Raw genomic sequence first — 111,150 nt, 5'->3', positions numbered from 1 at the left:
CCCTCAAGACTTGAAAAAGAGCTCCTGCGAGAGGTGCTCCCTCATTCGTCTGCTCTGTGCTGCTTTGGCTTGCTGATAGCCATTTGGAGGATTGATGCATCTGGTCTGACAGGCTGAGCACTTGAACAATCCTCAATCGATTCTGTACTCTTGGTTATATAATGGTACATTCTAGGCAAACATAGTAATTTTGCTTTTTTTCCCCGTGGTGCAAGTAAGAGCTACGACCAGGAACACCACCAAGTTCGTCTACTGAGCACAGAAAATAATGAATGTTGTCGAAAGTACGCACTGTGAAGTGAGCAGAGAAAGAACTGGCAAGCACATTCTAGCACCCTGCCCCCAGTATAGCGTAACGCATTACAAACATATCCCGCTTGGCCAGCACAACGTAAAGCGTCCCTGCGCGCCGCGTCACTACGTTTATTGTGGTGGTGTGACAGTCTCGCGAGATTTTATTTGTGACACTGAAGCCTTGTGTCTGGAGTAGGCGGCCGGCAGGTTGTGAGGAGGTACATGTTTAAACGGCGTTGCGGGTAATGGAACACTAAACCGGCACTGTCGTTGTGTTATGAAAATCAGGACTATAGTGCGAATCCAGCACCTGTCTGGCACCATATTGGTATGCAGCGTGATATAATTGCATTTATTGCAGATTGTGTGTGGGGACCGTATGATACACAGTGCAAGTGTCCCATGGGTGGGTTCTTACATTGATCAAATAATAGTGTCATCTTAATGGCATCCTCATGTATTCAACTTATAAGCTAATAAATAGCAAACATGGATAAACATGATGTAGAGTTGTGTGGCATTTGGGGAAATGCATCCTCTCATTGTATGTAATGTATGAAGCGAGCCGCTCCAAAAGGGAGTCTCCCCCCATAAACTGTTTTTTATGCATAATGAAAGAAATTCTTAGGAACATTTGATTATAAATTAAAAACCACGTGCCATTTGTGAGGCACATTTAATTCAAATGTTATTAGGTTGATGGTGCACCAGGCTGTACAAGCGCACAGATTAGAGGGAACATTGGTGGGAACCCATAGCCTAGTTTGTCCCAGGCAATTGCCTGTTTTGCCGATTTATTATTATTATTTATTAGTACAGCCCTTATTCAGTTGCATATGATTAAGTGCTTATAGGTACAACACAAAGGGCATCCTGGTCAAATGGCAGCAGTCATAGGTTCCCTAGTGCTAGTATAGATGAGCTTGAGGAGGCATAGGCATGTTGTGTCTGCTTTTTAGTGCTGCCCATTATATTTTTACACATTGCTTTTTGCCAGACTATACATGGCACATCATAGATTAAAGTGAAATCTGTAAATATAGAACTTACATCAGTGCCACACTGGTACTTGTGTTTCCTCATCATAGATTCAAAAATCTATTTCACGTAAAGTTCTATTAATGTGAATTCTCCTTATAAACGTTTATTTTTGTTTTTAAGCAATTTGGCCTACAGCCTAAAAGTTAGCAAAGATTATTCTTCAGGTCTCACCTATTTATCCTAGAAAATATCTGACATTTGAATTTATCACCATGAATATTTATATCGCCTATATAAAGACTTGAGAAAGGTCCCATACCTGTATATGGATATTGTTTAGATTTTGATTTTTGGCGATAGTTATTCACTTTGGATAAGGCACAATGATTGTCTAAGAATACAGTTTCTGTAAATATTTGTATCATACACTTTCTCTTTTATATTCTTTCTCTGTATTAGGTGTTTGCAAACGGTTAATGTGCTTTTGTGGAAGATAAAATGGTGCTGGTATCAGGTATTGGAATTCAAGATCATGATGCAAAACAGAAGAAAAAAACATCACAGACCAACAGCCATCGTTTATATTCCTGCCCCCCTTTGTCTCAAGCCTTACACCGCTCTAGTTGTATTACCTCTACTTTTACCAGTGGTACCAGAAGCAAATGTAAGACACAAATTCTTCCACAGAGTGAGACCAAGAAGCAGGCTGGATTCCCAGTATACATAGGGCAATGCAGCTGGATGCGTCGAAGTGAGAGTTCCTGCACCATTAATAGCAGTGGCAGCTCTCGGGGACGTCTGCGAAGTTCAGGTTCCTTACCACATATTGCCAGAACTAGAAGTGAGCAGAGGATTGTTCAGAAGAGTTCCTGCCTTCTTGTAGCATTGCGACCCATCAATGTTGAAGAGGAAAAGACCAAATTTTTTACATCCAATTATACATATAACCCCCAATTTCAATATCAAGAACCAATGCCCACCAGCGTTCTTGAAAAATACAGTCAGGCATCTAACCAATTCCTTGCTCAGGTAACTATACACCAACAGTCTAACATGCAGTTTTAATAAGATGTCACTAATTGTTCAGGTCAACTTAATATGCACTGCTATTCTTCAATAATCCAAAGCATGTACTGTCTCTAAATCTGAGGGCTCATTTATCATGGTGGACAGGGTGCAAAGTGCAAAAAAAAAAAAAGACACAGGACCCCAAGTTTGTTTCCCCTTCAATGCACATTTGTGTGTCAGTGCCTGGATCTTGTGTATATTTTAGATGGTATAGGTAAAGAAAGTTTCAGGGCTCAAATACTTCAAGTAAGAGCGTTTTCTTGTGTTTCATTTTATCTTATGTATTGTTCTTTAACCAGAAATGTACTGACATCAAGCTTTGGCTCTTCACAAATCCGGCCTTTCTGTAGTACTTTGTAGCATTAATGCCCAACTAAATGCTCACTGCTTACTTACATATCAGTTGGCAGCAACACTTGTAAGTAGCAGCAATCTAAATACTGTTGTGTTACAAAGCCTGTAATTGCAATCTAAGCCATAAAGCATTACAGGACTGCACAAGCTCTTCACAAAACCTGATTGTAATTAGAAATTTGTTCACCTTTGCAGTCTGTTCGGATACTAAGCACAGTTATAAGGAAGTATGGCGATTATGAAAACTTTCAAGCTGTGACAGGCGGAAATCTTCTGAGCAAGAGCCAGATCTGGGCATGCTGCCGGAAATACATGCAGAAGGAAGGTTGTAGTGGAGAGGTGAGAGAATTTCCAATATAACATGCTGTTGGCTAGACGATGGGTTGTTTAGTCCCCTTTGCCATGTGGAAAAGATCTTTACTTTACTTTACCTTTATTGTGCTGGATCTAAAGTTTTGCTTTCCAATAATGTTTTTAAAATCAGTCACATTTCTTTTTCTAATTGCATAAAATGCAAAGACTAAAATCTACAATTAGTATTGATGTTGGTATATATAGTTATGTATGTGAGTGTATATATAGGTCAGTATAGGTTTGTTTGTTTGTGTGTGTGTTGGGTTCACTTGGAAGGGTAAAACTTGATGGTCTTTTTTTAAACCCAATGTAACTATGTAAAAGACAGAACGAATTTCTTAGCTATGTCTTTGTGTGTGAGGGTGAGAGTATGTATTAATTAAGTCCATATATATATTTTCATACATTTACACATTTTGCTTCTGTTCCTATTTGAGCTAATGGTTAACATTGTGCTTTAAAATATTCTTGCTCTGATTAGCTTCCTGTTAGTTACCTGTTTCATAGTTGCCCACACAGAGTTAACATACTATAGTTACAGGCGGGGCATGTACCATAGTGAAATCCCTAACAGTAGAATTCAGGTTTAATTTATTGTTCTTCCATCTTGAAATTACACAGGGTAAGCATTGGTAAGGATGATGTTTTTGGTCGTAAATGTATCCTTTGCGTAACAAAAAGGCACCAGATGAACACTGCATATGCTTTAAAGATGACTTTTACTGGATCTGGTCAGCAGGGTGCAAGTATAATATGCCTGGCTGGAGCCTACAATTCTAATGTGTGTTCTAGTGTGCTTTTCTGTTAAATTAATACTTTCTTTATGTTACAGAGCCTTCCTTCTCAATCCTAAAAAATTAGGTTATGTGAATATTGTCCTGAAGATATATCTTTGACATAAAACACCATAAACATGAGAGCTCTTTTCTATAATTTCCTATTCACCATTCGCTGCAGAGAGGTGTTATGTCAGAGGCAAATGCTGCGTCTGTTTGTGCATGTAGGGAAACCAGAAGCTTGTGTAGGATATAAGTGTGCATTATTTATGCCTGTGTGCAAGATATTTCCTGTTGTTGGCTGCAATAAGAAACACTTATATTGTGCTTGTCTTGCCTTTAGGCTAATGGCACATGGATTTCAGCCTTAATTTGTAAGCTTATTTTGTATTAAATGTAAAAGACAAAATTTTGTGCCCTTCTTGTGCAGTGCATATAGCTGAGCTCTTGAGCCACAAACTCTAAAGATAGGTACGCACAGAACACAAAACAATGCTGATAAGGTTGTGGGAACATATTGAATATGTTAGATCTAGCACGTCTCACTCTTTTTTCTCTATCTTAGGTGGTGGGCCTACTCATATACAAACATCTGTCTCTTTCTGGCTACCTTTAGGTGGTGGTACAACTCACTGAAGACTTACTCTCTCAAGCAGTTATGACAATTGAGAACAGCCGACCCACTCTCAGCATTAATCTGCTTGGTGCTAGACAGCACTGGCTAGAGGGGATGCTTCGGCATGAAATTGGTGTGTGCATGTCTTTTCTATACCGCATGCATTGGTGTGGGGGAGGAATAGAATGACCAAAGATTAGGTATCATTTGTGTGGTGCACCAAACATAGGGTTGCACAAAATTTGTGTACAGGATTCTTTGATTTTTTTTTGGGAACAGCCTTATTGTATGGTGCCCATTGTTGCTTTTCAGCGCTACACATTATCAAGACTTTTCATTATCTTACTCCCTGCTGTATAGAGGGTTGGGTTTTATTAACAGTGGGGTTCTACATCCATTATATCTGTATATACCTACTTTGACATGACTTCTCTACCTCTGCATTGGTAACTTCTGTGATTCTCTTCATTTACAACTCTCCTCTTTTTAGCACTTTTCTTTCACAGGTAGTGACTTTGTGATCTATTTTCTCCTAGTGTGTTTTGGTTTATTTTGTATGTCTTGATAAAGGTTTTCTAGGTAGTACTGAAACGTTAACTTATAAATACATTTTTTAATTTATATATACATTGCAAAAAAAAAAGAGGCCAAGCTGACATTTTTTTTGCACTTTGCATCCACAGCACCCTTCTTTTTGTGCTTGAGACTCCAGAATAGAATGCAAATACATGTGCCCCCTCAAACAATACAATGCTGCATGGATTTAACAGTACTGTATGCATGAGGGGCAGGCTTGAGAATCAGGCGGTAAGGAGAAGGCTACATTGCACCAGTTGTTGCTGCGCTCTCCACCTAGCTCTGGATTTCAAATCTTGTGCTAGGTGCATAGTGCTGCCAGACCTCAGATTCCAGTGTGAAAGTGATCACTAAGGGGCATGTATTTGTGCCCCATATTGCTCTTGCACTGTAAATGACCCCTAAAAATGTTTGAGATTTGATATGCATGTACTTTTTGTTTAACCAATGAAGTCAATACAAATATGGGATGAAAAGTGTAATAGCTATAATAACGTATTAATCATTTTGTGTGTATTGCATAGCTTTTGCAGACACAATGCCAATTAAACAGTGTAATCTAAAAGGCACAATTAGGGCAGATTTAGAATCTGTTGTATTCTATTTGTATCTAACTTTATCAGTACAGTATTTCACATACTGTTTCACATTTATCTCTTTGCAATCCAAAACTGAGTATGTATTTTGCACAATGCACCAACATGGTTTGAAATTAGCATCCCTAATGTGTCATTTTAGTGTAATAACATTAGTTGAAACTAATAATACAACTTGCTAAGGGAACCCAGGAGATACCACAACATCCAGGATGCTAGTAAATCCAGGGTTCACCTTGCATCAGTGTTTGCACTTGCAAATTATACAACTTCCATCCTTAGCAGCATAAGAAAGTGCTGGATGATTATTACCACTGGTGCATAGGGCTGAACAGCTTCGGAGTAACTGGTTACCAATGTTCCCTCTAATTCCTTCTTGGATATGTGCACAAAAACTCTTATCTGTGCACATTTTAAACTTGTTTGTTTATTTTTTTTAAAGCTGTATGCTTTTAAGTCAGAATAAATGCAAACTGTGGGCGCTGGCTGCAACATTTTTGTGCATTCACAAGAGCACAGCTTAGTGGGAACTTTGCTGGTGACCATGCAATTAGTGAGTACACAGAAGAGCAAAGTTAAATGTTAATTGAAAAACATTGTGTGATCTCAAAGACCAAACAAATATTGGCTAAAGATTTTCATAATAACTTTTAATGCATTAACTTTTTGTAAATGCTGGGGGTGCAAATGGTGCTATCACATATTAGAAAAAAAGTCATTTCCCTTATACCTTCCCCTTTTGTTTCTTTTGTTTCTAACCTATTCTTGAATCTTGCTCTATATACAGGTATCTGATCCATTATCCAGAATGCTCGGGACCAAGTATATTCCAGAAAAGGGGTCTTTCTGTAATTCTGATCTCCAGCTTAAATCTACTAAAAAAAAAAAAATTTAAACAGTAATTAAACCCAATAGGATTGTTTTGGCTTAAATAAGGATTAATTATATCTTAATTGGGATCAAGTACAAGGTACAGTTTTATTATTACAGAGAAATCATGTTGAAAAATTAGAATTATTTGCTTATAATGGAGTCTATGGGAGATGGCCTTTCCGTAATTTGGAACTTTCTGGATAATGGGTTTCCGGATAAGGGGTTCAATATCTGTACTAATTACTCAAGTGTTATCATATGTATTATTCGCAGCAGTGTATGTGATGTAAAGGGGCACATTTACTAACCCACGGGTCGAAATGAGTCCGATTGCGTTTTTTTCGTAATGATCGGTATTTTGCGATTTTTTTCGTATTTTTTGCGATTTTTTCGGCTTCTTTACGAATATTTCGTTACCAATACGATTTTTGCGTAAAAACGCGAGTTTTTCGTAGCCATTACGAAAGTTGCGTAAAAAGTTGCGCTTTTTTCGTAGCGTTAAAACTTACGCGAAAAGTTGCGCCTTTTTCGTAGCGTTAAAACTTAAATGGTGCAAAGTTTCGCGTAAGTTTTAACGCTACGAAAAAAGCGCAACTTTTTGCGCAAGTTTTAACGCTACGAAAAATCGCCAGATTTTACGCAACTTTCGTAATGGCTACGAAAAACTCGCGTTTTTACGCAAAAATCGTATTGGTAATGAAAAATTCGTAAAGAAGCCGAAAAAATCCCAACAAATACGAAAAAGTTGCAAAATGTTCGTTTTCAAGTCGGAACTTTTCCAATTCGGGTCGGATTCGTGGGTTAGTAAATCAGCCCCTAAGTGTTACATTATTTAACCTTCATTATTTGTTAATTAATGTAAGTTGTAGGTTGAATGATTTGACTGTAAACTTTACTTGGGAGACACTTCGCAATATTATTGAAGCATGATAAAGATGAATTTCTCACACTTGTAGCTTCTTCGTATTAAAAAAAAAAAAAAAAGAACAGTAATACAGTAAAGTTTTTGTAGTTCACTGGGATGTGTTAACACCTATTCACTAACTATTCCTTTGATTGTGGATTGAGGAGATCTGAAGTTTTACGTAAAATAAAGACAAGATTATGACAAGCTGAGATGATATACCTGCCAGCTACCTTGGCACTAAAAGTAGACAGCTATATGTACATATGATTGATGTTTAAAGGAGAAAGAAAGGTAAAAACTAAGTAAGCTTTATCAGAAAGGTCTATGTAAATCCAGCCAATTCCTGTGCCACAGACACGCAGCTTTCTGCTCTCTGCTCTCTCCTGCTCCCCCCTCCCTCAAGAATGCTAAGAACTCACTCCCCCCCCTTAGGAATGTGGATCTGAGCCAATCAGCAGGAAGCTGACTCATAGTCTTACTAACTGAGCATGTTCACTTGGTCTGCATGTCTGTGCAGGAGTGAGGCAATATGGGAACTTTCTTTAGACAGCTCAGTGTTTTTTCTTCCTGTTTGGCTTCTGATCTTCTGAACTGGTGAAATATGGGGAGACTTAAGAGCACTATTGAGACAACTGAAGATATGCCTGCAGTTTGAGATTAACTCTTTACTAGCCTTTCCTTCTCCTTTAAGGTTTGTGCTAACTGAAATATTACATATCAATAAATATATATCATCCTGTCAGGAAAATGACTTGACCTGGATATGTGGATATATTTGTATCTAAGGTCTACTTATGGCATTTGTTGTCCTACTCTTAAATATATATCTGCTTACCACAGTATTGTCTTCTGCCTTTGCCCTGGGGCTGACACTGGATTACTTAGTTACCACCGGGAAATCTCAAGGTCCATAAAGGCAGGCCAGGGTGCAGGACTTAAGTAGCTGGAAGATGCCGATGTTCTTTGTTTTTCATAGTTGTGATATGATTAAAGTTTCCAAAGCCTGACAGCTGACTGTTAATCAGTCGAAGCATGTTTGTGTTGTTATCCTTCTCTGTTTAATTATTTATTTTTATGGAATAAAGTAAGAATCTTTGTGGGTGCATGTAGTTATTTAGACTCTGAATAACAAACAAGCTTAAGACCTGAGATCTGCTTGTTGCATAAGTATTTAGTCCCCATACATTAATTTTCAGTTTCAGACAGCCACAATATAAAGGAGGGGAAGTTATGTACCACTATGCACATTGTTTGATAGTAAAAGTTACTTTACATTTATCTATACATTGAATTTATTATTCTTATAAGTGTATATATTCATTTATAAATGTACTGTGTTGTGGTCATCTTTCAGGCACCCATTACTTACGTGGGGTAAATGATGCACGTCAGCCTTGGCATGGTTCAGAAGGGCGAAAGAGGTTTTCACTGAAGCCAGCAAATCCCACTGAGGAAGGCCTGGCAAGCCTACACAGTGTGCTGTTCCGGAAGAATCCATACCTGTGGCGTGCTGCACTTCTTTACTACACTGTAAGCCGTGCAGCTAGCTCAAGTTTCTCTGAGCTTTTCCACGACTTGCAGCAATTTGTGCAGGACCCCAATGTTCGATGGGAATACTGTGTACGAGTTAAACGGGGACAGAAAGACACTGGACAAACAGGCAAGAAACATTCAACTGAGTATAGATATGACTTTGATACTCAAATGCATTTTCAATGCTATAACTCCTATATCAAAGCTGCCAAATGTATATAGGCCTCATATATCAAATCATCAGATAAGCAAATATCCTAACTGTGTCTTTCACCATATACCACCCTAGTCTGCCCCTCGTGAATGCAATGGTGCCGACTGCAGGCTGTGATGTATTCATGAGAAAAAAAGTTCATGTGAAGCAGGCATTCTGTAAGAAAGAGAGACTTATATTGGGACGGCAAAGGTGCTCAGAAACATCCTTTTTCTGCTGGGCCCCAATACTAATGTAATATTTTTGCCCCAGAATTGAGTCTTGTTAATTATTATAATGTTTGTACCCTATCTAAATGCTGTTGTATTTGAAACTGTAGATCATTAACAAGACACAAAGGGGCTGATTTACTAACCCACGAATCCGACCCGAATTGGAAAAGTTCCGACTTGAAAACGAACATTTTGAGACTTTTTCGTATGTTTTGCGATTTTTTCGGATTCTGTACGAATTTTTCGTTACCAATACGATTTTTGCGTAAAAACGCGAGTTTTTCCGACTTGAAAACTTGCGCAACTTTTCGCGTAAGTTTTAACGCTACGAAAAATGCGCAACTTTTTACGCAACTTTCGTAATGGATACGAAAAACTCGCGTTTTTACGCAAAAATCGTATTGGTAACGAAAAATTCGTAAAGAATCCGAAAAAATCGCAAAACATACGAAAAAATCGCAAAATACCGATCATTACAAAAAAAACGCAATCGGACTCCATTCGACCCGTTCGTGGGTAAGTAAATCAGCCCCAAAGACTATGTATAAAAAAGGCAGTGCAGCCCCTTGTCCAGCATGAGTGCAATGTGTTGTTCAGCTTGTGCTGAATGTACTTTTTGCCTATTGTTTTAGGTACTTCATATCTTGCTTGTCACTATATTCAGTATAATACATAATTAAAAAAAGAAAAAAATCTATAGGTTTCTGTTATATCTTGAGCTTAACACAGCAATCTGGAAAACTGAAGTTATTCCATATTTGGTTTTTGCAATGTAGATAATTAGAATTGCAGTGCAATTGTCACAAGAATCTCCTTGTGACAAACCAGTCACAAAAAGGGGGAACACACTCTACCTTGCAAGGCCTAAATATGGAGTTGTTTCAATTTCCCTGTTTAGGTAACAACAACCCATATTTTGTGATTGTCAATAGGCAAAAAGTATGTTCAGCATAAGTATTATTTATTAAACTCACTTTGAACAAGAGGAGTCAGGAATTTGACAAATAATTACAATTGCGTAATCTCCCCAGGCTGCTTCAGTAAAGACCAAGTCTATCTTGATGGAATACTGCGCATTCTGCGGCACCGACATACCATCGATTTTCGCCTGTTAACTTCCCTTGGAAAGGTATAGTAAGATTTAAACTACCTCATCATGACTATTTTGTCATTCCAATTATAAGCATCACTGAGGTTGATGGCACACAAGGAGATTTGTCATTTGTAGGAAATTTGTGTGAGCAACAAATCTCCTGAAAACACCTTAGCATTTGCGTTAGCATGAATTTCCAGTGGTAAAACACATGAATTGCATTACCACCTGAAACTGCCTTCTCCAGCATCTTTCAGAGGTGATGCAATTCATATGTTTTACTGCCGGCAATTCTTACTGACATCAATGCTAAGGTGTCTCCTTGTGTGCCATCACCCTTACAGTCTGTCTAGTTAAGTGAGGAGCCCTTATTTTAAACAAATTCCTTTCTTTCCCCAACTTTATAATTTCCAGGGGCTATATCTCACATGGTGTTTTTACACATTATTACAAAAATGTGTGTACATCCGCAAGGTATATTTCTAAATTGCTCATGTTTTTTTCTACTTTCCCATAAACCTTTGTGCTACAAACCATGACATCATTATGTCAATCCAAGCTTCATTGTGTACATTACTGTTACAATGTGTACATTACTTAATAACATAATGTGGAATAACTACAAACCATTTATAGTGATGCATAATTAAGCACTGTATATATTGTTAATGCTTTGCACCAAGATGCCTACCGTGAATCAGAACCAAATCATAGTCCTGTTGGCTGGAAAGAACAAAAAAAATAAAAAAAATTTCCCAATTAAAACAATACATATAATGTGTGTTAAACACATGCCTTATACATTGAACTAATGGTAAAGAAAGGGGTATTATCATATAGATTGTAAGCTTTGTGTGCAGGGACCCCATCCTCTTGTTTCTAAACTTGTTGCAACTGCACCTTGTATTTATTTGTATCCAATGCCATACTTTGTATTTATCTATTATTGTAATAACTTCCTGTTTGTTGTATTAATTTCCACTGTACAGTGCTACATAAATAAGTAGCACTTTATAAGTAAAGATATATACAGTATATACTTACATATTGGCTTAAAGTATATATTTCCAAGCTTGGATTGGAAAAATTTTTCGTAAATTGTCGCAACTTTTTCGTAGCCATTACGACTTGCTCATAAATTGTCGCAACTTTTTCATAGCCATTACGACTTGCTTGTATATTGTCGCTACTTTTTCGTATTGAGCGCTCGTAAACGGCGGGCAAACCTTTGCGACTTTGCATGATTTTGGAAGCCTCCCATAGGACTCAATGGCACTCTGCAGCTCCAACCTGGCCCAAGGAAAGTCACGATACTGAAGCTTGAATGAATTCGAAACTTTCGCACTCGGCACGACGGCTACGAAAAAGTCGCTACAATTTACGAGCAAGTAGTAATGGCTACGAAAAAGTCACGACAATTTACGAGCAAGTCATAATGGCTACGAAAAAGTTGCGACAATTTGCGAGCAAGTCGTAATGGCTACGAAAAACTTGCGACAATTTACGAAAAATCGCAAAATACCGATCATTACGAAAAAAACGCATTCGGACTCTTTTCGGACGTTCGTGGATTAGTAAATGTGCCCCTAAGTAATGCCTGACTATTCTACTTTGTTGTTTGATGAGGAGGGTTTTATTGCCTTCTTTCTTAGGTATCCTATGAGGATGTAGATGAGCTACAGAAGTTTGCCGAGCTAGATAATATTCGGATTCCTCACTTTATGCAGGATCTGGAGAAATACCACCATCAACTTCGGCACATCATGGAAACAAACCAGCTTACTGATGAGGAGCTGCAAGCTTTACTACCTAACTGATGAGGGCAGAATGCTGTCTAAAGCAACCCCCAGTCACAGCAAGGGCTAAATGGGTTATGGCTACGGGATTGGAGGAGAATTGTGTTTTACTTACAGTATACAGTATGTATTGGGAAAGTAGTAGGTGTTTCTGTAACAGTGAATTAGAAGATTTGATGCACTGTTATATAGTAAATGGGAGTAATGGGGCACAGTGCACTGTGAAACAGAACTGTTGTGCAGAACAGGAGTAAAAGGAGGACCAGTCTAATGAGCACAATTTCACATTGCTAAAGTGTTAATTAATGCTCATGATTTCATTTCTTAGTGATGTGTGCACGGGGTGAATGATTTAAAAGTAAAGAGTAAAGGCCCAGTTCTACATGCACTCATTAGCTTTTTAGGGCATAGGCTTCTGTGCCCCTTCCCACTGCTAGCAGTGTCCTGTGTCCTATTACATACCTTCTATGATCCTTAGGACATGGCCCTACTTTTTTCATGTTGCATATACTCATGTGCTGCCCATTGTGTACATCAGGGACCGTGCATCCTGAGCCAGTGCATTGTCCCTGTGTGCAACAGAATATAAGTTTTGAGTGCACAAAATGCTTTAACTTAAGTGACTTAGGGATATTGGCCATGGGAAGTAGCACAGCAGGCCCTTACCCTAACAGTATTAAAATGAGGTGACAATTAATCATGCCCTCAGTTTCCTTTAAATGACTGAGTTAATGACTTAACTGCATGTTTTTAGGAATAAAGCAGCAAGTTTTAAAACATCCTATACATTATAAGTAATATTTCTTAATTGTGTGTTTTTGTTTTTCACCTGTAAATATTATTTAATAAAATGTAAAAAGAACCACCTTCTTACATTCCATGTGATCATTGTTTGTAATTTTGTGAATAATGATTTAGGGACCATGTCTTACCTGCACTCTCACAGGCTGGTCCATCATTGAATCAATAGGGCAACATTCATTATAAATAGCAAAAGATATTGCCTTCAGGTAAGGAATTCCTACATGATACTTTTTTTTCCATTTATTGCTTAATAGGAGGAAGAGATGCCGGAACACACACTGAAGGGTTGAACATGATGGATAGTTTCCTTTTTTACTATGTAACTTTGCAAATGCAATTTGCTTTTGTCACAATAGTATTAGTATATACACTGCTCAAAAAAATAAAGGGAACACAAAAATAAGACATCCTAGATCTGAATGAATGAAATATTCTTATTAAATAAGCAGCAGAACGTTCTCCACGGTGTCTCCAGACTCTGTCATGTCTGTCACATGTGCTCAGTGTGAACCTGCTTTCATCTGTGAAGAGCACAGGGTGCCAGTGCCAAATTTGCCAATCTTGGTGTTCTCTGGCAAATGCCAAACGTCCTGCACGATGTTGGGCTGTAAGCACAACCCCCACCTGTGGACGTCGGGCCCTCATGCCACCCTTATGGAGTCTGTTTCTGACTGTTTGAACAGACGCATGCACATTTGTGGCCCACTGGAGGTCATTTTGCAGGGCTCTGGCAGTGCTCCTCCTGTTCTTCCTTGCACAAAGGCAGAGGTAGCGTTCCTGCTCCTGGGTTGTTGCCCTCCTACGGCCTCCTCCACGTCTCCTGGCGTACTGGCCTGTCTCCTGGTAGCGCCTCCATGCTCTGGACACTACGCTGACAGACACAGCAAACCTTCTTGCCACAGCTCGCATTGATGTGCCATCCTGGATGAGCTGCACTACCTGAGCCATTTCTGTGGGTTGTAGACTCCGTCTCATGCTACCACTTGAGTGAAAGCACCACCAGCATTCAAAAGTGACCAAAACATCAGCCAGAAAGCATAGCAACTGAGAAGTGGTCTGTGGTCACCACCTGCAGAACCACTCCTTTATTGGGGATGTCTTGCTAATTGCCTATAATTATGTTGGGTTGAAAAATGGCAGATTCTGTTAATTCCTTTAAGAGGGGCCTGGATGAGTTCTTGAACAAGCATAGTATCCAAGGCTATTGTGATACTAAAATCTACAGTTAGTATTAGTGGTTGTATTTATAGTTTATGTATGTGAGTGTATAGATAGGTAAGTATAGGTTTGTGTGTGCTGGGTTTACTTGGATGGGTTGAACTTGATGGACTCTGGTCTTTTTTCAACCCTATGTAACCCAACATACTGTTCTTCGACTTCGGCTTATTCTTCCGCTTCTTATTATTATTCTTAGCACCGCCCATTTTCTAAACGCTACTCCTCCTACGGTATTAAGGGTACGACACCCAAACTCGCCACACTTCTTCGTCCTATAGCGGAGCAGGTTGCTTGTGCTTTTCTAAGTGATCCCACCCCCCCCGACTTTTTGTGGCGCCGCTCCAAACCCCCCAATTTTTCCATTGACTTTGACAGGGAAGATTTTCAAACTGCTGCCACACTTACAGCTTTGAAGCTACACCCCCCCCAAACTTGAATAACATAATAATGGGATCACCCCAAATGAAACAGCGACATTTGTTGGATGACCCCAAAGTGGGAGGGCCAACAACAGCCAATCAAATTTCACCCATTGAATTTTATGGGGAAATTGAAATTGCTGCCAATCTTACAGCTTTGAGGCTACACTCCCTAAACTTGAATCACATAGTCATGGGGTCAGCCTGAATGAAAATATGATGATTGTTGGATGCCCAAAAGTGGGCGGAGCTGTGAACAGCCAATCAGATTTTACCTATTGACTTGGTCGAAATCCAACCTGCAGTAATAACACCAAGGTCCCCAAACTTTGCAGGGTTAGGCACCAGGTAACTGCGGTTCAAGGTTAGGAAAAGTGGGTGGAGCCACCAACAGCCAATCAGATTTTATCTATTGACTTTCAATGGGGAAATTCAACCTGCTGCCATTCTCACAGTATTAACACCAGGGTCCCCAAACTTTTCACAGTTGCTCACTAGGGGACTGCAGTTTTAGTTTTGAAAAGTGGGTGGAGCCACCAACAGCCAATCAGACTTCACCTATTGAATTTTTTTGGTTTAAATTTAAATTGCTGCCTTTCTCACACTATTTATGCCAATCAGATGTCACCCGTTGACTTTCAGTGGGGATATGTAAATTGCTGCCATTCAGACACTATTAAAACCAGGGCCCCCAAACTTTGCACAGTGGTTTTTACTATATAATTGTGCTCAATGGTTAGAAAAAGTGGGCAGAGCCAACAACAGATCAGATTTCACGTTTTTCAACCCAACATGAAGTTTGTTCTCAAACTTCCCTTTCTAGTTTCCACCTGTTGTCTATTCCATTTGCACAACTGCATGCGAAATTGATTGTCAATCAGTGTTGCTACCTAAGTGGACAGTTTGATTTCACAGAAGTGTGACTGACTTGGAGTTACATTGTGTTGTTTAAGTGTTCCCTTTATTTTGAGCAGTGTATATGGCATTCCTGGGACCATATTAACACCATTATCACTTCAGGTTTTGTGTACAGTTCTAGACCATCCTAAGTGATTTTAACATTCCAATCCTCTAGCTACGAGGCCACATTCAGAAAAAAAGGCACTCATTTACAATGTGACTTTCAACACTGTTTTTTGTAGCAAGTTTAAACCACTGGGATCCAATCATAGACCCAAAAAACACAGAGGATATGATAAAAAGATGCAAGCTTTTCTTTATTCTTACAGCAACACTGTATATCAGTTACATATTGGTAAATAGTTACTATGGATTACTAGATTTGGAGAAATATTTGCTGCCTGATTCAACCTTCCTCCTATAGTTTCAGTGTTAGCTACCTAACATACTATGGAACAAAACAAGCATGCTAAGCAAGTATGGTACAGTTTGGGCCACAAAAAACTATTTTTGGTTATGTGCTATGTTTGTGAGCTGGAACACTAGTAAACTGGCCCTCCCATAGTTTGAATCAGTGCTGTCCAAATTTTTCCTTTTAGTGGGGAAATTATTCACTAGATGTTTGAGAGCCACCCTATAAAAAAATGATGGTCTTTCATAGAACTCGATAAAGATCTTAAGCAGTCTGGGTGCTATAACTATTGCTTAGAGAGCCACATGTCGTGTGCAGGCCTCTGTTAGACAGTGGTAGTCTAAATAATAGCTGCATGACTTTCACTTCTTTACCAACATGTGTTTCTACAAATCTGCTTACAGGATACTGGAACTTTAGTATGTAGTTTCTCAGATTACTTCTACCAAATGAGCAGGTATAGAAAATCTCCAGCATTTTAGAAATATTTGCCAATAAAGGCTAATATACTGATATAAAATAGCATCTGTGCAGTAACCCAACCAATTTGATGTTTACATTCATCTTCTAATGCTGCTACACTAATCAAAAGCTAATTTTCTGATTGTTGGTATGGATATCAGCACTGGCACCATTTAGTGTTTGCTAAGTAAGGAGCTGTAACATAGATAAAATATTATTATAAACTATCTTATTTTTTGTATTAGCTTCTGGTAAAAATACATGCATATCATTTAAAATGATCCTTTTACAGTACAAAATGCAAAATATCAATACAGTTTTCTACCCACAATGCAACATTCCTTCCCAGGATTCCACCTTTATTGCACCTTCAGCAATCAGATAATGGAGGCAGAAAGATAAGTGGCAGTTGGATGCAACGTGTTCCTGCAATGGAAGGGGCCACACACAGGTGGGACACAGCTGTAGACTTACACGTCCTTCATTTCTTAGTGATTAAATTGGAGAAACAAGAATCACATAAAGAACACCATGTAGTTACTGTCTGGTTGGGACACAAGTTAGATACAGGGCTCTCTTGTTCATAGTTACACTACACCTTGCACCCCACGCACCAATGTAGGATAGAGAAGCACAAGTAAGTGCATAGCACTTGTAAATGAGACCTAAAGTCTTTTATAAATATACCCCGTGATTTTCTAGAATCTCTACGTTTTGGGACAGTGCTCTTGCCTATTTCGGTGTTCTATTCCTAACCTACTCATTTATTAGATTATCAATACATTGCAGGTTTGAATGTCATGTTATGGATTGCTTGACCCTGGAATAAGGGTAATATTTTGCAGAATAGCTACATTAGTTGGGAGATCCTATTCTGCTTTGTAGTTTGTCATTTTGCTCTGTATTCTTCTCCCCTTTTGTGTCTGACTGAGCCACATCATCATATATAGTCCTTGAGCCATTCATTTCAGTCATTGTTGTTTCAGACTTTCCCACACAAATCTCAGGTCTTAGCTCTAGCATCCGCTCAGCTCCAACCCCTGTTACCAGTACTAGATCCTCCACACGTCGGAACCCTCGGATCTTCCGCCGATGTGCAGTGATGCTCTGGGCTAAGTTACGATCTACACCAGGAAGGGTCATCAGCTCTTCTTCTGTGGCCTTGTTAATGTCCAAACAGCTTTCAGGAAGATTATTTGGACCACATCGTAGTGATTGCTTTCTCGGCTTGCGCTCTCCTCTTCTACAGCTTACATCAGCTCCCATGATCCAAAGGTTTAGACATTAATATGGAGAGAGCTCACACTAAGTTTAGAAAAGAAAGCTTGTTTTATTACTTGTCCATTTTGGCGAATATTCAATAAATAGAACTTCTTTATGAATTAAAAATAAAATTAAATGTATTTATTTGCACTGCCTTCCCCAGCATGCAATAGAGCCACTGGCAAGATAACAAATAATAATATTTATTGTAGGGTGAGTCAAATTTTACAATATGCCTTTATCTGCTATAACAGTGACTATGGATTATAGGAGAAGATAGTGTGAAAGTAAACCATGTTTAAGATGCAGATTAAAGGCCCACATTTACACAGGAATGCTGCAAATGTCCACAAGTTCAGCAGCTATATGACAAGTTAGAAGACTTATTTTAGAACTGGAACTGAATCTAGATTCTAGAGCAGTGGTTTCTAAACTATGAGCCTGGATCCCTTATCGGGGCTTGAAGTAGTGGCAGGTGGGCTCATTCTGAATGTGTAAACATTGTAAGTAAACATTGGTGTTCAGATAGGGCAAAAGCCCACTGTGGAATCAGGCCCGTATTTGTATATCAGGTGCCCCTAGGCCCACATCTGGGCACATCACCTCGCCCCCCTCCAGAAGGAGAAAGATTAAAGAAATGGTTGTAACTACCTACATAAATCTGAGTGCCGTGGAACCTAGGTGGTTACAAATTCTGCGCCAGCTATTTTTGATCATGCCGCTCAATGTGTCAGTAAGCATACTTCATGGAATACATCAAAGAGCAATTTATGTAGGAAGCATTACATTAGAACCTGCACTGTAGATTTTACAGTTTTGCCATCTACAGCACATAAAGGGTTAAACAGTGACTATTATTGGTATTATTGGTACAGCTTCACATGATACTCAGGTTGCAAGATTAGATAAATATTAAGCTGCTTATATAGTGGTATCAATTTGCATTGTTTAGTTGAGTTCTTGGTGCTGATAATTCAGTGTCAGACTGGACCACTACTAGAGCCCACCAGAGAACCTGATATTTGGGGCCCACTGTCACAGCTATTAGAAATTATACATGATATGTGATATAGCTTGTGATGTATATAACAAACACCTGACAGGAATTATCCTACAGAAGGGCCTTTGGGAAGATTCCCTGATATCCTGGCAGATCAGTCAGATGCTATTTTTGGGTTACTGCCTGAAGTTCTACGTGGACTAATATTCACTTCGCTGGCACATATTGCCTGTTAAAGCAGTTACTAGGTGGGCTTTTTGCTCTATCAGGAATATTTTAGTATGTTTAGCTTTAATAATTGGAAGGGAGTCACATTCTTTAAGCTTACTAAAAAATAATTTAAACATTAAATAAACCCAATTGGATTGTTTTGGCTCAAGTACAAGGTACTGGTTTGTTACTACACAGAAAAAGATCCCATACCTATATCATTTCTTTATTGATTTACTTGGCAATTTATCTGTGTATGGGGCCCTCCTACAGGCCATGTATGGCTACCTTAAGTGCTGGGATTTTTGTTTCATTGTACTGTCTGTAAGTGTTGGGAGAAGCACCATTACCTTAGCAAGTGAAGGGATACAAATTATATTATAGTACATTTTATAGTATATTTATTGTATTTTTATGACTTTATGAAGGAAAAAACACACAAACAGAATTTGTAATACTTCTAATATCTTAATACTTGAAATAAGAGTTGTGATATATCTTATAATTCTCAAATATCAATGAGTATTGACAGTAGCTCTGTTTGTTATGATTTATTTTACATTATTTATGGCATTTTAGTAAATATATATATTTTTTTGTTCTTCTATAGATACCTTGCCATTCAAGATATTCACACAAAGGCACAGGTGTTTTAGTCAGCAACAGTCATGGCTATATCTCAATAACTCAAACACCTATTGATCCACCTTTCACTTGTGGGGATATCCAGAAATCCATACTGCTGTTAAACCGGAATGGAGATTGCTGTCTTAGTTTGAGTCTTCCTTACAAAGAAAAACAGCCAGTACTTACCTAGGAAGGCATGTAAACCAGGCAGGATCGGTGGCTGAATGTTGAAGTGCTTTGGGTGCTCCTTGCCAAGCGATTTCTGTGTTTAATATCAGAAACACGTTTCTCACCTCTGTAACACAAGTCAGCCGGGAAAGGACTCAGTGGTACTAACAGTGAGGGCGTGGTGAAACTTAATGAGTAACCAGGTAACTTTTTCACCATTAGATAAAACAGATCAGTTATACTATCTTTAGATGGGTTTCCCAGAAAGCAACATATAAATTACCTAGAAAACCACCTTTATTTAACAATTATGAAAAAAAACAGAACTTCACCTTCAAACTCTTAACATTTCTCATTTTTTGTGTTTTTATAAAATTCGAAGAAACTCATTTCCACTAATGTCTGACATTTACTAAAAAAGTCTGAACTAAAAAAGTATGTGTGGGAAAAATTGCAGTAAAGTCGCAAAAATGTGACTTTTCGTATTGTCTGCTTTTTTGAATTGTCACACAAAAAAACAGCGTATAAAATCCAAAACCTCTAAAGTTTCAAAGCAAAAGAAGGATCCTCCAGGGAAAGGAAGGGACATCTGTCATTGACTTCTACATTATCTGGCCAATTGGCCAATTGTCGTATTCGGATTTTTAGCCGTTTTGACGCATAATAAATATTGAAAAAAGTGGGAGCATTAGTAAATGACCCCCCTAAAGTAGTTTTGCTACTGCCAAACCTTGCCATGCACAGAACCAGGATCTAATTAATAAATAGCAAAGCTATTCCCTTAAATGATAGAACTTGGGACACAGGGATGAGCCTACAATATGCATATTAACACAAAAGAAATGTCACGATGAGAGAAGGAAATTCAGTCTAGAATTGGATATTTCAGCATTGAATTCCAGTACCACTGTGTTTGACAGAAGTAAGATTGCATCAAGGCACTGGGTTACTAACAGACAAGCAGGCCCGGATTTGTGGAAAGGCCAAAAAGGCCTGGGCCTAGGGCAGCACAAATTTGGGGGCTGCATGCCGCCCCGCTGCACCGAAATGTTAAACTGTTTTCCCATAAGGAGCAATGGGGACCTCTCCCCCACTGCTCCGTATGCGAGTGTAAAGTTTGCGCATGCGCGCGGCGGGTGTGTGGGTGACGGATTACAAATCCAGCGCTGTAGACAAGTTCCCATATTGATTTCTACTTCACTTTTCATTCAGTCTCACTGTGATTTTTGATTTATGAATCTGCAGAGATTTTAAGGTTCCCACACTCTGTACAGAAGTGTTTAGCCCAAGGGCTATGATCCGATCTCTGCAATTTGCCTATCCATTTGTAGTTTACTTTGGAATCTGGTCTCTGGGGCTGCACAAAACATCCCAAAGAATATTTTTAATGCTGCTTTTATGTTTCTGCCCTGTGAGACCCTCTGATACCCTCTGATACATGACAATTTTAATTTAGTAACATTTAATACCCATAACTAATTTTTTAATGTCAAAAACCAGGGGTGTAACTACAGAGGAAGAAAACCCTGTCCTGGAGATATAGAGGCCCTAAATAATACACAATTTCACAAAATATAAGAAAACAGGCCAACCTCTGTACATTTTGGGGGCCTAAAAATTAATTTGATGTAGGGCCCAGAAACATCTAGTTACACAACTGCACTAATAATAAAATAAATGTTCATAAAAATTGAAACAAAATAATCTTTTTTACACTACCCAAGCACAGCACAAATAAAAAAAAACATTTACTATTGGTATTGTTCCTTTAAGTATGTTTCTTAATAATAAGGCCAATAAACATTAAAGGATTACATTTCCAAACATGTTTGTTTAAGCACTTAGCCTCAGATTTCTTTGTAGCACAAAACTGCAATCCGCTTCCTGGTTGATTTTTCTGCTACTTTATGACTCTGCAAGATAAGGGATTCCCTGTCACTGGCAAGCACAACCCTTGCCCCTAACAGAAGTTTATGACAGTAACCCTGTATCTGCTGGATAGAAATCTCATAACATATGATATTTACAGCACAAAAGATAAATTACTCCTTCTGCAATTTATTACAAGCTGAATGCTTTAATAAAGGTCACGAAACACTGGGGTGACTTCTAATAGCCTCATAAATTTTAGTAGGGGGTACATTATACTTTAAAATCTACAAATGTTGATTTATGATAAAATCTTACTAAGAAGTTCATAAAATTTGACAATCTTTCTCCACAACTGCTCTATTAATTCACCAGTTTGAGGATAATGTCCTATGGAGAGATTTGCCCACAATAGATCTCAGCTACCACAGACAACTAATCTCTCCGAAACGCCTTTCCACCAACAAAGGGAATCGCTGGTGGCAAGGCCTATGCATTGCTTTGGCTTTCCAAATTTGCACAAAGTTTCCTCCTGCAGGCAACTTCGCATGACTTCAGAAAGCTGAAGTGATGGCCTTTCCACCGACTATTCCCTTTGTTGCCGGTGGAAAGTCATTTCGGAGAGATTAGTCGTCCGTGGCTAATTCCCCAACCAGCCACCCTGCTATCATACATAGGGTTACCAGATCACTTGAAAATTCAGGGACACGTCTAATAAATACATGCTGCAGGGCAGCACTGATTTTATTTAAATCAAACTAAACTCAGTTCAGCCCTGCTAGCTGGATTTTGTAGACATGTTCCTGCATTTTCAAGTGATCTGGTTACCCTTTTGATATCACCTTTACATTTGTGTACAAATCCCAGCATCTTCACTCTCTAGCTCCCAGCACAGACACCCCTCTTTTGTTTGCCTATAAATTTTACTGTCCACATTACCCACTTTACAATCAGCAATCTCTAGCATTATCTTTAATGCTTTGCACAACTCCCAATTCCTTTAGAGCTCTGGCACACGGGGAGATTAGTCGCCCGCGGCAAAACTCCCTGTTCACGGGCGACTAATCTCCCCGAGTTGCCTTCCCCTGCCATCCCACCAGCGAACATGTAAGTCGCCGGCGGGATGGCACACGCGGCGGCGCGATTTCGCGCAAATCGCCCCGCCGCGTTTGTTTTGCCGCGGGCGACTAATCTCCCCGTGTGCCAGAGCCCTAACCCTAATAAACAGCTCCTAACAACAGCTTATAGAAGCTACCTATAAATATCTACAATTAAACCTTTGCATTGTCTACAAGCCAGCACCAAGCAAGTAAGCATCAATAGCACTGTAAGCCCATGGTTCAAGAAGCACTGCAAATGCAGAGCTGAGTATTTAGGCATTGAAAACATACGGAACATGTATGGATGTATTACTTGCCAATGGTTTTCCCCATGCAGAATAGCATCCGAACCTTGTGGAGCAGGCAGTTTTTAGCATTAATCGAAACTGCCTGTTGCCATCAGCAACACAAAAATATTGGCAGAAAATGCATATTTAAAAGACAAAATTCTCATGTTCCAATTAATGACAGGCAGTTTCCAACTTATGGCAGACTCCTTGACAGGATTTATGCACTTCCCCTTTAGCTGAAAAATGTCTGCAGATAATATGATAAAATGCCTTGTGTGCCGTAAGCCCAACATGTTTCTCACCGACCCCTTCGATGTTGCTCCCAGTGGCCTCAAAACAGGTGCTTATTCTTGAATTCCTGGCTTGGAGGCAAGTTTTGGTTGCATAAAAACAGGTGTAGGCTGCCAGTCCACATAGGGGCTACCAAATAGCCAATCATAGATCTTATTTTCATATTTGTGCTGCTTCTCAACTTTACATTTGAATGTGGCTTATGGGTAAAAAAAGGTTGGGAATCCCTGCCTTAACAGATCCTTACTTTGGTAAAGCAACCTGCTGGATAATATGTTTGTATTCAGACTGCAGATCATGGCTTCCAGTGCTGAGCATTCAACTATGTTAACTATTTATTTTTAACTATTTTATATTTGTAACTATTGTTAGGCAGCTTGAGTGTCCCCCGGATGTGTAAGCTTTGACATGCACTGCTATGGACACACTTGGTAGCTGCTGTCCCCAACATTATTATTTATAGCTAAACAAAGACAAGAAATCATCTGCACTCACCATTACAGATATGGGATCTATTATGCAGAATTCCAGGATAAGGGATCTTTCTTTAATTTGGACCTCCATGCCTTACAAACAGATAAAACAGTATCTTGTGCTTGATCATATCTGAGCTGCGTAACTCCTTCTTGGTGGCTATTGCTGTTGGTATGGCTATTGTTATTGGGTTTATTTAAGGGCAGATTTATCAACATATGAGTTTTGAGCTTAACACAGAAAAACTCACCTATGTTCTATTCATTCCGATGGGATTTTTTAGAAGTGTATGTATAAACGGAAACGGGTGAAAGTTAGAGTTCACCATTTAATAAATACACTTCTAAAATCCCATAGGAATGAACATAAAGTGGGTGTGCTCTTATATATTAGGCTCTAAACTCACATTTTGATAAATCTGCCCTTAAATAAACCCAATAGCCACCAAGAATGATTTACAAAGCTTAGATAGGATCAAGCACAAGATACTATTTTATTTTGGAGAAAAATTGTTTTTTAAAAAGGGTTACAAAATGGTTGCTAGGTTTGGATTGACCCACTGGTAAGTCCCACCAGCCCAGGTTTAAGGGAGGGCACGCTGGTTGTTAATGCCAGTGGTGTTTGGTGGCAACTTGGGTGTTCTATAGCAGAAGATGAGTTGTAGTGGTGTAACAATAGAGGAAACAGACTCTGGGGGGATGGGGCTGCAGGGTCTGCTTCCCCCAATGGTGCATTTAAAACTCCGCTCATCACAGACAGTGGACAGGAGCAGGGATTTATAATGCAAACACACCTGGGCAGACAAGTCAGTGTACAGGGAACAGGGGACAGGGGACAGGGGTTTGCTACTCTGTGCCAGACCCTTGCAAAGACTTTTTTTGCAGGGGGGCCCAGAGTCATTACGCCACTGATAGGTTGGTTTGGTGCATGTAATGGTGCAGGATATAGTGAGAGGCTCAGAGGTTGGCCCAGTTCTATTAGCTCATAACTACTAATCAGCTGGCATGCTGCTCATGTAATTATTTGGTGTAGTATACTGACCTTTGCAAACTTTGCACTTAACACATAACCCCAAATGAATCCAGAAATTGCTGTTTCACTGGGCTGTAAAGACTGCACTATCAGCAAGAAGAAGAGAGGGTGCACCACTGAAACAGAAAACATTCCAGTAAATTGGAGAGACAATGTGGTTCCCATTAGAAAACGAACTCCACAGTTCATACAAGATAAAATCACAATTAGCTTTAAGTGACAGCGCAGTTACTCATAGTAATCACTAGGTGTCAGTATAGGCTTACAAACAAAACAAAGTGTGCACATTCAGGGTTCCTTTAAGAGGCGGTCCTACATTACAGGAAGACGGTAACTACGCACAAGAAGCAGCATGGGTCCTAATGCAAAGATACAGAAGGTAACTGCTGTGGTGCCTGTAGAATTTGGAAAGACCCGACTAATAAACTAACCTGCACTAGGCGCAAAGTATTGTAAATATGGCGGTCTGAAATAGGTAGCTGAATTTGGAGAAAGCAGTTGCTTGTTATTTACTGAAAAAACTGGCCATGTAAGTTTGTTTGTGCCCCATGGTGACAGCTTGCGTTTATGGAACAAGCAGGTTATTAAACTAGGGGTGTCTACTTACTTTTCTTTAGCTGATATGCACGGTGGCTGCTGGGGATGTTGACTGATGGATTTATGTGACAGATTTTCACCAGCAATTTGGAATAGTATAATTACAATACACTTGCAGTGGTGCAATTAAATATGCCTGGTGTATTGATACAAACTGTGGCAGAAACAGGTGAAATGTGCCCCATTGAATCAGTCATGCACTCTACTGTAACATGATTACAGGGGGATTATTAGCTGCAATTAGCTAACAGTTTAAATAATATTATGTCTGTTGCTTAAGGTAAGCAGAATTTTTTTGTGGGGTTTTATCTGTGCTTTGGTAATCTAAATATCTAAAAATATGGAGTAGGTTAAAGCACAGGTATAGGACCCGTTATCCAGAATGCTTGGAACCAAGAGTATTCAGGATACGGGGTCTTTCAGTAATTTAAATCTCCATACCTTAAGTCTACTAAAAAATCAATAAAATATTAATTAAACCCAATAGGATTGTTTTGCATCCAATAGAGATTATTTATATATTAGTTGGGATCAATTACAAGGTACTGTTTTATTACTACAGAGAAAAAGGAAACCAGTTTTAATATTCTCTATTATTTGATTAAAATGGAGTCTATGGGAGACGGGCTTTCCGTAGTTCGGAGCTTTCTGGATAATGGGTTTGAGGATAAGGGATCCCATACCTGTAATACAAACAAAACAGTAGGGAAAAGGTATGTTTGGCACAAGCCCTATTCATTGAAATCATTTTGAACAAGAGTGTGTACTTACTTTTTTATTATTGTACTGGTGTTGAGAATGTGGCAGTCCATTTGGCATTTAGCCAAATCTTTTTTGGTGGATTTGGTATACAGCTAAATCATTAAATTGTAGCTGTGGCTAATCCCTAGCAAAAAGATCCACAATAGAAGGTCGATTGCAGAAAACGGTTTGTTTTTGTAAAGTAGGTGTTTTGGTGAACTTAAAACGGGTAAACATGTCCTTACTCTTCTTCTAAAATTCTAAACATCAGATCAAAACTCATAAATATGAATACCAGGGGGTGTATTTTCTAATACTGGAGATAAAAATCACTAGTGATGTTTCCCTTAGCAAACAATTAGCAATTAGATTTAAGCAGTCACCTAAAAGTTGAAAAACAAAGCATCCTACACGTTGCAGTGCCCCTAGGCACTATGCATGATGTATTAGGAGAGAAAAGGCCAAGATTGCTGTACACAGTGCAAGGTGGGCAAACAAGCAGATTGTCTGCTGGTATGCCCAGCTACGATGGGCAATATCGGGCTAATTCGATGGTTTGGCCCTAGGGTCAAATGATCAAATTAAACAGCAGGTACCGGTATATGGGCCGTCGGACCGAGGACTGCATCAATGACCCAACGCAGTCCCCGATCCACCTGCCCAGTCGAGATCTGCCCAATTTTAAGCCTTTCCTCTTTTGTAATCCTTATTTGCTAAGTATTTGTTTTTGTGTTTTTGCAGTTATGATGGCTTTGGTGAGTTACAGCAGTTCAGAAGACGATGAGGGTGAAACAACTGAGCCACCAGGAAGGTGTGTATTGCAAGGCATCCTGGTATTTGAGGCATATGGCATACCCCATTAGTGTGCTGCTGTGCATCATGGATTTTACTTAAAAGCTGTGCCTGGTTCTCCCATTTTGGAATGCAGGGTAGATTAGGGAAAGTGTTCTCAAGAGAGAATACATTGTAAATTGATGACTGAATGTTTGAGAAATAGTTGAACTGATTCTAGCAACTTAACAAAACCTAAGTTTTTTTTTAGCTACTGATAATAATTTGTGTACGTAATTATACATACAACGTAGCTTGTGGAATTAGGTTTCCTTATCAAGGTTTTCCTTCCAAACTTCTGCAGATTTCTTCCTCCTCTCCCCCCTCCAACAACTGTATTAAGGATGTTCCAAGATAGGGAGGATGATGAGGGACTTGATGACAGGACAAAACATGGAGGAAGAATTCGCAGCTTCACACATGAGCGAGGCAACTGGGCCACCTATGTCTATATACCTTGTAAGTACTTCTAAGGCTGAGAAAAAATAACATTCCCTACCACATGCTCCACCAGAGCCAGGTACAGGTAAATCCCTGGTGTGGAGTGCAGTGCTTTCCCTTGGTTTTAATTAGTGTATTGTTTAACAAGTGTGTTGCTCTCTGTAGAGTATCTCAAGGGTGTAAACTTAATTTAGGTAATTTTTGCTTTCTCACCTATACATTATACATGGATATTTTTTTTGTGTGTGTGCATATAAAATATGTTAAATCCCTGAAGAAATAAAAACTAAATTCGATCCAAGTGATTTGCATGTATATTTGAAAAATAAAATAATAATGCTGTTAATTGGATTTTCACCAAATTTTTACAGTAATTATAAAACGTAGAAAATATGTAATTGGGACAGGTTGTATATATATGAAACGTTAATGTTATTTCCTAACAATAACATAGAGACAACATAACGATTTATTGGAGTAGGATTGTCGATCACACCTATCAGTCCAACCCCATTGGAGCTTTCAATCTAAGAGGGCAATAGAATTTCACAAAGGTAAAATAGGTTGTAAGGCAGTGGTAGGACCATGAATGATTGTGGAATGTGACTCTTCATTTTAGTTCAGCCACAAGATGAGTTTTTGGATTTGGTGGATGAACTTCTGTCTGTAGCTGCAGAGCATGGAGTCTTCTTGACCAAAATGAGTGAGTTCCATATCAGCCAGTCACAAACAGTTGTCCTTCGACATCACTGGATCAATCCATTCATAGAATCGCTCAAGGATAAGCTGCACTGCATGTACAGGTCAGTATTTTTGGGCTTGGCAAAACTTTTTTTTGCAAAGGGAGGACAGAAAATGTGCCCTATGAACTACAGCTTTAGACATGTACATGCAGGGCTTTACATTACATTATAACATTAGCCTGCCCCCTTAGGTGGTTGGCCCAGCAGTCAGGTAGAATGGTACCCCAATTAAAAAAAAAATGCCCCTTTGCAAGCCTCCACCCTAGCCACACCAAATTATGCAAAAATCCTGCTTACAACCTGAGAATTATACTCTCAGCTTTCTTGACTCCCCCCATAGTAGTAGCACTGGTGTGCTGTGCAGCCAAAGTTACATTTTATGATGATTTTTAGAGCCTATTAAAGTCCAAGGTTCCACAACCCAGTACAGGGACTATGATAAACATGCAACACTTGCTAGAAAAGTTGAGTTCAGCTGAACCAGTATGTTAATTGTGCAGTTTTCCTGTGTTTTTCTTAGATTTCTGTGCATTGCTGATCGGATCAAGGTTTACACCAATCAGGAGAAAACCAGGTGACTGACAAATCTGCCAATTTTATTTACAGCTATGGCATCTGGAATGCTTAGGACCTGTGGTTTTCTGAATAAGAGGTATTTTTGTAATTTGGATTACTATGCCTTAAGGCTACTTAAAGCATTTAAACCCAATTAAAAAACACCCAGTTGAATTTTGCCACCAGTATGGATTCAGGCAGATTAGTTACCATCGAGTACAAGGCACTGTTTTATTATTACTGAGAAAAAGGAAATCATTACCAAAATAACAGCTGGCTTAAATAGGAGTATTAAGTAATTGGCATTCCTGTATTGTGTAGCTTAATGGATAATGACTTTCTGCATAATAGATCCAATACCTGTAGTCAGGGCTCCCTTCAGATATCACAGGGACCTATATAACAGGGTTCCTTGCCTACATTGGCCCCACTCATTCTGAATACTGATTGCATAAATCTTAATACAGCACTGCATTACTTTGCAACCATAAACACTGCCCAAGGTCTGGATGGCAGGAAAGCAGTGTGCAGGGTTGTTTCTGACTGAGGTTGACTTACAACTCCGCACACTGCAATCCTGCCATTCAGAACTCGAAGCAGCTCTGAACCTATTGGAAATAGGTTTCTTTTTATATCAAAGAATCCCATTAGGGCTCTTAGTTTTTGACTTTACACCCCTTTAAAGAATGTGCTGCGACTTTCAGGTCTCTCATTTTTTAAGGGGGGCCTGGCCATGCTGTACTCGTTTAGATTAGCTGGGCCCCCTGCTGTTAGTGAGCTGTAGAGAGGGCGGGAGCTTGGGTGCCTACATGTTCTTTCCCCATCCAGCTTTCTGTGCTGCGTTTCCACTTCTTCCATCTTTCCTCTACTTTTTTTGCCCCACCATTTCTAGCTTCTCCTCTCTATTCTTTTGTTCTCATCTCTCACTTTCTAAATCCTCCATTTGCATAAAAATATACATTTTTAGTAGTATGTGCTGTTGAGCGCTTCTTAATAGAAAATTGCCATTTTAAGAATTAAGGGCCGCCTTCTGGGATTATAGTTTTCACAGTGCACACACACATGCTAGGCCACGTCGGCAAGTTAATGGACAGAGTTCTGCCTTGTGCTTCCACACTACTTCCTGTAACAGTTAGTTGCATTATTTCTGGTCATGTGATCTCTGAGGGAGCACACAGCCCATCACTAAATGGTGGATCAAGGGAAAGGATGTAAAAGGGCAATATTTACTGATAAATATATTCTAGTTTGGTGAAATACATAATATAAACTATCTGTTAGTTAAGTATTCATTCTGGGGGTATGTAGTTGTCCTTTAAAGAAGAATGCAAGTCAAAATTTTAAAAGCATACTGCCCAAATAGTCCTCCTATTGTTTAGTAAAAACGCCACACTTTTGGCTCACCTAATCAAATATTTACTCAGTCACACTTACTTCACATTTTCTATCTGTTTTCTTGAACAGGCAGCCTTCTTTAAAAAGGTATTCTTCCTTCCTTTCCCTTCTTGCTTCATACTGCACATGTTTCATCCCCACCCCCTCATGTGTAGCTCAGAACAGGAGACAGGATCAAGTTACACACGTGCAGTGCTACTGAAGGCTGCTGCTGACAGCCTACAGGAAGGGGAGAGAGATTTCAGTGATGTCACTGTAGTCTTCACACTGCTGTAGGCTGCCAGCACCATATCTCAGAGAAGCAAGCAGGGATCTGGGAATTTAGATATGCAGTAAGTACTTAAAAAGAATGCCTTTAGACTTACTTTTAATTTATATTAACTTTTCCTTGTCCTTTAATTGCAACTGTTGCAGAAAAAAGTTATTTATCTACTTCAGTTGCAAAAATAGTATTTTGCGTTTTTCTCCTTGGTTAATTGACACCTCCTAGGGTTATAGGACAATATCTGATTCAGTCTTTTCACTTAGTGGTTGAAACACTGACCCATAAGAATAGTAACATTTACTGCCCTACCATTTGTACCTGTAAGTTACCCACCCACTTAGATTGTAAGCTCTGTGGGACAGGGCCCTTCTTCATGTGTTTCTTATCATGTTGCACTTACTCTTTGCAGCATTGTATATTTATATTCATTTATTGCCATGTCTCTCCTCTCTGTTTCTACTTATTGTACTGTAAATATACCCAGAGCTGCAGGTACAAGTAGCACTGTATAAGTAAAGATATGCATATTTAGAATTGTCCCCAGTCTGGATACTGAAATGATAACAAAGAAGCATGATGACAGCCATACTTTGACAGCACATAATTTGCATAGCTGCTATTACCTGGCATCCTGACTTTCATCCAAGCACAGTGATAATGGCTGGAAAAATGGCAAAAGCTTTGAGACTTTAATATCTGTTGTTAAACTAAGCATAATATATAGGAAAATGTACATGGAAAACATGAAACACATGTATAGAAATGTATTTACAATTGTTCTTTATACCCAAGTGAACTATTGAAAGTGTGCAAAATAAATTATTAATATAGAGGTATGAGGTCTGTTATCTGTAAACCCTCTATCCAGAAAGCAACAAATTATGGTACAGTCATCTCATAAATACTTAATTTTAAAATTAAAAATGATTTCCCTTTTCTCTGTAATGACAAAACAGTACCTTGCACTTGATCCCAACTAGGTATAATTAATCCTTACTCAAGGCAAAATAGTCTTATTGGGTTTAGTTAATGTTTATATGATTTTTTTAGTAGACTTAAAGTATGGTGATCCAAATTATGGAAAGATCCCTTATCTGGAAACCCCAGGTCCCAACCATTGTGGATAACAGGTTCCATACCTGTATTATCTCTTTAATAAACTGAACGCTAGGACTACCAGCCAATCCCTATAAATAAATGAAGAATTATATGAAATGGTTCTTTTTAATACTTAGCTAAAAAAAAATGTGCTCTCTATGACACAGTTTGGGAGCCACTTTCCTTAGGGTCTAAACTAGACTGAAGAGGTTCTTGGCAGGAAATTGCTTCTGCTGGAGACCCATCATTACTTGTTTCTAAAAGCTGTCTTTGTATGTAGGGCTTTTGTAACATGTTATATAGCATCCCCTATACTACTAGAGCTCCCCCTCATGTATAGTTTATTCTGCTCAAGCAAGCAATGTTTTCGTGTGTGGGTTCTTCTGTCCATGTGCTTTACACAGGGCACGTATGAGTGAGTAACATTAGTGTGAATGGCAGGTGGAGAGGGGCATTTTTTCCACCCTTGTGCCCTGCCAGAGTGCTGCAGCAGCCTAAACATTAATTTTACCTAATCTTGATGTATAAAAAGTAAGTGAGCAAAGAGGTAGCACAGGAGCTTGGTTCTTATTCTTGAGTTCCAACCAGAATGTTCAGTAGCATAGGGTTCCAACTCATGGGAAAAGGTGTAGAGACTCTGTGTGAATTAAAGTGTTTGTCTTTAGCTGCCTCCAGGGCTGCCATCGGATATCACAAGACCCTGTACAACAATATTATAAGTGCCCCCCAGGAGCCTAACGGTTAAAAACCAAAACACAGAGATTATTCATCATTCAAGTGCTTTTAAAGCATTCAAGTTAGCTGGGACAGCGGAAACTTTCATCAGGTACAAGGAAGCAAATAAAGCATGCAAAAAAGCTATCGGGCAAGCTAAAATAGAGATGGAAAGGGATATTGCAGCTAGGAGTAAAAAGAATCCAAAATTATTTTTTAATTATGTGAATAGTAAAAAAATGAAGCAAGAAGGGGTGGGAACTTTATTATCACGGGGGGGTACGTTGGTTGATGAGAACGGGGAAAAAGCAGAAATTTTGAACTCTTATTTTTCATCTGTCTATACATCTGAGGAGCCAGATAATGAAGGCTTCCCTTTTAAAGGAACAGTAACACCAAAAAATGAAATAGCTTTAAAGTAATAAAAATATAATGCACTGTTGCCCTGCACTGGTAAAACTGGTGTGTTTGCTACAGTAACACTACTATAATTTATATAATAAGCTGCTGTGTAGCCATGGGGGCAGCCATTCAAGCTGGAAAAAAGGAGAAAAGGCACAGGTTACATATCAGATAACAGATAAGTTCTGTAGAATACAATAGTGTTTTATCTGTTATCTGCTATGTGCCTGTGCCTTTTCTCCTTTGAATGGCTGCCTCCATGGCTACATAGCAGCTTATTATATAAACTATAGTAGACTTTCTGAAGTAAACACACAACTTTTACCAGTGCAGGGCAGCAGCACATTATATTTTAGTTACTTTTATACGCGTTCATTTTTTGGTGTTACTGTTCCTTTAATATACCCAGTGCTAGTAATTTAGCTACTGACGCGTGGGTCACTCAGGAGGAAATTCAAAAGAGACTTGAACATGTAAAGGTAAACAAAGGTCCAGGACCGGATGGGATTCATCCCAGGGTATTAAATGAGCTGAGCGCTGTGATTGCCAAGCCTCTTCACATAATTTTTCAGGATTCGTTGAGGTTTGGCATGGTGCCGAGAGACTGGCGGATTGCTAATGTGGTGCCGTTATTTAAAAAGTGATCTCGTTCTCAGCCTGTAAACTATAGGTCTGTTAGTCTGACATCAGTAGTAGGAAAGCTTCTGGAAGGGGTAATAAGGGATAGGATAGTTGAATACATTGCAGTTCACAATACTATTAGTTTGTGCCAGCATGGTTTTATGCGTAACAGATCTTGCCAGACTAATTTAGTTGCCTTTTATGAGGAGGTGAGCAGGAACCTTGATGCTGGAATGGCAGTTGATGTCATCTACTTAGATTTTGCTAAAGCATTTGATACAGTACCTCACAGGAGGTTAATGATCAAATTGAGGAATATTGGCCTAGAACATAATATTTGTAATTGGATAGAAAACTGGCTGAAGGATAGAGTAGAAAGAGTGGTGGTAAATGGAACATTTTCTAATTGGGCCAGTGTGGTTAGTGGAGTACCGCAGGGGTCAGTCCTTGGGCCTTTGCTTTTTAACTTGTTTATTAATGACCTGGAGGTGGGCATAGAGAGTACTGTTTCTATTTTTGCTGATGACACTAAATTGTGCAAAACTATAAGTTCCATGCAGGATGCTGCCGCTTTGCAGAGCGATTTGACAAAATTGGAAAACTGGGCAGCAAACTGGAAAATGAGGTTCAATGTTGACAAGTGCAAAGTTATGCACTTTGGTAGGAATAATATAAACGCGAACTATCTACTGAATGGTAGTGTGTTGGGGGCATCCTTAATGGAGAAGGATCTAGGGGTTTTTGTAGATCACAAGTTGTCTAATGCCAGGCAGTGTCATTCTGTGGCTACTACAGCAAATAAAGTGCTGTCTTGTATAAAAAAGGGCATTGACTCAAGGAATGAGGACATATTTTTGCCGCTTTATAGGTCCCTGGTAAGGCCTCACCTTGAGTATGCAGTGCAGTTTTGGGCTCCAGTCCTTAAGAAGGATATTAATGAGCTGGAGAGAGTGCAGAGACGTGCAACTAAACTGGTAAAGGGGATGGAAGATTTAAACTATGAGGTGAGACTGTCGAGGTTGGGGTTGTTTTCTCTGGAAAAGAGGCGCTTGCGAGGGGACATAATTACTCTGTACAAGTACATTAGAGGGGATTATAGGCAGATAGGGGATGTTCTTTTTTCCCATAAAAACAATCAGCGCACCAGAGGTCACCCCTATAGGTTAGAGGAACGGAGCTTCCATTTGAAGCAGCGTAGGTGGTTTTTCACGGTGAGGGCAGTGAGGTTGTGGAATGCCCTTCCTAGTGATGTGGTAATGGCAGACTCTGTTAATGCCTTTAAGAGGGGCCTGGATGAGTTTTTGAACAAGCAGAATATCCAGGGCTATTGTGATACTAATATCTACAGTTAGTATTACTGGTTGTATATATATAGTTTATGTATGTGAGTGTATAGATTGGTTAGTATAGGTTGTGTGCTGGGTTTACTCGGATGGGTTGAACTTGATGGACAATGGTCTTTTTTCAACCCTATGTAACTATGTAACTAACTATGTAACATCAGTTCCTGCCCCAGAGGAGCTTACAATCTCATGTCCCTATTGCATTCACACACACTATGGTCAATTTATTTAGAAGCCAGTCATGGGAAAAGTTCGACTTGCTGAGCCACCGTGCTGCGATGAGAAACAAATGCTGAGAGATAAAGATAAACTTAATTATTTCAGAAACGGATCAGAATTTCAATTGATTATTTTTAGAAAGTTTATTATTTTAGTATGATCAAGGTTATATTTTTTTTTTATTTTCACTATAGCTCTCCTTTAATTAAATACAGTTGCATTGTGTTTTATGGCTAAGATTTGTAAAAGTTCTTTTCTTTATTGTAGGACCAAGCTTTTCCTGAAATGATCGTTTTAAAAGTACGATTTCTCCGAAAACACAAAATGACCATTTCAATCAATATCTTCTAGATAAAATCATTACATGTATGGCCAGCTTAAAAGAACAGTAACACCAAAAAATGAAAGTGTATAAAAGTAACTAAAATATAATGTGCCGCTGCCCTGCACTGGTAAAAGTTGTGTGTTTACTTCAGAAAGTCTACTATAATTTATATAAATAAGCTGCTGTGTAGCCATGGAGGCAGCCATTCAAAGGAGAAAAGGCACAGGCACATAGCAGATAACAGATAAAACACTATTGTATTCTACAGAACTTATCTGTTATCTGCTATGTAACCTGTGCCTTTTCTCCTTTTTTCCAGCTTGAATGGCTGCCCCCGTGGCTACACAGCAGCTTATTATATAAATTATAGTAGTGTTACTGTAGCAAACACACCAGTTTTACCAGTGCAGGGCAACAGTGCATTATATTTTTATTACTTTAAAGCTCTTTCATTTTTTAGTGTTACTGTTCCTTTAACAGTGTTGTGATGCCTTTTCATCTTTTACATAGCAATTGTGTGGCCAGTATCAGCCACTGAGTTTTGCTTTTGTTTGTTTTTAATTTCCAGAACATTCCTGGGGCTAGAGGTCAGCGTGGGGTCGGAACATCTTTTAGAAGTTGTGTCAGAAGTGGACCAGTCCTTGAAGGAATTCAATCTGCAAACATTCTATGAGGTTATAAAATAAATCTACCCCACAAACAGTTTCTTAAAACTTTTCTGCTATAGGGATTAGCCTGGGGCACAGTTTTCCTAAACTTTTTGGCTTTAAATATCTGCTTTCCTTTGTTTTTGTACAGGAGCCTTCCTTTCATATGAGCCTTGCTTGGTGTGTGGGGGACAAAGCTGGGAAATTAGAAGGAAGTTGTCTGGTAGAACTTCAGGTAAGAATGGGTAGGAGACAGACAAGTGAATGTTAATTAAAAAACTACATTTTCATATGGAGTATGTACTGTCCCCTTACGATTCAGTCAGGTAGAGTCCCAAACAAATGAGCAAGCAAAGGAAGGACATGCACAGTACTTGCTGGGCCCTGGATAAAAACTTATGATCTCTGCATGAAGATTGTGGACACAGGAAGCACATTTTTATGAAAATTTAAAGAAACTTTTTTTCAAACAAGTCCCAATTGCCAAAATGTTTAAGTAAAGCTGACATCTCTGCAGGAAAAAAAATGTGTCCATGTATTTGGTTACATTTTTTACTGCCAATCGCTGCAGACTGTACAGAAAGAGGTGATGCTTGATATGTGGCATTGGCTGAGATGTGTCAGAATAAAAGTTGCCCTAGTTGGAATAAAATTCATTCCTTGCCAGAGCTATTGCTATTTACACTCTGCAAAACATAGACCTCTTCCATCCCGTAAACACTGTAACAGTGTATATTTATTGGAATTTGTGTGGATTGTATTACTGTAATGTTGTACAGGTATAATTAACAATAAGCATCCATTCAACAACACACAAAAAGGGAAACTAACACTCACCTGTCACACCTATTCCTCAACATGACTATGCAGCAAATGATAGAGAAATAGTCAGCAGAGGTGCCATCATTATCATACATTTTAATATCTACACATTTAAAGCAAAAAGCTTAAATATACAATGATTTAAAAAAGGAAAAAAGCCACTTAGTGAAGCCTCTGTAATTATAGTTACATTAGTCCTAAGTGCAGAATTTTTTTTTGCAATAGCAAAAGGTTTTAACAGTAAAGCAAAAACAAGCTCACTTGCAACAGCATTTTTTTCTTCTTACAGAAAGTCATCGACAGATTTGAGGATTCTGACATACTGACACGATTTAATGCTGAAGAGATTCGCTGCAAAGCTGGAAACAAAACTTTTTGTATCCCTCTGCTATAAAGCCTGATTAGGGAAACTGCCTCTACATTTTTCCAAGGACAAGTTGATATATAAATAACAAATGGAGGAGGGTCTTGAAAGCTGAAGCTCAAGTCAGATACACTGCAGAAGGCATAGACAAGCTGACACTTCGGCTGTTGTAGAACTGCACTGCAAAGCATTCTGGGAGTTGGTTTTCCAGCGGGAGCTCCTAAGGTTACCATTGCCAGCAACTGAGGATAAATGGCTATATTGTCCATGAATTGTATCCAAAACGTTGTACAATGTTACCACCCTCATGTCTGGCAGCCATTACAAAATTCTATAATGCACACAAGGGGGCTGATTTACTTACCCACGAACGGGTCGAATGGAGTCCGATTGCGTTTTTTTCGTAATGATCGGTACTTTGCGATTTTTTCGTATGTTTTGCGATTTTTTCGGATTCTTTACGAATTTTTCGGATCCAATACGATTTTTGCGTAAAAACGCGAGTTTTCCTATCCATTACGAAAGTTGCGTAAAAAGTTGCGCATTTTGCGTAGCGTTAAAACTTACGCGAAAAGTTGCGCATTTTTCGTAGCGTTAAGTTTTAACGCTACGAAAAATGCGCAACTTTTCGCGTAAGTTTTAACGCTACGAAAAATGCGCAACTTTTTACGCAACTTTCGTAATGGATACGAAAAACTCGCGTTTTTACGCAAAAATCGTATTGGATCCGAAAAATTCGTACAGAATCCGAAAAAATCGCAAAACATACGAAAAAGTCGCAAAATGTTCGTTTTCAAGTCGGAACTTTTCCAATTCGGGTCGGATTCGTGGGTTAGTAAATCAGCCCCAAGGTGTGCTATTGTAAAGCGTAGCAAATTATCTCATTAATGTTTAGTCTAGAGTGATATTTGAGTGGAGCTCAGAATACCATAGTAGTCAATATTGCAAAGTACTATTGAATAAAATGTTTTTATGCTCTCTTTACCTAGTACGAAAAAGTGCCTGATAGCTTTTTCAAAAGCATTAGTTTATTTTTATTAAATCTTATTGCATAGGGTATATGTCTCCTTTAAGTTTTAGGTTGCAGTTTTAGCCTTGTCCACACTACCACTGTCTCTGGCTGGCCAAAACCTTCTCGTTCACTTTGTACTGTAATATAATACCTTAAAACAGTGCTGTCCAACTTCTTTGGGAGCAAGGGCTACATTTTTTCTGGCCTGCATAGTGGAAGGCCGATAATGGAAGATAGTTTTGGCCACTTCATTTTTTTTTTAAACCACACCCATGTTATAAAAGAGAGGGAAAGGTAAAAACAAAGTTAGCTTTATTATAAAGGTCTATGGAAATACAGAACTTCTGCTCTGAGTCCTCAATGAAAAGAAGCACAACATTTCTTTCCTTCTATTCTTATACATGACTGTGTCAGACTTCCCTCTCTCAGCAAAATCCTTCCTTCAGGGAATGGCACGAGCCAGTTCACTGTGCTCCTCTCCCCTATCTGCTGTAATCTGAGCCCAGAGAACAGAGATGCAGACAGGAGGTGAAATCAGAATCAGTGAGCTTCTATGGCTGTTTATTCAGGTGTGGTAATGCTTACTGCAGAAGAAATATAGCGTTCTAGCTTGCACTATTATGGATAATCTATTGGCAATAAAATGCCTTAGTAGCTTTCCTTCTCCTTTAATGGTAGTAGCACACCAAAAAACCCAAAACCCAAACATGTGAAAAGTTCTTTTATGCCATATTAAGACATACTCCTAAATCCATATGTTACCTCCTTCCCTGAGGGTAGCACAGCAACCCCAAGAACATAAACACCTTAGAGACCCCCTAACAACTATTTACAAATGCTAACAAACTCCCAGAACAAACCCTTGCCAGGTCCACCTGGCAGGCAGAGTATGGCACCTACAGGCAGCATAGGCAAGGCAGAGTATGGCACACACACACACAGGCAGCATAGGGCACACACACAGGCAGCATAGGGAAGGCAGAGTAGGGATGGATACAGGGAAACCTATCATATGTATTTAAGTAATTGATCATAACCACTCCAAGATAAACAGTTTGTACTGTATTGTGTACTGTATTGTGTACAGTAACACAATGCTGGCACTGCTTTCAGTCTGTCTGAGGGTGAAGAACAGATGAAGAATGTGGTTTTACAGGTGTTACCAATACAGCCTGAATCTGAGTAATGAAACATGCAGGGGGTCCAGTTAATCTCAGTACCGATACCATGTAAATCTCACACAAAGTTAAGCAGTGACTGCAGCCAGAGAGATGGGGGGGCGCACACAAGGCAGACCACCAGTTGGACAGCACTGCCTTAAAAGAAGTGAAAAGGGGGTATGACTGCAGTCAACCAATCTTTCAGTGCCAAAGTGGCCCCTTAGGTACTAGGAGATGTTAGCAATGATCTGAGCATCTAGTTTGTTCAATGGAGGATCAGGCAAATGGACATGAAACCAAAAAGAAAAAAAAACTTTAGCACAATGGAAACCCAATACAAGGTTTTGCTTGTATTTGCTTTTATTAAAATAAGTGATTAATGAGGCTGGCATTAAAATGTGTTATGGAGAAGTTTTATTTATTTTATATATATATATATATATATATATATATATATATATATATAATATAATATAATATATTAGTCCAAAGGGTGCACACCATTTGCAGTGTGTGTGTGGTTCGATGATTTTCTGTTGGGCAGAATTCATTACCAATGAACTTCCCTGCAGCTCCTTTTTCTCAGGACTTGGTAAGCTCCAACAGCAGATGTAAGATCTTTTTCTGCCCGTATTGCACCTGAAGAGAGTGCTGCTCTCTGGAACTCAATTTTGCATATGCTGTTGGGTCATTAACCAAAGCTTCATCCATGCTTAGTTCAGTTGTATATGCTTTAAGAGTAAGTTCGGCACTTAGATGGAGAAGCTTGCGCCAGGGAATTGGCAGACGTGATATTTCCTGGGTCAATAATGTTTGTTCATCATTATCCTCATCTTCCTCCCAGCCATCATTTTCCTTGTACTCTGCAAACTCGTCTGTAGACATACAGAGTACCTAAACAGAGAGAAAAAAAAAGCAGATGATCATAACACATTTTATGCGCTGCTTTTCATTTCCATGTCCCTTTTTAAATGCATGGTTATGTTTTGATTGATTTAGAGAGTTACTGCTCTTTCTTTGGATGTGCAAATGGTTAGGCACTTGGTTCACAGAGGGCTGGATTCATTTTGGAAACAGTTATGGAATTTGGCTTTTCCTTGATCTTACCTTTAGACAGGCTTTCAGTTCCTCTTCAGTCATTACCTCTTCAAGTCCAAAGACAAATGCTCCTTCTTCCCCCACAATCTCTATATGACACAGAAAATCCCATCTCTTCTGCATCTCTAATCGATCCTCTTCTGTTCGGGCAACTTTGTATAGAAATACAACAAATTGAGGTATGAATACTTGAACGCAGTTAAGTGAACCACATGAAAAACTGGTTACATAGGGCAACATTCTTTTGGATGGAGAAATTATTGGTTTACACTTAAAATGACCAAGTCCACCTACAGTTAACTTTTGGCTAATGTCACACCACACATTTTCTCACTGGCATACTTCTGACAGCAGAGAAGCATCCAAAACGGTCACCTATCATTGCATGTACAGATAGATTTCAGTTGAAAATGCTTTATTGGAGAAGGAAAGTTAAAAACTAAGTAAGCTTTATCAGAAAGCTTATCATAAGCACTCACAGAAAAGCTGCACTGAATCCTCTATCAAAAAAAACACAGGATTTGTTTTCTCCTTTTTTGTAAACATGTTCTTTGGGTATCTGACTTCCTCTCTCAGAAAACTCCTTCATTCCATGGGCCAGAGTCTGCACTGTTTCCTTTCCTCTCTCCTGCTCCCCTTCCCCCTCTCAAGAATGCTAAGAACTTCCTGCCTAGGCACTAGGTGGTAATAATGTGGTGAATCTATTGGCAGTAAAATGCTTTAGCAAAATCTAAGTAGATGACATCCACTGCCATTCCAGCATCAAGGTTCTTGCTCACCTCCTCATAAAAGGTAATTAAATTAGTCTGGCAAGATCTGTTACGCATGAAACCATGCTGGCACAAACTTATACTATTGTGATTTGCAATGTATTTAAGTGCCCTATCCCTTATTACCCCTTCCAAAAGTTTTCCTACTACTGATGTCAGACTAACAGGCCTCGTTTAAAACCCTGGGATGAATACCATCCGGATGGACCTTTGTTTATTTTTACATGTTCTCTTTTGAATCTCCTCCCAAGTGACCCATGCATCAGTAGTTATATTGGGTCTATTAAAAGTGAAGAACGAAAGATCCTACCCGCACACTTAAGTTTAAGAATGATTTAAATATTTTTCTTAACTCTGCTGTAACGGAGGGTGTGATTACAGATGAAATATACCAATTGATTTTTTTGCAGTATCCAAAGACACCTAATATTTACTTTTTACCTAAAATTCATAAAAGCCTGGTTAATCCACCAGGTAGACCTATTGTGTCTAATATTGGATCACTGTGGCAACCACCAGCCATACTTATAGACATGTATTTACAAGAGGTATTACCTTCATTACAGTTGTTGTTAACTGATACTACAGATTTTCTAAATAAATTGAATGAGGTTATTTTACCACCTGGTGAGTTCCTCCTCTGTTCACTGGATGTGAAAAAGACCTTTTCACGTCCATACCGCATGAGGAGGGCATTGAATGTATACGACATTATTGAAATGATGCAAAATTGCATACGTACAAGGTTAATTTTATTTGTAGTCTATTGGAGATGGTCTTAACACGTAATTACTTTAAATTTAACGATGAATATTTTTTGCAGTTACAGGGATGTGCCATGGGTGCTAATATGGCACCAGCTTATGCCAATATCTTCATGGACAATTTTGAAAAGGTGCATGTCTTTTCTAACACGGTGTATGGACCGTATATTAGAAATTATATGCGCTATGTGGATGACACATTTTTCCTTTGGACTGGCACTTTAAATTTGTTAAATGAGTTTCTGGTTTATTTAAATAGCATCCATGCCACGATTAAATTTACCTTAGAGGCAGATACCTCTGAGATGCATTTTTTGGATGTTATGGTAAAAGTGGTAGATTCCAATATTGTTACTTCTGTATACAAAAAACCGACTGATAAGAATAACTTGTTGAGACCATCTAGCTTCCATCCGCAAGGACTGTTTAGGGGACTCCCAAAGAGTCAATTAATGCGTATTAAACGTATCACATCAACCCCTGAGTTGTATGAGGAGGAGTCATTGGATATGGTGCAGAAATTTGTAGAGAGAGGATATAATCAATCTAAACTAATGGAGACTAGGAATGAAGTAAAATTGATTCCGAGAAGGGATGCCCTTAGTAAAAAGAGTAAAATAACTAACCAAATTAAAAGAATTCCCTTTATTACTTCTTACGATGTAAATGCTAAGGCATGTAAAAGTATTATTTTAAAACATTGGGGAATTCTGGCTACAGATGTTAAATATGGCCATCTATTCAAATTGCCACCAATCTTTTCTTATAGGAGAGGTAAGAATATTGGTGAGTTTATCAAACGTAAATCAATTTCTAGTCGGGTACCTGTAGCTGGTACAACAAAAGGTACATACCCATGTAGAAATTGTAGCCATTGTAATGGCATTATCCCTGGTGATTTTGTTACTCATCCTCAACATGGCACAAAGCACGAGGTAGGTGGTTTCTTTACCTGCGACAGCAGGGATGTCATCTACTGTGTTAAGTGCCCATGCGGTCTGGCCTATGTGGGCCAGACTACTCGATCTATAAAAGTTAGGCTCAATGAGCATAAATCTACTATACGTAATTATCAACCACAATCCCCCTCAAAAAAGGAGAAGGGCAAAGATACGGAGAAAAAAAGAGAGACATTGCTTGCTAAGCACTTTTTTACACATAGGCATCAGGTGTCACAGGTTAGATGGCAGATTCTAGAAAAAATTATGGTTAAACAGGGACAAGAAAAAAAGAAAGTAATGTTACAAAGGGAGTGCTACTGGATTTGGCTATTACAGTCCCAGCACCCAAGGGGGTTAAACGAGGAATTTAATATGACATGTTTTTTGTAAGTACAGGTTATTTATTATTGTATGCTTTTATTACAGATAAGTAATCCTTTTGGTTGTGCCTCAGGGATAAAAACTTTCTTTCTGCTGCATGTAGGGTAAGATTCTTGTTTCTTTGAAATCAATTGATACATGAATTGAAACATGTTTTTAATTGTTACAATTTTAGCTTAATGTTAAAATGTTTTGTATTTTAGTATCCAGTGGGACCTGCTATTCTTTTCAACACTTGATTTCAGTCGGGTTAGGAGACCTGAATTTTGAATTATGTTGTGTTTATATGCACTATTGCACTATGTATACACTATTTATAATTGGTATTGTTTATTATGTTGGAACATGGATTTAAATGTGTTGTTAATTAACTATGCTAATTATGCAAATGATTTGGATATATATGCCGTCACTTCCACAGATTTGTATGCTTGATAAAGGGGTTGTTGTGCCCCGAAACGTTGCACCTCCGCATTAAAGATTTTTATAGGGCTTGTCCCTTTTTTGCAGCTTTGAGTGCCAGTGCTTTTTTGTGTCTATTAAAAGTGAAGCCTTCATAAGCGGGTTCATCAGATGTATCGACGGATGAAAAATAACAGTTCACAAATTCTGCTTTTTCCCTGTTTGCATCAACCAACCTGTGATAATAAGGTTCCCACCCCTTCTTGCATAATTTTTTTACTATTTACATATTTAAAAAATAATTTTGGATTCCTTTTACTCCTAGCTGCAATACTCCTTTCCATCTCTATTTTAGCTTGCCTGATCCTTAATCTAGTGTTGTTTACCTTGAAAAGCAGCTTCCCGCACTGTTACCATCTGAATATCAGCTGTTTCATTGCAGTTCTGTGGGTGAGGTTCTGCGAATCCATACATGTGTAACAACTGCCAGTTTGCCATCTGCCCATATGTATTAAATAGCTCTTGCCCTGCACACACGGATTTTGTGGTAATCATACGAAGGCACTCCTGGTACAAAAAAGTACATAATGGTCACCTTTTTGGCAACAGATTTGTATGCATTTCAGAGTTCATGTATAAAGGCCAAATGAAAAGTTGCTAAATATGAATCATTCTATCTATAACATACTCAAAGTTTATATAAAGGCCTTTTGAGGGAAGCAAATATGACAGCAAAAACAGTTTTGATTTAAGTCTTTGGATTTGTTATATTTTCACTTTGCACACTAAACCAGTATCAGGGATCCCCAAATTATTATACTAGTGAGCCATACGAGAGAGCAATACGAACAATTGCAATTGCTTTCTATTTTTTTATTTCTGACTTCTGATAACATTTTATTTTTCACCTTATCAGGTCTCTCTAGAGCAGCTCTGTGAGCGGGATCACTGAATTCTAAAATTTAGTTGATACATTTCATAGGGGTCATTTAAGACCCCAGGGCACAAGTGCAAAAGTACACTTTCCACCGGCAACAAAGGAAATCAACAGTGGAAAGGCCTATGCATTGCTTCGTTTTCCGAAGTTGTGCGAAGTTTCCTCCCACAGTCAACCTTGCGCAACTTGGGAAACCTGAAGCAAAGCTTAGGCCTTTCCAGCGGTGATTCCCTTTATTGCCAGTGGAAAGGCATTAAAGAGAGATTAGACACCCGCGGTAGCAGAGATCTATTGTGTCTCTGTGTGGGACATTAACCTAACAGAGTCTGTGTCTGAATTACTTCAGAAAGAGTCTGAATAAAACAAATACAACATTAAAACTGTATTAGTAGCAGTAGTTTTTTGGCTGCCATCTTAAAAGTTGGAAAGAAGTAGCCGAGGGCAGCACATAACTTAAAAAACTCTAAAAAATACAAAAAAAATACAGGGTTATCACAAAAATGCAGCACACATACAATGCCATGTAGATGAACTGGGGTGTAGGAGAATAACATGAACACTGGAGTATTCACTGATTTGTATGCTTTATATTTGAGCTATTATTTCTTTTATAATATCATTTGATTCTTTTCTCTGCAGAGCTCTGTTCTGTTACAAAAATGCTGACTGCCCAATAAAATAGTTTTGGTTCGTTGTACACTACTTTTGTTAGCGTTTCCAATCTGGGCTCATGCTAAAACCTTCAAACTATTTTCTTTACGAAGATTTTACAGAAAACATATTTTAAGAGAGATTTCTCACAGGTGTAAATTCCAAATGTGCATTGTGTTGTGCCACATGGTTCAAAAGATCAGCTACAGGCACCATCATAGGTGGTAAAATGTCCTTCTCAATATCTTCCTCCTCATCTTCCTCCTGGGGTTCCTGAAAACTAAAGGAAAGAGCAGTCAAACACTTTAGAAAATGACCTCCCCTGCAGATAATCTCATTAACAAATACACACATTAAAAAGAGCACTGAATAAATCAATACTTAATCTTTTTTTTTTTTTAAATCCATTTCCTTGGTACCACAGGAAAATACACATTACCTAAATCATGGATGGAAAGCATTATTTCAGCTTCTGTGATCAAAACCTTTCAGCAATTGCAGCCAACCAGGGCAGTGTAACAATAGAGAGAGCAGCACATACAGAAAACCCTGCTGTAACAGTTATTTGCCTTGACATAAACAAATACTACTAGTGATAAATTACAGTTTCTTACATTATATCATTACTGAAATAACCTATAACTTATCAGACTTCTCACCTATATGCCATAACAAATGCCACCAGCCTTTTATACAGATCCAGAGTGTGTTTCATGGGGCAAAATTTTTCTGGATTCCTTCTTATAAAAGGCAGGACTATGGAGTTATATTCTTTTTCGATATTCTTAAGATCTTTATGCACTGCCTCCAGGATCCCTGTACCCTGTAGTAATTTGGTTTGCTCCTCTTCTGACCTGCCAAGAGACATTGCAATTACAACAGGAAACAGTAATAAAGAAAAAAATAATATTATTTAATTTGCTTTTAAATTGCACAGGGAAAGTAGACAACACAGTGATGACACGGAGCATATTTTGCATTCTAGTGACCCCCCTTCCCCAGAACTCTGTTTTGGCCACTTTATTTACAAATGTAGCCTCTTTTCATGCTTAAACAGTGCTCCCCAAGTCATGCTTGGAAATCCAGCTACATAGGTGACCTCTTGTCTGTGTTGTCTGTATAACATGAAGTTCTTAAAGGGAAAAACCAGAAACATAGTTCTCACTAATGCCACAAAATTCTGCAGCCCAAATCCCTCCATGTTGGACTATTTTCCCTTGTTTTTTCACCAGGCCCTTTGTGAGGCACATATAAGAGCTATATTTTTACTCACCTAAATAGTTATTTGGTGCATAAAGCAGGGATCCCCAACATTTTGTACCTATGAGCCATATTCAAATGTAAAAAGGCTTGGGGAGCAACACAAGCATAATACAGGTATCGGACCCCTTATCCGGAAACCCATTATCCAGAAAGTTCCGAATTACAGAAAGGCCATCTCCCATAGACTCCATTTTAATCAAATAATTCACATTTTTAAAAATTGTTTCCTTTTTCTCTGTAATAATAAAACAGTACCTTGTACTTGAACCCAACTAAAATATAATTAATCCTTATTAGAGCCAAAACAATCCTATTGGGTTTAATTACTGTTTAAATAATTTTTTTTAGCAGACTTAATGTAGGAGATCCGAATTACAGAAAGACCCCTTAGGGCTGTGGCACACGGGGAGATTAGTCGCCCGCGACAAATCTCCCTTATCGCAGGCGACTAATCTCCCCAATATGACATCCCACTGGCGAGAATGTAAATCACTGGTGGGATGGCATCGATCGCGGCGCCGTGTATACCATCCCACCTGTGATTTACATTCTCGCTGGTGGGATGTCATATCGGGGAGATTAGTCGCCCGCGACAAGGGAGATTTGACGCGGACGACTAATCTCCCTGTCTGCCATGGCCCTTATCCGGAAAACACCAGGTCCCGAGCATTCTGGATAATGGGTCGCATACCTGTATTCCTGGGGGTGCCAAATAAGGACTGTTATTGGCTATTTGGTAGCCCCTATATGGACTGGAAGCCTACATGATGTTCTGTTTAACAGTACATCTGGTTTTTATGCAACCAAAACTTGCCTTCAAGCCAAGAATTAAAAAAATAAGCACCTGTTTTAAGGCCACTGTGAGCAACATGTTGCTCACGAGCCACTGGTTGGGATCACTGAAGTAAAGGCTAAACTTGTAGAGTCTCTGCATCATTTTGCATGGTTAAGGACTGGAGAATAATAAAATGATGATTTCTTACAATGAAGTCTATGGAGACCCTGAGCTGACTGGAAGCCATAAAAATCCATTGTGCAACCAAATCTGGCCAGCAGGCCCTCAGCTGAACACTGCTTTACAGTGAAGCCTGGTGCTAATCAATAATACCACGTTTGTCACTGATGAAGATCACTATTCTAAATTGAAAATAATATATTTAAGACTACATGCCAATGGCAACACATGTTGCGTTTTACACAGGACAGTTTCCTTTGGAAGCAAAATAAAGGATAGAAAGCAAGATTCCTCACCAGAACATAGGCATGTCAGGAGGATCCAGTTCGGGCCACAGACCAAAGTATGGAGCCCAATGTGAAGAACTGTCTGTTGCTTCATACAAAAGTGAGATAAGAAGAGGAACCCAGCCAGAGCAGCTTTGCAAACTATCCTGTTCTGGGACAACAAAAATAAAATAGAAACTCAAAGGGAAAACACAGTACCTATGTGAACCACATGGGTACTAGAAATCTAATGTAACTGATCAGACACAAAAAAATGCACTTATTTTTAACATTCCCTTTAAGAGATACTGCTAGAATTGCAAAATATAAATTGGGAAGCTATGGTTGCGCTTTAAAAAAATGTTAATGAAGATTATGCGAGTAAAGTACATGAGTGGTACACTAAACATGAACTGATCAAACAGGAAGAAACAAATCTTCATATCAGTCACTTCTATCTTCCTATCACAATTTTTTTATTAGTTTTTACTGCCAAAGAAATAGTTGCAGAAATACAGAGAAAAATATTGCCATTACCTTTCTCAATAAGGTCTCGAATCCTAGTGGTGTTTTGGGATAGGATGGCAGATCTAGGAATGCTAAATAGGAGCTCCCCATCTGATAGATCCTCACGTGCAAGCATTCCATACTGTGATACAGTCCCCTCTGTGCTAATGTATACCTAGAGGAGGAAATCATCTTACCCTGAAGTAGCAGCTTTATCTTCAGTACCTTGTACTTGGTATATTTAGTAATTACTGAAGGTCAGTGTATATATGACTTTACTGTATATGTGATTATGTGAACTACCAAAAGGTATCAATAATCAAAATTTTTAACAAAAAAATAAATAAGATAGATGTGTGTAATGTTATGTTGAATTGAAATGTATTGCTATAAATACTGTATTGTAATATTCAGCAGCCCTTTACATTACTCACCTTTGGATTTAGCTCCAGGCCTACCTTCTTACACCAGGCCAAGAAGCATGAGACTGGAAGGTCATTCTGCAGGTGATCTTCACTCTGCAACTAACACAGAGAATAAAGAATTAGCTTACATGGGCCGGTGCAGTTTGTATTCGGCACTAATGTTCTTTGTTTTGCACGATTCCCTGTAATGTTTCTCATTTCCATTGCTTTTGCTTCTTCTGCGAGGACAGTTACACTCAAGTAAATGAATGTCCCCCATAAATGCAACAGGAAATTATCAGTTACCACCCAGATAGAATACAAAGCAATCACGCAGGCACACACGCAGGGCTTTTAAAACCTGATTGCATGAGATACACATTAGGGAGCACAAATTGGTGATAGTTTTCAAAGGTATCAGCTTTCTGACTTTTTTTAATTTTATAGGCAGCATTAATGTTTTGATAAATACAGGTATCGAAACCCTTATCCGGAAACCTGTTATCCAGAAAGCTCCAAATTACGGAAAGCCCATCTCCCATAGACTCCATTTTAATCAAATAATTCAGAACTTTTAAACTGATTTCCTTTTTCTCTGTAGTAATAAAACAGTACCTTGTAACTGATCCCAACTAAGATATAAATAATCCTTATTGGATGCAAAACAATCCTATTGGGGTTAATTAATGTTTTATTGATTTTTTTTAAGCAGACTTAAGGTATGGAGATCCAAAAAACAAACTATTTATTTTGGAGTGTGATCAAAAAATCAGTAGAACGCAAAATCAATCAATGCTCTAGCCCTACACATAAAGTAGTGCCTGGGGACCACTGCACAACTGTAGGGTTATATTTGTAGGGTGTTGAAAATGAGATGAATTGTACAGACTAATCAGATTAATCACTGCTCCAAGGCTCAGGGTAAATAAGTAGCGCTTGCAGGCGCTAATATGAAACCGACACCATCTTCTCCTGCTATATCATATGCATAATTACAGGTCTTGGCTGACAACCCAGTTTGCCCAGATCCCTTTCGCTTCTGCTTGGGATATTTATAGCAATGATTTTTGCCTTCTTTCTCTTAAAAGTATACAGTTCCAGAACAAGTACCTTCAGGTTATATAAAAAAGATAAAAGTTACCTTCTGTTTCTTAGCATCCGGACCCATTTTGCTGTGGGATTCCTTTCCTGACACACGTGTTTCTGGGAGCACCAGTACTTCCTATAAACGAAGAACCGCCTCTAAAAGCAAGCTCCTAGTCTGGGGATAAGCTTTAATATACTGACATCATGTGGTTACCGTTGGTTATAACAAGTTTATTTTCAGTAAGCATTGCTGAGGTAATTCACTGTTAGGAACAATTGCCCCCGGGCTACCCCAGGACTCCATAGATTCCTAACGATTACACATATCCCCAGCCTGCCCAAGGGTCCTTTGTATGGCACCATAACATTATGAAGCCTGAGAAGATACCATATAATTTGAACAAATAAAGGTCAATGGCTGCAGTGTTGGACTGGCCCACCAGGATACCAAGAAAACTCCAGGTGGGCCCAGGTGTCAGTGGGCCCTCTTGCTTCTTACTATTTGCTGGAGTTGGACTGCTCCATTAGGATATCGGGTAAACACCCAGTGGCCTGCTTCATGGTCATTCCCTATTCCTGTATGAGAATAAAGTGGAACAAAGAGACTAGGATAATAAAGAGATTAAATGAGCAATAATAATTTAGGGGCCCATGGTCCAAAGTTTTCTGTTGGGCCCCTGGCATCTCAGTCCAGCACTGGGGATTTGGGTGGCTAGGGCCGGGGGTGGTGTGGACCATGACGGGGGTCCCTTGGGCTTTGCAGGGCCCCTGCGGTGGCAGCCCCGGTGTACCCTGCACCCCCCAGTCCGACCCTGAATGGCTGTGTTCTAAGTGAAACGTATATGTGGGGTGGGAGCTGCAAAGTTTCTGCCAGTGGATGGCCCTGCTTGAGGACACTTTTCTATAGGAAATTTGTGTTACCGCTTTCCAAGTAATAGTGACACTTTATCTGTCTTCACAGGAACATAATTCTGTATATCAGTACAGACATTTTGTAACTCAGTTCTACTGAGTGCATATTGCAGGGATATTTGCAGCTACAAGGAATAGTGCTTAACTACTGACTGATCTAAAAGCCATAATAAGGCAACACCAGAATTTATGCACATAATGTATATATAGGGTTGCTACCTAGCTGGTATTTTACCAGCCTGGCCGGTAAAAAAGATGCTGGATGCCATTGTTATTAATAGGGAAAATGCATAAAAATATAGGAAGGCTCATATTTCATATAAGTGACCCATCTTGGCAGTTATAGTGCCACGCTACATGCATTGTATGTGTTTATAGACTTTATAGTAGCTTTTACTTTTGTCCTGCCTTTTCCCACCATATATAAAGACTTTTTCAATGTATTTATCCTGTTTTGATAAAGAAATACTCATTACTGCTCTCCCACTTTTTTCTGATTTACACAATACTGCTACCCCCTCCAAACACATAGCAACAAATATACCATCAATGCACAGGTATCCGATCCATTATCTAGAAAACCATTATCCAGAAAGCTCCAAATTATGGGAAGATCACCTCCCATAGACTCCATTATAAGCAAATAATTCTAATTTTTAAAATGGATTGTCCCTTTTCTCTGTAACAATAAAACAGTACCTTGTACTTGATCCCAACTAAGATATAATAATCCTTTTTGGAGGCAAAACTATTCTACTGGGTTTATTTAGTGTTTAAATTATTTTTATAGGCAAACTATGGTGATCTAAATTACAGAAAGACCCCTCATCCAGAAAACCCAAGCATTCTGGATGAAAGGTTCCATACCTGTACCATCAAACGTGTTAAACTGAAATATATTGGTATTGAAATATTTTTAAATAAAAAGAAAATTTAAGCATACAGTGTTGCATCCTCTAACTCAGCTAAGGTTCTATCTACGTTCAACAGGGTTCTGCACTAGAACCACTTATATTTTATGTATCAGTGTTTGTCAAGGACAGAAAAATATGTAGAACTCTATAAATGGGAAATGCAAGGATTAGATCTACAAGAATAGGCTGACACTCCCTCTATCTCACTGCACCTCCATGTGCCAGGTCATCACAATTCAAACCCCCAGTTGTGCAATAGGTACATGCCTTTTCTGCAGGGTCACACTGGGGGGTGCAAGGCCCACCAGGTTGCCACTGCAGGGGCCCCACACTCCAGTCAAGGTACCCCGCTGAGGCAGGAAGGGCTGAGCGGTGGCCAAGCCCAACAATCCAGAAATGCAAAGAGCACATTTTGACTCAAATACCTTTAATGAATAGGATTTAATGTGCAACTCATTGTGAGAAAAAGTTATATACAGTAAATTATATCCTTATAAAGAGTGCTTAGTGATGTCATATCTGCCACATGACTAACTGAAACTTGTGTATAATAAGTTCCCCCTATTAGAAGCCACCTCAATGGCAAGAGTTCAATGACCTGTTTCAAACTCCTCAATGACTTAAAAAATGCAACTCAAGGCACCATTGTATATTTTTGTCATGTAAAAGCCTAAACCACACCAGCCTCCACCCCCAGTTAATTTAACTGAAAGATTCTGCATATTTACTCCCTACCTCTTCTCTTCTTTACAGTTATTTAGCCTGTTTCTAACTTGTGTGCTGAGGTACATAATACTTTATTGATAAGCATACAAAAACAATTTTTTTTTAACAAAAGTGGTTAGAGAGCACTTTTTATGCAATTAAAAACTATTACGAAGTCTGAAAAAAATGTGGTCTCCTTGGCTGAACAAGCAATATGGACGGTTGAGCACATACCCTCTTGTGCCCTAAAACCCACTATATACTAGTGGCTATAAGGCCCCCCTTTTCTACTTCTGCAAAATCAACAAAATAATGGAAGCAATGCACAGTTTATGTTTAAGTATCTTTATTTTGTTAAGTTAGCATTAATAAAATGAAAAAACATAGAAGAACAGATGTACATGTTATGTAACAACATCATGGGAATTATAAGGGTTATTTATTCTATTTTATATATATATATATATATATATATATATATATATATATATATATATATATATATATATATGAATTATGATTTGCTTTTTTATAACCTGTTTGGAAATCTTGTCTGTTCTCTGTCCCTCAATAAAACCTTGGTTAAACAAAAAAAAAAAAAAAAAAATTATAATGAATGAGATTTCAGTTATAATAATAAACTATTTATCAAAACGCAGGGCATATCTTTTTACATATAAGTGCCAACATAGAATGTAGGTTTAGGGTCAAGGAAAGAAGCAAATGCCTGCACAACCTACAGATCATGTTCCAGTCTACATCATGAAGCAAAGAACAACAGATTTTAAACTGAATTACATATAAATACATTTTTTCCCAGTCCATGCTAGGAATTACATATGTGTATGGTAAATTAAGGTTACCAGATCATGTAAAAAAAACCCAAAACAAAACAGGGACGCCTCTACATTATCCAGCCCAAGTTTTAATTGAAATGCAATACACCTACAAAAAGTGCAACCCAGCAACTTGCATTTGCTAGAAGTGTTCTCTTAATTTTTCACATAACCCGTTAACCTTTCTATAAATCACACAAATATGTGTTGGTAGAAATCATCTCAGAGATTAGTATGGAAAGGAGCTCAGGCCCAAGGACTTCAACATAAGAGCACCATCCAAGGCACACTTAATAAAGCCCTGCTACAAATACCAATATTATACTCTAAGCAGCACAGTAAATGTGTCGAGAACATTCAACTTTTATAACAGCAAGTCCAATCCTATTATCTTCAAAGAAAGGGCAATGCTTTAAAATAAGTAATTTTTTTAACTGCCTTAAAGAATTTTCACAAACTTTTTGTATTCTACATAAAATGTACAAAGAAAAAAGTTCCAAGAAAGACAGTTCTGAACTAGGCATCCTGTAGCTGTGTAGGATTCAATAACACCTTCTCTCCTGGTTTAAAAGCTGGCATCCCAAGATATGGACAACTAGCACAACGGAAAGCATCGCCTAGGTAACACTGAAAGAGAAAAAAAAGTTAGAAATGTACCTTAAAGCATAAATTCCATTTCTTAGGCAAATATAGCCTTTTTACGGCTGTGATACTCACATTACCACATGCTGACGGTGCAGCTTTTGGGACAGTGCTCGGAGTTTTTTCTGCTTCTAGCTCTTCTGCTAATCCACAAGTGCTGCATATGATACAACAAAGTCATTATTAGAAGGGGCTGTTCACCTTTGTATTAAAGGAACAGTAACACATAAATATTTGATTACCTTATTCACTACAAAACATCTCTAATAATAGGCCTAACCCTTTCCCCCTTGTCTTTTTTAAATGCTTCATTTAGAATTTTAGTCATAAACTGTGCCATAGCAGCACGGCAAAAAGGCGACGTACGGTTTTTATCAGTAGTTTAAATTTTTGTTTCTATTCCTTCGAACAGTTTGGGGGGGTACAATTTAAATGGCAGGAGCTGATAAAAAGCTTACGTGCCGAAGGTTGAACATTAAGTTAGAAAATAAGAGTGCTGCCCCCCCAATAGTGTAAATGATACTCGAATTCTCACCAGTTCTTGCAGGCTTTCCGCTTCTTTTCGCTTCCTTCCCCACATCCGCTCGCGCGCAGAGAAGATGGGACAGGTTTCTTAAGGTCCTCTTGGTCTAAAAGTTCATCTGAGTCCAATAAATCCTGGGAACAAAATTAGTCAAGGTTCAGATTTGCTAGCTGTTATTTTGTGAAGATACTTTGATCACATTTCAATGTCCAGAATAAGATAAAACACACAAGTTACTCTTAAATTTCAACAGTGATAAAAATGTTGGCCATTCACTAGAGAATCTCACAAATGCCATTTTTGTTTAGAAGAACTTTTTTTTCTTCCGGGGACCAAAATTATGTTGCAGTAGATTAGAACTGATTAATTGCCTTCTTTTCACCACTAGAGACACAGAAACCCACTATAAGCAGTACAGGAACCCAGTAAGAATACATGCTGTATATAAACAGCACCCTGTTTGCAGTGAAAAATTGAAAAATTGTCAAAAAAAAAAAACCAAACAAACCAACTGCACAAACATTGCTGCTGTTCCCATTATTTCATTCACAACCTTTATCTCCCCATGCATTTGTAAATTTCATTGCAGGAATTCTCAAAGTGACCCTTGTTTTACAGGATCCTTCTGTAAAACAAAAGTCCAAAGTTAAAACAGTAATCCTTTGGTAATGTGACCATACACGGTAAGATCCACACATTTGGCAAGGTCACCAAACGAGCTGATCTCCCAATATGTGAAATTGGGGTAATTTGATCGTTTGGCCATAGGAAAAATTGCATTTGTCGTACACCTGGACATGAGTATTGAACAGAGAGAAACTAAAAAAAAAAAAGTTTATTTTTTTTAGTTTTTGCAATGATCAGCACCACTTTATATTTCCCCATTATAAAGCCCCACTACTGTACACCAAAGGGTATATTTATCATGCTGTGCACAAAGTGGCGCAAAACATTACCGGTAATGTTACTTATAGCGGCCAATCAGATGCTTTGCTTTGGTTTTCTAAATGTTGAAATCTAATTGCTGATTGGTCGCCCTGGGCAACATCACCAGTAATGCTTCACTCCACTTTTTACACAGCATGAAAAATATACCTCAAAATGTTTGGTAAAAAGTCGGTAAGTGTAAAGCACATGTTTTAAACAGGCTACCAGTAAGTAAAAAGTCACTTTAGAAAGCAGACTATTAAAAAGAAGCTTGGGTACACATAAAAAACAAAGTGAACAGGCAAGGCGGTGTGTGCAACAGGAGGAAGGAAAATTGAAGAACTGACCACATTCTCATCATTCATGTCATTAGCTGACAGAGTCCAGAGTTTCACAGTAGCTTGATCCACAGATGATTTTTCTGGGTAACAGAATACAAAATAAATGTATAAATAAAGGTGCACAGCAAACAATTAAAATTTTACAACTGTCCCTTTTGCAAGGGAGACAAAATGGACACTTTTGGACATATGCTCCCCTTTCAGCAGCACTCTTCCTACCCGTTATTTTGCTTTTAGGAAGCGATAGCTGCCGAGAAGATCCCAACTCATAGTTTGGTTTCTTTGCTTTCATTCGGATAGTGCTCACATCATTTCCTTTGTACCCTAATAGTTCAACAACGGTTTGCTTCTGTTCAGGGCTTAGGGGTTCTTGCAACAGCTAAAAGAAAAGAAATAGGTTATAGGTATATATAACTGCAGGACTTTTACATCAAAGTTAAGGCTTGCCATAAACATACCAATGAAATTGTACCAAAAAGCTTTGCGCATTTTCAGTATGTGTATGCTGGAGCAAAAATCTCAACCTATACCTTGGTTCCATGGATACCAGTTGGATTTTTGATCAGGCTTGCTGGAAAAGTTTGTCTGCCCACGCCTCATACCTGCCAGTGTATGATGCACTGGCAGATGTCAATCTAAACAGAGGAACCACATTTCCTCTTCACTTCTTGCTGTTTTAATGGTTCAGGCTTTTGGCCTTAAAAAGCTAACAGAAAGGTAGTCCCTTATATAGTACCGATTAATTTCACTCAAGAGGTAATACCTTAAAAGTATTAGACAGTATATGGCTGACTTACACGGATAAATATGACATATACAGAATATCAGTCAAATAAATAAATTCATTTTTGGCATTACGGATCCTTTAAATTGGACAATTAAATAATTTGATAAATAACATACCTTGTTACTAAGGTTTACCTATTGTTTAGAGCTGGCCATACACAGGCTAAAATTGTCGGCACATTATTGGGCCATGTAATAGAGACAAAAACAACAGCTCTCTCTACTTTGCCATGAATATGGTTGATGCCGATGAATATTCTTTAGTAACAGAATCCCTAACTTTATGCTGAAAGTCTATGTATGAGATACACCAATTTGCTTTATGATTGTTCCATGATGTAGAAAACATGCGTTACTTCCATTGGATAACTGGTGACTAACCCTTACCTGTGTGGCTTCAGTAAGTCCAGATAGTTTAAGCAAAGAGGAGAGGCGTTCTGGAGTCCTAAGCGGAGATCCTTTATCTAGGAAGGAGATTGTTAGTTAAACTTTGGGGGCACAAGTGCAAGAGCACTAACAGGTGCTAGTAGTATTTTTTTTTTTTTAAAGATTTTATTTTGCATATTTTTCTTTACAAACAATAAAGAAAGGGACAGAGAAAGAGAAAGAAAAAAAAGACAATGAGGCTAAGGCACCAAATGCCAAATATAAAGAAAGTGCAAATTATACAGTCAGATAATTTGTGCTAGTTGTATTTCTGCTAGTGATGCTTCACATTTTTAGGCCCAAATGATGCCTCAGATAAGCAAGCGAGACTTTGGTGTTTAACTATTGCAAAATGCTGTTCATTTAAAGCCAATAATGTATTTAAAAAATATCAGATTTATCATATACAATGCAAAATACTGGATTCTCACCTACTCCTGCTGCCACCAGCTCTTGTATGATCACTGCCCCACCAGGCTTCAAGATTCGAGCAACCTCTGCGAGTATTTCAGAGCTGTGTACACTCTGAGTTCCTTGGACCACACCAAGCAGAACAGCATCAAAGCTAGAATCAGCATGGGCAGCTAAGAAGAGAGCAATTTTTTGATAGGAAATTTAATACACATAGAAATACTGATAAAAATTCTAGTCCATTTCAGTACTTCAGCAGTATTTCAGCAGTCAAAATTTTTTTTTAGATACAGCAGTCTGAAAATACAAGTCTGCCACTGCCATAGATTTATTGCAGGGCACTAGCCTTATATCTATTTGGAAAGTAAACATCCTGAAGTATTTAAATAGATAGATACATTTTTTAAACAGAATAACAGTCCTGAGCTAAACAAATTGGAGTTTAGGTATCAAGGTTGTATTTACAGCTAATTATAGCCTCATGTCACAATATTTTTTGTAATGTACAAAACACATAAAAATGCCAAGCATTAGCAGAGCATAAAATCATTCAATATGCCTAAATGTCTAAAATTTTATTTTTCAAATTCTTGTGTCCAAATGTTATGTTATGACTGATACATAATAAATAGTTGTGCCAAAAGAAAAAAAAATCATCTCTTACTCTGATACTGGGCATACACCACAACAGCAGTAAGGAGATTACATCTATTTACTCAGTTTAATTTTTACACTGAACTGTTCCTTTAAAGCAAGTTTTGCATCACACTAAAATCTTGTGTATGCACAAGTGGGTGACCTAATATTCATGCACAGGCTACAATAGAGAGAGTGCAAAGGAAGGGGGAATGTGAGGAGTTCAACAACAACCCCTTTCATCAAATAAGTAATTTAAAAAAAAAAATGTAAATAATTAAATAAGTTTTTAGTAAACTAATAGTGATCCAAAGTAAGAAAAGACCACTTATATGGAAAACCCCAGGATCCAATGTTCTGAATAGATCCTATACATTTACACCATCATATGTCTTTATGTCACATGATTTATTTGTTTATAAGTCTCAACTGCGCCTAATACTTAAGCAACTTTTTCATATATATATTTGGGATGCTTGGTAGTAAAAATATTAAGAGTTTGGTTCTGCTGAACAGTATGTGTTGAAAAGTGCTCGGATTATTCTATTGTGCTGGCCCAAGCCCAAGTTGCCATTTGTACAGCTTTCTTAGTTTTTTTTCTTTGCCTGGGCTAGTGCTCCTGTTTAGAAAATAAACAGGCCCTGGCCCTGGGAAAAAAAAAGCAAAAGCATTGCACCAACATTACTTACCTATCAGGATCAGCAACTTGGGCTGGGCCTGAAGCATGCACAATACAGTAATTTAAGCAAACCTAGCAATTTTATGCTCTGTGTGGTTTCCTAACATTTTGGAACCCCCTTATTCATCTAGTTTTCTTTCAACTTCTAAAGAAAAAAAAAAAAAGTACAACCTGACAGCAAAAAAAAGTCAAATTGTCAATATACTTCTGCAGAAGAATGTACGTACACAGTAGAAGTCGTTCTATGTTCTCAACAGAAACTGTGCCTTGTGGTGCCACTGCCTCCTGCAACTTTGATACAAATTCCTTGAGAGCATCTTTGGAGGAACTGCCATCCCATGTCACAGCAACTTTCTGACCGGAAGACACTAAAGTTCCTAGATCATCCATTTTGTATCCAGAGAAAAAATCTGAAACAATCAGAAGACAACACTCAAGACATACATAAACCTCCAAATAGTTATGTATGTACAGTAATGTATTTACAGCTTTATGGAGCACTAGTTTACTTAAACTTATACAGTTAAAAGACAGCATTCAGATTAAAAAATAAATTAATCAATATAAAAAAAACAGATGAAAGAAAACATTTGTTATTCTCATACTTTATAATTAGACAAGCTATATGCTATAAATAAGCATTAAAATATATTGTTAAATAAGATTCTAAAAAGAACTGGCATGAATAAAAATTATCAGCTCTGGAAAGGCCAACCTTCCCACCCCCCTGAACCGCTGCACCCCCCACCTGTTTTAGTTAACCACATAGAAGCAGAGTACCACAGCAGTCACAAACTATTGCTCTGTGAGCTTGCAATTTTATTCTTACGGGTATTCTTTATCTTTCCATTTAGTCCCTCTCCTTTTCACATTTCATCTGCCTGGTTGCTAAGGTAAACAAGACCCTAGCTTTATGATGTTCATTCTGTAAAAATTTGAAATCCCTATAAAATCATTAAAAACAAGATATAATAGAAGTCTAGCATCTAGTTATATGTGGGATTTTATAAATAAACTATTCATTTCAAACAATATGTGCTTTGTTGAATTACTGTTTCAAAAAAACTGAAAGTGAATACATTTTTGTTTGTTACACCTTTTTGACATTTCCCATTTTTCTATGTGTGTGCTAGTGTGTTTGTAAGCAGCCTTTGTGTGTATGATGCTTCTTCAACTGTTCCTTATCTTTGTTTCCCAAATCTGTCACACCCAAACCATATGCCGCACCACCAAGAACTGACTTTTGCTTTTCCGTAGTAGAGGAAATCACTTGGGGTTGGTGGTGTGTAATATGTCTATCAGCATGAACCGTTTGCTTTGCAATTTTAGGCAAAAAAATATATAATAATGAAGACCAATTGCAAAGTTGCTAGCAATAGGGCATTCTATAACATACTAAAAGTTAACATAAAAGTGAACCGCCCCTTTCATTAAAAGGCAAGACTTAAGTAACTATTTGTCATTCTAGCTACTAATTAGATTACTAATCATGTGTTACTGGATATTACAACATTCTCTGCAATAGTTGATGTTTCTTCTAAATTTTTAAGGCTTTTATGAGTATTTTTTTTAGAATTTTACGTAGAATAGCCCTCTCCCCCTCCAACTTGTCACCTGGATCTGTGCAGCATTTGTAGGACTGTGTGTGAAAAAGCGCTTTTTTACTCGCATGTCCTTCATTCTATTTGATTTAACAATAAACAATATCGCACATAAATACACATAAGAGAACATGCCACCTGAGAATTATGTAACAACATCTAAGGCACAAGTCTAGCCTCCTTAATATGGATAATTTCAGTGTACCCTGCCTGGCCGTAATAATATATTTTAAAATTCAGAGCTCTTAATGAATAAAATAACATTTAATAATGAATGTAAGGGAAACTAGAACTCACCTTTCACCCAAAGCACTGTACTTCCGACCTTCTACTATCTACACACCGGAAGAGCATAACTCTTATTAGTGGTTCTTTTGAATATGCAGCATTACGATACCACGCCCATTAGCTGGCGACTAAACACTAAACCACGCCCGTAGCTGCCAGCTTCCAAGATGGCAGCCTCGGTGGCGAGGGTTCTGAAAGCTGCTGGCGGGCGACAGCTTCTGCTAATGGTGGCGAGGCGACGTCCCGGTGAGGAGCAGAAAGTATAGGGGAAACAATAGACAAGTGGGCAGACAGACTGAAAGCGGGAACAGGGCGTAGGCACCAAGAAGGTGACCTGAAGGGCAACGTACCGGAAGTTAACTAGCATTAACTCTTTCGACCCAAACACAGAAAGAGTTAACTAGCGGGTTGCCTTTGTGATTCATTTCCAGTTGCCAAACTGACGGTCGAGCGCTTACTCTTTAATGCTAGTGGAGCAGCAGGGAGTACTGTAGTTCAGCGCAAGATTTCAAACATTATCTTTACAACTGCTTAGGGAGCAACCAATCATTGATTAGCTTTGTTCAGTCAGCTTCAGGTGATAGAATAAAGGCAAACTGTTGTTATTGGTTACTGCCCAGGTACAAGTGTGTCTGAAACACCCCCTTACTGAAAAGCTTATGTATGAGTCCAAGCCACATGACATTAAAATGAAATATTTTACTGTGATATAGTAAGGTACAAATCAACATTTAACCATAAACAGGGAATAATTAAGTAATTTGGTCCTGTCTTGATAAATGGGCAATCATTTCTTCCCTATTTACATATATATGTTTATACATAGATTATATCTTTATAAAGGATGCCTGGTGATGTAATCAATTATACTCGGTGCATAGTGTTGTAATTTTTGTCACATGACCCACTGGAACGTTTGTATTATGGGTACCTTGGAGTTCCCTGACCTGTATAAAAGCACTTGGCCTTCTTTATAACAAATTAAGGGTAAATCCTATAGCCCAAAAAATAGTATCCCTTTTAACCAGGGATATGGGTTGCATTTAAGCATTAAAATATCAAGTTATCATCTCACACACACATACGCACAAATGCGCAGCATGAAAATACCTTCATATGTTAACCCATATTAAGACATACCCTGTACTCAAGAAAACAAATCTTCAATATTATTTATATTGTAAAGGATGAATAGCGATACATACTACACAAATGTGCCCATTTATAATTATGATTTACCTTTCTACCTATTTATTTACTCATAAAGGGCACCTATCACATCAACAGAGCCCACACTCTAGTTGTGGAATACAATAGTATTTTTTCCTCCCCTTCTTCCCCTTTGCATAATGAGTGAATGCCTCAGCTTGCTCATTATTTCCATGACATAAGATCATATAGTTATCATATAGTTACATTGGGTTGAAAAAAGTAAAGTAAACCCAGCACACACACACACCCCCATACTGACCTATCTATACATTCACATACAGACCCATACTGACCTATCTATACACTTACATATATAAACCCATACTGACTTATCTATACACTCAGATACAGACCTATCTATACATTCACATTTTAGTATCACAATAGCTTTAGATACTATGCTTGTTCAAGAAATCATCCCAGCCCCATTTAAAGACATTAACATCTTGCTCATTATGTCACATGCATGTGCCTCAACATAACTTCAATCACCAGGAGCTATGTACTGGTGGAGGGGCATGCAAGTTTTTTGTTTTTTTTTTTATTTTGCAAAATATACTATTGTGCCCCCTATCCAGAAAGCAGCCTCTGTTATAATTTTTAGTTGATAGGTGCCCTTTAAATATGTGTGCTATTTTCTTGTGTTTGAGGATGAATTTGCAACAGCTCTAATGACCCAAAGCAACCGATCAATGGATCGCTTTTACTGGTGTAAAATAAATGACTTATTTATAAAGCTTTGTGTAGTGCTTATATGTAAATACTGTTACCAGTATTTATAAATGTGTAATTTGTATGATGCCATAGCAAACCCAAAATTATGACATTATTTTAAACCACACACACACACACGATTAAAGCGATAGACTTTAAAAGCCTAGTAACGACAAAAGGTTTAAGAGTTTTATCACAGGAAGTAGACTGTTATGGAGCCCACATTCAGGCCAATGAAGCCTTATGCAATTTGGGTGTATGCATATAATCATAAGCAGTCTATGACTGCACACACACGTCCCCAGCTTTATTGATGAATGGCATGCTGGGTATTTTGATCCCCACTACAGTTGCCATAAAAAAGTTGTTAAAGGAGAAGTAAAAGCAAAGTCACTTGGGGGTGCCAAAATGTTAGGCACCCCCAAGTGACTTTAATCACCTACCTTTTACCCCGGGCTGGTGCCCCTGTACGGAGAGAACAGCACCAGCCCGGGGTAGCTGCAGCGCTTCCTTCTTCCTGGGGTAAAAGGTAGGCGATTAAAGTCACTTGGGGTTGCCTAACATTTTGGCACCCCCAAGTGACTTTGCCTTTCCTTGTCCTTTAAAGTTAATATTGCCCTAAAAAGAATTTTTTCTTTGAGTTGATAATTGCTCAAAGTTACTTACTTTTTAGTGACTAACTACTTTACAAATAGGGATTAAATTTATAAAAACCTGTTGCTAAAATGGTCTCTATGTTAGTATCAGCTATATCTGACAATTACTTTTTGTTCCAGTTCTGAGGCAGCCATTCTTGCTCATGCCTAGGAAATTTTGGGGCACATCAGCTCTGAGGTCAGAAGATCAAAAGCAACCCCCCTTCTCATCAACTTCTGCACATGCTGGGACCCCAGAACATGCTGAAGAACAATATCAGCAACAGCAGCCTCCCCCCAGGTGTTTTTCTAATCTATTTGATATTTTTGAGTATTTCATAGTGGCAATGCCAGCATTATTGGCAACTTTGGGAGAGATTTTATCTCACGGATCAGAGAACCCCCTGAATACGATCAAACATACAAATTTGGAAATGACTGGTACAAAGTACTGTATCCATGTAGCCTTAAAAATAAAGTTATTCATACATATCATTGTACTGAGAATGTACAGCAGTGCGGTCCATATTTTTACATATAGCTGACTGATATCTCAGATATCTTATGCATGCTTAAAAACTGGTTTACCTGCAAAAAAACAAAGTTGTCTATGAGCCCTTGGGTAGAGAATTCTAAAAATCACTTGGTGGTTTGCTTCTATAATAACAGTTGGACAGCCCTGATATACAGCTGGTGTAAGTATATAGGTCATCAATGAAAGTCTTGAACCGTAAGTGCATTATCTTTGCACTACTACTCCCAAAACAAATTCTGTTGTAATGAGTTCTTGCGTTGCTTTCAGATACACAGATCAGGCAGGAGAGGAATCAGAAGGTTATGAAAGTGAGGAGCAGTTACAGCAGCGTATCCTCTCTGCAGCTTTACAGTTTGTACCAGACTTTGGTTGGTCAGCAGATGCTATTGCTGAAGGAGCCAAGGTAATCTGTGTGTGTACATAATTTTTAATTTTTTTTATATAACCATTGCAGTTGTGCTGCTTATTCTCTATTTATCCTCTCTACAGTCCCTGGACATGTCAGCAGCAGCAGCAGGAATGTTTGAGGATGGAGGCAGTGAGCTTGTCCTACACTTTGTTACTCAGTGCAATTCGCAACTGACTGAACTTTTGGAAGAGGAGCAAAAACTGGTCCAGTTAGGCACTTCTGAGTAAGTCTGGATATAATTAGCCCAATAAACTGGCATGAAAAATGAAGAAGAGCATTTGGGATGTGCAGTTTTCAGAAAACAGGAGCTCTGGTCTGGGGTATCAGATTAGCTGTTGTAATCACTGGGGGGTTGCTGAACATTTGGCACCTCAAAGTGATTTTTAACTTTTCTTGTCCTTTAATGCTTATATTGTAAAGGATGCACAGTAAAGGTAAAATATGGGTGTTTTGTGTCAAAGCTCAGCTTTTTACAATACTTGGGTCAAAAAGTTAGTTACCTCTCAGAGATTATAATTACTTAACTGAGACCCCGGGCCAGTGCTCCTGTTCACTGAAAACTACACCGGCCTGGGTAACTACTACTGCAGGAGCAACTTGTTGTCATGCTCTCTATGACCCCTTTTGGGTGTTCATATGCAGTAGAATGAAAAAGCCAACGTTTGAAACAAAAAGCTGTGTTAAGTGTTATTAATGCTTTTTCTACTTTAAGTAAAATAAACTTTACGGCTTCCTGTCCTTTAAAAGTCCTGGTGTTAACCTCCCCCTCCACTAAAAATAGATGCAGTTTACATCTTTGTCATGCTGCAACACTGAGCTGCTTGACACTTGCTTGAATGGAAAGTCAAAGCAGCGTCTGGGTTTAGGATGCTATTTTTATTGTGCTGGTCAAGGCAATAGAGCTGCTGTTCCCAGTGCAAGCCCATGTTTAATTACTAATAATTTTCATCATTCTGAAGGTGTGGGAATAGTATATGCATCATTGTTCATGTTTATTAGCACCATTAATTCTTTAACCTGCCTTGTATTGCTGTGTATGTGTTTGAAATAGTATCTGATACACTCTAAGATGTGTGTAAATTTACACATTTACTGGTAAATTTCATTACAGAATTAATAAAAGATAACTATTTGTCATAAAAAATGTTTTTGCACATTTTGTTTCTAATAATGTTTCATATGTGGTAGGAAGAAGCCAACAACTCAGTTCTTGAGGGATGCAGTTGAAGCTCGTTTAAGGATGCATATCCCGTATATAGAACAATGGCCACAGGTAATTTACAGATATCACTGATTAAATAACAGAGTGCCATTTTATGTATATAGTAAAATGAAAATATAGTTACATCTTCCACATAGAAATACCAAGTCCAATAATATGGTTGCACCTACCACAAAAGACAGTGTCAGATCCAATGAGGATGAGAGGGTAATGTGCATACGGTAAGTATATGTAACAAAAGAAAAGAACACCACAACTCGTGTGATCTTAAAGGAAAAGTAACACTAAAAATTTTTAACTAAAAAATCTATTCTACCCTGCCCCAATAATTGCCCTATCCTACAAACCATTTATTATTTTGAATGCTATTGTACGAAATCCCTGGCCCCTGATACTTCACCTGCATCGCCATATCGCCTTTCTTCAGATGATAGGAAGCCAACTTTTAACAGGTATTTTGTACTAAAGCATTCAAAATAAAGTGCCCTTGAGTGATGAGTTAATTTTGATGCATTAGGTGCAACTGCTCATGTCACATGTAACAATCCTGGAATTCTTGAAAAAAACTGCATTGTGGGAAAAACCATGGTAATTGCACTTTGCTCACCGCACTTGTGATAAATAATCCCTTGTTTCTTTATCTAATTTTTAAAACATTTTTTAACACTTGTTTTGATGAGAATAGTGCTTCCCGGTGTTGACAACCTGATATTTTGCTTTTGTAGGCATTGGGAATGCTACTGCTCCCACGTAATATTCCTTCCAGCCTAAAGCTGCTCACTGCAATGGTGGATGACATTTGGCATTATGCAGGAGATCAGTCTACAGATGTAAGTCTTGGGGATCCTTTCCTTTATATAGAGAAAATGAGGTAGAGAACTAAAGAACAGCCAGATATTATCTGAGGTTATTTTTAACAACCCCCTGCTATCATCTCAAAACTATGAGAAATATCTCACTAATAGGGAACTCAATTTTTTGCATAACTACTTCTGAGCAACTATACAATATACAAATTAAAACTTTTCAGTAGTTTTAAAGTAATTTGTCAATGTAATTACTATTACAATAAGGCAATTATTTGTCTGGCATTTTATATACTCTGCATGTCTGGTTCAGATCTCTAAAATAATATATTATTATTTCAGGAGTAAGAACCTAAAGGGATAAACAAACACTGCTTTCAATTAGAATTACATTCACAAATACCGTATATACTCGAGTATAAGACGAGTTTTTCAGCACTAAAAATGTGCTGAAAAAGTAATCCTCGGCTTATACTCGAGTATATGTGCAGTTACCTGCAGTTGCACTCTGGTTCCTGGCTCGTTGAACGCGCTCGTCGCACCCCGCCCCCTGTGGACTGACATGCTCTGTGCTTACCTGCAGTTGCACACACTCTGGCTCCTGGCTCGTTGAATGGGCTAGTCGCACCCCCCCCCCGTGGACTGACGTGCTCCGTGCGTACCTGCAGCAGTTGCACACGCTCTGGCTTCTGGCTCGTTGAATGGGCTAGTCGCACCGCCCCCCCACCCCGTGGACTGACGTGCTCCGTGCGTACCTGCAGTTGCACACGCTCTGGCTCCTGGCTCCTTGAATGGGCTCGTTGAATGGGCTTGTCGCACAAAGCCATGATGGCCATGGTGACAGCGAGGCGGCTACTAGCCCAGCGCCTTGTGGGGTATTTTTCTCCAAACCGACCCCTTATGATAGCAGATATTGATAGCTGTGAGCTGTGGTGAACTGACAGACACAGCTCACAGCTATCAATATCTGCTATCATAAGGGGTCGGTTTGGAGAAAAATACCCCACAAGGCGCTGGGCTAGTAGCCGCCTCACTGTCCCGCTGGCACCATGGTCATGGCCTATTTTCTGGACAAGTTTTGGGTAAGGTCCTGCTTCTTGCCCAGTATTCGGCCTCCTCCTCCTCCCTGTCTTCTGGGCTCCCACTGGGGATTTGTACAGGGCTAGAGCTGCACATGTATATGGGCCGCCTGCTCTTTCCTCTTATATGGGCAGCTGCAGGGGTCTCTTGGTGTCTAACTGCTGGATTAGGCTCCTTTACCATGTGTCTCTACAGCTGTTGTTGAACTACAACTCCCACAATGGAGTGATTTCTACTACTGGAAACCATACAGATTGCTGATTCCTTTCCTGTGTTTGTGCTTGAAATTTCCTACCTCTTGTTCCTTCCTCTCGGTATCTGCTATCAGGTGCAAGGAGTTGTAGTTAATAGGTAACAGGAGGAACACAGGTTGGACAATCCTGATGTGGCTTATTCCTTGTCCCTGTATACAGAGTCAGAGCCAGAGTCAGCCAGAGTGCGCGCAACTGCAGGTATGCAGGGACACATGTGGAGGGAGGGAGGTATGAACGGATACAAGTGGAGGGAGGGAGGGAGGTATGTATGCACGGACACAAGTGGAGGAAGGGAGGGTGGGTGTGCGCAACGAGCCAGATTAAGTAATTGGTACAATAATTTGTTATTTACAAAAATTAAATTTGTACTAAGTCCAGCATCAAGAATTATTTTGCCCTTATAACTACTATTGTAGTACTGTGGTGGAACTTGTACACTGGGGTCCAAGTACTTGATAATTAGTATGGCAGCTTCCTTAGCCTTCCCAAACTTGCTTTTGTCTGCTGCTGTAGCATTTTTCTTTCCCTAAAGTTATCTATTTATTTATCTGTTATTTATTTGATTGTTGAAACTTAGCAGTAGCGGTTGCATTACCCACCCTAGGCTTATACTCGAGTCAATAAGTTTTTCCAGTTTTCTTAGGTAAAATTTGGTACCTCGGCTTATATTCGGATTGGCTTATACTCGAGTATATACAGTAATTCTAAAATCACTGAAAATTCAGTTATATTGGAAAGTTGTTTAGAAGTACTTTTTATTATTCACTTGGCACAAATCAGTTTTTGGCGTTACCCTTTAATTAGATAAGTATTTACAGTGGCTTGCCAAAGTATTCGGCCCCCTTGAACTTTTCCACATTTTGTCACATTACAGCCACAAACATGAATCAATTTTATTGGAATTCCACGTGAAAGACCAATACAAAGTGGTGTACACGTGAGAAGTGGAACGAAAATCATACATGATTCCAAAAATTTTTTACAAATAAATAACTGCAAAGTGGGGTGTGCGTAATTATTCAGCCCCCTTTGATCTGAGTGCAGTCAGTTGCCCATAGACATTGCCTGATGAGTGCTAATGACTAAATAGAGTGCACCTTTGTGTAATCTAATGTCATTACAAATACAGCTGCTCTGTGACGGCCTCAGAAGTTGTCTAAGAGAATATTGTATGTATGTATGTATATCTTTATTTATAAAGCGCTACTTATGTACGCAGCGCTGTACAGTAGAATTCATTAATACAGACGGGGGTTAAAAATAATGGATAAATACAAAATGGATAAATACAAAGTACAACAATAAATACAAGGTGCAGTTGCAATAAGAGTCAGAAACACAAGATGAAGGAGGTCCCTGCCCCGTAGAGCTTACAATCTATATGGGAGGGAGCAACAACACCATGAAGTCCAAAGAACACACCAGACAGGTCAGGGATAAAGTTATTGAGAAATTTAAAGCAGGCTTAGGCTACAAAAAGATTTTCAAAGCCTTGAACATCCCACGGAGCACTGTTCAAGCGATCATTCAGAAATGGAAGGAGTATGGCACAACTGTAAACCTACCAAGACAAGGCCGTCCACCTAAACTCACAGGCCGAACAAGGAGAGCGCTGATCAGAAATGCAGCCAAGAGGCCCATGGTGACTCTGGACGAGCTGCAGAGATCTACAGCTCAGGTGGGGGAATCTGTCCATAGGACAACTATTAGTCGTGCACTGCACAAAGTTGGCCTTTATGGAAGAGTGGCAAGAAGAAAGTCATTGTTAACAGAAAACCATAAGAAGTCCCATTTGCAGTTTGCCACAAGCCATGTGGGGGACACAGCAAACATATGGAAGAAGGTGCTCTGGTCAGATGAGACCAAAATGGAACTTTTTCGCCAAAATGCAAAACGCTATGTGTGGCGGAAAACTAACACTGCGCATCACTCTGAACACACCACCCCCACTGTCAAATATGGTGGTGGCAGCATCATGCTCTGGGGCTGCTTCTCTTCAGCAGGGACAGGGAAGCTGGTCAGAGTTGATGGGAAGATGGATGGAGCCAAATACAGGGCAATCTTGGAAGAAAACCTCTTGGAGTCTGCAAAAGACTTGAGACTGGGGCGGATGTTCACCTTCCAGCAGGACAACGACCCTAAACATAAAGCCAGGGCAACAATGGAATGGTTTAAAACAAAACATATCCATGTGTTAGAATGGCCCAGTCAAAGTCCAGATCTAAATCCAATCGAGAATCTGTGGCAAGATCTGAAAACTGCTGTTCACAAACGCTGTCCATTTAATCTGACTGAGCTGGAGCTGTTTTGCAAAGAAGAATGGGCACGGATTTCAGTCTCTAGATGTGCAAAGCTGGTAGAGACATACCCTAAAAGACTGGCAGCTGTAATTGCAGCAAAAGGTGGTTCTACAAAGTATTGACTCAGGGGGCTGAATAATTACGCACACCCCACTTTGCAGTTATTTATTTGTAAAAAATTTTTGGAATCATGTATGATTTTCGTTCCACTTCTCACGTGTACACCACTTTGTATTGGTCTTTCACGTGGAATTCCAATAAAATTGATTCATGTTTGTGGCTGTAATGTGACAAAATGTGGAAAAGTTCAAGGGGGCCGAATACTTTTGCAAGCCACTGTAAATATTATTTTGCTAAAACACATACACATTTATTGCACAGCGCCATGGAATATGTTGGTGCTTTATAAATACCTGTTATTAATAGTAATAAGATAACATGTTATTCATTAAATCACATAAATTGTTTTATGCAATACAAACACTTTATTTTTGTAATTGTATTCTTTATAATTGTTTCTTATGAACAGGTTAGCTGGTACACACGTCGAGCAGTGCTGACTGGTATATATAACACAACTGAGCTAGTAATGTTGCAAGATTCTTCTCCAGACTTTGAAGACACATGGAAATTTCTTGAAAACCGCATTTCTGAGGCCATGACAATGGGAACCTCCGTGAAACAGGTAGAGAATCAGCCAGTACAATGGTTTACTAAGAACAATGGATCAGACCAGATTGAAGGTCAATTAGGGTGAGATTTGGGGTGAAAATTATTTGCTGTCCTAAAGATGTATGACTGATATACCAATATTTTATTACCTGCAACATTATTATACGGTAAGGGTGGAATGCATCTCCAAGGGGAACTTGGCCAGCAATCACTGAAGTTCATGGTCCAGATTAATTAGGTGGAACATTTATAGCATTTTTTCCTATAAAGTATTGCTTACCTATTTTATAGTCCAGTACAGGTAAAATATGTGCACAGTAGCAATGTTATATAGCATTAAATGAGAATTAAACCCACCCCAAACCTCAGCCCTCTGTTCAAGCTCCTTTTATTACACTGAAAAGTGTCCTTATGAATAACCCTGCCAGGTGCGCAGCAGAGTTTACTTTGGATTCTTTTCTGTAATTTTGCTCATACAGAGCTTGCCAAAGCATGCACAGTTGAAGCAAATCAATTGCCTTTGGAAATAAAACATTTTCTAGAGCAAAATCGTGTGGTTTTTGTTGGAAAATTTCACTGTACTAAACACTTGACTTTGATCAGTTGTGTTTTGTCCAATGGCTGGACCAATGCTGTGCTCATGCGGTTCTCCTGTCACAGCTTCCCCTACAGATAAATTATGTACAGTATAGAAATTTCTCAAACTATTTCCACCCTAACCCACCTCTTCCTGTTCTGTGGTTGAGAAGGAACATATCTATTAATGACCTCCCCTCTATGGAGAGATTGGGACAGCAGTATCCCAGCAACATTTGGCAGAGGGACAGGGAGACCAGCTACACTGCACAGCTAAGTTACTGTACCCAACTTAAAACAATATGCTCGTGCATCTGGTCAGACCCTTGAATATCGGGCCAGCGCATGCATCACTACAACAATTGTGTAGAAGACCCTTTGTCTGTGTCAGTTACTGGCATGTGATAGAAGAATTCCCAAATGCTTGCTTCAGCAATTCTGATTGATGCTCTGCCTGTCACAGTTAGGAAATCACCATAAGTAAACGTTCTGACTCTGGGGATAGTTCAGACTGATTCATAACTGGCTGGCAGAAGAGATGCCCAGTACAGATAAGAGGATCCACATGTAATATCAATAAACTCTATTGAAAATAAGCTTCTGAAGAAGTGGCAAGTGTTAGCCACCAAAGGCCTTCATGCCTGCCAGTCCCCTGCCCTTTTTCTTTATTATTTTTAAAAAATTTCAGTAAAGCTGATTGATATTACACATTGATCCTCTCACTGGTACTGGGCTTCTCTCCTGTCAGCCAATTTTAAATCAGTCACCATTAGGTCTACCATAAACAGAGCATATTTGGAGTAAAGACTAGCAGATAGGGAAGTTTTGACCACTGCTGCTTTCCATCTGAGCACAGATAATATGTGTGTCATAGGCCCAATGCCTATTTTTTATTTTTTTTAAAAGGGTCAACATATTACCAGTAAACCTGAACATGGTTTCTTTTTTGCGACGTAAGGAAAGTAATAACTGTCTCTTGTCTGGTGGTCTTTTTATATGTAATGTCTATGTTTAGGTGGCATCTACTGGAGAAGCTGTGATACAGGGTCTGATGGGAGCAGCTGTTACAGTAAGTATTGAGATGATCGCTTATACAAATGCTCCAGTTTTGCTCTCTTCCTGGGAAAACACCCAGTGAAAAGTTTTGTACATTACTTTCTTTTCTTACTTCTTTCCTTTTGTCAAATTGTTTGCATCAAACCCTCAATTTGGGAGATGATCTGTATTGAGATGTATAAGCAGTTAATAACAGATTATGTGAGCAATGTACATTTTAATTATTGGGTTACTAAAAACCTTTAAAGTAGTGATATGAAAATTACAGCGTTCTGGCTGCTGAACTATGACCAAATCGCCTATAAAAGAAATAAGTGGCTCAGTATTGATTTGAATTCAGTAGTTTGGTTTTATTACAAGAGCACTATGCTTTTACACTGTTTGGTCTGACTCCCTTTTATTGAGCAGATTAACTTGGTTATATAGCTATAGACAGATAAATATATAATATTCCATGTTTGCTTTTTATAGTAATTTGTATCTCTCGTCTCTTTTAGTTAAAGAATTTAACAGGATTGAACCAGCGCCGGTGAATGAGAGCAGAGTGTGTAACCAAAGCTTGACATCTTCGCACTCCATATCTCCATCGCTATAAGCTGGTTGTTAAAGAATAGGCACTTTACTGTGTGTAATAAAGTTATTTGTACATTGACTGATCCCCTGGGACTTGGCTCATTTAGTAGATGTGATTGGAGCAAGATTTGTTCTGGTTTGTTGGGTGAATGTCTGGATTTAAATTCAAGGAGTGTCTGTTGGAGATGTACCATATAAATTTGTATTAATCTGTATTTCCAAACCTACTTATACTACAAACAATATAAATGCTGCCTTCTGATGAGTATGAGAAATGAATTCCAAATTAGGTTGTGGCGATCAAAGGATACAGACTTAAAACAACTTTCTGTAAGAATGTGGAATAACCATTATAAAACAGGGAAAAGGCTTTGTAGAAAAAAATTAGACATTACAGCAGATTCTGCATTCTTAAAGAACAAGTAACATGTAGAGTTTACTCAGGTCAGAACATTTTTGTGCACTTGGCTGGCACTTGATACCTGGGAGCTACAGTTAAGTCAGCAATGGAACACTGCTTTAGGAATATACCAGCCTGTGCCCCGTGGTCCAGAGAATAATCATAGAAATTGAATGCAATGAAGAGTGACTAACATACTGGCACTCCCCAGTCAATACAGCTTCTCATCATTTATGCTTCAGAAGGCCAAAGATTCCAAAAGGAGGCTCCAAATTGCCACAGTTGCAACTTCTTCCCCCAGTGAAAGAAAATATTTTTCCATTTCCAGCCAATGTTATGCTTTTCGTGTAAATTTTTTGGGGTAATGCATTACCAATAGCTGCAGATGAATATGAATTAAATGGCAGTACCAGGCGAGGAGTATAATTCACTCTTAAGAATGTGGTTATGCTGTAGAGTTCTACATTTCTAGAAGATGCATAATTTATAAGTAATTTAATTTGTAACTCTTCAGGCCAAACATGATTCATAGTTATATGCTACTTCACTGAAAAGATTTAAGCTTGTGGGTTCCTTTGTAATTGTCTATTTCTATTAAACCTTTAGATGGATTTTCTTTTACAATTTTCTCTGATTATACAGAAGTTCTGATTTTTTTTTGTAACACAACAAGCCAAGGATCCCCTTCATCTTTGTCTATTTTATTAAATATCAGATGGGTGGAAATGTTTACATTCTCACATAAGAAACATGTTCCCATGAGCAGAAGCTCAGATATTCCTATGTCCCTAAATAAATGTGTAAGAAAATAAGATTTTCCTGTCAGCAGAGCTGCATGTGCGACTGAGTTAAAGCATGTGAGACTCAGTAAAACTGAATTTACTTCAAAGTTGATGCTGCCCTGGAACTCTGGTCTGCTGTCTTTATTTGTGCCAGTACATGGTTCAACTGCAACAAATAGTGGCAAGGCCTAGTACTTCATGTGCCAGTGATCCTGGTGGTGAGTACCAGTAAGAGTTGTTTTAGGTATTTGGACAGTGAACTGTGACTGGATGACACTTTTTGAGATTTGCCGTAAATGGCCAATTGCTTGACCTCTGTTGTGGATCTTTGATAGCTTCATGCTAGACATTGTAGCCTCAGGAACATAATTATGTGCACATAGGTCTTGTCTGCTTTGCCCTGATTTTTATGGATTTACTCTTAAGCATATTAAAGAAATATTCAAAAATAGAACAAAAGATCTTGTCCACTTCTACAAATTAAATTCCCTCTATAATGGAGATATATATATATATATATATATATATATATATATATATATATATATATATATATAATATTGATGAGCTCACAAACAGCAGGACCAGAAATAAATGTGAAACCATGATTTCTCCAATAAATGTGGACAAATATGATCAGTTTAGCTTCCTCATATCTACAAAGGATCCAGATTATAATTATCCATCAAACCTTAAAACTGGATGAAGTGTAGGCCTGATGCCAACTGCTCTAAATTCCAGAATCAAGACTCACATCTCTTTCATTTGGTTTGGTATTCCCTTATAACACAGGTATATTGGTAAATTGTGACGTACCTTTCTGATTACATCTTGTCCCCTGCAGTGTATTTACTGGGGTAAGTAGGAAACCTAATCTTGCCTGTGAAGATTATTTGCTTATAAACATATATTCAAATTTATCAGTCACCTCTTTGGCCATTCAGCATTGTTTCTAGTTAAAGAAATACTGTCGTCGGAAAATGTTTTTTTCAAAATGCATCAGTTAATAGAGCTTCCCCAGCAGAATCCTGCATTGAAATCTGTTTTTCGAAAAGACAAACTTTTTTTATATTTAATTTAAAAAATTTCACATGGGGCTAGCCATGATCTTCATTTCCCAGGGTGCCACAGCCATGTGACCTGTGCTCTGATAAACTTCATTTACACTTTACTGCTGAGCTACAAGTTGGAGTGATATCACCCCCCTCCCAGCAGAACAAAGGGAAGGTAGCAAGATAGCAGCTCCCATTAGATATCAGAATAGCACTCAATAGTAAAAAATCCAAGTCCGGTTTTGGACTCCTCCAGTTACATGGGAGTAGGAGAAACAACAGATTGCCGAAAACAGTTCTAATGTGTAGTGCTGGCTTTTTCTGAAGACTCAGACACAATGCACTGAGACTGCTGCCTACACACCAATATTACAACTAATATCCTGCTGGGCCCCGCTAGACCCTGCTGGCAGCCCACCTCTCTCCTTTATGGCCCCAACCCACCCAGCACTTTGCTGGGCCCTGGCAAATTCATGCTTCAGTGATAAGCCCTAGCCACCTGCTCACCTATCCTTCACCTTGTTGGGCCCCACCAGGCCTGGCGACTATGTCCCGAAACAAAACCATTTTCGTGTTGAATGGGAGTTTAAGTTAAAAATGGTCATGTGTTCCGCCATCTTTAATTTTTTATGCAGGCAAAACTTTCAGAGGTGGCGCAGGTAAGAGAATGAGGATCTAAGGAGCAATAGAAGAACAGATATAATTGTCTTTGACAGAACAGGGCAAGCAGCATGAAGGCATAAAGAAGAAAGGTTTATGACATGCCTGAGATAAATGTGCTGATACCTACTTGCTGCATTCATTTTACTGGCATGTGTAAAGTTAATACTTACATTATCAATTTCTGCAGGTCTAGAGTAAATGTGATCATAAATTATTTAACGCAGTGATCTTAAGTGTATGTCTGGGTAACTATAACTAAAGTGTGTGGCAAACGGCATAAAAATGTTGGCACCATGCTCAGTGCATTTTTAGACCCCAAAGTTTCAGATTTACCGCTAAAGCCCCATATTTTGTTGCAATATACTTGAGACATGATCTACAATGTTAGGTGATGGGTACCAGGTGCCCCAGTCCGACACCGCCTTTAACTAGTCATCCTGATCGTTAATGATCCATATAGAACTCAAACTCTATTGTTTGTAGCCACGAAAGGCAACCCCTTTCTGTACGCGCTTGATCTCTGTGGTCTCCGGTTCTCAACTTCCGGTTTCCGGTTTCTAAGTTGCTGTGTTGAGAGGATGCCGTACGCGAACCAGCCTACAGTGCGGATAACGGAGCTCACTGACGAGAATGTCAAGTTTATCGTGGAAAATACTGACTTGGCGTAAGAGACCTTTGACTGTTATGGCAGAATAATGGGTTTAATTGCTTTTTTCAGAACGATGTGTGGTGTGCATGTTGCATACTCGCTGCCCCAGACTGCCTGTCTCTCGAATCCCAATTCCTGAGACCCCCACATTTATAATGAGTGGTAAAGTGCGAGGGAATGGTTAGGTGGAAATAGAGTTTAGATTTTTATTTTTCCAACTTCGGCTAGGTATGATGTGGTACTTATTCACCATTGTGTCATGTATCTACTTTGTGTTATTCTGTTGTTTCTAATTATCCTAAAAGTGTAAATAATAGTGTGACTATATCACCATATGATGACGTATGTCATGCTGGGTACCACTGGTTTCCTGGACGCATCTCTTCTCTAAAGGGCAACTAAAGACATGATAGAGGTGTGACAAGTTGGCTGTTAGGCGTATGTAACCCACATATTGTACATCGCTGCAGAATATGTTGGCGCTTTATAAATAAATGTTAATGTAATGTAATCACTCCTTCTTTGGGTTCCACTATTTTCTGGTGCTTCTGTATGAAACTGTTTCATTTCCCTCAGGGTCACCTGTTTGCATGGATGCCCATTCTTCTTTTTAACCTTTTTTGATTGAGAATATTTATTTTTGGTAGTTCTTTTAACCCTTTTGGTTTCCCATGTGTTCAGGAGCAACTTCTAGTTCACCTTTTGTGTCTGTTAGTAGATTATATAGTGCCTGGCACCTAAAGGGTTCATTTAAAAAAAAAAAAACTGCATGTTTTCATACCAATATCGCTAACATACTTTGTAAAGGAGACATATTGGATAAATGGGAAAAACGCTAATTTTGTAGGCAATTATGAATAATATACGGTTCTGGTTTCTGTTTGTGCTAAAAATTAATCTTCTCTGTAAAAATGGCCCCTTTATTGGAGCTCCCTAGTGTGAAATGAAGAATGGGCGTGTCCTAACAGTACCTGCCAGAAGCACAGTAGGAGGGGGAGAGCCAATCACAGCCCTGCACTCAGACAAGCAAAGACAGGCTTCAGTTCCCTATCAGGTCAGCCTAGCTGCTGATTGGTTCCTATCCTACAGTGCAGTGTACGGAGGGCCGCCGGCTCCCCAGCTCATCCAGAGAATTCAGCCAGCAGGAAGTGGAACAGATGGGCGGGGCTAGTGGGGTTTTTGTGGAATTTCTCAATAAATCAGTCTGAAACACAACATTATTAAGCACAATCGTTCTATATCTAGAGGAGTATAATTCACTATAATTCATTCATAATTTTTATAGGATATGTCTCCTTTAAGAGGCCTCAAAGGCATAAAACTAAATTTAGAATTAGAAGAAATGGAACACTGCTTCCCATGTAAGGTAGTAATCATGCTGCACTTGATTTTTTATAGAACCATTTTTAGGAAATGTGTATTTGAGTGCTAAAAATATGCAGGTATTATTGCTATAAAATAATGAGTAAAAGGAAAAATTGTTACACTTGTTCCTCTGTATAAGCAGCCATTAATTATCTAATACTAATAAACCTTTTTCTATTTCAGAATTGCTAACTCGATCCGTAGGGTGTTCATAGCAGAAGTTCCTACTATAGGTATGTGCTCTTGTCCTGCATAAGAAAGGTTAAAGGGCCCTTGTTCAGCATGATTGCAATAAAGCTTACCTGAACAGGAAACACTCAGTGCAGTGTTTGTGAGCATTAATGTTTTATTACATTAGATCTCAAAACCCCTTGTAATGCATTCTGGTGCCCCTTACATTAAAATAACACATTTTTGTTGTTTATGTTTTATTTTACAGCTATAGATTGGGTGCAGATAGATGCAAATTCCTCTGTTCTTCACGATGAGTTCATAGCTCACAGAGTTGGTAAGTACTTAAAGATAAATTTACATTGAGTAGCAGGGCAATATTTCTAGTTAAGGCTACTTGCACTACTAGCAATACGTTGTCTAGCTTGTTTTGCCATTAGGGAGAAACTCCAGTTGCTATTGTACAGCGCTGCGGAATATGTTGGCGATAAGTGATACTGACAAGAAAAAACTACTTTTTAAATTATGAATCTACATAAAAAGTTACCAATAGGTCATGTTGATCAGTTTTTGTTGATAGGTTTGCTTTTATTAGCAATTGCTACTTAAACCTGACTGTTTTCCCAACCTGACTGTCCCTTCTCAGCCTGTCAGTTATAGCTTCTAATGCTAACGGACTCCTGCTGCACAAATATGGCCGCTCCCTCATAGAGGGACATGGGAGATCAGATAGGTAATGTAAAAGCATCTTGCAAATACTTTTATGGCAAAATTATAAAGCTCATGAAAAGACAGTGTTATGATAGATATAAAAAAGGTTTTTTTTTCTGGTGTCAGTATCTCTTTAATAATAATAATAGTGCAAGTGTGTTATTGTCTAATTCTGCATTTCTCTCTCTCTCTTTTTAGGATTGATCCCTTTGACCAGTGATGATATAGTAGATAAACTGCAGTACTCTAGGGTAAGTGCTTTGTATTTGAAACTAATTAAATCTATTTTAAATTAAAGAGGTTGTTCACCTTTCAAGGTATAGTGACACTTTCAGAGTTTTAACAGGAATGCGTTTCTAGACATCCATACGTTAATAACCTGTGTTGGTCTCTGGCAGGGCTTGGAGTTCAACAGCTTTGTGAGTGATGGAGTGCTTGGGGGTGGGACAAGTTTTTGATAAGATGAAGGACCAATTTAAACAGTGCCCCAACCCCAGTAAACCAGGAAGCTGCTCAACTCATGCCATGTTAGATAGCAAAAGAGGTTAGTAGGGGGGAGGCAGGGGGACACACCCATTAGAAAAGAATAGCAGCACCAGGGTTTTTGTAGGCATAGTGTCACAATCCCTTTTAATGTTTTTTCTCTCTGTTGTTTGGTGCTAAGTAATCTATGTGCAGTCATCTGCCTTTAATGAAACTCAGGTATTATGCCAAGCAGGGTGAAAAATAAAAGATTATCAACTAATGTATCAAATTAGAACAGTGGCCCCCTATTCCCCAGCTGCTCTATGGAGACATGAAAAGGCGAAATATGAAACTTCAATATTAGAAAAACAGAAAAAATAAAAGCAGTTGGGGGAAAAAAAGCCTTTATTTCTGGTGTACTATCTGAAGGTGAGCGACCCCTTTAGGCTCATGGCTCACGGGGAGATAAGTCGGACATGGTTAATCTTTGGTATCGTGGGTGGCTAATCTCCCCCAAATGCCTTTCCACTGGCATCAAAGTGAATTGCTGGTGGAAAGGCATACACATTGCTTCATTTTTCTGGAGTCAAGTGAAGTTTCCTCCTGCAGGCAACTTCACGTGACTTTGGAAAATAAAGCGCCGCATGCGCCTTTCCAAATCACTGGTGGAAAGGCATTTTAGTGAGATGGATATACATTTTCTGATCAGATGATTACTAGGATGAATTTCCAAATCTTCAAGGCTGAGATTTTATTAGCTCATTTTGATCTGTTCTTCAGACTTCTATCTAGGCTATCTGTAATAAAACTTGCCATAGCTTCTTGCTCTTACAATGCAGTTTTGTCTTCTCCAAAAATCTTCTGACTAGGATTGTACATGTGATGAGTTTTGTCCAGAGTGCTCTGTGGAATTTACTTTGGATGTCCGATGCAATGAAGACCAGACACGCCATGTGACCTCTCGTGATCTTGTCTCAAACAACCTCCGCGTTATACCAGTCAGTCTCCTGTTTTATTTTCATTTTGCTCAGAATTGATTATGTACGTTAGTGATGTGTTTGGATACTGCTGAATCTAATCAGCCACTTTACCAAATCCATAAACATTGAGTTTAGTACATCCCTAATAAGTTGGCTTTAAAAAATGTTTATTTCCTTTAATGTTCAATTAAAAATGTTAAAATGTATTATTTTGCTCCAGAAAGCTTTTTTTATGTTTTATATATATATATATATATATATATATATATATATATATATATATATATATATATATATATATATATATATATAGAATAGCTGTAGAGAGAGTCCGCACTCACAGGTCTTAAGAAAATATAGAAGTTTTATTCAAATCAACATCTAACGTTTCGGCTGCATCCACAGCCTTTCTCAAAGACAATGTGAAACAAACAATGGTGCACTGAAAAAATCGAATTTGGCGCCAAACAATGACGTCATAGGTGTGAATACATTAGCATACAGTGTGAAAAAAACGCTCTCAAAACACATTGAATCAACAAAAAATGTTAAGATAATATGGATTAGGCATAGAACACAAACAAAAGGACTGTCAGGGGAAAGGAAAAGTGGGTGTGTATTAAAAAAGCCCGCTTATGTATCTAGTTTTTTTTTTAATACACACCCACTTTTCCTTTCTCCTGACAGTCCTTTTGTTTGTGTTCTATGCCTAATCCATATTATCTTAACATGTTGATTCAATGTGTTTTGAGAGCGTTTTTTTCACACTGTATGCTAATGTATTCACACCTATGACGTCATTGTTTGGCGCCAAATTCGGTTTTTTCAGTGCACCATTGTTTGTTTCACATTGTCTTTGAGAAAGGCTGTGGATGCAGCCGAAACGTTAGATGTTGATTTGAATAAAACTTCTATATTTTCTTAAGACCTGTGAGTGCGGACTCTCTCTACAGCTATTCCATCTATTATTTTGGGACTGCGCTCCCTTGGACCTACTTATACGTGAGTGCCTGTCTTCTTGCAACATATATATATATATATATATATATAATTTTTTTTTTTTTTTTTTTTTGTGACTGAAGGAGCCCTTAAGGTGAAGTAACCCCTAGATAGGGAAATAGTGTAACTGAGGGGTGCCGTTGTGCAAATAAGGTCGAACTGATTTAAATTGTTCTGTTATTAAAAATTGTTTAGTTCACTGGTTTATTGTGATACTAATAACCCAGGCAATGTCTCCTCTGGTGTACCAAATCACTTTCCTGAGTTAAAAGGCATTAAAAAGGAATTAAAGGGGCTGTCTGCCTTTCATTCACTTTTTCAGTTTCCTTCTTTTCAGATTACTCAGGTTACAAAGTTGGTAAACACTGTTCACAAAGATGCTGACAATTTATTTTTTTATTTATTTTTCTATTTGCTTAACACCTTGAGTGTCACCTGAATAGACATTTTTTTCCTTGCAGGTGACATCACGAAGCAGAGACAATGACCCTAATGACTACGTGGAGCAAGATGGTGAGTTTTTAGATATAAGCAGTTGTGGGCCAAATGTGAGGTGCCAATAAGGTAAGCCCAAACCCTTGGGCAGCAATGCAGTGGCAACGAGCAGAGCATCCCTGCTATTTACTATTGCATAGTCGCCTCCCTCGCCTGGTCTGAGAGTAGGAATTATAAAATGATGAATTAAAAGTAGGCAGGAAGATGAGGTATATGCCTTGCACTCCCCCTTCCTCTGTTGTGCCCTAGGCATGTGCCTCTTCTGGCTACCACTAGTTCCATCCCTGGATATAAAGCTTCTGCCTCAATTCACAGCAGCTGAATGCTTGCCAGAAAGTAGTGTGGCTTTTTGTTTATTAACAATAACAGCATTATTATGCATTAATATGCAATTTACTATGTGTGTCAGTTTGGTAGATACAATGCTAATGTAACACTTTCTAATTTCTCTTGCATCTTAGGGCACTGTACTTTGCTCTTAATTTATGAATACAGACTGAATTAGCGCCTTAGTGCTATATGCAGTGTGTATGAAGCATATATAAGTGTAACTACTTATGTGAATTGCTTTAAATTCCTCACCCAAGGCCTGGTCACCAGCCCAGCTAAATCAGTCATTCTGCCAGTTGTCCCACAACAGTTGCCAGATAACCAATCAAATATACCTTTCCCTATGGTTCAGCAAATCACTTACCTAGGCGTTGTAATTAAACTCCCCCTATCAGAATACAACCTAACTGTACTACTGGTTAAAAACTATATACAAAAGAAAAATAAAGCATGGGAATCCCTCCTAATTGGCCCAATGGGCAGAATACATCTTATCAAAATGATACTCCTCCCCACACTAACTTATGCCCTCTTGCAAGCCCCTTGTGTTATTAAAAAAGGGTTTTTTACTGCAATAGATACAATATTTAGACAACTAATATGGGCTGGCACCCGACATCGCCTAGGCCTGAATACTCTGATTAAAGGCAAATCTAAAGGGAGAGCAGCATTCCCGAACATATATCTATACTACATAGCAGCCCAACTAAGCCACATAGCATCTTGGGTTGAGGATGCAACCCATTAGTCACTGTACCATCTACATAAAGCCCTACTAGGGACCTGCTATACCCCCTTTCAGTGGCTACTTACTTAAGGACCCCAACCAATAGCATACCCCAACCAGGTTATTATGCATGTACGTCAAATTTGGCAAAAAACGGTACATATCATGCAATTAAATAACACATTATCACAGACTCCCCTATGGGGAAATCTTTACTTTCCTAATCTAGCCAAACTAGAGGGTAATCCCATATGGGAAAGGTACGGCATTTGCACTATAGGAGATGTTTGGCAGGGAGGCTCTGTAGTTCCTTTTGACACCCTCAAGCAATTATTTCTTTTACCTGCACATCAGTGGCTGAAATATATTCAAGTTAAAAGATGCCCAAATTCGCAAAACAATAAGAATACCATCCTCCTTGCCCAATACTCGCTAACTGACCGCCTACAGCAAAGTTCAACTAAAGGCCTTATCTCTAATTTGTATCAAGAACTTCATGCTAAACTGCATAATAAGCCCCTTAGAGATAAATGGGAAGGAGATATAGGCCAATGCGATATCGATATCCCTGAACTATAGAGACCGCATGATCCAATTATATTTCCTTCATAGAGCCTATTATTACCCTGCCAAACTATATAAACTATTCCCAGGATCCCCCTCAGAATGTCCCAGGTGTGGTATTCAACAAGCTACCTTTATCCACATGGTTTGGGAATGTTCAGAATTAGCAACATACTGGAAAGGGATCCTTGATACCATAGACACAGTGCTGGGAATACAGCTTTCTAGAACTCCGCGGGTATCTTTGTTTGGTATAGGAATACAAGAGTCATACACACGGTATCAAAGTACCTTTATTAATGAAGCATTATTCACTTTAAAGAAGCTCATCGCAAGGAAATGGAAGCAGTCCACACCCCCCAATTTATCCCAATGGGTTTTAGAAATTAAACGCATATCCACCCTGGAGAATATTATCTATCAAAAGAGGGGTAGCCCCAAAAAATATCACAAAATATGGGATAAATGGCTGGACTGGGTTACTTAAGCTGCAACCTCATTGTGCAAATCTGGGGCAAAGTCAGTTATGACTCAAATGTGTTAAACCATAACATATTGTTGCTATGCTATATTATGTGATAAATGCCTACGATACTATCTTTGTGTAACTAATATTGCAATACTGTTACTCAAGCATTGTATACTTTGATAGTGTGAAAATCAAAATTCAATAAACGCCTAAAGTTAAAAAAAAAAATTCCTCACCCAAAAGCTGTTTTCTGTATGATAAATGAAAATACAATTTATCAACTTTTCATTATACATTTTATTTAAAAAAAAAAAAACAGTTGTTTTAAAGGTTAATTGCTATAGAAAACACTATCTGTCTGATTCTTCTTATTCTCTTCACTTGTGGTAAATTGTTTCAAGAGTCATACCCATAGATCAGGAGTCATTTAAAAAATATAGTGCTTTTAATTTCAAAGACATTTACAAATAATTTGAACACTATTGATTTTTTTTAATATTAATGTATAGTGGAAAGTTGGTTTCAATCTATATTTTTCAAGATTCATGCAAAATAGTGTGAGATTTTGGTTTGTGCTTGCTTTTGTGTGTACTTAAAGTACCTCTGTTCTTTTTATACCGTTTTATGATTGGTTATTAAAGACCCTGGCCTTACTAGTGTGATTATACTTACCTAAAGTCACTCTATTACAGATATTTTGATTGTGAAGCTCAGGAAAGGACAGGAGTTGCGTCTCCGAGCATATGCAAAGAAGGGCTTTGGAAAGGAACATGCCAAGTGGAACCCCACAGCAGGAGTGGCATTTGAATATGACCCAGATAATGCACTACGGCACACAGTATACCCCAAGCCTGAGGAATGGTATAAAGTTATTTCTAGAGAAAGTAGAGGGCCTGGCCATGCAGTCCTTCTAATTGAAAAACTAATACACGATGCTCGGCAATTACAATATACATTGTTATTGCACAAACTATTATGGAAGATGCATTTGAGTTATGAGTGAATATTTCAAGCAGATAAAATCTTATTTAAATGATCCACAAGACAGCTTTTGCATAGGTATAAAATGTTCCTTTCCTCTGTTGAGTGTAATAGATAACTTCTCACAATTCTTTTTAAATCCCATTTACTTTAATATCGTACATGAATACATACAAAAGAGATCTCCTTTTTGCAAATTCTTATATTTTTAAAAAGTTCTTTATCCAGTTTTTCTGCTTCAGCCCAAACTATGCTCAATATATACTCATATTAGGCTGGTTGAATTACTGTGCAGTCCAGTGGATTGCATATGATTTGAATGAAAACAATGGATGACCAGATGATCATTAAAAACAAGTAAACAAATTGCACTGTAAATCGTAAGGAGGTGCAGCGCCTGCACAACATGTTTGCCTGAACTGACTTCCCACATGCATCAGTGTAGAGCATCAAGCAAACAGAAGTCTAGAGCTAATGGTGTATAGCATGACTGTTTGCCAGTGGCTGTCTTTTTGGTTACAGAATTGCAAATGCAAACCATGCAATCCCCATGTCATTGCTCTTGACATGTTGTGTGAGTCTGTTGCTGTGATTCTAGGGCCTGTATATAGAATAACAAGTGTACAGTAACAAAGCATTTGTTTTGAAGGCCACGGGGACAAGAAGAAAGAAATACCCTATTGAAACATAGCAAGAAATGCTTTAAGCTAAATGAAACCCCCTCCTACTAAAATCCCACAGCACAAAATGATCTGTTGAGGCCTCAGGCGTTCATGTTCTAATAGCATAAATTGCTCCCAAGTCTTTTGTTTCCTCTTTCTGTTCCGGAAAGTGAGGGGTCTCCAAGGATCTTTTTTTTAGTCGAACATTTCTGGGGTCAGCGTTCTTGTATAAAAGAAATTACAGTTGTAGAACTAGACATTTTTAACAGTTTCCAGTGCATAGGTGTTACTTGTTATTATAAAATATTCTGAACATATTCCAGCAGAGGCATAAAACATTAGTGTTGATAAGCTATTTCCTCTTAACAAAAAATAGCACAATAAACTATGCTTACAGCTTACTTAAGGTGGCTGCACATGGGTTGATCAGGTACACATTCCAGGAGATCAGATAGACCAAACATACACAATGGTCACATTTCTATTATTACAGTTGTTTGGGAAAAGAGCATAAGCAATCATATCGGTGGAACTTCCTCTTCCTCATTTCTTGATGTACAATACACTAGTCAACATGGCATGTTGGGGGTATACATTTTCAAACCTGCCCAATTCCTAAACCAACCTATGCTAATATTACAAAGTACAACTGGTCAGGAGTAGCAGGCCACAAAAATGCACAGATTTTATCATATAAAATGAGGTATAGGTCCTTGTACATCCGGTTTACCACAACCATACAATTTATTTATAAAAATGCACTTCTTACACCAGGTTCCCACTCTGGATTTTGTTCGTCCACTATGTTGGGAGAAGGATAATGTTTCATTCACTTTCCTGCACAGGAAGGGGGAAAAAGTGTCCTGCATAATCAGCCACCCATTCCCCAATCTGCCTCTTATTGTAGAGATTATAAACTACGAGGGAATGTAGGGCTGGAAAATCCATGCCTACTTACACAGGAACTCAAAGTCCATAAAGGTCAAGAAAATATTTTTCAAATTATGATTCTCCCCCTCCCTCCCATTGTAGTGACATGATTTTAGGTGTCCAGAAACTAAAAAGCCACAATAACATGCTCCATAATACAGATAAAATAGTTAATCAACACAAGCCCTTATTTGTCACCGACAGTACTTTGATAGTAATATTAAATATAGGTGTATATTGCTGCTTTATTACTTGGATTTGCATAAAATGACACTATATATTTACAGGCCAAAGAGTGAATACTCAGAAATTGATGAAGAAGAGGCTGAGGCTCCATATGATCCAACTGGGAAACCAGAAAGGTGAGTACACTTTGGGAATATGGTAACAGCGGCAAATATACAACAAGTTGTATGACAAAGTCATAAAAACCCTATTTGGCCCTTTTGCTTTCTTCATGTTTCTTGCCAGAACCTTATTCCTGTTTGGTTTTTATCTTTCCTGTCTCATGTCTTAAAGTGAAACCCTCTTTATATACCTGCATTATTATCAACACTGTACAAGTGAACTAGAACCTTTTACACTTGCAGTCAGTTGCAACTGGTTTTTATATAGCCCTAGAATAATCATATACAGTAAACTGTAGTTATTTTGTTTTACAGACAAAACCAATCATTTTGGTTCATGTCCTTCGATAACCATTTATTTAATGCTGAGGTCTGCACTGCCATTTTAAGCATTTTCCCAGGCATTGCTTGTACTGCACATGCACGTTATAGCTGTGCAGGCATAATCGATCCTTGGGAAAACGAACAAACATGGTGGAGCAGCACAACACAGATGGAAAGTACAAACTTTTTTATAAATTGCCCATTGGATAGCAATTCTTCATTGTAGTATTTAGAGGGGATATGCAATTAAATAAGGCTCTTTTGCACTCATATATCTTGCTATTTATACAAAATAATCCACACTAATAAGAAATATTTGAATTCCTCAAAAAGCTGAAGTGCATTGAATGTTTCACTGGGACTCCTCAAAAGTATAATTTTGCAAGATGACGCTGCTATATGAATTATTATAAGGTGTCAGTAATATCATTCTTCATGATAATATGCAGAGTATCAGCAGTACATTAATCTAGTTAAATATATTTAGTTAAGAAAGACGCAGTTTAGCATCAGTGTGTATTTGTCTTTTACAAGCATATGTATTACATTTGGGGGTCTCCATGACACCTGGAAGTACTTCAGATGCCTGCCTATTTGTTATATCTTGGTAACTGCATATTTCCTCCACAAATCAATTGATTTAAACCCCGGAAGTCAGCTTTAATACAGTTGTCTGTTTCTTCTACAGACTTACTGGCAATATGAGGGTTAAAGGACACCTATCACCATGAAATTGGTTCATGTACTTAAAAGAGCCCTCACTCCGGTTGGGGGAAACTGTTCCGCCCCCCCCTCCAGGCAAGGCTATGTTATTTAACATGCTTGCACATAATGAGTAAAATTCCCCGCTGACACGTTATGCGCATTTGAGTGACATATGAGCGGTGAATGCAACTCACTCGCTTATTATGCGCATGTGTGTGCCACAATATGGCTGCCTGTACTGGAAGCTCCCTTCAGGTGTGGAAATCTAGTGCTGTAGGGGGCTATTTTGTTAAAAAAAAACCAAAAAACTATTGGTTTTCCCTTCCAAAGTGTGGGCTCTATTAGCCAACACCTCTGGTGGGGGAAGCTATTTATGGGGGTTGGTGCCGTTTAAGTCAATTTTGTTAAAGGCAAATTGCAGTGTACAATGTCCCACTCATACAGCTCTCTATGGCTTTGGTACTGACTCCAGGAGCTTGCAATCACTGGAGACAACTATGCATAATAAACAAGCATAATATATACATATGCTAGGTTAAGAACTTATCTTTAGCAAAATATAGATCCTAGGATTGTTGGCCTTATGACTGATATAGTTCATGACTGCCCATTTTATTATTTTATGTGGAAAACATTATCTGTGCATCTGCCCTACAAGTTTTTACTACATATATAATCTTTAATAAATATGAGGTTGAGTCTTTGCTCTAAATTAAAATTATTGCCAGGTCTCAGTAACACCTTCTGTTCCCACCAGGTTTTATTATAACGTGGAGTCATGCGGATCTCTTAGGCCTGAGACTATCGTTCTTTCTGCTCTCTCAGGCCTGAAAAAGAAGCTCAGCGATCTCCAAACCCAGCTTAGCCATGAAATCCAGAGTGATGTCCTCACCATTAACTGAGTTCTAGTTCTATATAACATTTTTTTTTTTTTGTACATGTAAATAAAATTTTTCACCCTTTCTTCTGAATCATTATTTTTTGTGGGTAACACCATATTATGCAACAAGCAATGAATGTTGACACAGTGCAATTCATTTTGGTTGTTATTTTTTTTTTTTAAGTGCAAAATTAGCTTTTTACAGAAATGATATTTCCATCCCCTGCACTTCCCTGTCTTACATGCTCTCCTTTTCTTCTAGTCAGGAAGTGGTGCTGCTACATGGGGTCATTTCAGAGCACCTTGTCTTTATTGTGCAGACATACACAAACTGCAGTCCTTTCTTGGTAGGAAACCTCAGAGCAATTAGTGACTTCTTTCTAAGAAAGGCAAGACACTATATGTCTTTCAGGCTCCTACTTCCTAAAAAGCCAATAAGGGCATGTAGGCCAACTCTTCAGTAGTACAGGTACAGCGTCATATAATTCCTTCTTGTTCACCAAGCCTTCAGTGCCCTTTAGGTTTGGATTAGGCTGGGTAAAGACAAGACTTTGTCACTGAGAGGCTGAAGTGGGGAGCTTCCTTTCACATGCTGAAGTCTTCCGATCACACATCCGTCTGGTGATGGGATCTGATTCTCTACCACTTGGTACACCTGCAGTACAGACAGAGAAACCAATCCTTATTTGGGTACATATCATACTGACACAATCCTATGGATTAACACTGACTGGCTGCACATCAATTACTTATTACATGGATACACTTCCTAGCATGCTGTTAGCCTTACGTCTGGTCACAAAGGTCACTAGTTGGACCAATGTAGCCCATGTCACTAGCTCTTGCTAAAGGCTAGTTACATAAATGGTCAGCCATTGGCATGAGCAAGAGAGGGGAGCCCCACAACAAAAATCCATTGCCCTTGGAGGATGACTCCATATATTGGTTGTTGTACAGCACTGGTCATTATTTAACCATATACAGTGGCTTGCAAAAGTATTCAGCCCCCTTGAACATTTCCACATTACAGCCACAAACATGGATCAATTTTATTGGAATTCCACGTGAAAGACCAATACAAAGTGGTGTACACGTGAGAAGTGGAATGAAAATCATACATGATTCCAAACATTTTTTACAAATAAATAACTACAAAGTGGGGTGTGCGTAATTATTCAGCCCCCTTTGGTCTGAGTGCAGTCAGTTGCCCATAGACATTGCTTGATGAGTGCTAATGACTAAATAGAGTGCACCTGTGTGTAATCTAATGTCAGTACAAATACAGCTGATCTGTGACGGCCTCAGAGGTTGTCTAAGAGAATATTGGGAGCAACAACACCATGAAGTCCAAAGAACACACCAGACAGGTCAGGGATAAAGTTATTGAGAAATTTAAAGCAGGCTTAGGCTACAAAAAGATTTTCAAAGCCTTGAACATCCCACGGAGCACAGTTCAAGCGATCATTCAGAAGGAGTATGGCACAACTGTAAACCTACCAAGACAAGGGCGTCCACCTAAACTCACAGGCCGAACAAGGAGAGCGCTGATCAGAAATGCAGCCAAGAGGCCCATGGTGACTCTGGACGAGCTGCAGAGATCTACAGCTCAGATGGGGGAATCTGTCCATAGGACAACTCTTAGTCGTGCACTGCACAAAGTTGGCCTTTATGGAAGAGTGGCAAGAAGAAAGCCATTGTTAACAGAAAACCATAAGAAGTCCCATTTGCAGTTTGCCACAAGCCATGTGGGGGACACAGCAAACATGTGGAAGAAGGTGCTCTGGTCAGATGAGACCAAAAGGGAACTTTTTGGCCAAAATGCAAAACGCTATGTGTGGCGGAAAACTAACACTGCACATCACTCTGAACACACCATCCCCACTGTCATATGGTGGTGGCAGCATCATGCTCTGGGGGTGCTTCTCTTCAGCAGGGACAGGGAACCTGGTCAGAGTTGATGGGAAGATGGATGGAGCCAAATACAGGGCAATCTTGGAAGAAAACCTCTTGGAGTCTGCAAAAGACTTGAGACTGGGGCGGAGGTTCACCTTCCAGCAGGACAACAACCCTAAACATAAAGCCAGGGCAACAATGGAATGGTTTAAAACAAAACAAATCCATGTGTTAGAATGGCCCAGTCAAAGTCCAGATCTAAATCCAATCGAGAATCTGTGGCAAGATCTGAAAACTGCTGTTCACAAACGCTGTCCATCTAATCTGACTGAGCTGGAGCTGTTTTGCAAAGAAGAATGGGCAAGGATTTCAGTCTCTAGATGTGCAAAGCTGGTAGAGACATACCCTAAAAGACTGGCAGCTGTAATTGCAGCAAAAGGTGGTTCTACAAAGTATTGACTCAGGGGGCTGAATAATTACGCACACCCCACTTTGCAGTTATTTATTTGTAAAAAATGTTTGGAATCATGTATGATTTTCGTTCCACTTCTCACGTGTACAGCACTTTGTATTGGTCTTTCACGTGGAATTCCAATAAAATTGATTCATGTTTGTGGCTGTAATGTGACAAAATGTGGAAAAGTTCAAGGGGGCCGAACACTTTTGCAAGCCACTGTACCTAAGTACTGTTTCCTAACCAAAGCAATCTTAAATAAATTCAGTCAGACTCAGTTCCTATGTCCCACTAAATTACAGTTCTGCTTCTGTCCCTCCCCCCTCATTTTAAATCTAAAAAAGACTTAAACACCTCAAAAGCATACTTCTGTCTTTTGCCCTAAGCTGTTATCATTGCCTTGCTAATAGCATATTTCACCCCAGCACTTTCTTTTTTAAATGCCAAGCTGACACTCACGAATGTTGCTGGAAGACTCTGCATTGGTCTGGCCACTGGTAATATGGTGCCAGTATGCACTACGGGGCAGCATGGAGGTGGTAGGAGATGGGTAGGTGATGTTTTCTGCATCCTTGTTTAGACGCTGAAAAACAGTAAGAGGTATAACTGACAGAACATAAAGATTAAAACATTTTTTTTTTAATAAAACCTTCTCCCTATACACTCTCACTTTTAAACTGTCTGATGTAAAATGTGGGGCAAATTTTAGTCTATTGAGTTGTGCGGGAATTCTGAAAAACACTGCAATATAGAGGAAAACATATAATTCTCTATAATAATAAAGTACCTTGCACCTCATCCCAGCTAAGATATAATTAATCCTTATTGGGGCAAAACAATTCTACTCGGTTAAATTCATGTTTTAATGATTTTGAAGTAGTAAGGTATGGTGATCCAAATGAAAGAATCTGGAAAAACCCAGGTCCCAAGCATTTTGGGCAATGGGTCCTATCCCTGTAGCTGTACGAATTCTTCAGCTGGTAATGTGTAGTTAAACAGTAATTTCAAGAAATAGACAAGACATTTCACAGTGGTAGAAATGACATTGGCACACTGATAAACATAACTAAATGTCCTTACTTTGAAGAAGTAGAAAGTGTAACAATCAATACTCTACCGCTTTTATAGAAATAAACCCCCCAAACATCCACCAAGAGTTGGTTGCGTGGACAGTGGGATTTGTAGTTTTACTATATGTCTCATTATGAAGTCAATCTAATCTAAAATTTGTAAAACTACCGTTTTTATGCAGTGCCTTAATAGGGAGTACCTTGTAATGAGCATGTAATGTGTTAGCAGGATTCCCACCTATAATTTCTAAGTTCATATTTGTCATCATTATCTCATTGCTAATAAATGTTTGATCGGCAAATCAGCTAGCTATAGAAAGTGTACTTTTTAACAATGTTTTTTAGGAATAGATAGTTATAAACATACAAGAAAAATCTCCCCATTTAGGATGTAGAATGTATAACTCACGCGGGAGTTTTTTTCCATTTCTAGGAGAAGATTCTTGTGCTGTTCCGCCAAAGCCAGGACAGCCTTGTGCACGCGCTCATAGATCTGCTGTCCTTCCAGAGTCTGGAATGTGTACAGACCCTCGCTGATTCCACACACCCTGGCAATACAGAACCACATTTGGTACCAATTGCAACACGAAAGCACAGCTCATGTGAAATGTGCCAAGCAATTATACATAATATATACCAAGTAATTCCCATGCTAGATATAACAGAGCCAAAACTGTGATGTTTCTGCCACGGTTTTCACCTTTCTTTAGACTGCACTTTTTTGGTAACTGAGAGCTTAATGTCTCATTAAGTATCTCATTAAGTGTATAGAGAAATTGTGCTTACTGCACCGAAGATCCCAATTTCTCTCCCCCTGACATAAGCGCCAAAGCTAAGTAAAAGGGGCCCAAAAGCATTTGAGTGGAAAACTTAAGTTTTTAATTGTTATAATTCACACACATACAGAGTTGACTTTATGTAGTTTCTATTGTAATTGATAAAATGAACTAAATGATGTGTAAACCACAATAATCAATAATGCTTCTGTATCTTTGTATTTTTTTTAGATCATTTTGGCGAATTAGAGCTTGCTGGTGCATTTGCAATCTGCATGTGCAAATATTCTGGGATTAACTTCAACTGCGCATGTGCCAGCAAGCACTGTGTCGCCAACGGATCTGCACAAAACCCTAAGAGTCATAAGATGTTACCTGTTGACTTTGCTGCGCTATTCTGCATCTATAGCTTAGCTTTAGGTTTTATTTGATTCTGTTGTATTATTCAAAACATTCTAAATTGCTCACCTTTCTGCCTCAAAAGTAAACCGTGAGGAATCACTTCCATATCTGCGAAGAGCACAGAGAGGCCAAGAAAGCAGCTTGGTGCGAGGGTTGTGTGGGTCCCAGAGGTAGAGATTTTCCTGGGTTATTTGCATCTTGCACTCTCCATACACGTCCAAGTTTGAAGAGGGCAATAAAAACACATTAAATCGCTCTGCAAGGGCAAAACATTACTCTTAATATTCTGTGCCAACGGAACCTGATCTCCTCCACCAGTCACTTATCATATATAATTCATTTTGCAAGTTAAAAAGCATTACCAGGTTAGGTACTGTAGTTATTAACAACGGTGTAAACTTTAAAAACACCTTCTCTGACTTATGTATGCCACTTACCAAAACACATTCCTACCTTCACTGATGACCCCACAGTTTCAGCAAGCTACACTGTGATATGATATTCCTTAAACAGCCATATATATGTGAGCCTTTCTAATCTTGCTATGCTATCAATTAAACACATTGCCCCTTAGTTGAACATACCAAAATGTTTCCCATTTCATTATCCATGGTATATTACTAGTGCCCTTCACCTGTCTGTTCACTTTGTACACCTGGCGTCAGCAGATCAGGTTCCCCTAGGTTGTAATCGGTCACTCTAGTTCCTGGGCATTCCATAGACAGAACTTTGTACCACTCTTCTGCTTCCAGCTCTGTGAAAATGCAGATCATAAGGTAATGGATCCAATTTTCAAAAGTGGAGATTGTGGTCATATTATTGTTTGAAGGCTTACAAATAAGAAATTATGTATAATAAAAACCCATAACAAACAAGATTTTGGTGAGGTGTGATCAATGTCAATGACATTCCTTATTTGTCATTCAAGCACTGTTTGCTAGTAGGGGATATATACCATAAATTTTTGACAATGCACTAAACCATGTAAAATAATGTAAAATAGAAGTGGGGTTTTTTTTAATACCTTTGGGTTCAAATATGTCCATAAACTATGCTCTACCCAGCCCTTTTGCAAGCTTCCGGTTTAGACTCTTCAGTATGTGGCTGGGGCCCCTGGCCCTGATAGACTTCATTGGGCGGGGCTTTGCAATGTCTCAGGCAGTCCTTCCTGCTCTGCTTGCTCCTCCCCCTCCACTCCCTGGCAGTAGCACAAACAGAGACACAGAAGGAGTAAACTGGGAGGGGTTTTCCCTGCTACTGACTCTTCAGTATGTGGCTTGATAGACTTCACTAACACAGCAGCTTCTACTTAAAGTGCAGTGAATATGCATAGGGTGGGCGGGGCTTTGCGATGTCACAGGCATTCCCTTCAGTTGGAGCCTGGTGGAGAGGTATGAATCTATAGACAACAATTTTGGCCCCAAACACAGACCACTATAGGAGTGGCTATGTTGGTACTGAAATTTGTCCATTTTGGCCAGTGTTAGATCAGATGGTTCCTCTATCAGATGACATTTTACAAAGCATGCATCCTATGCAATACTTGTATATGGAATCTTCCTCTTTCCCATGACATAAAGGGGGGGTGATTTAACATCCAAGTTTGAATTTTATTGTAAGGCCAATCACTGGCGCTAAGGTCCATTGGCGGCTTCGGGTGGAACGCACACGGCGGATGCGTTCCAGCGCGCGATGGCGCCGCGTCTGACGTGGTCGCACGCATGGTTGCGCGCACACGTTTTGACGCACGCGTCATTACTGATGAGCGATGATGCCGCTGCGTGCGTATTGACGCATGCTACGTCGCTGTCTTGTCGCAGGATGCCTTAAAAGGCCTCAGCAATGAGCAAACAGTGCTCGGTTATCTTTCTCAGTGTACCCAGCATTTACTACTATTACAAATCCTGTTATTGACCCTTGCCTGTTACCTTGCCTGTGAACCCTGCTGCCTGCCTCGACCGGGACCTTTTTTGACTACTCCTTCGCCTACTCCACGGTACTTTGCTAATTGGCCTTCCAGCCTCTCTCCACTGCTGTGCTTCCTGTCTCATCTTCAGGGTAAGCCTCCAGCCTAGTGTGAGGACATTCTCGTTGGCCCAGCTCGGCTTGACATTTATCTATGATTCAAATTTGTTTTTGCTTTAAAACTCCCAAGATTTAAGAAGTCAATGAGAGTTATTCAAGCAAATTTTTTTTCAATTCGAGAGTTTCCAGTTTTTTGAGCTTGTAAACTCACAAATTCAAGGTATTTATTTTTTTACACTATTTTATTCAATCATATTTTTAATATTCAGATTTTTTTAATAAATAAGCAAATATTCAAGTTTTTTCAAACTGTGAGTTTATTTGAAGTAGAAAAAAACTCGCAAATTTATTAACAAGGTGAAAAGTTGATTGCAACATACATGTTTAATATGTAGCGTATGTGCGTACAGAGCACACAGTGTACTGTATAAACAATGAGCCACCACAGCACAGTAACATTTTAAGTAGCATAAGCTAAAGTTTCCTGTAAACTGCTAACCTGCTAAATAGTTGCCTTTCTTGTTTTTATATGTATGCAACAGTTATAGAAGCATGTTAAACTGTGTAGTGATAAGGGAATTTAAAAACAAGATAATACATCTATAATGTCTTTGTAACTAGAAACACTAGTTACAATTTTCTAGAAAGGCTAATCTAGGGGCCATGACTTATTATATTACTAAATACATTTGCCAGATATTAATACATGTGTTTGTAGGCAAAGTAAGAATAAATGTCTCATGGACATGCAGGATTGAAGGAATTCCAAGATGTTCAAGATAACGTCGCCATCAAAGGACTCTTGCTCTGATCCCTATAGCTTCAACAAGACCCAAAAATATATTCAACATGAGACAGGCTTCCTCTCCTCTCTGATCCCAGAGTCCACAGGACCATGGTTCTAGACTTGTAATTTGGAGATCAAAGAACTATGTGTATAATAGAGCCTGCAGTATTGCAACATTACTCTAAACTGAACATTGACAATTATGCATATACCTGGAGACAAGCTTAATTGTTTGTATGCTACTAAAACTTGTTTTGTATGTTTGATAATTTCTTACCTGAATCACATGTGAATGTACGGGCCAAATCATCACAAAATATTATGGCAACTGCTTGCCTCTTGGTCTCCTTTGGGAGCCGCATGATGCACTTCACATTACTGATCTCAGTTACCTGCAGTAAGAGTGAAGTCAGCCTAAAGGACTTATTTATAAAAAGCATGTACAATAATAGGTGCAAAAATAGGCACAGAAGTGTGCCTACTTGAATAACATGAATTCATCTTTACAAAGACTCTAACAAGGCAATTTTGACTATTTCTTGAATTTTGCACTCATTTAATGTGTCAGTTTGTGCCTGTATGTTACCCAACCACTTAGACTGTAAGCTCTATGGGGCAGAGACCTCCTTCCTACTGTCTTATACCACATGGCACTTAATCTCTCTGTATTTATACTTATTTATTGTATTTATTATGACATTTGTCCTCCCTGTGTGTAATTCTGTATATTGTAAGATTGTACATCGCTGCATGTCCATCTAGTGCTTTATAAATAAAGTTATACATACATACATTTAATGATGCAGTTAACAGGTTCTTATTCTTCTGGCATCAAATGTGCCAAATAATTGACAATGACATACGGCTACGGTTCATGGCGTTAAGAAATTTTGTGGTGAAGCAAATTGGCATATGAATAAATAGAGCACTCTGATAGGGCTATTGTTGCACAAATTTTATCCAAAGTATTATCTTCTATTGGCAGCAACCAAGAGGTATTGTTATCTCTATCTCTTGGTTGAACAAGTAGTAAGAAAAGAGGTTCTATGAGAAGCCACTTTTAAAAAGCAAAGTCTTCCTTCTGCCCTAGGCAATTTGTCCCACTCACATTGAGGGGTATATTTATTTAATTTATTTATTTAAAAGTGAAGTAAAACATTACCGGTGATGTTGCTTATAGCAGCCAATCACACGCTTTGCTTTGATTTTGTAACTGATGAAATCTAATTGCTGATTGGTTGCCCTGGGCAACATCACTGGTAATGCTTCACTCTCCTTTTTACACAGCATGATAAATATATCCCTTAGTGACTGGTGGTCACCAAATGTGTTAATTTCTATCTTCCCTTTTACGTAGGACTGTGTATTTAAGCAGTCATTAGGCTGAGGAGTTTACAGTGTGAACACAATGTTCCCATACAGATACTTGAATGTTTTTTTCCAGAATAGATGAATACATGAGTTTGGAGCAGAGCAATGGAAGAGATGGGCAGTATGGCACTATGGTGGAGAAAAGATATATATTGTGAGCAAGGGAAGTGAGAGATAAGATGGAGAGAGGACATGAGTTCGGAAAATGGAGGGCTTGATGTCAAGGGAACTTTTCTAAGATGCTGGAACACATGCAGGTATCTCTACTGCAATTATTCACGTCATGAACAACATTTCAAGGGCATAAGGAAGATCCTCATATGGGGGTTGCCAATGCCCCCAAGCAAAGCAACAAACTGTACCAAAGTAGGAGCCAGGGTGTGCTTTAGCAGCAAACGGTTAATGAATTAATCACCTGAAAGAAGTGTTGGAAACTTATAACTAGCAATGAATTAGTTGAAAACTAGTACAGGTATAGGCCTGTTATTTGAAAACCCATTATCAAGAATATTCCAAATTATTGGAAGGCCATCTCCCATAGACCCCATTTTAAACAAATAATTCTTGTTTTTTAGAAATTATTTCCTTTTTCTCTGTAATAATAAAACAATAGATTGTACTTGATCCCAACTAAGATATAACGAATCCTTATTGGATGCAAAACAATCCTATTTGGTGTATTTAATGTTTAAATTATTTTTTAGTAGACTTAAGGCATAGAGATCCAAATTACGGAAAGATCCCTTATCCGGAAGACCCCAGGTCCCGAGCATTCTGGATAACAGATCCCATACCTGTACTCGATCATTTTATCAAGTATGTATGTATAACTTTATAATTTATATAGCACAACTAGTACATGCAGCAATATATATTATTAAAATCTAGTAAAAGTACAAAGAACAAACATTATCAATAAATATAAAAAACAGAATTACAAAGATTAAGTTCTAAGCACTAAGAGAGAGTCAATTGAGAATGGTAAAAAATAATCTTTTTTATCACAGAAAGGTTATAGATTTTAATGTCTCACCTTAGGGGAGGCTTTCAGAAGCACAGACCTTTCATCAGGGTATTTTTCAAGACGCCAGGGGCCTTTGCTGGAAGATTTTCTCAATACCAGCCAGCAACGCCGGTAAATCTAAAACAAAGTGACAAGAAAAATGCATTTTAGTGCAAAGTGCATAACTCAAACAGAGGGTAAACAATATTTGTGACCAGGTAAAGTGGCGAGTCATTCAAAAGGAAATTTTGAAAGCATGCCATCAATTAAAAATGATATTACACTACTTCTGAGCTCTCACTGAACCTAAATTATACTGATCTGTTATCTGCAGTAAGAGTGAATACAGGCTATATGGCTCATTATTAAAATAATGCACAATGGTAGGTGTGAAAATAAGCAAACAACTGGGCACATTTATATAACATGAACACTAATTTCCCTGTTGTGCCTACCTTTTTAAATTAGACCCAGTGTCCTCAGATGGAAGGAAGCCCTCTACTTGACCATTGTTTGTAGGACTTCACAGCACATCTAAGTGAACCATCCGCTTGATGCCTCTAACATCTGAGACATAGTTAGTTACATAGGGTTGAAAAAAGACCATCAAGTCCATCAAGTTCAACCCTTCCAAGTGAAACCAGCACAAATAAACCTATACTGACCTATCTATACACTCACATACATAAACTATATATACAACCATTAATACTAACTGTAGATTTTAGTATCACAATAGCCTTGGATATTCTGCTTGTTCAAGGACTCATCCAGGCCCCTCTTAAAGGCATTAACAGAATCTGCCATTACAACATCACTAGGAAGGACATTCCACAACTTCACTGCCTTCACCATGAAAAACCACCTACGCTGCTTCAAATTAGGGATGCACCGAATACAGGATTCAGTTCGGGATTTGGGCAAGATTCAGCCTTTGTCGGCAGGATTCGGATTTGGCCAAATCCATGGACCTGGCTGAACCGAATCCAAAAAATAATGTGACTGTTTGTCACGTAAACACGGAAGTTTAAAATTTTCCCAACATTTTCCAATATTTAACTTTAAATGTATATCGCGGAAGTTGCTTTGAGAGGAAGCCCTTAAGGACTTGAGCCCAAAACTGCACTGCATACTCAAGGTGAGGCCTTTATCTGAGATAAAATCCCCAGATCCTTTTCAATTAAGGGTCCCCCAAAACACTACCATTTAGTGTGTAACTTGCATTTATATTATTTATATCAGAGTGCATAACTTTGGACTTTTAAACACTGAACCTCATTTTCCAGTTTGCTGCCCAGTTTTCCAATGTTGTCAAATCGCTCTGCAAAGTGGCAGCATCCTGCACAATTTAGTATCATCAGAAAAAATAGAAACAGTACTCTCTATGCCCACCTTCAGGTCATTAATAAACAATTTAAAAAGCAAAAGACCAAGGACAGATCCCTGCAATACTCCACTAACAACACTGGCCCAGTTAGAAAATGCTCCATTTACCATTCTGATCATTCTATCCTTCAGCCAGTTCTCTATCCAAGTACAAATATTATGTTCCAGGCCAATATTCCTCAAATTTATCTGTGTGGTATTGTATCAAATGCTTTAGCAAAGTACAAGTAGATGACATCCACTGCCATTCCAGCACTGAGTTCCTGCTCACCTCCTCATAAAAGAAAATTAAATTAGTCTGGCATCATTTTATCCAGTTGTTCTCAGTTTAATAAACTGGAGCAAAAATGTTTGCACAAATATTTGTATTTCACTGTGACAGGGCAATTTTGGTGATTTTTTGCACTTTGCACTCATTTAATGACTATGCAGTTACAGGTTCTTTTTCTTCAACAAATGTAACAAATAACTGACAATGACATACAACTAATGTTTTGGTGGCACAAATTTCTATACAAACAAATAGTGGGGATAACATACCAATTTTGCCCCAAGCCTTCAGAATACATAAATTATCTTATCTTCTACTGGCAGCAACCAAGAAGTTTTTTTATCTCTACCAGTTTGGTAGAATAATTAGTAAAAAAGAGTTACTATGTGAAGCCATCTCTAAAAATCTTCCTTCTGCTACACTGTTTCAAATCAGAACCAGCACTGCTGAACATACAAAAAAGGAAAAATACTGCTTTCAACAGCAATTACATTTATAAATACAGGTATGGGATCCGATATCCGGACAGCTTAGGACATGGGGTGAGGAATGGATGAGGGGTCTTTCCCTAATTTTGATTTCCATAACTTAAAGGTGGCTATACAAGCATGGATATATGAAATTGAGTTTTGTACTATAATCAGTGCGTGTATAGTGGGAGATGAGGCGGCCAATATCGGTAAAAGCCTTAGATAACGCTTGCCTTGGGCAGGACTGAAAATGTTGATGAGGCGCAATTGAAGGTGCTCAAACATTGTAACGTTAATGCTAAAGCATCAGATAGGGGAAAAGAATTCCTTTGTTTTTACCTGCATATCTGACGATTCAACTCTTAACGTGGGTAGAGTGGATGAATGATCTTTTCTACGACCAATGGTCGTGGGAAAGACTATAATTGTAGCGTGTATGGCCACCTTAAGTCTGCTGAAAAATAATTTAAACATTAATTAAAGAGATATTGCCTCCAATAAGGATTAATTATCCACAATAAAGAGTTCTGCACATTGAGTTTGTTTATAATACCTTTTGTATTTGTTAGTTATTTGCCCGTATGTTACTGCAATATGCTAAGATTTTAGCTTTGTATAGTGAGAAATTTGCTTTTATGTCTTCCTGATATGCTACCATTTATTAGTCGTATACTGCCTGTTTGCTATTTGTGACAAAACATGTTGGTGAAGTATACAGAGTATATTGGAGCCTTGTCCTGGGTTTGATTCCGTCTATCAGCAAGCAGTTTGCATGTTCTCTCTCATTATCAGGTCTTTGCTAGCATCTTGTAACTTGGAGCGAGGTGATTAAAATTAACAAGTGACTGACTGCTACTGGTACAGTATATTTCATACTGCAAGAATAGTATGTATAATAACTCACTTTGGGGGTTTCCATCCTTGCTTTTTTGGCAAAAGGTTAATAAAAGGTTTTTTTTTCATGTCATTTCCAAAACTTCTGCAAAGTCACTGTTCATAAAGGCTCAAGGACAAATGACACCAGGGTATCAGGGTAGAATCACAGGTTGCTGATCTTGTTTGCAATCTTCCTACTGTGTATACAGCTCATTGGACAACTAGAAAAGCCATATTCGCTGTGCCCTGCAGACTTATCGTTCTGGTAATAACACAGCTAAACAAATCGATAGGCTGAGCTTGACATGACCCCAGTGATTCCTTAATGCTTTGCAGGCTAGACACTAGATATGCTGTTAGCTTTAACTCCTGCATCACTTTGGTCTACATCAGGCATCTCAGGTAATCTTGCCAACACTATACAAATTGTTCACAATTCTTTGCACTAGTTATTAAGTCCAAAGCTGCTTATGTAGACCAAAAAAACTCAATAGATATGGATTCATGCAACTCTGCAGTTATGCACTGACAGCCCCTGTACATTATATATAAATGGAGTAATATATTAATGACTTATTAAATAAATGAAAAGGTATATAGCTTTCATGCAACAGGGCAGTAACACTAGAGGAGCTACATTTAACATAAACTACTTTGTAAAAACTTTGAATATCTAGCTACTCTACTGAACAGTATAATATTCATTTTAAATTACATCCTAACCATACAACACTGGGAAATGTAATGTGTATTATACATAGTTTTAGACTATAAGCTATAATGAGAAGGGGCCCTCTTTATCTCCTGTGTAAGTCAGTATTTATATGTAATTTGTATACATATAAATACTGACAGTGCTGTGGAATATGTTGACACTTCATAAATATGAGTTAGAGCTAAACTACACTGGAAATGTTGATGCATTTCTCAGAGAAAAAAAGTCTTTTACCAGACGCAGACACAACATGCAGCGTTCTCTTTCGACAGGCATGTTGTGTTAGATGCCAAATCTTTCATCAGGCCCATTATAGTGCGACACCAGCAGTGGTGTAAGATGCATATAATCACTCTAACAATTAAATATATAAAATCAATCATACTGTTTTGGGCATAATTTAAAATGACAAAAAAAGGTGGTGGCTACAGTCTCCACTTCTCCAATGTATATTATTAGCCTGCTAGCAGATACTGTGAATGGGTACCAACATTATCAAAAAATATTCAATAGTGACAAGATAGACCAGAAAAAAACCACATGGACACATGTGCAAAATTAAACTTCATATAAATATGGTCCCCATCCACTAGTAAAGTAACAGATAAATGAAGCCTTTCCTCATATTTTCGATGTTCCATTATCAATTGGCTTCCTTGTTTCTGCACTCTGTACACTCTATATAGCTCATTAATATCTTTCCAGGGAATTGTAATTGGAAAATGATGTTTTCATCTCTCAAGTTGCCATTTTTATTGGAAAGGAACTTACTCTGAAACTGCCCAGAGTTGAAAAGTCTATCCACAATAACCCCCCCAAATTCTTCTCAATTACAACTCCCCAACACAATTCCATTTAGTGTATAACTAGCATTGATTTTAAATAACATTTAGATAAAAACATAGACAATGTTTATCACCCTCCTAATAGTTTATAAGAAAAAAAACAAGAGACTGAACACCACACTTGCACATCATTTTTAGGAAAATTATTTTTATGGATAATCCAAATGTGAATTTTTCAACTGATTTTTACATTAATCTTTTTGTTTTTAAAGGAAACTTAAGGTAACATTTTTTTTTTTGCATAAGAAGAAGAAATTGTAATTTAAAGCAATTGTCCATGATATAATAATTAAAATGATTTTATAGTTATCTGCAAATAGAAATGCACTTGAAAGCAGTATCTGTCTGGCTGTTTATATTCTGTGCTGTTCTGTCTCCTGAAGCAATGTAGCAAATCCAGCGGAATAACAGACCTTAGGATAACAGACCTGCCACTTTGCGTCAGAAGTAGAAAACAAAAATGGAAAACACTAAATATAACTACATGTACGAATAACTGAAAAAATAAACGCTGAAAATCTGTAATAAATGTACATTTAATTGGATTATCTTGGAAGGTTGCTTTTTTATTATGCAAAAAACTTTTGGTACTCCATTTCTGATACATCTTCATCACTGTGTATCACTGTGCCCATGGGACTCCTCTATGAATTTTAATAATTTTTAAACAGGATATGTGTTTGCTTTGCAGATAAGAAATGTAGGGTGTTTTGTAATAAAAGACACTAAGCTTGCCCAGGGCAGGTAGCATTTATCGCTCATCCTTTTACCAGCATTTATCGGTCATCCCTTTAAAAGCAAATAAAGGTTTCAGCACCTGAGAGGTGAGCAACAAGGTTCAATTGTAATTCAATAACCACTGGATGTAACCCCTTTTCATATAAAGCTGGCCATACAAAAAAGAGCAACTTATTTGGAACGGTGGACCAAATAGGGCAGATAAAATAAATTGGAACCTGGTCCAAAGTTCAGATCACGATAATGGTTATAAAGGGATAATGGGAGAGGACTAGATTAATAGGCCCAGCCTTCACCCATACATGGGTAAATAGGCTGCCAATTCAGCCTGGAGGGGATGAGTCAGATGGCTCCTGTAAAAAATGTTTTACTTGCACAAACAACCTTTAAATGTAAATGAAACATATTAACTTAAAGGGATTCTGTCATGATTTTTATGGTGTACTTTTTATCTCTAAATAAACTGTTTAAATAGCAAGTAATACACTCTACCATTTGTAATATTGATGTGTAGGCAGACATCCCAGTGCATTGTGCCTGAGTCTGAGCTTTCAGAAGGAGCCAGCGCTACACATTAGAACTGCTTTTGTTTCTTCTACTCCCATGCAAATGAGGGAGTCCCAAGCCGGACTTGGATTTCTTACTATTAGAGTAAAGACACACAGTGCTACTAGTAGCAGCTACTTGTCACGGCTACATAAACAGACAATACTGATCATTTACTGATAATTGTCTCTACATGTGTTTTAGGAGGGGCAATTATCAGTACTGTCTAATGCAGGGTATTTTCTGGAGTTTAGTAGCCATGACAAGTAGCTGCTACTAAGTAGCTCCATGTGTCTTCACCCTTAAGTGCTATTCTAATATCTACTAGGAGGAGCTATCTAGCTACCTTCCCTCCAGCTTAGCAGTAGTGTGACTGAAGTCTATCAGAGCACAAGTCACATGGCTGTAGCTCCCTGGGAACATGGATAGCCCCATGTGAAATTTCAAAATGAAATATTAAAAAATCTCCTTTTTTATATTCTTAAAGGAGAAGGAAAGGCAAAGTCACTTGGGGGTGCCAAAATGTTAGGCACCCCCAAGTGACTTAAATCGCTTACCTTCTACCCCGGGCTGGTACCCCTGCTCAGAGAGACCAGCACCAGCCCGGGGTAGCAGCGATCGCTTCCTCCTTCCGTCGCGCACGCGCAGTGGAGTGAAAAGTCGAACTTTAACAGAGAAGTCGGCTTTTCACTCTACTGCGCATGCGCCTGTCCTTAGTCCTTCCAAAAGCGAGGGTGGAAGGAGGAAGAGCTGCGCTACAGGTACCCCGGGCTGGTGCTGTTTTCTCCTAACAGGGGCACCAGCCCTGGGTACAAAGTAAGCGATTTAAGTCACATGGGGGTGCCTAACATTTTGGCACCCCCAAGTGACTTAGCCTTTCCTTGTCCTTTAATCCATTTACCTACCTGGAATCGGCATGCCCTCTTTATTTCAGTTTAAATACCACTTAAATTACTGGATGACCTTTCACTATCCACAGCAAGATCCACCACCAGTGAACTGCCCTTGGGCATACAATATTAATACAGCACACTTCAGGAACCACTGTCAAAACAGGTGACAAACACTAAACTATATTTTGCATCTAATGTGACAGACTGTGTACTGAAAGCAAGTGCATAGTGATTGTCACCACATATTGCAAAATACTGTCAATTTGAATCTGACTGCAAATCTGTCAAGACCCCCCCACCCATAATCCCTGGTTCCACCGCAACCTTTTGATCTGCTGTATTTATTGCTTGCTCTATTGTCATTTGTGCAAGCAAGCATTAATTTGTACTGTTTATACTAAAAGCAAACAATGGACTGGACCGGAGCCTATTTAGACCATACTACCCAACTGTGATGGTTTATTGGTTGGTTGCGGCTCCTTTTTACTTCCTGCTGTTTCAATTATTTATGCAGTTTGAATGAAAAGAAGATCAGAAAAGTGCATATACTGTCTGGTCACCTGTGCAATATCAGTCCATTTGGCCGATCAGTTTGGTACAGGATATTTGGCCTTTGTATGGCCACCATATGTTTCTGCGTAAACATATATATATATATTGCCATTTCAATAAAGCACTCAAAATGAACCTTAAGTCCTGCGTGCGTGGTACCTAACTTCTGGATTTTATATATATATGTATTACATATAAATATATTGCACATTACGAGGCTAGTTTAAGAAGACAGGTGATAAACTTCAGTTGCCAAATGCAACCAATCAGAAATTAGTTTTAAACTATGAAATAAAAGGCCTGATTGGTTGCTATGGGCAACTGCCTCAGCACTGGCTATAAGTACAGGCCCTTTCTTTTTATTTATATTTTTTTTAATTGCCCTGTCTGTCTTCACCCTAAGGCTGTGCAAAATAACAAAATGTTTCTATTACTGTTTACAAAGGCTAGAGTGAGCAGATGTCTAACATAATAGCCAGAACACTACTTCCTCCTTTCCGCACTCTAACCTCTTAGTCAGTGATTTGAGGAGGGGCCACATGGGATAGGTCAGATTCAAAAGCAAACAGTATGTCCCCTCTCAAGTCACTGATTGGTTACTGTCTTTTAACAGGTTAGAGAGCTGCAAAGGAGGTTGCAGTTGAAGTTGAGTTCTAGCTTGTATGTTAGGCATTCATTAACTCCAGCCTTTATAGATTACAATTCTGACTAACTATCTTCTGACTAACTTGAAAACATTTATTTTGCACAGCCTGTTTATTTACCTAGTTTCATTTTTTTACTGAAAAATTCCTTTAAAGATGTGGGGTGATATATGAACCAAGGTGGAAAAGATCATTAAAATGAAGCTTATTGCATGTATTTTTAAGTAAAGTGACAGGCATAGTTGTAACTAGTAATATGTTCTGAACATTCGACCTATATTGCCACAAGCAACATCTCTGTGAAACTCTTCTAGGGACAGAAAAGTGAGTTGTTGCCCTCCCATCTACAGTGTGTTAACAAGAACAGAGCTAAGACATGCTCTTGGAGACAGAGTAATGCTGATACCACATGTCTTAGGAGAAAGGGAAACGCATTCTCAGGAGTATTTTTGTGAGCAGCACAGCACCACTTTAATACAAGAGATTCACATTTGAGTACCAATGTAATCAAAACTGAGAGTAAGCAAATAATGCATGATTTAACTGTTCAATACCATAACTTTGCAATGTAAGCTCTTGTGAGCAGGGCCCTCCCCCTAGTTTCTCCGATCCTCATCCAATGTAACTGCAAACCATTTTTGTGAATTGTTTATATGTACATGTTAACTGTTATGTCTTCTGTATCCCTCTCCCACCTGCAGATATATTAAACACCAAGGCAGCAAATGTCTAAAATTTTGCCATTGCCCTTACGATGGTTGTACTTCTGTTATAACTGGGTGCTAAAAGTTTCCAATGCAGTTTAGGTTGGGTCGCGATCCCACAAACTAAATCATGCTAATTATGTTGCTATAATATACATAGTTATTAGAACCAATATACATAGTGTTTAGAACTAGGAGAATATGTGGTTCCAAATCAATTTTGGGTCGCAGAGCTTATTCTGCAATATCATTTGGAGCCCATGAAAAAAATCCTAAAAACTACAGCTATAATGTAATAGCACAGGTATTTAACTTGTGAGAAAACTAGTCACACAAGATGCTTCCCCAGTACATCCACCCAACAGATATTTTCAATGTATAGTTAATTCAGGAAACACATATATTTTTGTATAGTGTACATGCATTTATATGAGTGCATCTTTCATATTCCTTTCAGATCAAATTATGGCAGGGGCTTTTGTACATTATATACACATTTAATATAACTGTCATGATGAGCTCATCACTAGCTTTAAAACAGCCCAAGATCATTTATTTTGCAAGACAAAGAAAAAACTCATTATTATGGAATTGTTCTATGGGCTGGAAAATGTCTGTGGTTTCTTAATGGAAGCAATAAAATCTTTCATGGATAGCAATAAAAAAATAACAAATAAAAATGGCTTTGTAGGACATTTTTCAAATTCCACAAATCAGATACCAAGGCTAAAAAATATGTCCGATCTGTCTAGATATCTATTCATTCTAAATAGTATGATCATTCAGCAGTTGCATAGAAGGCAAGAACAACCTATTGCATGGTCATATTTGTCATTTTTCCTTCCCCAACTACCCCTTGTTAATTAGTCATGGTAATGTAAAATGCAAAGGGGAAGTCACTGAAGTGTAAAGAATGTTTTCCTTGTTCGATTTCCATTCAAGCACCTTGTGACCTTAGACAAATCACTTTTCCTCTCGCTGACACTACTACCAACTGTTGACAATAGTTCATGAAAGAATACATGCTTTCAAGGCAGCATTTCAAAGACTCAGCATGGTAATATTAAATATATTCTTATAAACTATAGGGTTCACTGCATCTAACATACAAAAACAATATTCTGAAATAACAAAATCGCAAGTACAATACAAGCTTTTAGAGCAACTGACACAACAGAGCAACAAAACGAAACAGCAATATCTTACATATGGACCAAATACCCTTAAAAAGCTTCATGTCCATCAGAGACCAACAGGGAGTTATTTTTGCTAAAAAAACATTACATCCTAAACAGAGACAGACAACCAGTCAGATACACAAGACAGCCAGATGACCAGTTGACTACTTTTAACAGACCACAACATCTACGCTGATCCATTATCCAGAAACCTGTTTGTAAAAAGTCTCCATTTTAATCAAGTAATTCAAAATTTCAACACATATTTCTCCTCTTTCTCAGTAATAATAAACAATACCTTGTATTTGATCTCAATTAAGATATAAGATATCCAGAAACCCCCAGGTCCTGAGCATTCTGGATAACAGGTCCCATGCCTGTACAGCAAAATCAGCTCAATCTGTATATGGTGTCACATTGTAACATAGCAGTTGTTGTGGCAATAAAACAGGTGACAGGGGAGATTCTGGAGATGTGTATCCTCCTAGTGCAGCTTGTGTCAATCAGAGCGAGTATAGAGAAGAGCTTCAGCAAAAATATTGCAGTTGTATGCCAATTGTAACGTGACACATTTGTTATACTTAAAGGACCAATAACATTATTACTTGTAAAATAATTACCTTTAAAGCAGAGGTATTTTAGTTAATTTTTATTCAATTAGAGTAAAGGTATATTTAAATTATACACCAAGCTTTTAAAGAAAGTATGTTAAATTTTTGGAAATGCAGACAGTATAGCCATGTAAAGCCTTTTTAACCCTACCATACATTAAATATGTTCAACTGATGTAGTGACACTAATGGGTCCTGTTATAGAATGCCATTGGTGGACCCCCAACCCCCCATAAGTTAACCTTACTCTAGCAAGTACACACATATGTGTATTTATTAAGTTTTTCTGACTGAAAAATTAACTCTGACATAACAAACATAACAAGAAACCTCCCTTCATAAACTATATTCAATAGAAAGTAAAATGTAAAAAATAAACTAAATAATAAATGGTTATTTGGATAATGTAGCTCATTAAAATAAAAAGATGTTATTTCTGGGAAATATTTCATTCAAATATTATTGCAAATAAAAGGCCTCCTATCCTGCTAAACCAGTAGCATGGGGCTTATATGGTTATGAATATTTGAATTTGACATGTTTACTGGGAAAGGAATGTTTCTAGAGGAGACAGATCTGACTCATGAGCAAAATGCACTAGAAAGTACCAAAGCATGTCAGAAGGAAGTATGGTGTTAATAGCTCTTTGTGTGAGATTGAAGCATCAATCAATCTGTTAAAAAAAACCTCAAGGCTTTTTTGAATATGACTAAGAGTAAACTAGGTCTCTCAGGCACTGTAGATAGGTGAATGGGCCTAACTCTACTTCATGAAATGCTAACTCTTACAAGCCCCATTCTGCACCTCTCACCACAATTGCATGTAGGAACATGGGCGGACATTAGTATTTAAACACTTTTTTCTTTCTACTTTTACATTTTCAGCTCACTCTTCAACTTAAGCAACATGCATAGCAATTTTCTGCTTTACTCAATGGCTGTGGACCAAAAGTAACACGTTAAAAAGGCCTGTAATTATGCACTTTGCAATCTTTTAAGCACCTTTATTGTGCCAGATAATTACAGTGCATACCAAACTCTTGGAAACTAAGATGCAAGTAGTTATTAGTTCTTGCCTGCTAAATTTAACAGCAAACTGAATGCTATAGGCATGTCCTGTTTCTACAGTACAGGCAGCAGCAGGCACATATCTAAATTCTGCATGGATATAATGATCCAAATCTATGTCTAGCCAATGCATGCAGAGTTGGCTAGATCTTCACGGTTATTCCTTCTGTTTGATAAAAAAAAAAACACAGGTTTGCATATGTATAGGCCTCAGGCTAAAACAATTCACTAATATATGGTTCGGTGCAGTCATTATTCAAACATTATTCCCACAGATGAACCAGCACTGTGTACTTGGGACACAGCCATTACATGCTTTTTGATATGTATCCTGTTTAACACTCCTAATAATTACCGTATAGCATAGAGGCTAATGCTGGTTGTCCATACAGTGGAATATAGTTTCTACTCAGTGCTAATTCTGTGCAGCAATCCCTGTACAGCACCTACAGTTAATGGCCCATAGCATCACACCTAGCGCAAGTTGTTTTGACAGTCTATAGTTAATGCAGTAATGCAATTTCAGGCTGCATATAAAGCATTTAGGTCACCAGCTCATGCAATACTTCCTGCAGTAATTCTGGCTAAAGGTAATGAATATGCTCTCAGTCTGTAAGCCCAAGCATGCCTACATTATTCAGTACATGGTTACAATTTGCAGGTAGGTTCTATCAAAAGTGTCCAACCTGCAATCCTCAGGCTGCTGTGAAATACAGCACCTAAAAAAACCTCCAAGTCCCTGGTATACTGAAAAACTACTGTGTCCAACAGTTAAAGGGCCACAGGTCAGACATCCTGCAGCAGGTAACCATGAATCATCAGCCTGTGTGTATTCTGCACTGAGCAATCGATGGGTGGAGGATGAAGGAATTTGTCTGGCTGTTGACTGCTTGCAGTACTTGGTAGTCACACTGTCTGCAGATTACATTGATTAATGAGGGAGGGGGCTGTCAGGCTGCACAGTGCATGCATTATTAGGGTGAGGGACAATCATAGAGGGAAGGCGATAGTATGTCTCAGCCTGTGTATTTGAAGTATCGCTTCTCATTCACAAGAGGAAAAAAAATCGTAGCAAAGCGCAGCGCTTTGGGAGGTGCAGCAGTCTGTCCCTTTGCGGCTATGGGCAGTCTGTCCCTTTGCGGCTATGGGCAGTCTGTCCCTTTGCGGCTGTGTGCAGTCTGTCCCTTTGCGGCTGTGTGCAGTCTGTCCCTTTGCGGCTGTGTGCAGTCTGTCCCTTTGCGGCTATGGGCAGTCTGTCCCTTTGCGGCTATGGGCAGTGCATGCGGCGCGATACAAATGCAAGGAAAGCAGGGATGGGAATGAAGAAGGAATGGAAGCTGCCTCGCACACATAACGCATACAAAGTAGAATACAGGCAGACAGCGACCACAAACGCATGCACTACCGGGGTACTCTGCATGCAATATTGGGGTGCACCGTCCGTCACACACCCCCAACTTCCTGCTCTTCATCCTCACGTATCCCTGCCTGACGATGTCCGTGGAGTTAGAGGCCATGACGCAGCTCAATCGGGCCCGGCTCTCATCCTCCCTGGTTCCCGGTGCCTTTCATATCCTCCCCGCTCCCCTCCCTCTTTGTCTCTCCCTTTTCTTTTTCTTCTTTTCCTTCTCCCCAGATCCGTGCGCTTCCTCCGCCTCTTGTCAGACTAAACCACAGTGCCCTTGATGTTAGGGGGGTGGGGTGGCAGCGCCAGGTCTGGGAGAGACCAATAACAGCCTGATGGAGTTGCTAAACCGGGCAGAAATGACAATGACACGCAGGGGGGTACCTGAGTCTAGAACTGGGAAAGAACAACAATTTGGTGCTGTCAATTTCATAAACGTTATCTGAGCATATAGTTGTATCGTTAGAAAAAGCAGTGTGGCAAAATTTTCTGTAATCACTGTACTTAAAAAATCTATATTTCTCAAATCAACTGGGAAAAAGGGATAGAGATGTACAAGCAGATGACAGACGCGCATCAAAATATTTCTCTTGAAAAGAGGCAGAATTTCCTTGTATTGGTGCAAACAGCATGGATCTTCTGAT

The 111,150-nt window shown here is 38.6% G+C and overlaps 7 protein-coding genes and 1 long non-coding RNA gene across 14 annotated transcripts; 4 read left to right on the top strand and 4 right to left on the bottom strand.

Annotated features, from left to right (window-relative positions):
- The first annotated feature begins 447 nt into the window (after positions 1 to 447).
- kiaa0895l (KIAA0895-like) lies at positions 448 to 13,109 on the top strand. Its single transcript, XM_002931649.5, has 7 exons — positions 448 to 622; positions 1,735 to 2,304; positions 2,893 to 3,036; positions 4,444 to 4,576; positions 8,750 to 9,055; positions 10,386 to 10,483; positions 12,100 to 13,109. Exons 2-7 carry the CDS (start codon positions 1,774 to 1,776, stop codon positions 12,262 to 12,264), a joined length of 1,377 nt encoding a protein of 458 aa, XP_002931695.2. The 5' UTR covers positions 448 to 622; positions 1,735 to 1,773; the 3' UTR covers positions 12,265 to 13,109.
- Positions 13,110 to 15,874: 2,765 nt separating this feature from the next.
- Positions 15,875 to 25,000, bottom strand: LOC100490462. The gene is made up of 3 exons (XR_001170466.3): positions 24,792 to 25,000; positions 19,745 to 19,853; positions 15,875 to 17,763 (listed from the first exon to the last, which is right to left on the bottom strand). It is a non-coding gene; the product is annotated as an uncharacterized LOC100490462 (long non-coding RNA).
- Positions 25,001 to 25,028: 28 nt separating this feature from the next.
- usb1 (U6 snRNA biogenesis phosphodiesterase 1) lies at positions 25,029 to 38,366 on the top strand. 4 transcript variants are annotated; one of them, XR_004222170.1, is made up of 9 exons: positions 25,029 to 25,161; positions 26,862 to 26,931; positions 27,256 to 27,410; positions 28,012 to 28,195; positions 28,656 to 28,709; positions 35,641 to 35,746; positions 35,871 to 35,954; positions 36,831 to 37,252; positions 37,757 to 38,366. XR_004222170.1 is itself a non-coding variant. In NM_001127143.1 (8 exon segments), coding segments are annotated over 7 exon segments (753 nt in total). In that variant the 5' UTR covers positions 25,111 to 25,161; positions 26,862 to 26,866; the 3' UTR covers positions 36,936 to 37,885.
- Positions 38,367 to 39,419: 1,053 nt separating this feature from the next.
- Positions 39,420 to 50,017, bottom strand: setd6 (SET domain containing 6). 2 transcript variants are annotated; one of them, XM_012960485.2, is made up of 9 exons: positions 49,558 to 50,017; positions 48,447 to 48,536; positions 48,043 to 48,187; positions 47,536 to 47,672; positions 45,681 to 45,875; positions 45,172 to 45,301; positions 43,820 to 44,000; positions 40,185 to 40,327; positions 39,420 to 39,971 (listed from the first exon to the last, which is right to left on the bottom strand). In XM_012960485.2, the coding sequence occupies exons 3-9, from the start codon at positions 48,151 to 48,153 to the stop codon at positions 39,660 to 39,662; spliced, it is 1,209 nt and encodes a 402-aa protein (XP_012815939.1). In that variant the 5' UTR covers positions 48,154 to 48,187; positions 48,447 to 48,536; positions 49,558 to 50,017; the 3' UTR covers positions 39,420 to 39,659.
- A 2,345-nt stretch (positions 50,018 to 52,362) lies between these two features.
- On the bottom strand, positions 52,363 to 60,177 carry ciapin1 (cytokine induced apoptosis inhibitor 1). The gene is given in 9 exon segments (NM_001016593.3): positions 52,363 to 53,496; positions 53,587 to 53,668; positions 54,047 to 54,168; positions 55,309 to 55,382; positions 55,522 to 55,681; positions 56,476 to 56,552; positions 56,946 to 57,098; positions 58,468 to 58,650; positions 60,139 to 60,177. Coding segments are annotated over 8 exon segments (942 nt in total). The 5' UTR covers positions 58,631 to 58,650; positions 60,139 to 60,177; the 3' UTR covers positions 52,363 to 53,385.
- Positions 60,178 to 60,284: 107 nt separating this feature from the next.
- On the top strand, positions 60,285 to 72,252 carry coq9 (coenzyme Q9). Its single transcript, NM_001011181.2, is given in 9 exon segments — positions 60,285 to 60,375; positions 62,832 to 62,991; positions 63,493 to 63,628; positions 63,715 to 63,857; positions 64,823 to 64,907; positions 65,582 to 65,686; positions 69,826 to 69,981; positions 71,560 to 71,613; positions 72,098 to 72,252. Coding segments are annotated over 9 exon segments (954 nt in total). The 5' UTR covers positions 60,285 to 60,296; the 3' UTR covers positions 72,134 to 72,252.
- Positions 72,253 to 75,623: 3,371 nt separating this feature from the next.
- Positions 75,624 to 87,907, top strand: polr2c (polymerase (RNA) II (DNA directed) polypeptide C, 33kDa). The gene is made up of 9 exons (NM_203793.1): positions 75,624 to 75,734; positions 77,268 to 77,317; positions 77,524 to 77,592; positions 78,165 to 78,217; positions 79,301 to 79,429; positions 80,872 to 80,923; positions 83,688 to 83,856; positions 85,856 to 85,930; positions 87,702 to 87,907. The coding sequence occupies exons 1-9, from the start codon at positions 75,649 to 75,651 to the stop codon at positions 87,844 to 87,846; spliced, it is 828 nt and encodes a 275-aa protein (NP_989124.1). The 5' UTR covers positions 75,624 to 75,648; the 3' UTR covers positions 87,847 to 87,907.
- Positions 87,908 to 87,957: 50 nt separating this feature from the next.
- On the bottom strand, positions 87,958 to 110,817 carry dok4 (docking protein 4). Of its 3 annotated transcripts, none has more exons than XM_031900209.1 (8): positions 110,507 to 110,817; positions 97,636 to 97,743; positions 95,509 to 95,623; positions 93,054 to 93,173; positions 92,486 to 92,675; positions 91,651 to 91,789; positions 90,631 to 90,754; positions 87,958 to 88,479 (listed from the first exon to the last, which is right to left on the bottom strand). In XM_031900209.1, the coding sequence occupies exons 1-8, from the start codon at positions 110,519 to 110,521 to the stop codon at positions 88,379 to 88,381; spliced, it is 912 nt and encodes a 303-aa protein (XP_031756069.1). In that variant the 5' UTR covers positions 110,522 to 110,817; the 3' UTR covers positions 87,958 to 88,378. The 3 variants fall into 3 exon arrangements, with proteins under 3 accessions (XP_031756069.1, XP_012816795.2, NP_001072558.1); XM_012961341.3 differs by lacking the exon at positions 110,507 to 110,817 and adding an exon at positions 100,072 to 101,155; NM_001079090.1 differs by having other exon boundaries at positions 87,973 to 88,479; positions 110,553 to 110,660.
- Positions 110,818 to 111,150: the final 333 nt, after the last annotated feature.

The sequence above is a fragment of the Xenopus tropicalis genome, chromosome 4, assembly GCF_000004195.4.
Source record: "Xenopus tropicalis strain Nigerian chromosome 4, UCB_Xtro_10.0, whole genome shotgun sequence".
Classification (NCBI taxonomy): Eukaryota; Metazoa; Chordata; class Amphibia; order Anura; family Pipidae; genus Xenopus; species Xenopus tropicalis.
This window is presented reverse-complemented; position numbering and strand designations above follow the sequence as displayed.

What these genes read in the sequence shown, in the direction of transcription:
- kiaa0895l (XM_002931649.5), top strand. Translation starts at nt 1,774, where the DNA reads ATGGTGCTGGTATCAGGTATTGGAATTCAAGATCATGATGCAAAACAG. An exon ending in CTAACCAATTCCTTGCTCAG is followed by an intron (nt 2,305 to 2,892) that starts GTAACTATACAC and finishes TCACCTTTGCAG; the next exon opens with TCTGTTCGGATACTAAGCAC. An exon ending in GAAAGACACTGGACAAACAG is followed by an intron (nt 9,056 to 10,385) that starts GCAAGAAACATT and finishes TAATCTCCCCAG; the next exon opens with GCTGCTTCAGTAAAGACCAA.
- usb1 (XM_031899865.1), top strand. An exon ending in CACCTATGTCTATATACCTT is followed by an intron (nt 27,411 to 28,011) that starts GTAAGTACTTCT and finishes TCTTCATTTTAG; the next exon opens with TTCAGCCACAAGATGAGTTT. An exon ending in ATCTGCAAACATTCTATGAG is followed by an intron (nt 35,747 to 35,870) that starts GTTATAAAATAA and finishes GTTTTTGTACAG; the next exon opens with GAGCCTTCCTTTCATATGAG.
- setd6 (XM_012960485.2), bottom strand. Translation starts at nt 48,153, where the DNA reads ATGGAATGCTTGCACGTGAGGATCTATCAGATGGGGAGCTCCTATTTA. An exon ending in TCGAGACCTTATTGAGAAAG is followed by an intron (nt 47,673 to 48,042) that starts GTAATGGCAATA and finishes GTCCCAGAACAG; the next exon opens with GATAGTTTGCAAAGCTGCTC. An exon ending in GCGGGAAGCTGCTTTTCAAG is followed by an intron (nt 40,328 to 43,819) that starts GTAAACAACACT and finishes TTCTATACAAAG; the next exon opens with TTGCCCGAACAGAAGAGGAT.
- dok4 (XM_012961341.3), bottom strand. Translation starts at nt 100,206, where the DNA reads ATGTTTAAATTATTTTTCAGCAGACTTAAGGTGGCCATACACGCTACA. An exon ending in TGTACAAAGTGAACAGACAG is followed by an intron (nt 92,676 to 93,053) that starts GTGAAGGGCACT and finishes TTGCCCTTGCAG; the next exon opens with AGCGATTTAATGTGTTTTTA. An exon ending in AGAGTCTTCCAGCAACATTC is followed by an intron (nt 88,480 to 90,630) that starts GTGAGTGTCAGC and finishes TCTGTACTGCAG; the next exon opens with GTGTACCAAGTGGTAGAGAA.
- polr2c (NM_203793.1), top strand. Translation starts at nt 75,649, where the DNA reads ATGCCGTACGCGAACCAGCCTACAGTGCGGATAACGGAGCTCACTGAC. An exon ending in AGCAGAAGTTCCTACTATAG is followed by an intron (nt 77,318 to 77,523) that starts GTATGTGCTCTT and finishes TTTATTTTACAG; the next exon opens with CTATAGATTGGGTGCAGATA. An exon ending in ACAACCTCCGCGTTATACCA is followed by an intron (nt 79,430 to 80,871) that starts GTCAGTCTCCTG and finishes TTTTCCTTGCAG; the next exon opens with GTGACATCACGAAGCAGAGA.